Source organism: Hippoglossus stenolepis, chromosome 22, assembly GCF_022539355.2.
Source record: "Hippoglossus stenolepis isolate QCI-W04-F060 chromosome 22, HSTE1.2, whole genome shotgun sequence".
Taxonomy (NCBI): Eukaryota; Metazoa; Chordata; class Actinopteri; order Pleuronectiformes; family Pleuronectidae; genus Hippoglossus; species Hippoglossus stenolepis.
Window position 1 is genome coordinate 10,739,815 of NC_061504.1, and position 137,121 is coordinate 10,876,935.

Consider the following 137,121-nt stretch of genomic DNA (forward strand, 5'->3'; position numbering starts at 1 on the left):
AGGGTAGAGCAATCTTTAGTAATTTATAATATGACAGTGTTGGAGAAAGTACTCAGGTCCTTTGCTTAAGTTTTAGTTTATTGCGTTCATTTCAGTGTAATCCAAAAACAAAACACTTAGTAGACATAAAATCTAATATCAAAAGCAGAAGTGCTCAATGCATTATAATGGCCTGTGTGATACATTATTTATTATTATTGATGCATAATGTTGGCGCTGGTGGAGGGCGAAGCACACTTGAACTACCTGTTCAACACTTTTGGGGAGTTTAGGTCATAAAAATGCATCATATTTATGAGAAAATCATTAATTTATGTATGCAACATTTTAATCACCATACCTCGGAGTAATTACAGCTGCAAAATAGTTGTAGCGAAGCCAAAAATGTCCATATTTGACTTTAAAGAACAAAGGAACATAAGATGGAGCTTGTAAAGCAAAGTCCAGGCACCTCGAGGCTGTCGGTGCCATAATTTGCTTTGATTTACTATACATAGACCAGAAATCACTTAATTACACTGAATTATTTGCAGGTTCATATTTGAGCAGCAGCACACAGGCCGTTCTAATAATGTTAAATGTGTATATACACAATGGCCTCTTTTATCAAGCTGCAACCTCCACACTCATGAACCTGGGCGTTTGGAAACTCAGCCTTTTTTTAGTCTGATTAGTGAAATTAAATGTAATCTGTTGCCTCACCCCTCACGCCTCTTCTCACGAGGCCTAACAGGATTTGCGATATTCCTCGGGTCCATTCTTCGGCATGTCAGCCTCCTCCTCCTCCTCCTCCTCCTCCTCCTCCTCCTCCAGTGCACCACAGTTGCATTATTAAACTTGTATAAGATCATTAGCATACAAAGCAGGAAACCTACCACGCTGGAGTCATACATATTTATCTGGACCGTGCCTGACTTGTGCGTGCACGCTCTCGTACTGTAACCTCTCTTACACACAGGCGTTCTCCTGTGGGAGGGCTGAGACTATGAAGTGGATATTAGCAGGAGCACGTCTAGTTGTTTTTAAAGGATGAGGTACTTATTTGTGTAACATCTGAAGGAACACGAGCTTGCGTGTGCTTTGAACCAAACGCAAGATGGAAGGAAATGCCCGTGTGTGGAAGCAGCAGATGGAGTTTGGTTAGGTTCATCAGAGCAGTTTGCTTCAAGCATATCAAATATAGTTTACACACAGATGAATTTGAGTCGAGTAATGCCTGAATTAAATATTCATCTGCTGCACAGAAGCTCATAATCAAACAGAGTTAGTCAAACAGAGAGCGTCACCTGTGGGTTACCTCTGCCTCCTCCATGACTGTGAAATCAGTTCTCTTCTTTTCCAATCTCCCCCAACCATGCCATCCCCATCTCCCAGCCCTCATGGGTTCTCTCTCTCTCTCTCTCTCTCTCTCTCTCTCTCTCTACACTTCCCTTCTTTTTCTCCTCAACCTTCTGGCTGAGAACACAACCCCTCCTTTATTTTTTTTTCCAGCGACGTGGACTCCTCTGTTAACGTTCCTTTTCTCCTTTCTCCTCCTCCTCCTCTCTCCTCCCTCCTGTGAGATTGCTGTTGTGTCTTATGGCTTTTTATTCCTACGTGATGGTAGATGGGTTCATGTAGGAGTAGAAGCCACTAAACACGCGGTGAGTGCTCAACGTGCTGTGAGCTTCCTGTGGACGCGTCAGCCGCCATGTTCTGACCATTATCAAGAATATGCACTCAGAAATACAATGGTAAAGGACACGGTTTCATGCTGGGACGTCACTGTTTCTTTGAAATGAATTTATGCTGTACTTAATTGAACCATTGGTTGTTAGACAATCAAGCAGAATGTACTGGAAGTCTGGACAAATCAATCAGACCAAGTCTTAAGCTGTGAACAGACCTACTTTTCCCACCTGCATGCTGACTGCACGTGCCCTGGATTTTTATTTCCTTTGCCCCGGGGTCGTCGAAACAAAATCTGGAGCTGGAAAGATCTCAAAATAGAGATCAGGAGGAAAAGATGCCAGGAATGAAGTGAAGCAGCTCGCAGAGGTAGGTCATCAGTGCTGTTTGACAATGTGAAGATGAGGAGAAGATGAGAACATGCTGGACATGGAAGCCTGTATTTCACACGTGCTAAGATGTGACTTGTTTGGCGTCTCAGATAATATGTCAAATGTTGTCACTCCACATCTAAAAATAACTCATGTTTCTCATGTTATTTGTGTTGCCGTGAAAACCTCCAAAATCTCAACAGCTAAGAAAAGCGACCTGGTTAGAAATCTGAATTTCCTCAACCTACAAAGTGAAGTTCAGTTCGACAAAGCTAACATAATAATAATTAACAGGTACAATCTTTACCATGTTTATAGTGTAGCATCTTAGCATGCTGTTGTTTGCTAAGTAGCACTTAAAGCACTGTTGAGGCTGATGGGGATGTGAGTTCGTTTTACAGGTATTTCGTCAAAAGCCATAAACCGTGTATAAAGATGGAGTAAAAGTAGCCGTACTGCAAATTAAAAATACCCCAATGGAAGTGTTGAACTTCACATCTTACGGGTAAACTTAAATTTTATAAAAACAGGATGAAATGTCATGATTGACTCCAAGTGAGATGTGAGATTCTTGTGCTACAGGAGGACGTGGAGATGTCTCATCCATCTTTATTTACAGACTATAAATTCAGAGACAACTGATCACCAGTCACGACGATGCATTATCTAATTTAAATGTTTCATATGTTTTCTATTTGCCTTTATGAAGAATGGGACCCGGCCAAAAGTGATGCTCAAATATTGCAGATGTTGCTGTAATATTCATCAAAGCTCATTTTTCTCACAGGCCAGTCGGTTGGTTTCTCGTTTCAGCATTATGCAGGACTGAGAGGTTTAATTATTCTCTTAACCTTTCTGATAATGAAGAGGTTTGGTCACCACATGGATATGAATCTCTGGATATGAATTCCATAACAACCCTTTCGAATAATTGAGATATTTCAGTCTGGACCGAGCGGCATCACCATCCCTGAAGCGGTGCTGCTAGCAAATTGAAAGTCTCTCAGTTGGAGATGCAGGGTTTGCACTGGACAGTAATGAATTTTTTATTTTTGGGTTGATTCAGCATTTTGCTTAGTTTTTTAGACATTTGCTTTACTCCGGGAGACTTCTCTCCCCTTTTTTCAATCTTTTAGCACCAGCCTGGAAACTTTACTCCGCTCAGTGCGAACCCCTTAAATATCCCGTCCTCTCCCAAATGAGATCCAGGACATTGCGGCCACCTCAAAATGACTAATAATGGTACTTATCAGCGCCGCCTCTCTGCCCGAGCCGAACTTAGTGTCAGCCAATTAAGCAAGAAATTCAAATTATCCTGTTCCTGTTGGGTCCAGATGGGAGCCGTGGGGTTTGGGTTTAAATGTCAACCTTCTGTTTGTATTTGCTGCAAAATTAGCCACTCGCTCGCTGTCACTCTCTCCTCCCGAGCACAATGTGAATAAAGCCCAAACGGGTTTGTCGTCAGAAACCAGAACCCGGAGTAGAAATCCCTGGACACAACAAGAATCTGATACACGCTCGCAATTGTGTGACATTACTTTTCTGCACCAATGTGAGGTGGGTAATTATTCAAGATGAAATTGCAATAGATAAAGTCTGCTGAGGTTTAATGATTTATTCACGACTGTAAGTTGTTATGATCTAATATTCAGTGGGTGGGACGGAAAGTTTCTTGTGCTTGCATTATCAGTTTAATTTATTTTTCAGGTTCACACATCCTATGTAGTTTTTTTTTCACCCCCCCTGCTTTACAGAGGGATGGGTAAAGTCTGAGAGAATAGTAGAGCAGGGGAGACACATTAGCGGAGGCTGAGAGAGAAGTCGATCCTGGACCAGCGGGGGGTCCATGGGAATCTAAAGGTGCGAATCAACCATCGTGGCATCTGTATGGGGAAGGGCGTGCATTATTTAAAGCGGCACCGGCGTGTGAAGCAGAAGCCGTTTTTTAGAATAGATTGCTGGCATCCCTGGTTTCTGCCGGAGGGTGTGTACGGCTTCTCCTTGCGTCGTGATCCGACTGCGCCGTAGACCTCACATTTCCCAAATGTCAGAATGTTCAATGAAATAAGACGACACCGCCTCATTTTCACTCTTGACAGCTGTGCATTTTTTTTAATTATGCTTCCACGAGTCCTGCGGTTCCGATCGAGTTATACAAGGTCACATATTTCCTCACGTCCAGGGTAGAAACATGGAAATCATCAGAACCTGAGTAATGGGATTTTCATCTGACAGCCGCAATAACGTGGTGTGTTTGTGTACAGTGGGTTTAATGTACGAGTTGTTGTGCTACTGTATCCACCCCCACCCCCACCCCCTCAGGACACACTTTGATTTTCCTGTAATAAATAATGCTCTTTTGTGTTCGGTGCTTCATTTGTTCCCTGTTGTAACATCAGTGCTGCTCAATAAATTATGAATCACGCCTGTTCAACCTGCTGCACATCTCTTGTTTCATTTCCCTGTCAAACTCTCTGTTACTTGTTGTTTTTCAAATGCACAGCACAAACACACAAACACACACAAACACACACACACCACACACACACACACAGAATGTCTCCAGTTTATTTTTTTTTGTAAGTCAAGCTGTTGAATTCAAATCTCAAATTCAGATTAAAGACGACACAAGATGTAGACTGGGGGCCAGATCCTTTCAAGGTTGCATTTGAAGAACGATTTAATCACAGCGGCACAACTAGACCCATTTCGAAGGAAGCTTCAAATGCTGCTGACAAATGTATCTTTTAAACCACGAGCAACAAAGGCTCCGACGGCCCTGGCCCAACCTAACCCAGGTTTCGTCACGCTTCAGTAACTAACCGTTTTTTCAAAGAGGTAGTGGCGCCAGCAAGCGACAAGACGTCCTATGCTTGCGTATCAAGCTTTACTTCAACCCAACAGTACACATGTTAAAAAACCAAGGGGTATTCCATCATTTTTTCCAATGTCGTGCCAGCTCTGTTGCAAGGCAGGAGGGACGAGCTGGTGACGTCGATCATGTAAAACCCTTATCTCATTTCAGTTCGGCCATTCGTAGTCCACATGGTCTACGAAGACTGCTCCCCTAGTGGGCTGGGTAGATCCTGTCCTCCGAAGGATGGAGCCCCCGAATGGAGGCACAGCTATTGTGTTTATAACATGAAACAAAATGAGCAGAAGAAACATTGAATGAACAGAAGTAGAGCTGTAGAAACATGTTAAGTTATAAGTATAAATTTAGCTGAAAATAAGCTTTTGTACATTGTATTTGGTTTATAAATAAGTCAACAATAGACATAAATTGCTCTAATTCCGAATAAACTACCAAACAGTTTGACTGTGTTATTGCTTAAATTCTTCAGTGTATGTAAATCTGCTGTAAGCCCTGAAATTGCCATATGTAACGCCGCAATTGCAGAGTGATTCATTAGAAATGAAGATATCAGTCTCGCTGCACCGTGTTATCCCACAAAGTTGCCTAACAGCAGGCGAGCAGGAGGATTGTTTAGGGGGAACCTCTGAAGCAGAGGATGTGTTGCAGAGGCACAGCGGGAGTCCTTCACTTTCTTTCTCCTTGAGATTTCGGGCAGCAAAGCTCGCCTACACACACCAGCTGGCTGTTGTCTGGGGGAATCGCCTCATCCATCTTTTTATCCATCGCCCTTTCTTTTTTTTCTTTTTTCTGATGAAATCAGAGGAAATCCACCAGCAGCCGAAGGCAGACCACACATCCTTCTCTATTTTTCCCTCTCACTTCTTCTCTATTCAATAATTCTCAGTGATGGGCCTCTCCTTTGAGCACTGGCACCACTCCTCATTCCAATTAGCGAAAAGCAAAGAGGCCCCCTTGTTTGTCGGCACGCAAGCAGTAATTGGATAATCCCTGAAATTTGGGCGAGGGCACAAAAGGGAATCTGTAATTAAACCGGAGTGTCTGTCAAATATTGACACAGATGAGTCCTGCAAAGTACAGATACAGAGGATGAGTCGACGCTATTGTGCAGGTTTTTTAAAATCTCACAAAGGTTCACGCACAAGAGCAAAATATGACATATTTGTCATGAGGCTTAGCCACCAGAATAAGATGAAAAGTCAAATCCATACCAACATTAACATGAATATTTTTTTGCATAAGCCCTGTGTTTAGTTCGCTTTAAATCCACGTTGACTCGTCGTCTCTTATTCATGTGCGTGCCCCTTCGTGAGCGAGGGAGGCTCACTTCACTGTGCTGCAGCTCTGAGACAGACTCACCAGGTCGGGGTGTTTCATGAAAAGAGCAAGTGTTGCAAGTGAGTGTCGGTATCCGCAGAATCTGCAGATGATCCCAAAATGAAATGTCTGCCATGGTGAAATGTGTCAGAAATCACCGCGAGGGAAAATGATTATTCTAAAGCTGTTATCAGACATTAACCCCAGAGATTTTCCCAAAGAATTGGGCTCTGGCATTTTTCTTTTTCACATGAAGAACGCAGCAGGAGATTGTCCAAGTCAGACAAGTTCACAGCAACAGGAAAATGTCTGAGGGGTGGTGCGCCTGAGCAGTGCATGCAGGAGGCAGATAATAATGTGTCGACACCTGCATCGATCCTTATCCACAAAAGCTCAGTTCAAATCTTTGCTAGCCTCATCTACTTGTATGGCTCCTCTTCGTCATCCTGAGATATTTGTATTCTTCCAGCTTCTTCCAGTCTGTTGTGTGTTATCAACACGCCCACTGCCTCGCTGTAAATTTTCCAAACATCACTGGGATATTTACATTTTTACCAGAAACGTTTCTGGAAATTGTCCATTGCAACTGACTTGGACATTTGCATTGTCATATACAGCCCCTTTGGAAAATTTCAGGAAAATGTCCAGACTTCAGCACAACTAGACCAACCGACCAGTGGATCCACTGTAAAAAGCTAAATGTGGCCTGCAGCCCGAGTCCTTGTTTTCCAGCCTCTAAATGATGAAGGTTCAGTCGCCTTCCCAGAAGCCTACCTGGCTTTTTCTTTTTTTTTAAGTGATCTCCGCTCACTCTGTGACCTGCGTACGTCCCATTGTGACAACGTTTTTGCTGAGTTGCACCCATTTCTCCTCGCGTCTCACTAAAACCCATCACAAGACGTCTCCTCTCGGCGTCCACTTAATGAGAGTGTAGCGTCAGCGTTTTGGCTGCAAATTACGGTGCTTAAGACTCTTTAATGATATGTTAATGGCTTGGCTGTATTACCTCTCAGCTGCCCAAACAACATTAAATACCCTGCGGCTGATTAATCGGCATCCACAAAAACGGCCAATTAAGGGGAAAATGTTTGAATCGAGGTCCACCGACGACTTTAGAGCAAAAATAAACACATGCCGAAAGAAAGTCAACGAGATATTTTGCATAAAAGAGTTGATCACTGCTGCTATGAGATCAATTTACTCCAGTTTTACATTGAAAACAGCTGATTGTTTCCTATATTTTAGATACAGGGACGATGCTCTAACCTTTAGAGAGACTTACTTTGCTCAAGGGCACGGCGCCAAAACACACAGCTGTTGATGAACAGTGGGTGTCATGGGGGTCAAACCTGTGACCTCCCAGTTGCGTAACGCTCTGTCGAAGCAGCAGGCCGCCCTGCCTACTCACGGCTGCTGCTGCGTCTGCATCAAAGTCAGAGATACACCGAGACGCTGTTATAACATCCAACATCGCTCATTGAGTCTGTTTTCTCTGGCTCGTCTTGAATCCGTGCAGAGGATCTTGGCGTAATTGTGGTCAAATGAGCAAGATGGCTCCTGACAAAGAGGGAAATTAAAAGGGAAAATATCATCAAAGCCCAGCGACATCCTCCGCAGTTTCATTTAGAAGTGATTCATTTAAAAAGCTAAACGCCGTCGTGTCGACTGCGATTTATCTGCGGCACTTTCTCAGCAACTCCCCCCGTGCGACTTCGCTCTCGTCAGCACCTGATTGCTGCCGACGCACGAACTCGCAGGGCAGCGGTGATTATTAATGTGCAACGTCTGAAGTGAAGCTTATGAGGGGCGGATTTAATTTTCCCAGAGTTCCTTTTTTTTTTTTTTTTTTTCGTAACGCGCCGAGCGGTGACAAAGTGGTGTCCATGGAGGAGAGACGATCCCACATCCCATCTGCAAAACAACACAACAAACACAAAGAGGTGCAGCAGGAGGAGGAACAACAGTCAAGCGGTGATGAGTGCATTTTGTCTCGTACCGCCTTTAATCAGAGCTCTCAGTTGCCGACACTTGGGTAAACTCCTACAAATCCTTCACTGCACAGTCTGAAGCTCGGAGATAAATAAAGTTGAAAAGCGTTTAGTTCTCTTTCAGATCGTCTTTCAAGATCTACTGGAGGAATAAAACATGAATTCCTAAAAGGTCTTCTCTCATATCGTATTTTGATGCTGTTGGACACTTGCTGTGGGCCCAGAATCTCCCACAGGTTCTGTTCGAGCAACATCTGGCCACATGTTCCTTTGTCTCCTTCATGATTTTCTCACGATAACAACACACCAGCTTCAGATTCATTTACGGTACGATCAGTTCAAATCAGAGACTGTATATGATCCGGAAATGAAGCCAAAATATCCCAGACACGAATGCTGCCATCTTGTGCCAAAGAGCCAGAGTCCGCGCATTAGCGATAAGTAGATGGAGCCGCGGTATCAAGGTCCTGATGATACTCAGTCGCAACTTTGTCTCATCTGCCATTCGTGACGTTTCGCCATGTTTTTATAGCATCGAATAACCAAACCTACCAGGAACATGAACATCATAACAACTACCTAAAGTGACAGAAACCATCTTTGAGGAAAAAATTATTTAGCATGCACCAGAGAGCGATCGATACACTTTGGCTTCATGTCGTCCATCTTTATACACAGAGGTGATCTTAAAACATGAAACCATCAGAGAGAGAAGGGGTCACGACATGTTATAGGTTCTGTTCGGGGACCTCAGGGGAAAAGTCTTATTGGAATTTGCTGTTTCCTGAGTGTCAGTTCGTTTGATGTAATTTGATGTGACACAGTCTCACTGGCAGGTCACAACAACAATATTAGCACTTAGTCAATTTTGTGGTGCAACGTCCCAAAATCAAATTTGCACATGATCAAATTACCAAACGAAGACAACTGATATAATGAACGTGGGGCTTTTGGGGCCTCTGGAGGTCTGGGGGCCGCTTTGCCTGTTTGATAATCCATCTCTGGATTCTCTTTCTTTTCCCCTCATCAAACCACAGAGAGATCCCACAGGCCAGTGGATCATCGCTGTCACCCTGGAGGAGATCACTCTCAAAAGAGATTTGTCTGGTTACATGTGCCTAAACTCATTTTGACCAGAGGCCTGCAGTTAGCAGCATCATTGTAGAATTGATTACCTCCACCACGGAGGTTATGTTTTCACCCCTGTCTGTCTGTTTGTTTGTTTGTTTGTTTGTTTGTTTGTTTGTTTGTTTGATGGTAGCAACATAACACAAAAACTACTTGACAGATTATGGAAGGATGCAGTATGGGTCAGGGAAGAACCCATTAAGATCCTAAGATTTTCATTAACATTGACCCATTAGACCATTTTCCCAATAATTCATTGTCCTTGAGGATAAGTGTTTGAAGCCTGTTGCCGCTGTGTTGACTGTTGGGTCTTGACAGAGGTTTGTGCTCTACTGAGTAAGATTCTACTTGGGTCATTAGTTTGTTTGTTGATTAGTTGTTAGCAGGATTACACAGAAACTACTAAACCGATTTCCACTAAACCCAGTGGAGGGACGGAGCCCTGGCCTGAGAAGAACTCATGAACTTTCGGTCAGGATGCAGATCAAGAGGCAGATCACAGATTTTTCTTTCACTTTATTTAACTATTTTTAATGCCAAATAAATCCCAGAGCAAATCAGACCACTTACTCTTTTCTTTAATATTTGTACTATAAGAACTAGGCGATTGTGTAGAAGTTTGCGCTCTACTAGTTGTACATGGAAAACACACACAACAAACCCCTAAAACATCACTACATCATCTGCCTCCCACTGTAGTGTTTGCACATTTTCCTCAGTGAAAGTCTTCAGGTGGTTGTATCTGAAGCACCAGAGGTAATAGCACTAGCGCTGGTAAAAGCGACAATTTAAAATGTAATCATGTCTTTGACTAATAACAACCTTTATGGCTATTGCTACTTGTAATAGTGCGAACAGTCATCATCATTTTCTCCACCATGAAAGCCTCTTTCAGATGGCAGGTCTGCGCTTTTAGCTCCATCTCGTCTTGTCTCTTATCACCTCTCATCAGCCAAGGAGGTGAAAGAGGTTAGAGGAGGGTGTAAAGGGGGGGGGGTGAGGCTGCTCATCCGAGAGGCAGCATCCTTATCAAAGGCCCCGGTGCTGAGGCAGGGCTAAAAATAGAAACAGGCGGGAGATTGGCATCGATTTCTGCAGGCGTTGACGGCCCGATTGACAGCAGCAGCAAGGCGGCATCGGGCCTGTTGAGCCATCGAGGGAATCCGCCAGACTGCCTATGATGAGATGAGATGGGAAGATAACTTCTGACAAGCCCTCCACCCGCCACCCATCTCTAATCACCCCCTACACACACACACACACACACACACACACTGAGAGAAAAAGTAATTACCACATGCATGCACCTGCACAAGGCACACACACACTTGCTGCCCCCTGAGCAAGTAATGGACTTTGGCTGGCTGAGCATCCACCTGTCCATAGTCTCCTGCCAAGTCAAAGCTCAGGCGCTAACACTCATACAAAGTACCTGTGGACGTCCCCACGCAGCCACCAGTCCCCGTCCTCCGGGGTCATCTCACCGAATTATCTTCCATCAGTAAATCGTGTCTAATGTCCACGAGAGCTCCCTTTGTTTTACTGCTGCAAATGAACTCCACTAAGTGATCGCTGTTATTACACTGTCGGCCGTACTGCACTTGGAACTTTGTCATCTCGCTGCAGTGTTAGTCGAGCGGAAGAATTTTAGCAGCCGGTTATTAATATTTTGTGGGATGTCCAAGGAGAAAATAACAAGTTTATCTTCCTCCTACTTTTAAACTTGATTATTTTTCTGCTATTTGTTTCTTTTATCGTTTTCTTTTCGATTCATTTTAATGGATCTATCATTTTATCTGCTGTCCTTGATTGTAGATTTTGTATTATATCATTTGCTGTCATTGATATAAATTCTATTCTATATATTTGCTTGCTGCCTTTGGATGTTTCGTATTCTTGTTTTTATTTGTCCTCTTTGTGAAGCACTTTGTACAGGTGCTATTTAAATACAGTTATTATTTAATTAGCTGTTGGACATTTTGAAAGACCAGGGTTTACGCTGGGTCCTACGAAGTCTTAAACACAATTAAATAGTCCTTTCTAGGTCTAAAAGACATTTATATTTGTCTGAATTATGTCAAAATATGTTTAACGTTACTGAATCATGCTTTAAAAACATTATTTATTTTTTTAAGAGAAATGTTTTTGCAGCATATTGGTGATGTCTCTGTGTGTTATCGATCTTTCTCAACGATACAGATATTAGCACGTTGTAAAAACTACTAACAAGACCAACATGCAACTGAGATCTGAGAACTACTGTCTCCGTCTGTATTTTGCGAGATTACATGGAATTTGAGGATTAGTCTATTTACTAGGCTACTTCACCTTATCATCAATTATGGGGAAGTGTGAATTATTCTGGGATTCGAGTATATTTTCATAAATGTCGTACTTGACAAAGGTTCTAAATTTGATTCATTATGATCTTACTTGTTGATGAGTGGACCAGCACCTCTGAGTCAATTCACCCTTCACCTTGTTGCTATAGCTCTGTCCAGTGTTTATGCTAAGCTAACTGTCCCTGGCTCCAGCTTCACATTGAGTCAGATATAAAAGTGGTAACAATCTGCTCATCTAACTCTTGGGGAGAAAGTTTATTTCTCAAAATGTCAAACTTCCTCTAGGATTAAGTGCTTCTGAACTTAAATGTAAAAGAGTCAGAGCCATAGCCAGGATTTAGAAAGATTAAAATCCCCCCAAGTTTTATTTAAATGGAGTAATTATTTCAGGGAAAGTTTCCCCTATAATTAGTGTGTAGAATCAAGTTTGGCTTTCCAGGAAATTTCTTAAGGAGTTAAAGCTTCAGGACATCAAAATAAAACATGTGATTTTGCAGCACATTAAATTCTGCAAGAAATATTCAAAAAACTTAGTTTAATTATGTTTGGTGTGAAGTGATCACACTACAATGGACTTAGTGTAGGGAAAGTGGAACACAATGTGTAAGGTTTTAAATGTAGGATGCAAACTTCTACTAACAGTGAACGGAGAAGCTACTGAGGACGTGACCTCAGGTACAGTTTACAGTTAGTGGGTTGAACATGTATCAAAGCTCTTCTGAAGTCTTCCACTGAAGTTTATTTCAAACGTGCAATCAATGCCTTTTAGAAACACATTACATTCTTAACTGAATGGGCCATTTGCTGCAAATCCAAACTTCAAGATTCAATTTGTCACAGTGGTTGTACGAGTAAAATTGTGTGTGAAAGTTTTGCAGGGAAGCTCCATTGAAGAAAATAAGTTACGTTGCAAAATAGTTATGTAACAAAAGACAGAACACTAATAATAATAACATTAAATATACAGTAATAGAGTAAAATATGAATTCAAAGAGCTTTTTCACAATTGAACAAAAAGTTCAAACAAAATCGAGGAAAGACATCAAGTAAGGATGAAGATGTATTTTCAAATGGGATGTTTCTCACTCTCTCTCACTTTCTTTCTCTGTCGCATCATAAAATCTTCTACTTCAGCCCAAATAATCATCATTAAAAGCCAGAAGTTCGACTCATAATTAGGTGATTTGCAGCAATCTGCCACGAGGACTCCGTCAATCTGTCGGCGTGATCCTCCTCCTGTGAGAACTGCCACAGAGACAATGACTCTGGGCTCCTCCTCATTAGAAACTCATTGAAATTTATGAGTGGCTGTTATGAATTACTGAGACCTGTTTCCTGGGAGCGATGCCATGAGGAAAGTTTAGGCAAAGTGACTTCACAGGCCCCTTCACGAGTGGGTTTGACAGTGTTTCACTGGAATATAACACGGTGTGGGTCTCCCTCTGCTGGTTAATACTGTACACCTCAAGTGGGGACTGTTGAGGAATCAGTAACAGGTGAAAATAACTAGGTTTTAAGTCTCCTACCTTATATGGATATGTAGCCCTTATTTTATGAGTCACAACATATATACTAATAAATTATATTCAACATCAACATTCACAAATGTTAATGTCACCTATTACCACTGACTACACTGTCTTCCTCCTTGCAAGTTTGTTGTTGTAATCTCTGTCATGAGTAATAGAGACATTTTTTTAAAGGACGCTGTAGCTTTTAGCTTTGCTAACTGTTAATATTATAATATCTAAGTAGAAATGAGCCTTGATAACGTTTATTTAGAAGCTGTGTTTCACCAGAAGTCACATTCTTGTAACTTCTGGTCCACGTCCTTCAAAACAAAAGCGGCATATCCGAAGACTACATGGCTTGTATGTAACAAACTATTTTCCTCAGCTGTGTTTAGCCCCCTTATACCGTGGTGGTTTGTATTTGATTAATTTATACATATAAAGACTGAATATTCAGTCACAGGTACATACCATAGACTGTATATAAAATAACATACCGGTAGTGCAAGGTACATACGAAAGTACAATACGGTCTTCTCTCTTATTTTGAAGGTACAAGACGCGTAGCGAAGATCTGGCGGTTGCTGGGGGAACCGGACGCAGATGATCACGCGTATGTAATTTGGCCGGATGCTCGTTTTCAAAATAAATTTTAAAAAAAAATTTATCTGAGAAAATATTTAATTTATTTGATTCATCAAAACAAATCTTAAAACAGTAAAGTTCAGTGGAAAGAATACCTTCTATTCTTAAAGTATATTTTACTGTTGATACTTCTAAACTTACGTGTAGTATAATGTTGTCAAAAATAGCTTCAGTTTTACTTTTCTTTTATTCGTTAAAAAGATAATTTCCTCTTTTAGCGTTGAAGGTTGATGGTGATGAAGAGGAGGAGAACACTTTGGTCTGAAAAGTCTCCATATAGAGTTTGTCTGAGCACTTGATGACTATGTAGGTCACAGTGTTCATGTCTCGTGGAATCATTCACAGAGCCTGTGTTTATGTTGCTGCTGTGTCTCTGCTCAGACTCAAAGTCACTCTGGGACTGTTTTAAGGTTCTGAGATCATTCCTGCAGTTTTATGGCAAAGGTCTGAAGGAATGTTTTGATGAAGCTCACTAATGGAAAAGGTAGTTTTCCTCCGAGAGTCGTCCTTCATCCTGGACACATGTTTTCATTCGTCCTGACCCAGATAATCTTAGAGATGAAACGTTCAGGGTTAAAGTGTCACAAACCAGGACAGGTCAAACGTTTACACACATTAGACGTACATTTTAAAACTGTAGATTCACATATACACAACACACACTGAATCTGGTACTGAATATACACTGATATACACCAAACCAGTAACTTCATGTGAGCATACACTCAGTGTTCACTTTATTAGGGACACCAAACTAATACTGTTAAAGTTCACTCCTGAAGTAATGAAATGTTTTAAAATTCATCAACTCTGAATATAATTGAGTAATTATAAATTGAGGCATTAAGTTAAACTCTGAGGTAATTTAATATTTTATTCAATTGTTCAGTTCTTAACACAATTTAGAATTTAGGTATTTTTACTTTAAATTCAACTACTTCTAAAATATTCAGCTCTGAATGTAATTGGGTATTTTTTTTAATTGTGGTTTATTTTTACTTCTAATTCAACTCTGAAGTAATTGACTATTTCTAAACGATTCAACTCTCAATGCATTTTTTATTATTACTATTTTTGAATTGTGTCATTGTGGTAAGAACCTCTCACCCACATTAATCAAACCTCATCCATGCACTTGCCATACAAAACAGACTCACGTCCTCCCCCTATACAACAGCGCCACCTAGCGCCGGTGGATCTGAACGCCTGGGCCGATCCGGTCTTCGTCAGCCAACCAGGAAAGAGGGCTTGTCTCGATCTGGACTGAGGCGGATGAGACCAGAAACCTTTGTTCTCCTCCTTCTTCCTCACAAACACGATCAATGCTGCCACACGAGCCGCGACCTGCGTTTTCCCAACGGCGCCAATTAGCAGAAGCTCACTAATAAGCGCCATTTTTTTCCATAAGCATATTTATATCTTTGTGATCGGGATCGCTGCAGCCGGAGGTCCGCTCGGGTTTTTTCCTCCCCCGTCAGCTGCTCGATGGAAACAAAACGAGGAACTGAAAGTGGAATCAGTCGAGGTGCGTGAACACACATGCACAACGAGCCGTAGAATAATCCCAGATGTGCGTGTTGACCTCCGCACATGTGGATTCACAGCATATATCCTCTGCAGGGCTTCAATGTGCACGTTTCAGGACCAAACGTGCACCATGTTTTCTGTCGCTCCATCACCGGGGGGGGTGGTGATTTGTGTACACATCTTTATTCTGCATGCATGTGTGTCTGTGTGTTGTGTTGTGTTGTGTTGTGTTAGAGATGCAGCAGCTCCAGTGTAAAGCACCGTTAGCAGTGAGTGTGATGGATGCTGCACAGTCAGGTCAGCAGCTGAACACAAGTTCCCTCCTGCACTGTGGGTTCAGCTGCATGTCAGGTGTCAGGGGGTTGACACAGATCTGCTTGTTGTGGTGCTGGAATCGAACGGTGTGCATGTGTTTGTGCGAACCACCACCGCTGCTGCTGCTTTTACTTTTTTTTAAAGCTCGCTTTGGATCATCTTCTTTTTGTGTGTTTGCAGAAATCAAACATATCACATGCTCTTCCTGTGCAAGAGTTTGACACGTGCCCACTTCCTCAAAACTCACTTTGTAGTAAGAGTACGATCACATGCACATCCAACGGTTTTCTTTTCCACTGTGCAGCCCATAAAAGATTGTGTCCACAAAAGTCTAGGGATGTCAGGATCAGGATCAGTAATAATACACGTCATTCGGTTGGAACAGAATTAAAACATTCCAGGACTGAGGTAAATAGAATAGTGGAATAAAATGATACCATATAACATTAAAATACAGCATTAAAGCACTAAAATACCAACACATAGGTAATAAAATGATAACTGTAATAGAACAATATTGGACAATGGACGATATAATCATGTAGACTGTTTGTTTTTGTGCAGGTAAAACAGTAAATCTGTGTGGATTAGTGTAGTTTATTAGATGAGCTGCACTTTATGAGAGTTAAATGTGGAACAGATCATGTTCAGATGTTGGGATATGAATACTATGATATGATTTCATGGGGGATATTGACTCTGTTTTTTGTATATTTTTGTAAGTGGACATGAAATCTTACGTCTTCATTTACCGAGTAACATCTATACTGATTGTTCCACATGTGTGACCTTCATATAGATACCAAGATTATTCATATAGACTCTAGTTGCAGAGATATACGCTCACACATTTTTAAGACATTAACAGGAGTCAAACACAACAACAAACAAATGACCATTTACAAACGGTACATCACATGTAAAACATCATGACAACATGTACATGACTCAGCCTCCGTGTTAGAAAATGGTTCCAAAGGTCAAAGATCACGTGACTGATTTGTCTTCAGTCACGTTTCATGTGTTGTTTTAAAAAAAAGAATCTGCTCTTGTTTTCTCTCGTGCTGTGGTTAATTGTGGGTCATTCAAACATCAGGTTGTTTCACTCCTCTTTGTTTCCCCCCCCCTCTCCTCCATTTCAGGTGATGATCTCCCGTTCCGTTACCTCCGCCTCTTGGCTCCTCCCTTGCAGCTTCTGTCGGCTGCAGTGTGGCAGGTCGTGCAGCAGGGACTCGTGGATCACTACGGGATGCTGGAGGAGTTTGTTACCATGGTGACGGAGCTGGTCCCCGAGCTGATGAGCTACAGTCAGAGGGCTCAGCTCGTCCTGGGACTCAGGGCCAGGGTCTGTATGTGTTCACTGATACATCACACTGAGACGACACCTAATTTACCAGTTGGTCTCATTTGGAGGTGGTGGGTTTTTACACAGGCTGAATTTAAAGCTAAATGAAAAGCATAAGACACAACAGTAATAGCTCACGAGTTCACAATTACCTTTATTTAAGTTCGATCAGGTGGGCAGTGGAGCAACAGGTCAAACATCGCAGAAAAAGTCAAACACCATTAAACTGTGTCCAATTTATAATTCAAACTAAAACAAAGACAAACCAGAAAGGCAGTCGGGGAGCTCCGAGCTCCACCAAGGCTCATTGGCCACATTATCATCATATTGCAGATACATGTATTGAGATCAGATATATATCATGTACACAAACTGTTTACATTAAACATAAAATATTCATTCTCTGATGTAGTGGAAGGAACTGAGTATTTACTTTGATTCACAATGTCTGAATCATCATCCAGATGCGCACTACATTTCTCCTGTTCATAGATATTAGCACTGTTCTAATGTCTGCGGTTTTTCTTTGTGGTATTTCTTGAGAAATTTACTAACACGTTGAAAAAAGCCCCATTTCACAATGTGAACAGGAATTTCACTTAGTACAACACATATCTCCACAGATGCTCAACAGTCCCCTTATGAAACCACATTTAAATTCACTAGATCCAGATTTTTCACACCACATAACCTCCTCCTAACATGCCCAGCAGAGGGTTAACAATCAGGTCTGTTTAAATGTGTGGTATTTGTCTGTGTGTGTCCCTCAAGCTGGTTCTGGAGATGTGTCGAGGCGAGCACCCGGCGGACATGCAGACCATCCAGCCTCACCTGGACAGAATCAAAGCTCCTGTCAGCACGGCCAAGGATCACCATGTGAGTCAAGTGCAGCTGGAGAACACACAGGAATCGTTACTCAGGAATAATGGACCATTCAAAACCTGAAATTAATATGAAGTGGTTTAGTTGACTATGTTTTCATACGTTGTGTGTGTGTGTGTCAGGTGACCATCAACCAGGTGGAAGAGTCTGAGGTGAACTTTGTGGAGTTGGTGCACTCGTTACTGGAGGACCCGTCTGAAAGAAAATATTTTTTCGAGGTGAGTCGGCGCTCGCTGCTCGTGTGTTTGTTACTTTACTTCATCCAAGTGCGGGGAAAATACACACATTTACTGTTACACCTGTACAATCATTCAGTCAACCAATCACATAGCAGCACTGTAATACATAACCTCCTGCAGATACAGGTCCAGAGCTTCATTCACTGTGCAGTCGTCTGCTCCTCGGAAATTCCCATTACGACCATACTAACAAAAATCCTGAAATATTCTGATGTTTTAAAACGTGGCAACAAGTTCACGTACACACACTCTGGTACAGTAAATAATCAGAGGAGCTACAAATTCAAGTTGTTATGAAATCAGACTCTTCACAAATTCTCTCCCTCTTTTGCGTTTTGTAGGAAATCTTCCCCGTGTATTTTGGGCCAAAGTACGACGCAGCACTGGAGATGCTGGTGTGGGAATTTATATCGAGACTGGACGAGCTGCTGCCAGTTCCAGATTTCACACAGGTACCATGTTTTTACAGTGGAGCACATACTTCAGTCTCCTTAAACCCAAGCTGCACACACTCAAAAACTATCTCACAGTGTTCAAGAACATTCCTGGATTTGTTCAGATCTGCGCCAAAATTGAATCAGAGCTTTCTTGGCACATGTCCCGTCCTTTCAGCGAGATCTGTTGGAAATCCATTCAGTAGTTATTGTGTAATCCTGCAAACAAAACAACGGACGGTGAAAACATAACAAAACATAATAAACCTTTAACAAGTTTACTTAACTCTCGTCTGTTCGTCTTTACTTGTTTGAATTTCACCAACACATCTGATAAACTAACGCTCAAACACGTGGTGTACTTTTACACATGTTGTTATTATCTCCTGCTGATATGAAGTCAAGTTCAAATGTTTGTCTTCTCATTTCCACTCTGCAGCTTTTCACTGTTGTCGTTCACGCTCATTTAACAAGACAGATTTTATCCACTATCATATCCCTCATATCTCAATACAATTTATCACAATAAAACACAATAAAAGAGCAGTTTAGTTGAGCTTAAAGTGTAATTTCTTTAAAAAATACTAAATGTATAAATGTACACATTTGATTGGTCCACATGGATTTTAGTTTCAGTGTTACTGTGTCACACAGTGTAGAGGCTCGTGTTTCTGCACCACTGACCCAGAGACAGATGAAGAGGGGGGTGAAGCAGACGCAGGTGCACCACAGTGTCCCTGTAGGCTGCTCCTTCCTCTCCACCTATTTTTATACCGTGCACTTACACACACAACAAAGCTGGACTGCAGCAGTTGCACTGTAGGAAACTCTAGGTGTGAGATAATGAGGAAAAATACACATGAAGCTACATTTACATGAATTATTTCTCATGTGGCGCTGATCACATTTCTAGCACTAACACAAATATCAGGAAAAAGAAAATAACGTTTGCATGTCAAGAAAAACACGTGCACCGATTCGTCGTGCAGGTGTAGTGAATGCAGTGTCACTGAAACCTGTAACCGGATCTCTCTTCTCAGTTGGCAGCTCTGCTCGGAGACGCTCCGTCATTCCTCGACGAATGTTTACAATCCTTCTTCCCCCCTGAGGACATGAAGGCTGTGCTGGAACACCACAGAAACCTCGGCCACTTTGAGGAGAAAGGTGCGGCTGCAGGCTCACGGGGGTGGTGTTGGTGGTGGTGGTGTTGGTGGGGGGGGGGATGTTTGCAGAAACATGATCTCCCATGATCCCATGCTGCTTCACCATGTGTTCAAACTAGGTCTTTCCTTGTTGTTTTGATTGAGAGACCTCTAATGGCAGAAGTTACACACTGTACTTTTTATTTCCCACATTTCCCTAAATAATGGGTCCCTGAGCAAAGATGACATGATAAAGTATGACTTTTAAACAATAGATTCACTCAGACCAACTTGTCACCTTTATCCTCACATTGAGTTAAATTCCAGGTTGAACATGTTCTTTCTCTCTCAGCGATTTATATATTTGAACCAAGCCACGGCCTAATTCATCATCTTCCTCTCAACCTCAGATCCTCGATTGTTACCGATGGACGACTGCATCCTCTCCTCCCTGTCGCTACCTCCTGGGGCCAAACCTGCCACCAACGCCACCTCCTCCTCGCCTCCTCTCAAAGACTCGGCCTCTCCACAGCACAAAGGGCGTCTGGAATCTCCCATCGGCGGCAGCAGCCTGGAGCTGGCGTGCAGGAGGAGCTCTGACACAATCAGACAAAGCCTCATGGAGACAAAGGACTCCGGCAGTTGGCAGCAGCAGGTTCGAGGCGGCGGCAGCTCTCAGGAGAGGAAGGTGCAGAACTCAATTAGCGCGCGGCCATGTGACGAAACCATAGACCTCACCGCACCTAACGAGAGCGGCGACGCAGACTCGGCGGCCAATGGGGACGGCCAAAGCTTGAGAGGAGGGAGGGTTCTCAGGAAGAGGAAGCTGAGCGGTGGTGTGGACATTCCCGCAAAGCTGCCTGTGGACTTCCCGGCTTTTTTGTAAGGGTCCTGAAAACCTTTCGCTCATTTCACATGAAGACTTACCCCGATTTTTCACTTCATCTTTATTTTTGATTCATTTTTTTTGTGCATTTTTTAACCATCTACAAAATACTTATTTGTCCCCTCTGGCCCAAAAATCTGTTTAACATCTAATCTCTTTTCGTTCTTCATATAAATTCGCTTCATCACAATAGTTAGATAAGATAAGACAAAACTTTATTAATCACAGTTGCGTATGAAAGTGTAAAATGAAAAAATGAAATTATAGAGAATATGTTTATTGTATACATAATGTACACCTGTTAATACAGGTGGTGTGTATATATATATATATATATACTACAAACCCAAACACCTCCACACACTTTTTAAGAGACAGAATTTATTATCTTATCTTTTTTAATTAATCTTTTGTGTGTTTTTACAGTGATTCCTCGTTGGATGATGAGAATTCAGGTGAATCTCCTCTCATCTCGATATTGGGAGAATACACAGGTTTGTACTCTTTATATATATATATATATATATATATATGTATATACTGTATATGTGTGTGTATATCAGTGGATGTTTGTTTATTTAGGTTCAAGCTCAGGTCTTTAGACGAACTCCTTTGTTTTATTTCAGACTCTCAGGAAGGTTCTTTCCCGGTCGTAATGGACACAAAGGTTCCCTGGTCGGACGAGGAGACGCTGCACCTGCTCGACATCTGGGGGAAGGACTCGGTGCAGCGGGCACTGAAGGGCTGCTTCAAAAACCGCCATATATTCACGCAGATCGCACACAAGATGGCGGAGAGGGGCTACATGAGAACGGTGGAACAGTGCCAGACGAGGATCAAACGACTGAAGAAATGTTTCCGTCAGAACAAGTGCGTGTTAAATGACACAGTTTGACAGATGTCTGCATTTCCTTCTGTCAAAACTTGTGAAACCACAGAGAAAACTGAAGCAGCTCTTTGATAAATCACTTGTCTTCTCCCTGATCTGTCACCAGAGGAAACTCAAAGCTGGAACATAAATTTTACGAGCGGCTGGAGTGCATCCTCCGCTCCTCCATTCCTTCAGCTCTTCCTGAAGTCACCTACGACGTGGAGGAGGTCCCTGATGAGGACGACGCCGACGACGACCTGCAGTTTCTAGGGCACACGAGCCGTCAGGAAATAGGTAGCGTCACTTTTTTATAATTAGAAAAGTTCATTAAGTCACGACTGCAACTATAAATACTTTATTTTTTATATATATCTTGGGCTGAGCCATATTTCCATACTGTGTACATACATCAAAACATGAAATAGTTAATTTTACATTTTTCTCAATATCTCAATAGTTTCTATCCTAAAAAATGATCTTAACAAAAATCTAACATCAGTTTTTGTTGCTACTCTCCATATTATTTAGCTTGTTATTTTTTTTCTTTTGCCTGTTTATCCTAAAAGTCCCAAAATAAACCAACATTAACCAGAAAATATCTGGTTCTATTAAAATGACAGTTTTAACTTTATTATACTAAACAATGTCTTCTATATTTCTTGAGGTACTCGAAGCGTCCCGTGGACAGACATGGAGTCGTTGACCCTCATACACACGTGGGGTGATGACCAGATGCAGCAGGAGCTGAGGGGGATGCACAGGACCGGACACATATTTTCCATCATCTCCAACAAGATGGCGACTCAGGGCTTCTCCCGGACGCCGGAGCAGTGCCAGACGAGGCTAAAGAGGGTGAAATCAAACTTCAGGCAATGCTACCAAAACAAGTATGTGTGTTTGCAGCAGAGAGAATGAAGGGAAAAGAAGATTTTTGTTGATTTAAACGTCTTTTCTTTATTTTTTCTGCAGCTTGAAAGGACAGGGGCATGTTGAGTGCAAGTTTTACAACGAACTGGGGAGAATTTTAGTGAAGGACTTTGCTCCAGCGGTGCAGATGGATGAAATCCCAGGAGAGCTCGAAGACAACGACTTCTCGGCCTACTCCCACCATGAGACCGGTAAACACAGTTATTCTCTCTACTGGCTGCAGGGGGCGCAGGAGAACAGTTTAGATGAAGTTTTCTGACTGTAGTTGGATCCTTTAATGAAAACAGCTTTTAGACAGTGATTCAGTGGTTTTAAGACTCTGGTGTAACTGATTTTATTCTTTCTTAAGGTGACTTATGTTTTACAAAAGCCCCAGATGATGTCGAGCAAGAAATCAGAATTAAAGTTTTAAAGCCAAAAACTATTTGCTCTCTTAAATGAAGGACAATAAGGTCCCTAATTAAATATGATGCTATTTGATTGAACAAATACATTTACAATATTAATTTGCCTTCTACAAGATTTAGTCCACAAAAAGAGCGTAATGGATACCTGAGACATAAGAAAAATATGTTTGGGTGATTCATTCTAGACTGTATGTTTTTATTATTACTATAGTTATTATTATTATTTTGTGTAATGTTAATGGGTCTTTAAATTAATCTTTATTGTCCCAAAGCCATTTTGCCTCATTATTTATTCAGGTTTTTTATTTGTGTCTCCTCAGAGTCTGTTGTGGGGGTTCAAGAAGACAGGAAGAAAGTGGCCTGGTCGGACAAAGAGACAGTCATCCTTCTGGAGATATGGGGGGACCCGGAGGTACAGAACGATGGATCATGATGAAAGTCCAGCATTTTGCGTGATAACCTGTAAAAGTGATTTTAAATCTTTCTGTCTGTCGCTACCTTTAATATGAATTTGGCCTTTGTTCAGGTCCAGCAGTGTCTGGGACGTTACCCACACAACGGCCACATCTTTACACAAATATCAGAGAAACTCTTAGCCAACGGTTACTCCCGCAGCGCAGACCAGTGCCACACCCGCATCAAACGGCTCAAATCAAACTATCGCCAGGCTCAAGAAAACATGAGGTAAAAAAAGAAAATCTCGGTTTTGTTTTCTGTGCTGTCGTCTCGACACGAGGATCAATACAACTGTCTTCACCGTCTGCAGCTCATCTGGGACAGATCGAGTCGATTTCAAATTCTACGACCTGCTGGAACAAATCCTGGACAAGCAGCCGTCGACATCTTCCACTGTGATACCTGACTCCATCGAAATATCAGAGGACTCCAACAGTGAATCAGTGACGGAAACAGGTAAATATCCAAGCGTCCACTCGATATGAGAGCATTTACTCAGTCACAGTTTTACACAAACGTTATCTGCATGTGTAGTGTCTGAAATAGTTTTTTAGAAGAAGTGCAAATAGAAAAAAATCCTGCAGAAATGTGTGGCTGCTCTATGCAACTTGCTAAATAGCTGGATTTAGACAAAGTTAGATCAGACCGTGAATATCTCTGTGCTTCTGTGGAAAGAAGGAGAAATCAGCTTGTCGACAGAAAAGCCAGCGTCCGGAACGTGGACAGACGAGGAGACGCTGTCGCTCATCAATATCTGGGGCGAGGTGGACGTTCAGAGGACGCTGAGGGGGTTCGTCCACAACGGACACGTGTATGCCGACATTTCGGGGAGAATGCAGGAGCTCGGTTTTTCCAAGACCTCGGAGCAGTGCCGCTGGAAAGTCAAGGCCCTGAGGAACAACTTTCGACAGTGCTACGACAGAAAGAAGTGAGAGGAGTCTTTCTATCCTTTTTCTATGTTTCTAAATATAATCCACTATCGTGATACATTTTCTTATCTCTTGCCGCACCTTGTAGATGTGGGAGACGAGTGGATTACAGATTCTACAACCAGCTGGAACAAATACTGGGCCAGGAGGCAGTTTCTATGGATGATTATGATGAACGAGAGGAACAAGCCGATCCGGAGCCAGGTACAGTCGTTTTCATCCATTTCCTCTGCCGTGTAAGAAATGTTCCTTTAGATAAACATCCAATCACTGATCCAACGTCTTCTTTTTGTCTCCATCTGATGTAGGGATAGATGGTGTGAACACAGTGTGGACGGAGCAGGAGACAGTCGCTCTCGTTGAGGTGTGGGCCGCAGATGATGTGCAGCACAGCCTGAAAACCTGCGTACGCAACGGCCACATATTCGCTGACATATCGGAGAAAATGACCTCAATTGGATTCCCGAGGACGGCGGATCAGTGCCACTCCCGGATCAAACGGCTGAAGAAGACTTACAGACGCTACTGCAACAGTCGGAGGTAGTGAAAATGAAAATGAAGGAATGATTGAATGCTTGGCTCAGAGTTTCCCAGCTCACCTTTCATTCACGTCTCGTAGGAGCGGAGGACGCCCCGCGGCGTTTCGATACTTCCATCTTCTGGCTCCGGTGCTTGGTGACAACACTGTTGTGCCAGACATGGACAGTTCTGCTGCTGACGCCACCTTACAGCCCTTTATGGACAAGGATCCTGACTTGTGTAGGGCTAAATATAATCACAACCATTTGTGCACATTTTTATTACACATTTGAGCAATTTCACTGTGTTTCTGTACAAATAATGTGTATATTTAACACTAATACACAATAACAAATTTGTCGCTTCCTGCTTTCAGACGAGCAGCCCTCCACCAGCCACCTGCTGGCTGACCTGAGCAGGAAGATGCCCTGGTCGGACCAGGAGACGCGCACCCTGCTGGAGATCTGGGGGGAAGACAGCGTCCAGCTCACGCTAAGGGGCTGCCTGAAAAACCGCCACGTGTTTGAGTACGTCTCCGAGAAGATGGGCAACCGAGGATTCATCAGGACCTCGGAGCAGTGCTACACCCGCATCAAACGCCTCAAGCATGGCTTCCTGCATGAGAAGTAAGTCAAGACAATAAACTGTGATTCTTATTAATCATTTAAATTGTCCTGATAATTGTTGTATGTTGAAACATGAAGCAATTTTAGGTGGTTCGATATGAAACAAACTCTGTTCTTTAAAAGTGAAGCTATATGGGTGCGGCCATTTCGACTTTTTAGTTTGACCTGTGTGCAAACATGAAGCCTATACAGCTGCCAGCCACCAGGGGGCAAAGTTTTGGCTTCATTTGGAACCTGTCCATGGAACAATATTAATTAAGATTTAGGACTTTGAGACTTGAATGTAGTTGATAAAGCAGCCATTTATAAATGATTTTTGTTTGCGGGCAATGTGACCATGAGTAAACGTTTGTTGTCTAAACTTCTCTGTGTTTTAATTGTGACAGAAATTTGGGGGATTTGCTTGAGTTGAGCTTTTCCCTCTGATCATAGGCAATGAAAACGATATTTTAGGTGTCTGGTGGTGACTTAACAGTTTAAATTTATTTTTTCCATTCAGGGAGGATTATAAGTTCTTCAATGAGATGGAGCAAATCTTCAGGAAGGAGCTGAAAGTCGACGGCTCAGTCGCAGACACGTCGGCCACAGAGGAGGCGGACGACATTGCACCTGAACCGAGCCAAAACAAAGGTGGAACCAAATGGAAAAGAAAATCCACAGTCGATACACCACAGTTTTTCCAGTGTAGATATACAGAAGCAACTTATTTAAAGCTACTAGTTAATACCTTTATAAATGTTTGTAATGCCTCTATGCCTCTGTACAACTTTTAACATTCACTATTATTTAAATCACATGCCGTATATGATAATAATTTATAATTCCTGCTGTTTTAGCCGCCTCCAGTAACCAGTGGGTGGTTGACAGCGCTAAGCTGGCCTGGAGCGACGGGGAGACCGAGGCCCTGCTGGACATCTGGGGGAGCGAGGAGATCCAGGAGAACCTGAAGGGCTGCACCAAGAACAAACACATCTTCATCCAGATCGCTCAGGTCATGGCGGGCCAAGGTTACCTGCGCAGTCCGGAGCAGTGCCAGACCAGGATCAAGAGGCTGCGCGCCAACTTCCGACACTTCCTAGAAGGCAGAAAGTGAGTGCAGTGCAGGGGGTGTGTGGTTGTGGACATAAAGATCCATATTGTAAATACAGGTTCTTGTTTTCGGCATCATTTTCCACCTCCTCCTGGCGAGCTCTAAAATTCTGTCTCGTGTTCTCAGAGGGGAGAAGCAGGAGTGCAAGTACTTTGACCAGTTGGTGCATATATTCGGCAGCAAGTACGTAACGACCTCCGACCCCCTGGCTGAAGAAGCCGATACTGCAGGTAAGCACCATAAACAACTGAAAAAGTAAAGTAAACCTTGACAGTTTTATGTGGACGTTGATTCGTCAGTTATGTTGCTTTGTCTCTTTTTATACCTGACCACCTGAATACCTCACACAGATGTTGTTGCCATGGTTTCCTTTACACTATTGAATTAGCTGCCTTTCAAGGACAAACTCAACATTTTTGGGAAAGTTGTTTATTCACTGTCTTGCTGGGATCTGGATAAGATGTATGATACCACCACAGAATCATCTCATCCAACTCTCAGCAAGGAAGAATTTCCCAAGATGTCGAACAGTCCCTTTAAACAGGTCTTTGCTGCATTTACTATAGATTCTAATCCATAGATTTTCTATTTCTATAGTATAACTTTAGTAAAACAGCTAGTGCTATACAAGCTCATTTAGACAACCCCCTTTTTTGAGCTTGGTACTGTTCACCATCAATTGAAATACTTTCTGTCTATGCCAGAGTCATGAGGCTGTCGAACATCATGAGGACGACACAGCAGAAGCAAAACAAAGACACATTCAGAGGAGAAAAACTCACAAGGACATTAAACCAGAATCTGTGATATGTTCCGCATGTGTGTGTGTGTGTGTGTGTGTGTGTGTGTGTGTGTGTGTGTGTGTGTGTGTGTGTGTGTGTGTGTGTGTGTGTGTGTGTGTGTGTGTGTGTGTGTGTGTGTGTGTGTGTACAGATGACAGAGCAGAGTCTGACCAGGCTCACTGGAATTTACTTTTTGCCTCTGTATATATATATACTTAAAATACTTTTACATTCTTCAGATACAAAGACCTACTTTAGGGTGTTGTGTGCGTGTGTGTACGTGTGTATGTGTGTGTATATGCGTTTGTGTGTTTGTGTGTGTGTGTGCGTCCCTTGACTAGAGTGTAATGTGATTTTTAACTTGAGAGCCATGCCACTAAGACCAGGATGCTCAGGGTTTGATGGGACAATAGTAGAAATATCTGATCTTGATGGTGAAAGTCTGAAACTAAGTTGTCTTTTCTAATATTTAATTCTTTTGTACTTGAATTTAAAGAGAGTGAATCAAAGCACATGCAAAATGAAAGACACGCAAGGCCTCTATCACTGTAACCACAGCCTACATTCGCTTTTTCTTTCCTGCCTCACTTGTTAAATATTCTGTCTTTGCACTTATTTGTAAATGTTTGAAATCTGAAAGCTGAAAGTTTAAATTCTTTAAGTTAATTTTTTTGTGGGTGAGAATTTATTTATTTAAAGGTACTGTTTACATGTGTGTTCCAAAGTTTTCTAATTTACTTTGAATATGTTTTTCCTTTAACATTTTTTTCATAAATACGTAGAGTTTGTTGCATTCATTAAAAGAAACTTGAAATGTGATTTATTTCCATTCATTTATTTTCCTGATCAAACCAGGAAATCAGACACTGTCTCGTTTTATCATCCCGACAGAAAGTGGGAGTTACAAATCTTTAGAAATCATTTATTTCTAAAAGTATATTGAATCTGCAGAGTGAACAAAAAAACTACAGGTACAAGCAGTTTAATCCAAGTGTCGTGCCAAGTGTTTGGATTAAGATTAATAGAGATTAACAAAGTAAGATTATAAGTAACAATTAAGAGTAACTCAATACAGTTAGGTAGGTACTGTACTTTTAAGATGATACAACAAACTTCCATCTGGTGACTGGAACATTATCAATAAATTGGAGTCATGTTTGTTTATAAATCTAATGTTCACTCTCTTTTAGCTCCGTTTATGGTCTTCAGCAACTGCTCAGTGAAATATTTGGCTCTTTAATTTACATTGTTATTTATAAAAAAAATCTATAAATTACAACTGCTTTAACCGAGCATTGGTTTTAAATGTAACTGTGTATAAAAGTATATATTCAGTGTTTTATCTGGAGAAATCTCACGTGAGCGAGTAGCCTGCAGTGCTCCGATCAATACTATCTGTATTTCCTGAGGCCACACAGGATGATTTACTGCTGTTTACACTGGCTGCCGTCGGCCAGAGGTTCCGGCTCTGCTCCTATTAGATTAGCTGAGGGGAAACCAGAGGCTCGTTGCCAGGCGACGACATCTAAACACGCCAACGTTTCCCGGCACAAGGCCATATGTTTGACATAATTTTATTTTGTTGACCCGAGTCCCACGCTGTAACCACGGCCATACTAATAATACTAATGAATAACTCTGAAGCAGGAAGGCACAGTAGGCTGTATATGGACAGGAATGTCTCCCGCGCTGTGGTCCACACTCAAATATCTATCATCTACAGTCCGATTATACATACTGCAATATTTTAGACGTATACTTTTAGCTTTATCCTCTGAGAAATTTGTAGTGTAGAGCCACCAAAATGTAATACTGAAAACAATTGTTATAATTTAAAAAAAAATAGTTGTCTGAACTTGAGATATTTAGTTAAAGGCATCTTGTGTCTCCTACCTTTGTTTAAAAAACACAATTCTTTGGATTTGATGTTTTTCAGTGTGCACAGTGTTGTACAGTGTCATGCTACAATGGCAGGCTATTTATCACTTTGCTCTCTTCCGGCCAAACAATGTCCTCCAATGAGAAAACGTGGGGTCCCTCAGCCCAAACACACGTGGTGGGTTTGTTGGCGTCGGCCAGCACGGCGCCAGCAGGCAGCAGCGGCGAGCCCTCCTCTATCATCACCGTGTAGAAGCTTCTGGGTTTTCTGGAGCTGATGCACAGACACCGAACCTGGTGCTGGACAGGAGGCGGATCCAGCTCCTCCTGCAGCCTCCTCAGCTCTGACAGGGGAATCCTGGTAGCTGCATTTTTATCCACGGAAACATCGGCCCCCTCCTCACCTGCGCCGTCCTCCACATCCACCACCACGCCATTGCTGCAGCTTACTCTTTCCTCCTCATCTTTCCCATTTCCCTCCTCAGGCTGGTTATTATTGTCCTTTCTGATGAACACCACTGTAATCATCTCCACTCCTCCGCTCAGTTTGTATTTCCATAAGCTCAGTTTGTAGCAGCAGTCTTCACAAAACACCTGACAACACAAGGCAGAAGTGTCGCTTTGATACTTCACGTTAATATTTGACCAAATCTGTCACGTTTTACCTTCATGGCTTTGCAGCTACTCACCCAACAACAGCACTTCACCATGAGGAACACAAACATGGAAGCTGGAACACCGACGATAGTGATCTGAAAAATAACATTTGTGAGAAAATCTGATATAATCCACCTATAAATTATTTTTTAACCTTTAAATCTTTTCTTCGAAGGTCTACAGCGCAGAGGACAACACGTGAACAAAACTAGAAATACTAAAGAAGAGATTTTGAGAACAATTACACACAATTACACATTTTAGCTGTCTAATTATTCATCTGAGTCTAATTGTAATGTATTCATTCTTACCCAAGTTATCATGACGGTCCAAAGGGTGGAGCTACGTTTTTCTACAAGGGAGAGGACTGTAGGGAGACAAGGCTACACACACACACACACACACACACACACACACACACACACACACACACACACACAGAGTTAAACTAAAAAAGTCACCAAATGTTGAAATTGGAGAAGTTCTTGCTCACTGTCTACTTTATCAATCAATTTGTCAATTTTTCCAGTTCTCTCGTCTCTAACTACATTTTACCTTCTCGTAAACGAGGCTGTATCCAGCTCCAACCTAAAGCAGACAGGAAAACATCAAACACTGTAAAATATACAATATGTTGTTTTATGATACTTTTTAGTTTTAAATGTGAGCGACTCACACATCCAGTGCTCTTGTTCTCTCCTTCATACAAACAGGAATCTGGGATCACAGGCCCCCAGTCCTGATAGCCTTCAAGTCCACAACATTTAAACTGGGCCACACACACACACACACACACACACACACACACACACACCTGTAAGAACATGTTAAAAAACTTTCCAATACAATAAATTTGTCTAATTTCCTTACCTCAGCCTGCCAGCGGTAAACGTTACTGAGCATGGAACAGTTTTTATCATTCGCATGAGATTGAGTTATTCCTGGTACGTCAGTCAGAGGGATCAGTTCCAGGTAGCGATCTTTAAATGCTTCTATTTCCTGCAGGCGAATAGAAAGACCTACGATTATTTATAGGTCAATGTACAGGTACATCTATCTATTCTAACATGCTATGTCCTTCTGAACATTTTGAATCAGCTTGGTAGGTTTTTCAAAAACTTTAAGCTACATTTCATGATCCTCCTCTGTACATGGAGTTGCTCACCTGTCATCACGAGAAAAGCGAATAAATACATTTCCCAAAAACGTCAAACTTTTGCATCAAAGGACGTCACAATGTGGATGAAAGCTCTGGAAAAAAAGCCACTGTAGTAAGCCAACCGTGGGTGAAGATATATGTCAATTCAGCTGAACCATAATCCTGCATAAAGATGGATGACTTCACAGCTCCCAAAAGTGAAGCCAAATCATCTGGATCGCCCCCTGGTGGCTGGCTGCCGTCGATGTCAAAAAACTCTCCTCCTCTATGTTAGTGGATTGGACCAAACTAAAAAGTCCAAGTACACGTCAAATAATATTTCTCAAAGATGGTCTCTGTCATTTTGATGCTATAAAAAAACGAGTTAAACCCTCATGATTGACAGCGGAGAACTTGTGATTGGTCAAACGAGTGAATCGACAGGACAGGACGAACGCTACCGCACAGACTATGGCTCCAAATAACGCCAAAAGATGGCAGGACCCATGATCCAAGATATTTAGGCTTTCTGGATAGTGGGAGGAAGTGGAGACGGGTCGTCCATCTTTGTTTACTGTCTTATGAGCTATATAAGCAAAATGGGATTTACTAACCTCATTCTCTTTCTCCCAAGTCTTTGCAAAGGTAACGGTCATAGCCACAAACACGACAAAGATCGCAAGCAGTGACTGTGACAACAAAAGAGAGGAACATGAGTTTGATGCAGTTTTTTCTCTGGGTAAACACACACACACACACACACACACACACACACACACACACACACACACACACACACACACACACACACACACACACACAGAGAGAGAGAGAGAGAGAGATACATACCAGTGGTTTGTAAAAGGTCCTCTTTATCCAGATGTTCAGCAGTAGCATGAAACAGATGGGCAGAGCCATGCCTGTCCACAGAAACACCAGAAAGGCCTCCTCGGTCAGCCTGGACTGCAGAACAAACCACGGTCACATCAGTAAAGACAGACAAATAATGACCAGTCATATTAGCGGCTACTAAAGGCAGCTATCATTTGTCTATTTATTTACCTGTGATCTTACAAATGGTTTTCGAAACACATTCGATCTCTCCTTAATTTAAGAAATCATGTAAGATATAATGTGTGCTAAAACTGTAATTACAATAAAGATAATATACATTTATTTCAGTTTTACCAGATCTGATTCTCACTTATAGTTGGGAGATTTCTTAAATGATATTTAAAGCTCATGAGGACCAAAATACATTTAGACACATTTAAATCCTCACATGGTCTTAGGTTATTGTCTTATTCTCTTGTATGTATTATATATAGAAATTATTTATGATGCAACAAACAACCAATGTAAAAGACCGGTGGGGTTTTACCTCCTCACTGTTCCCACATTCAAAGCCCTGGTTGTTTAGGAGATGTCCTGATTCGGTCAAGATGGACAACACCACAGCCCACACCTGGAAAAAAACATTACCATAGCAACCATTTAGAATAGGAAAGTAATTTCCTTCTTATTAAAGTGATGGAAAGTAACAAAGTTGATTTGATCTTATCCATCTATCTCTCTATCTAGTGAATAAAATACTAACCAAATATCCGATCACCAGCCCTGTAGCAGTCCACAGTCCTGCGGTGGGCGTCCTGTAAACCTTCTCTCTCTTGTCGTCCCTGTCCTCAGCAGCCATGTCTTCACAGGTTTGATTCCCCAGCTGCCTCCACACTGCTGTCACTGTGAGAGCGGTCAGATGTTTCACTGTGAGGTAAGGGATGAGAGGTTCTCTGCCTGTCCAGACTCCGCCTCTTAAAGAGGCTGAGAGCACATCCAGGGTTCCAGACCCTCGAGGGGATGAACTGTGTGAAGTGTTTTCACAAGTGAAGTGAACTGACCCTCATTCATTTCCAAGAAGGTTTATAAACTGCTAAATAATGTATAGCAGTGTAATACAATATAAACCATTAGATTATAATTTCGCTCTCAGTATTTGTGATGCTAGATTACAATGAACCAATTATATTTTCCCACTAGGGGGCGCCAGTGAATAGCAGAATTTGGATTTGTTTTACAGTGGCTGGAAAGACCTTAAAACTCTTATTTAAAGCCACAGTAGTTGTGCAGTAAATGCTGAAGTTATAAAGACACTCAGTGGCACAGCAAAATTACTGATTATTATATTATTTATTATAGTATTTACTTTTACCATACATTATTGAGTATCTATAAATATTGTCAGTGTGGTCTAGACTTGTTTCTATGGGCAGTCAGTTAGGTTGTGTTGTCCAGAAACCCAATCCATGTAAAACACTCATGGTGCACTCAAACAGACATACACACACATATACACACATATACACATATATACACACACAATTCTCCAACGATGGGACAGTAATTACGTGTCTAAATCTGACAGAGCGCCCAAACCACCAGTTCCTGGCAATGCGTGTGTGTGTGCATGCATAGGGAGGCCGAGCAGTGCCTCAGGACCTGCCCTCACCGGTCCACTTCGCCCACAGCTCTCACCCTCACACACTATTTTCTCTTCAGTCAGACCAGATCAGACCTCCATGTTTGTTTTTGCAGATTTAAACAAAAATCTTTGTACGTGGGAAATATCAGTGATCCCACCAGAGTAATTTAACTTAACATTAATTAGAGTCTCCACTTATTTCCACAAGTACTGTCCTTGAGGGCAGTTTGGAGAGACGTGTGGACTTCTACTTACTTTGAATTTGGTATTAGAGGTGACATTCACACTTTTAGGGCCTCCAGACTCCACTCCTGCCAGATTCCACTTTTCCTTTCTCTCTGTCTCTGTGTATTTTTCCATCAGTCAGTTCCAGACACAGATAGAAGACAAAATAAAAGGAAAACCATCAGAAAATGTCTTAGTTCCATAACAACATAAATCCTCAAAGTGTCTGGAACTCTCCTAGAAGGATGAGCACATTCTTCCAGAAGATTCTCTCGTTTGTTTTTATGATGCTGTTCTGTGTGGGTCCAAAATCTCCCATAGTTGTTCAGGTTGGTTGATGGCAAAGGTCATAACTCATTCGTCACTCCCTCTAGTGACCCCTCGTCCCCCCTGGATGGGTCACTGTCATCCCATAGGACAAATATAGGAATGTCAATGTCCTTTATTTTGTTTTCATACTTGTTTACTCTGGGTTTTACTCTAATTCGGAATCTTCTCTTTCTCACTTATCATACTGGAAGTCTATAACACAAATCGGGGGCATGGATGAGTTGTGCAAGACGCCATTGAGTCAATCCTCTACAGGGTAGAGTCTACCCTGAGGGAAGACGTTTTCACCAGACTTCATTACTGCAACAGGCCGACTCACGTTCTCCCTCTGTCTTCTCTCTGTGTGTGTGTGGGTCCAGATACAGTGAGTGTACTCATCCTGCTGTTCTCCAACATGCAGCTTCACGCTCTACCTTCTACATGCAGACACACATGTGAAGTCCAAAAACACAAACGTTGTGAATCGACAGTGAGCTTGTGTGTGTGTGTGTGTGTGTGTGTGTGTGTGTGTGTGTGTGTGTGTGTGTGTGTGTGTGTGTGTGTGTGTGTGTGTGTGTGTGTGTGTGTGTGTGTGTGTGTGTGTGTGTGTGTGTGTGTGTGTGTGTGCAGGGAGCCTCCCTCCCTCGGGGTTGTGTATGGGCTTGTTACAGCAACATTCCTCCTCTCAGCTGCTTCTGAACAGCACATTCCAGCAAGAGAGCGATAGAAAGAGAAACAAGGGTGAATAAAGAGGGAGAAGAGGAAGAAGAAGGGAGCGAGAAAAAGGAGGGAGTCAGAGAGGGAGAAGTAAAAAAGATGGAGTAAAGAAGGATGGGCAGAGGAGATTGGTAAAGGAAGTAAAAAAAAGCATTGATAATGATAATATTGGTATATAATGTAGTTGATCCTTGTCATGTTGTCTGTGTGCAGCTGACTCCTCCTCGGCTCCACACACAGGTCAGAGGTCAGGGTCAGATACAGTCCACAGAAACCAGAGCCAGTGCTGAGAAAAGGAAGTGAGTGAGAGGAGGGGCCACAAGGTCTTTCTTAAAATATTATTCCCCATACAAACATAAAGCACACACACACACACACACACACACACACACACACACACACACTGCTCCTCAGTCTGCTTGACCTGTTTCCACTGAACTGGAGGGAAGATAGAAATCTCACCCAAAACATAGACACGCATAATGATTCTGCCGCACAACTGCACAGCAAAAATAAAACCTTACAAATACTGATAATGATGATGATAAAATAATAATAATATCAAAGACTTATGTTAAAAAAATTAATAAAATTAATTTAGAGTTGAGATCAGACTGATACAGGCAAACAAAAATCTTTTATAATGAACCAATTAGTCAATCGATCAGTTAGTCAGAACAAGAGCTCGAAAGTGAACACACACACACACAGATTCGTTCAACAGGTATAATGACAATTGAAGATTGATTTTTAACACTTTAAACCCCCGGTCCCATGAGGTTCCTACAAAATAAAGGGACAATAATAATGCACATTACATGAAATAAAAGACTCAACAGGCATTTCCCTCTTCACATATTAATTGGATAAATTATGAAACAGAAGAGCATATATAACGAGTGTCCTGTAAATGAAATAACATCTATTGACGTGTACATAGAGAAATTATCGGTGAGCGCTTTTATGTTTTGCATCAGTTAAAGAGAGAAACAGCAGAAACAGAAAAGAAACAAGAATGGAGATCCTGTATTCATACGTCACCTGCACGAGTCCCTCATGTCTGGTGCTTACTGAGGATAGAACAGAAATATGAGGGGACGGGGGAAAAAGAAAGCAAAGAAGACAGCATAAAATATTTACTGGGATAACAAGCCCAATAAGCTTCAAGACAAGAGAAAGCAGTTTGTTTGTGTGAAAGGCTTGTTGGCTCAGCCACAGCGTCCCTGCTCCTTCTCCCTCTCGTTTGGCCTGAATAGATGGGTTTGTTTGTCGTCACTGGTAGAACTAAAGGAAAATAAAGTGACTCAAGTCCTCTTTTCCTCGTGTGTGTGTGTGTGTGTGTGTGTGTGTGTGTGTGTGTGTGTGTTAATTAATCATGCATAAGAGTCTGTGGAGTTCTCGGCCTCCAAGCAACTACATCCAGAACACAGTTTGCTTTCTCTGTTTGCATTTGAATGAAGTGGATACTCGAAATTAGAACAAAAATGAATTACGTAACACTAATTTTAATCCGCTTCTGCTACTAGTCCTTATATTAGCATTGCTGCTTCAATACAAATGATATCACTACGTCCTGCTGTTCAATTCTGTCTCACTCTGTTTTTCAGAATTTCATACATTCCTCTGTGACCATTAGTCGAGATGTTACATGGTACAATTGTTTTTTGATTCTATTTCTGGTAATATCTTAATCCAGATGATATATCTGACCCACTAATCTGCTGGCTGTTAGCTGCGTCTTCACTCTGCACTCCACATAATCTGGCTCTCCAACAATTGATCTATCTATCTTTCTATCTATCTATCTATCTATCTATCTATCTATCTATCTATCTATCTATCTATCTATCTATCTATCTATCTATCTATCTATCTGCAGATGATGAACCTGTTTTCTTCTGTTGCCTTTGTACACATATATATATATAAATATTTTAACTGTCATCCTCCCCCAATGAGAGGAATTGTACAGAGCGCCACCTGCAGCTCTTACAAAACTGAAATACTTTCACATGAATGCATCAGTGATTTACTGTAATTTCCCCACAGTGACAAAGAACCCCCTGCCATGTGATTGTTACTAAAGTAAACATTTGAATATGATGTCCACCTCTGGTTTTATGTAAGCTCTTAATTTGAAAAAATATATATAAATACTAATACTGTGAGACATGAGAGGGGATGGGTTTGGATTTTGACAATATTTCCTACTAACAACATACTTAACTCAGACTTAAGCAGAGCTACCATCTTAATAAAAAAGGATATAATCCATCCTATTATATATACTGCTTATCCTTCCAGGTCTTTGGGTGAGACGAGTGTAGGGCCAACTTATACAATCATTCACGCTCACATTCAACTCTACGGTAAATTTAGCATCTCTTATTAACCTCACCCCAATCTGCAAGCCTTTGGACTGTGAGAGGAATAAAAAATGAATGATTAATTTCTGACAATGAATGAAGGAATTACTCGCCTCGATCATCCCAGCCCCGGAGTAGTTAGTGATTGTCTGATGAATGTATGAAGATGAATTAATGAAGGTGAATACATGAAACCATGCATACAACACATGGAAAACCCAAAGGGAATTATCCACCTAATATTAAGCAATTCCCCACATTTAAGAAAACATGTACAGTTACATATGATCTGTAACAGTATGGTGTGTTACATAATGTAATATACGTTTTTTTAAATTTACTTTATTCAATATTGAATAACTTACAAACAGGGAAAAAAGTAGAAACTTTACAAACAAAGTCAATAAAGATAAGATTTCAAAATAAAACATAATAAAGAATGAAATAAATACATACAAGTCAAAGGTTAAATTAAGTTTTTGATTGTTTAATTAATTGAATAGACTCATAATACATCTTAACATGATTTCTAAAAGATGGAAGAGACCTTGACCATTTGACTTTATGGATGTGGAATTTCCCAATTAAAACAGATACATTGATTATATGTTGAACTTTGGGGGTTTTTTTGTTTTCATTGTACAACCAAACATTTAATTAGGTGTGTGGTTATTTTATTATTTCCTCCTAAATTCCCATTTATTATAAATATCCATAAATACATATATATTTATATTGGCGGAGCTGCGTCAAAACAACGGACAGACATCCCATCCAATTAGAGGCAGCTGTAGTGTGGAGCTACAGCTGCACTAGCCAATGACACTCTGACCCCAGGTGTCTGCCGTCCAATCACGGGGCGGTATGCGCTGGAAGAGGAGGGGCGTGCGTCCCGTTGGCTGTGCCCAGTCCGGATGTTGCTCAGTCGCGAGCGAGCAGCAGTGTGTGAATGTGGCAGCGAGGTGAACAGGGAGGGGTGCTCACACTCCGACTCCTTTCTTTTCACATTTTTTTAATCCACGTACTCCACCGTTACTTCCCGGTTTATGTGCCGGCTCGGCGGTGAAGTTCTCCGCGGGGGCAGAAACCTCGTCCGCCGCTGTTTTTTTTGTTTCCTCCTGGAGTAACCGCTGCCGCTGACCGAGGAAACAGCCCCGAAGAAAAGAAGGAGAAACAACATGGGGCGATGATAAAAGAAGAGGAAGGTGTTGCGTTGTGAACCGACGATGACTCCCTGGGGGGACCCGTGAAGCCTATTTATTTTTATTTATTCCCCCCCCTGTCTTCCCTCTGCCCCCTTTTCTTTTTTTCTTCTTGTTTTATTTGAACGTGTTCTCCTCCCGTGTTTCTCTGTGGAGAGCTATTAGCTTATTTATTTTTTTGTCGGGGAGGAGAAGGCGAACCAGGACTGGAGGATGGAGCAAGCCGGCATCCTGAGAAAGTTTATCCAGGGGGTGAAGGCCATGAGCGAGGGGGACGAGGACAGGGGAGAGGACAACTTCGGCAACGACTTCATGGTGGGTTAAAAAAAAAAAGCATACAAATCCACACTAGCTGATTTTAAACCTCCATCTTTCTGTTACCCCCATTATCCCCATCATGCTGACCCTCCGTACCCCCCGCCTCCTGCCTCCCTGTATCCCACAGGAGGTGAGGCAGGGGCGGCCACACTGCCCCCTCTTCCTCTTTCCTCCCATTTTCCAGGCTTTACATGGCGGCCTAGCATTGTCCACACGCCACAAGAAACACCACCGGCTCCCGTTTCTGCAAACGATAATGAAACAAACAACAAAAACAAAAGAAGGACATGTTAACGCTCCCCCCTCCCACCCCACCCCAAGGCTCGTTTCCTTTTTTAACTTGGCCTCGTTAGCATTAGCTTAGCATGCAAGGCTAAAGTGTCTGTTAACCATGCCTGAGTGTGAGGATACAGTGTTGTCCTCCCTGATCTCTAAGAAGCATTAACCAAAAACTGCATCTCCAGTGTTGTTCCCTCAATAGCATTGTGCATAATGGTTTATTATTAGGACGATGGGACGTCTTTAGTTAATAATATACAGATAAGTTAGGAGAATCTACTTTAACACACTCATTACCCGCCTCTATTTCCTAAATTCAGTTTACCTGCAGCTTTCAGGCCCAGCAAACATAGTTTAGTCCACCCCAGGAAGAGCAGATAAACTACAAAGCCGACTACTCCATAAAGCTTGATTTAGTGAGGTGTTGACTGTATATCCCTGGTGTGCCTAATAAACTGGCCCCATAGTGTAAATGTTAATTGTATAGACTCTAAAGAATATAGCGTAATTATTGGTATCTTGTGGAAAAGGTCTTTTGAGATCCAAAAAGACACAATAGTATTCTAACAACATATATCTGTCTGCCTTATGTTGACCGCTAACCTGCAGTCATACGTGTGCCTTCACTACATCACTATTGTGTTGCAACCCTAGACTCAAAATAGGACCTCTCCCAGGCTTGTGAAATAGCAGAAATAGACACTAAGGAGACGACACTTCTCTGATAACACACGTGTCATCATGCAAGCGTTTTAGTTTATCGGTTTGGATGAGGATATGTTCGGGAATACTCTGCTAACCGGATGGCTCATACACATTTATGACCTCCATCTGCAACCGTGTAAGTTGGAAGTAATCGGTTTGTTAGTAAATCTAAAGATACATCAGTTGCGGTTTAACATGGTGGAGTGAAGTGTTTTGATTTATTTTATTGTATTGTGCTGTGATTTGTCGGGGAATGAGGCTAATCAGTGTCAGAATAGTAGCATTTTCTCCTTTTGCCTACAGTTACACACACACACACACACACGCACACAACCTTCTCCTCACTTCCTACTTCACGTAAGCTGCTTGCTGGAGCTTGCAACATTCTTTCTTGGCCCATTTCATAACATTTTGTCCTGGCTTTAAAAGTGGAGCTTTATCAACTATTGGGTACACTTTGAATAAAAGCTGCAGAAGTTGACAGGCGGTTTGGTCCAAAATTAGGGACAAAACTAATCCTGAAATATGCAGAACTCCATGTATGGGTCTAGTTTTTAGTTGATGACCTGCCCCGTCCTGTCTTCAGGCGTGCGTTTCAGAAAACAGGGAGGTAGCGGATGTTGCACAAAAACCAGACTTACAGACTCATTGGTGGAGAAACCAAGAGGAGCTATGACTAGTCTGCTGCTCACTTATTTACAGGGCATTCGGTTCGTAATGCACTTGATCGGAAACAAAACAGTTGCGTCATTGAATAACTATCTTGTATAATCTCTACCCCTTCAAATTCTTATTCGGTGCATATTCCTGTTGACTGCTGCTTCATCTCAACCGTAAAGATATCATTTGTAACAGTTCTTAATTAACGTGCCTAAAAACGACTCGACCCATGTTATATATATTTTGTTGACTTGTTTCCAACAATATTCAGACTCTGAGAAATCCCAGATTTTATTCAAGGAAAGAGGACTTTTAATTTTTCCTTCCACTGTTTGTAATGGTATCTCGTAATGGATCGCGGTTATTCATTGCAATTTGCTGCGTATCTTGAATACTTTTTTTTAATTGGTAGTGGTGGTGAAGACAACCAATCCCATGATTCCACGCAGCTTCATGAGGTCATCAAATTAGATCTTTTGTTATTGTTTTGATTGAGGGACCCCTAGTGGCCAAAGTTCCATGTTGTACGTTTAAATCCTCCAGGCAGAGTTGGCAGGGGAAGTGGGCAATTGATTTATCACTGCCATACTTCTCATTCAAAACTTCCAACCTACAACTACAACCACAGCACTCTGCTGTTGGGAGGAGCCACTAGCAGAATAACAAAACATCCCTCTGTTGGCCTTTGGGCACACCCCTCCAGTCAGTAACTTGACCATCAAACAGCTCATATAAATTAGATTTGTAGACCATCAAAGTGCTTTTAATATGAACTATTTTATAATCTAGTTATTCACAGTGATCACGTTATTTTTCTGCATGCAAACTTGCCTAGTATAATCTTTAAGGCATCAATGTGAATGGGGCTTCGGGCCATATTTTCTCACAGCTGGCAACATCGGCTTGTGTTGGATTTCATCTAAATTATTCAGCAGGCGGCTCATAGACGAGGAAACTTGTTCTGATCAAGTTGAGTACAGGTGCGTTCCAGTGTACCAAGAACAATTGAGCTGCATTAACCAACATTTGAGTAAGAGCCTTGAGTGGTTGCTTCTGGTCCGTCGTACCAATTTCCAGATTATTTGAGGCTTTCAATTGCTGGAATCCAACTCGCAATAACGCAAGCGCATGGGCTGTGCTCGTCTGCACACTGAGTCACCAGAACGCCCTGACATAACAGCCACTTTAACTGCCTATTGTTGTTTATATATAGAAAGTGTTTTGTAGGCATAATTGCAGTGCTCTGTCGGTGCAACTAGTCAGAGATTATACATTATAGTTTGTCCAGTGTTCTTTTTCAGCTGTTTGACAGAACAGGAACACTTGAGGACACTTTTCCACCTGGTAACCAAATGTGTTTTGTGCCGTTTTCCGGTGTTCACTTGTGATTTTGTCATGTTTTTGCCGCCAGAAACATTTTTGCGACCTCCTTTGGCTTTTGGAATTCGTACAGGGTGGTTTTGGTTTAAAAAATATGGGAAACGTATGGAGAAACATCAATGTGGGATTTAATAACATGGCAGATTCCATGAGGGGCAAGGAGACGGAGAAACACATGATGAACAGTTGGAATCCAGCGTCATTTCTGGTCCTAATCTCTGTGCTACAATCATCAACAGGCTTGATTCAAAGCCGATATGATCTCTCACAAACAAACATTATAAATCCTCCTGTATCTATATTTTCTTATCTGCTGCTGTGTTTTTTCTGGTACATTTTTGATAAGAGTATGTTTGAAAGCTGACCTAAACTGCTTTGCGTGCTGGTGGCTCCAAATGTCAGTGAGACACTCAGTAATTATTTGAAAGATTTAAGCTTCAGGAATCTGTATTGTGCAACGTGTCATCAGTAAAAGGCTCACTGGAGGATCATTTGAAACCAATCATCTGATGATGATGATGATGATGGCTTAATCCAAAGAGATAAAAAAAAAATCATGTCCTGTTTAAGCCTGGAGTCTGTCTCATGACGCAGGTTCTGCAAAATTGGGGCAACTGTGCAGGAGCTGCTTTCACCAACCCAACAATGGCAATCTTACTCGTGTCACAAGGTTGGTTATCAACCCACGACTTTCCAAACTGGCTACTAGTGCACTTGTGTAAGAGAGACGTTTTTTTTTATTTTTTATGAATAGATCATTTCAAATCCTACACTATGAAGCCATTCAGGGAAGATTTAAAGAAGATGAAATATTGGAGGAAAATGTTGATCATGATTCAGTAATTAAAAGGAAAGTAAATATGAATACTAAACAGACATTTTCAAAGTAAGTCACTCAATAGGTAAAAGAAACCAGTTGAAACATTTATAGATTTTCAGGATTTGTTTCTCTTTTTAAAGGCGACAGAGATTAAGTGCAGAATTTACACAAGTGTCTGGAGGACTAGCCTCCTACATTTTGGAAAGTATGACGCCTCTTCGACAGTGTGACCTTACCTATCATGCGTTCATCACTGTGGCACCAGATGCAAAATCCTTCTTCTCCTGCCCCGAGCGAATCCTCTCGATTAATCTTAATTGATGTGAAACTCTCTTGATCGTCTACCTCGTCCAATGTTAAATACTGCCTCTCAAATCTGGCTTTAGCTTTACCGTCCTCTGGGCAGAGCTCTCAATGTTCCTGCTGTCTCGTAGACGTGTATTTTGGCACTTTAGTTGCAATGTGTCACTTCCTGTGGGCAAAGAAAGTGTCTGTATTCGACACAGACTTTTATCTAGACGGAGAAAATGGGAAGCGTATGGTTTCTCTGGCTTAAGAGTCTAGAAGCACTGTTCTTTTAGACCCCCGCCTTTTTCGTGGCCATATATTTGATTTGTAGTTTCTAATTCACTGTGTATGCCCCCTGAGCAGTAAGGGGTGTACGTTGAAGGCCGGGGCTGACCAGAGGAAAGATAAAGTTCATGCTGCTGATGTAGGGAGGCAACAATTAGTGACTGTGCTCAAACAACATTTCAGATTTTTGGACTTTTTATTGTTTGAAAGTCTGTTAGAAAACTTACTGGACGTGACAGACGCAACAGAGTATGGACACGAAAGAAAATACATGCTTTGTGTTTTAAATCATCGGCAAAGTTTTGATTTCACCTCACTGCGAGTACACTGCTAAACAAAACAGTATTCTATGTGAGAGTCGTTCTTTCAGGACAGAGTGTGTATGTTTGTGTGTGGTGGTAGGAGTTCAGAGTTTAGCTGCAGGGATTGAGCTTGTGACCTCTGTGTTATGGGAAAGCTTCTGTAACTAGTCGGCCACCACAGTCTAAAAGAAACATGCTATTACAGGAAACGTATCCAAAAGGCCTCACAGTGTCGTACACATGCATTTTTCTGTCTGGGTTGTCCACGGTGGACAGCAAAGTTCTGGCAGTGTCGTAACAGCATTACAGAAGGCAGGAAATTTGACTAAAATCCAATCTGTTGTTAAACAAGAGGCTGAGGACAAATTTAAAAACGGTGTGATTTGGTTTCCTTTCATTTGCCGGGAGCCCTCGTTTGGCACATTACCAGATGTTTGCATATGAACAGATGCCTGGATATCACAGGCAACATACGAGGTGGGAGGAGGAGGCACTTTAAAGTGTCTTTACAGAGGTGTGAAAAATAATTTCGCAGGTTCAGCGAACATAGTTACAAAGTGGTTCAAGTTGGAAATGAGAAGCTGCTTAAGGTGTGAAGACAGGAAATAAACCACGGGAGCGGAAACAAAATGAAATGCAGGTCTGTGTGATCTGGTGCCTCTGTGATGTGCTACCCCTGTCGCGGCACCGACATTTGATTTTCTATCATAAACACAAATGTACCTCAACTCTTTGCTGTAGTCTAGACAGGGTTTAAACATAGGGCAGTGTCTCTGTGTGTGTGTGTGTGTGTGTGTTCCTGCCCCACCTTTGCAAGCAGATCCTGACTCTCGACATCAAAGAACTCCAAAAAGTGCAAACACACGCTTCTCTAAACTTGTGTCCTGTCGGGCAAACATAAAATGCACAGACGTGGGGGCAACACTATGGGATATGAGAATGCCAAACGTGCTAGAGTGTGTGTGTGTGTGGGCAAATGTGTGGTTGTTATTTTGTAGTAACCGGGGGGGGCTTCCCCTTCTCTCTGAGTTGGGTGTGTCTCTATCTGTGTTCATGCATATGTTAATTGCCCGATCTCCCAGCGCATGATCTGAAAACCTTTTTACTGTCATATTACTCATGGATACACACACACAGCACCGCAGTGTGGATTCAAAAGTAAGGTGGACCCGTGTGTTTGCGGAGCTTAATTCAGAAATAACTCGGAGCGACTGAGGCTGCGTTCAGTTCAGACAGACGTCTCCTCTGTGTCAACAACGTAAGGGACTGTGTTGGTAGTGGTGTGATGTTTCATACAGTGGTGAGGCAGTGAAATACGATCAGGGATGTCCAGTTAGAGGCTCGGACTTGCACGCTTGAATATACTGTATGTGAGACTGGCCACAGCAGTGCCTCGCTGGATGGCGTCATGTCGCTTTATCGCAAAACTTGTCATTTTTAGTGGTATTCCTTGGTTCGAAAACTAAACCACAGATTCCTTCCCTTGTATGTAATGAGTCTGAAAGTGAAGCATAATATGCAACCTGTTTTTTTGCACCACTCCTGGTATGTACGGTATGCTGCGTTCTCATTTTCAAACTCATCAGTCACTCTTTGTGTTGAAAATGAGCCGCAGGCGGCAGACCCTGGGCTCTTTTTATGGTAGACTGTGAAGACTAGACCTTTAGGTTTCTATAAATGTATCTACGCACTGATGTACGTGTGACTATAATTTATTTACTCACTTGAGAAACAGCAGTGGGGAATTAGTGCCACAGTTTGTTCTGTGTTGTGGTCTCATCGGGTGGAACCACTGACCAGAATATTACCATTTGATCGGTCACACATTGAGGTCCAGTGCTGTTGTTTATGGTGTGTTTGTTTATGTAGGCCTGTTTGCTTTTAAACCAAGCGGCACAAATTTCAGCTTGGTTGACTTGGCAAAGTATTGAACCATTAGGTCAGCAACTAAGAGTTTTTGTACGTGGGCGGTTGTCTTCTCTGCCTGCTCCCATCATGGTTATAAAAAAACAAGAGAAGCCTGGTGTGTGTTTGTGTGGCTCGGCACTTTTATTAGGTTGTTTGCGTGCGTGGGTGCAGGGGCAGGTACACCACAGGGGCTGCTGTTGTTTTGTGTAAGCGTGTGCGTGTGCGTGCGTGTGCGTGTGTTGCAATTACTGTTAGCCTGTAATCGGGGAAAACATCAGGCTCGGGTTGGGTTCGGACACAAACAATTGGATGGCTGTTGGGTTTGGGCCGTGTTCAGTTTGTTTTGTTCACAAGAATTTATATGAACACACAGAAACACACACTTAACAGCAGATAGAGGTTGAGTAAGACCTCAATCTGAAGATTTATAAAATCACATGGGCACATTAAAGTTACAGAATCCGGCTTGTGAGGACGAGGTCACCAGTTTGACCCTCGATATGGGCTGCGAATATCTACGGCGAAGTGATTAATACGCACGCACACAAACACCAAGCTCACAATACACACACAATGAGTGCCTGCCCCAGATGAATGGGATTATATGCGGTTTGTCCACATCTGCTTCCTGCTGCAGGCCGACATCCAGGAGCGGAAATTACCACCAGGCAAATACCAGCAAATGTTAAGTGTTTTGTGAGCGTGACGTTGCAGTAGACACCGTCCACTGTGTTTTGGGGCTCCAGAAATGTAGGATCTTGGTGGTATTAGTAAAAATGTCCGTGTTGATAAGCACGTGGGTTGGATTTAGATGCTGATTGTGATTTCACACCTATTTTAAAGAAATCATTGTGATGAGAGAGGGGAGGTCATGCTGGGAAAATTATGTCATTCTTATCCTCACAGGAAGTCACATGGCAGTCAGCTGCAGAATAGCACGACTGAAACTGGTGGGGGGTCAGTGTGTCTTGTGAGACACTTCTAATAACCCCTGGGTAAAAGTTATGTGATTTTTGCATCTCCTTTTTTTTTTTTAATCCTTTGAATCTGTTTTTTTTATTCTGTCAGATGGTTCAGAATTGAAAAGAGTGACAGACGGAGTGAAAGGAAGCCTGATTGTTTGTGCCTGTAAATGATGGGTTGTTACACTCCTCTGTGTGTGTGTGCGTGCGTGTTAGTCAATCAGTCATATCCACTCATACTATCAGTGTTCCACTGACCGATATTAGTCAGTAGCCATTAGGTGGAAATGGCTGCACAAAACATGTGCATGTTTGCGTGTGTGTATACAGCTTGGCTACTAATGCCTGATTGTTGTACATAATCTTTGGTAGGATCTTTAGCCAATGAGGATGTCACACACACACGCACGCTCACAATTTAGGACCTCTGACTCACATTAGCGGTCAGGGTGTGGTTTGTTGTTATTTCCTTAGTGATTGAGCTTGATTACTAAGTTCAACTGAACTGCTTGATGAACAGTGGACACCTGACATTGTGACCTGTTGTTGTCTGAAAAAAACTCTGTCGTTCAAAGGGGGTTCAACATTTCTTTATCTTATTCTCTTTCTTGCACAGAGATAGATGAGAAGAGCTTAGCTTAGCACAAAGATTGGAAACAAGAAAACAATTAGCTTGGCTCTGACCAAAAGCGACAAAATCCCCCTTAAATTCAAGACTCAATGAATAAATTGGTCAGACTCTAATCGACACCACCACTAATTTGTTTTATAGGAGGAGTAACTTCCTTCAATCTGCGCTGCTTTCCAGTCTTCATGCTAAACTAAGCTAACTTTGAATCTAAACTGTTCAAGCTATTCCTTTAATGTAGCTGTTCTTCATATCATAACCCTCTCCTTTCACAACTCCACATTTCTTCAGACACCTTTTTATGTAGTCATATTTCTACTATATAACTGAGTATGACTTTGCACTTCACAGCTTTTTCCCTGATTTGGCATATTAACGCCACACTGAGACGAGGAAGGCATAGAGAACGTCAGTCAAGCTTATTGAACTGTCAGAGGCAGAGAAGAGGAGCGACAGGCTCATCGAGAGTCATTCAGACCCTTTTAGTCTCTGTGCTGTAGCCGCGCATCTTTTCCCCCCACATGCTCGCAGCACAGGAGATGGATTTTTTCTGAGAGCATTGTAAGGGGTGACCTATTTTAGCTTGTGTGTGTATGTGTGCATGGAAGGTGACCGTCAGCCTCTCACTTCCTGGCCACACACATGCCCAAATCCTTTTTTTCCTTCACTGTTTCTGCAGGAAAAGTGTATTTTCTGCCAATCAGTGCTCACTGCTTGGTTCATAAAGAGAATGTGTCACTCTCTGTATGTGTGTGTGAATTATTCAGTGTGCCAGGGAAGTATAGTGATGCAGACTTATTCAGCCAGGAGATGGAAAGTAGGTTAGCTCCACTAACAATTACATCTTTTTTCTCTTTACCTCCGTTGAGCTCTTTCTTCCCCTGTTGGTAGTTTTTAATCTTCCCTTTTCTCTTTCTAATCTTCCTTTATTCTCTGTCCGTCTGTCTCAGCACAGTAACTGCTCTGGCACCCTCGAGCCATTTTAGGTCAAGTCATTGTGAAGAAATGTGTCTGTGAGCACACATGACTCAGTCGCGCCCTGGAGGGGGTCTGTGAAGTCGGCACTGGGCTTTTGGGGGCAACGCCCTGTGTGTGAGTTTGTGTGTGTAGTGGCAGTGTAAATCGTGTGTTCACAGGAAACTGGCCAACTCAGTCATGCCATTTTACTCTTATGACTGATAGGAAGTAAGAAAGTAATAGAATCTACAGGGGAGCAGAAGCAGACTGTGGAGAGAACGAGACCAACATGGGAAAGATTTCCTATTATTTCAAACTTTTTTGCTTCTTATTCTAAGACAGACAGAACTAAAAGCACTGAAGTGAAGTATTTTATATCAGAAGTATTCAGTAGTATTCAGTGTGCTGGAGTAGATAGTATTCAGTGTACTGGACTGAGTGCAAAGATGAAAGTAGTTGAACTTTTGATAAATGGGCTAAAAAGGGTTAGGGTTAGGGGGTGCAGCGTCTGCAATCCTTATCTTTTAATGTGTCAAAACCATAGAAAACGTTTTGAGTTTCTATAATACCACTATTGGTGGTATTAGTTACTTCCTTTTCCTGTGAAGAAGAACGTTTACTTTGATATTTGGTACTCGTGCAACTCAAAATATGAAGAAGTGCATAAGATAAAATTGTTCTAGTTTTTCTCAAACTTGAGGGCTTGTTGTTTTTCCACTTTATATATACCATAATGTAACCAAGTTTCCTGGGTGTAACTGTACATACCATAAAAAATAATTACCGGCATGAGACTTAGTCGAGGTCCATCAGCAACAGCTTCTTTCATTTTTCTCACATGCCCACTTGTGCAAAAACGGCACTTTGTTAATAACAACTGCTTCATGGCCAGATTAAGGAAACTCTCAAGGGACACACAGCTTCAAACATTGAACTAGGCATTAAACACAGGGTAGCCTGTTAGAATTGTAGAAAATACATGGTATATAATTCGTTTTTAAAGCTAAAATAAATAAATGCAGATTTACAGCTTCTAAGATGTGAAGATTTGTTCTTTTAACATTAAATTAAATACAGTATCTTTGTGTTTGGGCCTGTTGACCAGATAAAACACCTTAGGCTCTGGAAAACTGTGATTACCACTTAATGATTATGCAATTAAATGAGAAGATAAACAGCAGACTAATCAATATTGGAAAGAATAGATGGTTGCAGACATGTTTAGTGACAATTTTTATGACGGGTTAATCGTTTAAGTCATATTTTGATCACAAATGTAAAACATTCACGTGCCCCAGCTTCTCAAATGTGAGGATTTTCTGTATTTCACTGTCATATGTTTTTTATTAAGTCGTATCTTTCAACTGTTATTCAAAACAAGCAATATAATTACCATGGGTATTGTTCTGTGGCTAAAACAAACTAAATGTTCTTGATTGAATATGATTGATTAATATAATTTATTTATTTTGTTTCTAGAATTTCAGCAGCTCTGAGTAAGCCACACTAAGGAGTGTTTGTACAGACCAAGTTCAAACCAATTGTATTTGTATAGCGCCAAATCATAATATACATTATCTCAAGGCACTTTACATAGGTCAAGACTCATATATATATATATAATGAGGGAGTCATCCCTTTTTTATTTGTTGTTTTTTCCCCTATCACATCAATTTGAAAGAAACTGATGCAACCACTAATGGTTATGTACTGAACAAGAATTAAATAAAGGACACTTGAGTTGAGATGATAGAGGCAAGGATATCTACTCCTCTTTGCCCTCCATCTCTGCACCCACCCCTCTCCTCCTCCTTTCAGAACAGAAGCTAGTGCGAAGCGACATAGTGTGTAAAGGGAGCGTGTGAATGAGCGACACAAACAAGGAATAAAGGAACCCATTAGTTTAGTTACCAAGAGCCTCTTAAAAGGCTTGGCTCTTCCCTCTTCTCTTCCCCCCTTTCTCTTTCCATCCCTCTCTCCCTTTCTCCTCTTTCATCTAAAATACTCACACTCTTTCTACTTCTTTCCTCCCCCCTTTTCGCTTCTCCTCTCTTGCTGGTTTGTAGGCAAGGTCTCTCCCTCTGCTTTATTTCTTCAGCATCCTCCAGGCTGTCCTGTTATTCATATGCAACACATGCTTGTGTGCGTGTGTTTTATGTAACTGAGGAAGTCGGAGTAATTAGAAACAGGGTCTGTCTGCGGGACAGTGGAAAGAAGAGAGAAAAAGGGTGAGAGAGACAGTAGCTGGGTCTCCATCCAAACCCACTGTTTTTATTGAGGATGAATCGCATCATAAAAGCAGCACATTTCATACGGTTTCGCTTTTATATTTGTATGCATATTGTAGTGTAAGGGAGTAAATTGTGTGATAATTACTTATTTATTACCTGACTTGCTGTCCTGTGATTGGGAGCCTCGCAGTTGTTACCTGGAGACAGGGGGACACAAACTACAAAAAACATTCACCACGATCTCCACCCCATCCTGTTCTCTGATTGGCTGCAGTTGTAACCGATCTGTCCGAGACTGCTAGAAACCTAATCGAAGGAGGCGACGTGTGAACGAGCCTCTTGGGTAGCGTTTTTGAAGAAGTGAAAGCTGATCTGGGCCCTTTTCCACAATTTGTTGGTGTTTGTGTTGTGTAGCGTGAACTGGGTATTAGACTCAAGAATAAACTGAATTTTAGTGGCCAAAATCACTGCTAAATTATAATGATGACTTGGCTGGGACATCATGCTCAGTAAAAAAAATTCTGCGGATAGTTTGACCGTGAGTCCTGCAACTTGTGAGGCGGTAATTCCAGTTTAGGTTGGTTATCGAACTGATGAATTCTACTACCACTACCTATCTATAAAATATTAGCTGCTGCTTTCTAAGTATCGCTTGTGACGAGTATAATGTGCTTGTGTAGTGTAAAAACAAACTAACGTTGGGTCAAACCAAACCATTGATGAGGTCCTTCAAAATGTCAGAATTTAGTGGGAGAATCAACCGGTTTTTCCCACTGTGCCACAAAGAGAAAATAACTTATCTTCATTACAGTGTTAGAGGCCATGTTTGTCTCCGCATAATATGTTTTGTGGGTTTGGGGGTAGGGGGTGCAAACCATCACAAATCATTGCTGCCTGCCTTTCCTGCTTATTATGCGTCTTTAGCGTGTGTGTGTTTGTGTGCGTGTATCTTCCTGGGCTCTGACCCAGCACAGAAGCAGACCTCTGTTGGAAATGTAATTCACATGAGGCCAGAAGAGCTCTAATGCTATTACCACACACGCATACACACACACACACACACATACACACAGCTGTTGCCGCCCACGGTCTCAGAGTGCGTACCTCTCTTTCTCTCAAACTCCTTCCTCTCCTTCAGTTTTCTGGTAGTCTGTTGCTGTGGTTTACAAAGGCGAGTGATGCATGATGAAAGGTGAAAACCTCATTGTGTCTCCAGGGTGTCTCTTTGCTGATAGTTTGAAATGTTGATGGGCGTGTGTGTCTGATTTTGAGGTCGAAAGTTGAGGTGCAAGAAATATTTTCTGTGACTTCAACTGTTTGAAGATCATCATATGTATGATTATCTGTATATTTTTTTTTATAGAACAGTGATGTTGGTGTTAGGGTTTGAAAGTCAGGATGTACGTGTAGAGGAAGGCCCGTCGTCAGAGTCACGGCGAGAAGAGAGAGACGAGAGGTGCGACCATTTTTCACATGAGGCTCCAGCAGCATGAACGCCCACGCCGACTTTCTCAAACTAAGAGAGAGAGAGAGGGGGAGAGAGAGAGAGAGCTAGTCTTAGATAGAGAGACCAGAGTGATTATCTGAGAGAATACAAAAAGGCCCAATGAAAGTTTTATCATGTTAATTGGACCAGGTTTTATTTTTTGGTATTTGTAAACAAACAAATCATGTTAAAGTACATTTTTGGAAATTTGAGAAGGTTTGTCTATAGATGAAATAACCTTTTTATAGCTAATGCAGTTATTAACTAGAATGACCCTTAGTAGAGCACATACATCTGCCCAGACCAAACAGTCCCCTTACAAATCCACATTTGAATTTTACATGGATCTGCACATCCTTATAAATATTAGTCCCCTAAACATGCCTGATTTTCAAAGTGTTTAAGAAAGTAGGGGGAAAAAACTCCTGTGTCTACTCCCTGATCCTGATCCACACCAAAATGTCTTCCCTGACCCATATTGCATCCCTTAACCAAGTTTCAGGGTAATTTTTGTGTAATCTTGTTTACAAACCAACAAACGGAAAGGGGTGAAATCATAACCTCCTGGGACGAGGTAAAAACCCAACAACTCGGGGCTTCCCATCACATGAGGCTGTTCATCTGCATCACTGCTATAACCATAGTGTTGAATGGATACTTTGGTACAAACTACAAATAAATTATATTCTTATTTGTGGAGAGTGGCCCTAAACAAATTAGTTTCTTATTGACAATGTCTGAGGACATTTAGCTGAGCTTCGTCCTGCTGCCTGACGGTGGACGTTGTAATTTGTTCTCCCCCCATTAACCAAATGTGTCTTCATGAGTGTCAGCCACAATTTAATTTGGTCACATTAAACTTCATCCACTGTCACACACAGAGGAGCAGGAGTGTGTACGTTAGGGGGGAGCTGTGGTAAATTAGCGCCAGATTGAATGGACGGTTTTAGTGATGCACAGATGCGACTTGTATCACAGCTTTACGTTGCTTTTGTTGCTGTCATGCATCTCTGTCGTGTGTGCTGTCAAAGAAAACCACACCCTTCATGTTGCTTTCTCTCCATTTAAACCTACAAATACCTCTGTGGGTAAGAATTAAGGAAATGATCATCTGCTAAACATTTTTCCTCTCTTCTTTCTTCCAGCGGTTACGGCGGTTATCCACCAAATACCGGACGGAGAAGATCTACCCCACCAATGTAGGAGAGAGGGAAGAGAATGTAAAGAAGAACAGATACAAGGATATACTGCCATGTGAGTACTGGCACACCCACAAAAACACACAGTGGACATTTTGACTCAGCAAACACATATATTTAATAGCTCACGTGTGTGGTGTTTAATTAAGCCCTACTTTTAATGGTGCCACTGCTAATGACGTTGGCTACACCAGAGCTTTTTCTGGAAAAATTAAATACTGTAAGTCAGCAATGACATGCGTGTAAATACTGATCTGATGGAGGGAAAGACAGCGAGAGGCACTTAATGACCCCAGGGGAAGCCTCCACGACCCACCATCTGTCCTACTTTTTTTTTTATACCTTTATCCTCTTTTTCTCCTCTGTCCATCCATCCATTCATTCATTAAGGCTTTTAGCAAATGAGCTGCTGATAAGGTAATGGAGGAACTGGTTCACCCGTAACAGATGTGCAACACACACACACGTTCAGTACATAGGAATGAGTGTGTCCATTAACCTCTTTACATGATTCCAGCTCTTGCTTTTTACCCGTGTCCTTGTTTGCCCCTTTTCTCTGTTTCTCTTTGTCTTCTTCTATCTATATACCTTTACCCATCTGTCTCTGTATTTATTTATAATTAAACAATAATGGTAACTAATTCTCTCTATTTGTCTTTCTCTCTCAGTTGATCACACTAGAGTGAAGGTGATGCTAAAAACATCCAATCAGGACACAGATTACATCAATGCTAACTTCATCAAGGTAAAAATTAAGCTTTTTGTCTGAGTGGTTTGACATTATGTGGTTTGATTATATTGTCTCACAGTATTAAATTCGGTTTATGAATAACATTAACATCATTTCATTTCATCAACCTCTCTCTCCGTCGCTCCCTTCAGGGTATGGATGGCCCAGAGGCCTATATCGCAACTCAGGGCCCACTGCAGAACACTGTCATCGACTTCTGGAGGATGAACTGGGAATACAATGTCGCTGTGAGTATAGTTCATTGAACGGAGGAAAAGCTAAAGCGACGTTTAAAAAGAGCAGATTGTATTGTAAATAATGTTTGTTTGTTTAGATGGCAAAGACCCTCTGTCAGTTTTTATGACAGTAGACACCGTAAGAACTTTTTTGGTGCCTGTTTGCTAGAGCCCATCAGAAGATGTCGTTATCAAAACCTTATGACAAACAAATGTAATCGAGGCTATTTTACAGTTTAACCATAAACTTTATTATAAATAAATATAAATAACTACTAATTAATAATTACATAGGATGTGCAGTTAAGATTCTTATATCATGTTTTACCAAGGAGGGATGTTGTGCCATTGGTGTTAGTATGTGGGTGATACTGTAACTCCACACAGTTAATAACTGCAGGAAATAAAACTGCAATAATTAAAGTAATTATAGTAACATATTAAATATGGCTGTCAGAAATTAAGAGGCAGATGGGGAGTGCTTATGCTTGAGCCAGATGGACACATATTGAGAGGGAGGGAGGGAGAAAGGGAGAGAGGCAGCTGAGATTTGGTTTAACTAGCGCCCTGAAATACTTTAGATTGCGGCTGTGATAATTACACCTTTATGATCAAGGGGAGCGATGTGAGACACGAATATGATAATTAAACCTGTGATCAAAAAAGGATCTGAAGTTTGAACTAATCCTGTAGGAAGAGAGAAAATGTCTGAGCCTTTTTCCCAATTCAAGTTTTTTCTCATTCTGAAGGAAACTCCACTGAGTCTCTGGCTCTCTGTTTGGAATCTACCACTGAACATAAATAGAACATGTGGAGTTGAACACGACTGTATTTTTGGAAATGTGAGATTTAAATATTGATAGTAACTCTTCCTGTGTCTGTCTCTGCAGGTTATTGTAATGGCTTGTCGAGAGTTTGAGATGGGAAGGGTAAGGCATCTATGCTTCATCTCTGCATGTGCATAATATGCGTGTTAGTGCACATACGTGTATGTTCATGTGTTCTCACATCGTCTATTTTTCTGGCCTGTATTAATGTATTTGTATGTGTGACAAGTGGCTGAGAGGTTGAATACAATTTAATTAATTAATATATATTTTTAAAAATCAATGTAAAGGCTGTGATGACCATTTGAATGTGTGTTTTTATTGATCAACCGTGTCACCTCAGGCTACCGGCATGTGACAAAGTTTGTGAGTGGCAGCTGTGTCGCTGAGTTGCTGCAGACACGCTCCAGAAAAAAATGCCCTTCAACTGTTGTTTTCATGTCTCTGTGACATATTCTACAAATGTCTGTCTATCCGTGAACCGTAGCTCATACTGTGTATCATGCTGTTTACATGGTACATAGTAATAATAAGCTACGTTTTGGTTGACAGCCCCGGTTTATATCATGTAGAATGTTCTTAGTCTTTACTTGTATGTCACAGTAGCTGTTTATTTCAAAGCACACTGAGAATGTGTCGCGCAGGAAGCTGCGGTGTCAGTCCTGTGTTTTCTTCTCAGCAGAAGCTAACCGTTGTTTCTCTCTGGTTAGAAAAAGTGCGAGCGGTATTTCCCGCTGCTGGACGAGGAGCCCATGAGTTTTGGTCCTTTCAGAATCTCCTGTGTAAGTAAACAGATCTCTGAGTGTTTATAAATAGAAAGAGATGGAGCGAAGTGGGAGGGGGGGTTTCCTGGACTTCTCACACTTTGTTCTATTGACGATTGTGAAAGTGTTCTCACCGCCTTTTGTTTTCTAGGAATCAGAACAAGCCAGAACAGACTACTTCATCAGGACGTTGACGGTAGAGCATGAAAATGTAAGTTCTCATTAAACCCCCTGTTGATTTAGACTTTGTCACAAATCGAGTTGCATTAGAAAAACTAATCACATAATTTTATATAAAACAATCACACAGGCACTGAAATATCTCCCCTCCGGCCTTTAAACACTTTGCCCTGTGTGTCTCCCTGCAGGAAACTCGGAGGTTAACTCAGTTCCATTACATGAACTGGCCGGATCACGACGTCCCCTCATCGTTTGACTCCATACTGGATATGATCGGACTAATGAGAGAATACCAAGAGAACGATGATGTCCCTATATGTATTCACTGCAGGTATGTACATACTGTACATCATATACCGAGACATCATCACAAAAACAGAAATGTAGGATCATATTGTAACTGAGACAACATTGAAAAAAAAAAAACACTGATTACAGGTGGGTGTTGCATTAAATGTGCATAAAATCATACCCCACACCAGCATTAATGATTCTGGTTGAAGTCCTATCTTTATCATGCTTTCATCAGGACACAGTGGTCAGTGGTTTTCTGTGAGGAGGCAGTAAGAATAAGGGCTTGTGTGTTTTGAAGTCATTTTTCAACACAGCTCAGTTATATTGCAGTTGTGTCTAAACTGCACAAAAACACCAATCTACTCCTGGTTGAAGCTTCAATTTCAACCCTGATGCACACTGGTAATTTTGAATGACATGTTTTGGTTGACATTTCACTGTTTCAATTGGCAAATCCTCTAATTCAGATTTCATTAATTGGCGGATAATTAATGTCTTAGCTGCCATTTAGGATCCTGCCAGATGAGCTCAGCCTGACTTTTGCATGGATAATTCTCTGATTGCTGCTGTTAAGAAAAACGGCACCATGTTTACACTTCTTACCTCAGCTACAGCGATGATTAGTAATTACAAAGCAGTTTCGATAAAGAACTTTAAATGATAAAGAATTAAAATCACACTTATCCGCACGTCTATAGATTCTTGTTTTGTGCAGCACGCAGACGTGGGCACACGCACACAAATACACACACCGTCTCCATGTGTGTGTAATCAGCTCTAATGAGCAGCCCGAGGACATTTCCTGGTTCCTCTGTTCCACAGCGGGACTTAAAGCGGTGTCTCTGTGTCTGTACAGATGCTCTGTGTGGGTTGATGCATACTGTACGTGTGTGCTTGTTAAGAGTGTCAGCATGAGACAAGCTTTTATGTCAGACGTGATGTCACATAATCTCAGCGTCTGTGCGACTCCCTGTCTCCATCCTGTCTGGACGAGGTGTTTGTTACGTACATTGAAAACAAATGTGTGTTTATCTCTACTTGTTGTGCCCCCTGTGTACTCAGGAGTAGAAATCCAGAGTCGATACTTGTTTGTGCATGTGTGTGTGTCTTAAATTATGTGCGTCTGTTAAATCTAATCTGTGTGACTCTGACTGTACAGTGCAGGCTGTGGGAGGACGGGTGCAATCTGTGCTATCGACTACACATGGAACCTCCTCAAAGCTGGGGTATGTGAACACACGCACTCAAACACACCCAGAAGGAGGAATTGGTCTCAGACGTTCAGCTCCTGCACAAATACACACTTTCTACACTCAATTCAATATTGTCTTTTGTTCTTTTATAGAAAATACCAGAAGATTTTAATGTTTTTCGGTTGATCCAAGAAATGAGGACGCAGCGGCACTCTGCAGTTCAAACCAAGGTTTGTTTGTAGTTATGACATCCATATTTTTTGAATGGTGTTTTTTCCAACCCAACTGAGATTTAATACAAAGTGCTTTTGAGTAATATTGAGATGTAGAAATGTTAATTCGTTTTTCGTTTTTCTGCACCCACATTTTTCACCCCCACGCAGTAAACCACAGATCTGAGTAGAACACTCTTTGATATTTGATATTTTAACAGATTTCTACGAGCTGGTTTCTCAACAGCGGGTTAGAAACAGTATCAGTTTCTTTGTATGGAAACCACGACGCTCCTGTCCCCAGAGGCTGTAAAGACATTTAGCCTGATTAATCTTATAGCGATCTTTGTAAATTAGTCTATTAAAAAAGTAATAAACCTACAATAATGTTTATGGTTGCACATACAACACACTAAGAGCATTTCACAATCCCCTGCACTTCAGGAAGAATGTAATCAAACATTTCAGTCTTGTTTAGGTTTCATTTAAAGTTGTGGATTAATTGAAAGCTGCTGTGAACCTTTATTTAATGACAAACAATGTTTCTGGTGTCCCTGAGCAGTATTTGGAAAACTACTCAATACTAACATGCTGCTATTTTAAGACTTTGGCACCTATATATAGGTACAAATTTGCCAGAGTGACAGTTATTCTGTATTAAACATTGCAATGTGGTCTGCCATAGGTCTCTTTATTCATTCGTGTGCTACTTGCTGCACACGTGGTTGATAGTGGATCCTCCCGACTCAAACATTCCCACCATTATTTCTAACTGGTTTAGGTTGTTTTTCCAGAATTTTAACATGGGTGTGTTTTTCATGTTTGTTTTGGAGTTTGCTGCAGTGGATGGGCAACGCTCGACGGGCTTAAATTCTGCAGTCATACATTAAAAATAAAGCCGACATGATTTTTTTTGCCCATTTCTGCTGCAAACCTCTAACTCTAATGTTATGTCTGGAAATGTAGTGCAATACGTTTTGCTGTGTGACCCGGGGAAAGCAATGAGATTACATCAGTGAAGGCCATTCCAGGGTTTTCACACAGCTTATATTTCATAGCTTTGTAAGTGGATGATTGTAGAGTATTGACATGGCGAATGTTTTTGCTCCTGTATTGATTTGCTGAAACCATCTTCTCCCCATTACATCTTTCTCTCTCTCTCTTTCTGTGTCTTCACCTCTTTCTTTGTCCTTTTCTCTCTAGGAGCAGTACGAGTTAGTTCACAGAGCGATCTCTCAGCTCTTTCAGAAACAAGTGCTGCTACTGGAGGGTTCCACCAGCACGCAGATACACGATGGCATGGTACGGCACACACACATTGTGCATACTGTGAATATAGACAGGATGTCGCTGAGTAACACGCTGGTAGTGGGGGCAAAAAACACAAATAATTAGTCACGGGGGAGGCAAAGAGTAGGAGGAATAGAGGAGAGCAGGAGAGGCCTTCAGAAAACTTTACACTGACAGAGAGAAGGCAAGTTACAGAGAGAACTCTCCTCAGAGGGCTGTACACTGTTGGACCTTTCAAAAGAGCTAGAAAAAAGCCTTGCTCTGCCAGTCACCACTGCCCTCAACTTTCATTTACTTCACACTGTCCTTCGTTTCCCCAAAACACATGCACTATGCATGAGGTGTCCTTAGCTGCCCCGGTTCCTCCTCCCATTACAGTAGAGTTAAGAAATAAGAAGAAGAAATTAAAAGGTGCTGAAACTTTTTCATCCTCTGTGGCTCATCCTAACTTTAAAGGAGACATATTCCGGTTCATGATTTTAATTAGGTTTTTACTTAAAAGGGTTTACATGCCCTTGCTTACTTTGTAATGTTCGACTAGGAGACATCGTGACGTCGAATAACACACGTGATTCCCTGAAAGTATCAGCTGGACTTCTGACGTGGCATTTCAGGAGCTTCAGTTTATCAAGAAGCATCTAATGTAGATTAACTTAATAAATAAATGGCTTCTAGTAGTTGTCAGGCAGTGCACGTTAGTGTGTTTTGGAGGGAGTTGCTTTGATAAGAGGGCCGGTGGGAGGGGGGAGGATTTATCGTTTTTTTAAAGTGCTTGCTTTTCCAGGATTACCAACCCTAGCTTTAAGAAAAAAGAAAACAGTGAGTTGTAGCATCTGGTCACAATATCCTGCTCATAACTGGAAAACAAGCTACACTTGCAGGCAGCTACTGGGAAAAGTAGTTAAACTAGTAGCACCACATTTCCCCCCAACACTGTTCTGTGGCTATGTGAAAATAAATGACAGAAAGCCAGAGGAAGGAGACATAATCGAAGCTGTCTGACAAACCTAAAGACGAGAGAGGACAAATTAGGACTATGAAAGAGAGCATTGGCAGCAATCCTGCAGCTGACTTCCTGCTTAGGAAGCTCTGATGACATCACCCCTGTCCCATAATGCACTTTCAGTCTGAGAATAGACACGCATCCGTTGGGAAAGGGGGGCCCTCGCAAAACACAGTCACATGAACACACAGAGCCCCGTTTACATGAGAAAAGACTCTAAAATGAAATCCTAAAATATCTTTCCGTCAGTTCACTTTACTGTTGTGTAGTAGACTTTCAGAGACTAAACTACTTGTATTATTAGGCTATAATATTTATTATTTGTTAAAAGTAGGTGTGACACTTATGCAGGAAGGCGACAACTCCTGTACAAGTTTGTTGCTACTGATTATAACCATGTCATTATCTCACAAAGTCCAACAAACACACACAGACACACACACATGGTTTGTATAATATTACCGGTGTGCTGGACTGACTCAGTCCACACACAGATTGACTCATGTCCAGTCAGCCACTGTCAGCACCTAAAACACCCACATTAGTGCACTCAGTGGCAGTGTGAACAATAAGCCTACACATACACACAACCCACACACGTTTCTCTGCTCACTCGCAGCCGCCATTGTTTGCCAGAAGGATTCCTATCAAATTCAATTCTCACAATACACACTGACCTACGGATGCGGCCAAACGAGATGTAATCAGATCTTTAGCCGTGTGAGCTCGACTTAGTTCCTGAGCAGACTTTATTTGTACCGACGTGCAGAGCTGCAGTGGCCTGATTTGCGCCTCTGTTATGAGTTTGAAGTTGTCCCGTAATACTCTCATTATCAGAGTGGAGACAGAGTCAAATTAATGAGTCACGGTGGCAGAGAAGGCAGGAGGACGAAGACCAGAGCTGAGAGGAAGGAGGGCGATGTCAGGGGGAGGAAGAGGAGGGATTCTCTCACATCAGTTTTAATCCTTCGTGTGATTGTGTAGCAGCTCACTATCTGCTCCAGGAGTTAGAGGGAGTTATGAAAACACTCAAATTGACTCACGGGGTCTCCAAAAAGCTTCAAAATTTCAACCTGTCACTTAAATTCAGCAAAACTACTAATTTATGTACAGAAGTCTTATAGAAGATTGGAACATTTTTAAGCTAATACATTTTGTGGTAGACATTTGTGTATAATGTAAACACTCTCTAGGCCCAAGTTGGACTTAACTCACCCATTCCACTAAATAAGGAAACAAAATATATATTCTTTAGGAGTAAAGAAACAGTGGTTTAAGTGCTTAGGTAAAAATTTAAGTTCGAGTGAGTACAATACGTAGATAGAATAGATTTGATTTAGTAACTTTCCACCGCCGCCTAAAAGTCAGATGGCATTTTTGGATGATCAGTTGCAGGCAACGTCATGTTAATGGGAAAATAATAAAAGGCTAAACTGGTGCAGCTCTTAGCTCATAAAATGTGTGTTTTACAAGTGAGCACATAAAACTCATGTGTCTGGTGCAGACTGATTGATTGCTTTTACATGTCTTCAGATGGTGCTGAGCAGTGTAGCTGTCCTGGCATCTAGAATAAAAAAAAAATGAGTGGCAACTTAAGTTATGAATGATTTCTGAATATTCATTTTTGTTTCTGAATATTTCTTTGTATTTGTTCTCTGTCCATGTCAGGATGAGAGCAGTCCAGACAAGGTGAGCCAGCAGTCAGACGAGGAGAGATGGGACACGCCACCTCCCAAACCACCCCGCATACGCAGGTGAGACGTCTTCAGTGTTTGGACAGTTTTGGATGAGACACTTTCTTAAAGACTTGCAGAATGAGTTTTATGGCAGCAGAAGAATAAACTGACCGGTTACTCATTCTCCACATGGGTGAATGAACAGACTTGCACAGAAGTGAGCAGTAGGTGTGAATCCACTGAACACAGTGGGTGTTGCATTTTCTCATACACGTCCTGGCTACAAACAAAATAACAGTTTGTGTGGAGCGCACAATGAAAACATATGAAATTGCAGAGGGCAACATTCTCACCTCAAACACACCAGAGCTTTCTGACACACAAGCTGCCCGTCAGCCCACAGATACAGCCGGCCTCCACTTCACTGAAGTTAACTTGTGTTTGGCTGTTAACAGATGCCGTGGCCTGAGGAGCAGCTGTATTTATAGACCTTTTTGCAATACTCTGCAACACCACATAGTGTTGAACGCATCGTAACCCCGGGCCAGTTGAAGTATAACTGCTCCATCTTTCATCTCCCCCTCTCTTTGAGAACAAATAGACTTTTACACACACGCAGGCGTATTATTTCAAACACAAACACTCACTTTATCTGTAATGTGTAAACACACATAGCTGCCTTCTCTCTTTTTAACTATAAATCTTTCTTTGGCAAATTTCCCCCTGCCTTGTTTCTTTCTAAGTCCTTCTTCTTGTTCCTCTTCTTCTCTCCGCTCCCATCCCTCCTCGTCTTCTCTTCTTTAATTTTGTTATATGTGCCCAGCAGGGGTTGTACTTCATCTTAACCCCCTCGTTCCCTCCTCGTATGATTTATCTAGCAGAGTTGCTGCCTCGATCCCTTGTTAATGAGGCGATACACAACTTTTTAAACAACCCTTGTGGATGCCGTTGTGGTACTGTTGTCTCAGTGTTGCCGCTTTAATGTCAGAGAGGACATCTTGTTGCCAGGAGTTTTGGCAGCATTTTGTGTGCGTGTGCTTTTTACATCATTTGGATAGTGCAAAAGGTTTTAAAATGAGAATTAAGTGAGTTTGATGACATATCACGATTTTAAGCTTAAATTTCGTTGGATTTCCTGGCAGATGCGTATGTCACACATGATGAGTTCACGAACCATCGGGAAGTTGAAAATCCAACGACTGCTCCTGTTTTTTACAGCTTCTGTATTTTTGATTCTTAAGAATAATTCTTAAGAATAATTTATTGGAGCAACGTTACCCTTGATGAATTTTAAAATGTTCTTGCTCCTGGTTTGCGTTTGTTTACTGTTCCCGCCGGTTGACGGGGAAAGCAAACATTTTTCAGAGCTCCTACTTTTGGGAAGTAGCTGCAAGAGATGTTTGCTCTGAAAAAGTTTCTTTCCTGTTCTAAGGAAAACATACAAAGTTGAGCTGGGAACTGCTGCCAAAATAGGAAGCGTTCTTGGAAGTGGGGCAGAGCCTGAGGCCGTGTGAGGAATCTCTCTCTCTCTCTCTCTCTCTCTCTCTCTCTCTCTCTCTCTCTCTCTCTCTCTCTCTCTCTCTCTCTCTCTCTCTCTCTCTCTCTCTGACCTCACTCTGTGTCACAGTATGTGTCTTTTTTATTTTGCCCGTTTCCTAAAGAAATATTGTCAAGAATTATTTTGAGCCTGAGAGTATTTTAGTGAGGGTAAGAGCTGTTTTTAGTAACAGTCCAAATTCTGCCGGCCACACTCCCCCTGGGTCTCTTCATGGGGGATTTTTTTGTGTGTGTTTAAGATGGACGGAGAGAAAATCATTTCAACATTTTTGTCTGAACCTAGCCAAAACCAGTTGAGTCCTCGGGTCGGGTATCCACACTCGGAACCTGAAACCAGTACATGTACATGTCTCTAAGCTCAGTCCTCTTCCAGCACAACCCGTCTCCTGTGAATGCATTCAAGTCCCACAGTAAAGGACCTCTGATTAATAAATACAGCATCCCCCCTCTGGAGTATATATGTGGAGGGCAGAGTACACTTGTCCATTGTTTGTGTGTGTGTGCGCGTTTGTGCATTTTTTAAAATTATTTATTTAGGAGTGTGGGTGTTGTTATTACATAAATTTAAAGTTCTTATGAAGGCATGTGTCCATGTCTGTTAATGTGTAGGAGTTTAGGTTGCATGTGTGTGGATAATGTGTGTGCCTGTGTTTTTGTTCATTCTTAAGTGTGTCACCAGCACCAAAACACCAGGGAGGGTTGTAGTGTTTTTATGCTTTAGGGCAGAAGGAGAAGAACAGAGGCTCATAGTGAGTTTTGTTGTTTCCAGCTCTTTGAAGTGTTTTTATAATAGTTAAAGATTCTTAGAGAAGTTTTCCTTTAAACACAGAAGCTTTTAACAGCTTCAAGGGGGAAAAAATTAATGATTCAAACTGCAGAAATATTTGACGCTATTTACGACCAGAGAAGCAATAAATATAAACTTTTTACAGCCTTGAAAAAGATTTAAAGTGAACTTTTTGGTTTTGGAATGTGTCAGAAGCTGAGGGAGTTTGTCTGATGCGATGTGAACAACATCAATTCTCTTAAATTCTTGCGTTTTAAACTTTTGGTCAAAGTTGCCCTTGCACATTTGAAGTGATTTAAAATAGAAAATTAAGTCACAAGAGAAGGTGGATGATAAACAGCATTATCATGGCTCTGTCTATTTCATGAAAATGCCTACTTAGGCAGTGAAAAAAAAGTACAATCTTAATAAGTACAGTAAGCATCAAGAACCTTCAAGAAGTATAGGAATATAAATCTCCATAGTTTCAACTAAATTATCCAACAATCGTAATTATGAATTAATCTGCAATGTAACTATAGAACTGCTTATCAAAATATATTTACAACAGTTTTACAAATGACTGACAACGAGCTTTACCAATGAACTTCCATGTTATCAGTTATTTGAGTAAAAACAAAATGACTGAAACTGGTACAAAACCCAAAAGAGACGAAAGTGAGGTATTTTAATTACATATATTGTATTTTACTTGCAGTGTAAAACCAAATAAATGTATTTATTGTAAGTTGGTATTGGTATTTAGTCCATAATTTACTGGTGATGTTGCAGAATAGCAGACAAAAAAACTTTTAAGTGTTTGTCCCTTGTGGCCACTGATGATTTAATCTATTATCAGCACAATGTAAATCTGGGTTTGCTCATTTTCTACAGTTAAGCAAAATGTTTGGAAGCCGTTAAGGAAACTAATCATGGAAACCACTACTTCTACTTAATTCACTTCATGTAAACCCTCATATTACTTTCATACATATTTATACATTCCTTCATGCGTGTCTCAGTGCTGCAGTCGTCTCATGAGTGCCGTGCTTGTAACCTCTGTTTCCTCTCTGCCAGTCGATGCTGCTTATTTGTTTTGCTTCGGCTTATTAGTGTTTGCTCCTGTAACAGCTCAGCTCCCCCTTAGGAATCATTAAAGTTTCATCTTATCTCCTCTTAGAGGGATACTGGGCCTGAATAAACGCTGGTGCGTCTGAATGATTCATATCCCCATGGAAACAATCGGCACCGGTGGGAGTCGTCTGTGTTATTGTTAAATACGTCTTCTGCTGGCTCAGCCAATGAAGATGATATAGAGAAGGTTAAGCCTCCTGGGTAATGTATGTTTTCATTAAAGAAAAGTCCAAAGGAATAATGGGGTTCTCGTTTAAATAATGTTGTAATCAATGTCCCGTAAGAGACGCTGGAGGTTCTGCTGGATAGAAAAGATCTGCTTGAACTAGCTGGGCTAAAAACCAGACCTCTGACCTCCCAACAGAAAATTTTCATCTAACAGCTATTCATCTAAACACCCGCATGCTTTCTTTTTATAGATATACAGTGTGTTGTCTTTGACATTTCATTTAAATTCCCATCTATAATTGAGAATACAAAGTCATTAAAACTGGTTTTACTGGGGTTGTGGTCTAAACTTGGGCTCTGTCTGCGTTTGAGCCTCTTGACCACACACAAAAGGCATTTTAAGTTACTAAAACTGAGATTTTTTTACAAACGCCTTCCATGTGTAAAAAGGGATCGTTTGGAAAACAATGATGTAACAAACTCACTATTATTTGATGTAATGAGAATGCGCCAGAAAACCACAACAATGGCGGCTAAATACCTGTTGATTGGAGAATAAGCCCACTGAGGATTCTCACAATGTTCTCCACTTATATTTAATGGATCATTGATACAGATTTCATCACTGCGTATGTGAGCATTGGTAGCTGTTTTTGTGTTCTCGTCTGGACAGGTCTTTTTTAAAAGGGAAGGAAAAATATCCATTGAAAAATATCTGCAGTAGTGTTGACAAGGCCTTTACAATGTCATCTAAGCCCTATATTGTTTATTTAATTATTCTATCTCCTTCTTCTAAAAAAAATAATAAACAAAAATACACATCAGCCTTCTCACAAATGTCAATGAGATATAGATGTTCTGCAATGCTGAGGCTCTGACAGAATGACAACTTCTGAGTTCCACAAGTAAAGGAAATCCCCTGTTTCTTTTCTGCAACTTCTCTCTGTGTCTGACTTTCTCTGTCTGTCTTTGATACACACACACACACACACACACACACACACACACACACACACACACACACACACACACACACACACACACACATGCGCGCACACGCTCAGCATCATGTGCTGTCAGTCCTTTGTCGCCTCTTGCTTCAGTCATGCGCTCTTGATTTAGCACATCACCACATCCTTTCACTGTTTTTCCTCACTGTGTGTGAATATACAGTATTTGCATACATATGTGAAAGTGTATTCTGTGAAGTGGAACAATGTCTTAATGTATACGGTTCCATTGCCGTGTGGTTGGCTTTGTCACAACCTCAATATCCTGTAGTGTATGTAATCCACACGCCTACACTTTGTGGATCTATAGGTGGGTTTGTGAAGAGACTGTAAGCCCTTCAAAATACACAGTACAGAACGTGTGGGAGATTTCTGTTAAATACGATAGAAATCCCACTTAATGATGATATCTGTGTTTATATAGTACTTCTCAAAACGTAGTTATAGAGTGCTTAAAGAATTCGCAGTCCGTTTTCAGTTCACTTCACATCAACATGTCCTGTCTACATTAAATACGGACGAGAGCTGTGAGAACATGTAATTAGTCTGTAATATGTTGACATAATATGAGCATGTTGCTGCACTGTTTAAAATCCTGCCATCTAGTGGTGGAAAACTTGGCTTCACAGCATGAACGGAACCGTCCTTTTTTTAGTGTAATTCACGTATTTAATTCATGTATGAGATGAATTTAAGTTCATTTCATCATCTTTGCTTCATCATCTCAGCATTAGATGGAGATTAATTTAAACGTGACCAGGATGATGAAATTAAATTTTTCATCATTTTCATTTTCTAAGTGCTATATTTGTAAACTTTTACTACACCTTTTAAACCTATTTATTTTTTATCTAAAACAAATGGTTTGGATTTGAACTTCATTATTTACACAACTTGCTCCTGCTGCAGTTCGATCTCTGTGGAATTGAGATGTCTTATTGAAAAGCTTCAAAAGCCAGAATGGGTAATAACCTTTCAGTGAAAACCTTCAGCTTTAACTGACCTCTCTTCTCTTCTTCTATCTCCGTTTAGTTCCCAGGCAGAAGGCGACGTGAAGGAGGAGATTCTCCAGCCCCCGGAGCCTCACCCCGTACCCCCCATCCTGACCCCCTCTCCCCCCTCAGCCTTCCCCACCGTCACCAACGTACGGCAGGACAACGACCGCTACCACCCCAAACCTCTCATACACGTCCTGGCTACCACAAAGCAAAATGCGACACAGGTGCGCTCATCAATACGATAGAAATACTGTGTATTGAATCTATTGTGTTACTGCACAGTCACACATCTGTGTTTCTCTGGGGGGTTTATTTGGTGCATGGAATGTTTTTTCATCTGTGTGGGCATATGAATGTAAAGTATTCAGACCTGTAAAACCTCTTGTAGGTTTCACATTTCACAGATGCCTTCTTCAGAGGAACTTAGAGTGTTGAGAGATTTACACGTGCATCTGTCTTTTACTCTTAGTCGGGTCAGAGCACTAGGTGTCATCAAAAATAAAGAGAAAAAGATTTTCTTTAAAAAGATTCATTGATAGATATAGATGTATAGATGGATGGAGCGATATATGGATAGATAATAGAAAATATAGGCGAATAATAATATAAACAATTATAAAAATATTTATTTTGATTTGTGTGACAGTTAAATCTGTCATCACATGATATGTTGTTATATTGCTCAGCCTTACATCAAATATTGATTGTAAACAACTTGTAAATGTTGCGATATTGCAGTTTTTTTTACCAGTACTGTAATATTACATACTTGACAGTATAATAAAACATGAGAATATATATTTCTCCATTTCTAAACTCCAATTCTTATTCTCATTTGCACAGTCAGGGTTGAACTTCAGTGAACTCTGACCTGGAAGTTCTCCAGAGCTGAGTGGACGTCCCTTCAAAAAAGTTACTTGAATTAATAGTCATGTAGGCTTTAATAGAAGTGTGACTGTACCTTTTTGCTCTTAGAACCTTTTCATGTTTTTTGGGGTTGTGTTTGGGAGATGAAATATTTTCAATATGGTTTTACATATTATTTTCTATTTCCCTTCCTTTCAGAACAAAGGCGTGGACCAGCAGCAGAACCAGTCCGAGGCCAGTCCAAACAAACAGACCAGTCCCTCTGACCAGAAAGACCAAGATCTACAAAGTAAAAAACAGCAAACCCAGGTCTCAAATCTGGATCTCAACGACAACTACAACAACAAATTGTCTTCAGCATCAACAAAATCCGATTCGGGCCAAAGCCAGACTCCCTCCTCCCCGCTCTCCCCTGCTGTTGAATGTGCCGGTGCTCCTCGAATCGAGAGGAAACTCAGCATCGAGATTAAAAAGGTGCCGTTGCAGGAAGGACCTCGCAGCTTTGACACTTCCTCCTCGATGGGAGTAGCAGGCAGCGGCTCAACCAACAGCGCGAGCATGCTGCAAAGAGGCCACGCCTTCAAAGCCCGCTCTGGCCAATCCCTGCTGACGTCGAGCTCCTCGCTGTCGGAAGACTCGGGCGCGGAGGGATGCGCAGGCGGGGAGAGTCACGCCGACGGGGGCATCCTCGTCAGACCGAACCACCTTCCCGTGAAGAGCGGAGAGAAGGGGGAGGTCCCGGGAGGGGAGAGGGTGGAGTTGAAGGCGGGCCACACGCCGTGGTCTCAGGCCTGCAGCAGCCCGGAAAAACAGTTCCCAAAGACGTCCTCCTCTTCCTCCTCCTCAGACCGAGTCGCTCCCTCTTCCTCCTCCTCCTCCCACCTCTCCTCCTCCTCCTCTTCCTCCTCATCCACTCCCGTTAGGACTGCCCTGAGTTTCACCAACCCCCTGCACTCCGATAACTCGGACGAGGAGGGGGATGGAGAGATGTCTGGAGGAAAGGAGGGCTACCGCACTAATGTATCCATGGCGACGGCCACGGTAACTACATCCCATCACCACGGAGACCAGCCGCCAGTCAGGAAGGTGCTGCCAATGTCGATCGCAGGGCACAGCTCCCCATCACCCCCTGCAACCACAGCAAGTATGTCAATCAGCTGCTTTAATTGAATGAGTGTATCTAATTACTTCAGCTTTACTGACAGAATCGATTACCAAAGAAAACAACATATTATCGCTGAGGTTTGACAGATAAGCAGACATTTGGGTTCCCTTGTTTTCTCAGGTTTAGACAGAAGATGTCTGATTAATAAACTACAGCTTAGAAATAAGTTAAATTAACTCAGTAATTGTGGAGCACATACCTCCGCCAAAGCCCAACAGTCCCCTACAAATCAAACCGCAACAAATCTTTGGTGGAATTAACTCAACTGAATTAAAGTTCATCTTATTTCTAGGGAGTTTAGTCAAGTTTTCCTTTCAACTCTTAAGGCTCATTTATGCTGCGTGCGAAAAGAGACTCGTCACTGCCCACATATGTGTTTGCATCCTTATCGTTGTCATGGTTGTTAAGCGATACGTCCTCTAGAGGACAGCACCGAATTGAGAGATTATGAAAACAACAAACGCGTCGAAGATGGAGGAGGTTGATTTAATCTACCTCTTAACAAAGAGGCAAAAGCATCTGCGTTCTAAACAGCGTTTGTCCAACTTACCAACTTGCGCCAATGTTGACATTTCTTCATTGTTTCTTATGATTGACTCGCTTGAACTATTAGCTACACTGCCCCCCCATGATTTCCGATGTTTCTGCTCTGTTTCGTCTGTATTCATAAGCGTTCAGCAGACGTGCGCAAAAACAGATGAAATGGCCACATAGTACGGACAGAAGGTTTCGTCCGTCTCCGCAAACGTATCAAACGTTGAGCATAAATGAGCCTTGAGCCTTGACAGCCTTGTATTTATCATCCACTCTCACATAAGCTCAGGAAAACCACACAGTGGAGTCATTTTCTGGGTCAGTAAGGACACAGAGGTCTTAGACAGACCACATGCTAACGACAAGTAGTTCCTGTCAACGCACACTGAGTTATACTGTTCTTACTGCTGAGGGCAAATCAGAGACTGGGAGAAAGAAACTAAACATGAGATCATGGAAGAAAGGAATGAAAAGAAAAGAAAACAACAAAACAGGGAGAGAGAAAAACAGAGTGAGAATTTCCAGTGAGTCTCATCTAAAGCATGACTGGATAACTAATTGGTTGGTTTGTGAGGAATGCTGCAAACGTTACCAGGCAAACATCTGTCAAAACAACTCTCTTTCTCTTTCAGCTTGTGTGTTTGTGTAAGTGGGTGAACTTGCAAACAGGAGAACAAATGAAAGATACCATGTTTTTTTATGTGTTTTTTCTTTTCAGTGCATTTGTGAGTGAGAACTGTGTGTGTGCATGTCGGATGGTGAAGGATCGACACTGCATGATACTGACAAAATATTCAAACACACACTTCTGTGCACGTTGGGTTGAGCAGAGCAGGGTCACACTCTGTATTGCTGCACGGTCACAATCGCAGTGGGTAAGGTTTGGATCTTCTGGGCTGCAGAGAACGATGCCCCTCTCTCTTCCTTGTCTGATTTCAAAATCTGGAGATTCTGAAATCGGATTCTTGGTGTGATGTGGAGTGGATTGAACTGGACTTTGCATTTGAACGGTTCTGATCTGATCAGAAAAACTGCATTTTCTTTAGATATTGGGGTGAAGCCATGAGGAGGCATGATGTGGATCAGTCGATATAATCTTGTCTAAATTCTACAATCTGTCTTGGAATCAGAAGAAACAACAGTCTCAGGCTTTATTTACGTCATGCCGAGGTTGTTTAATCTAAATTAAAGCAACCAGGTTACTGATATCTTTATGAGGAGTAGTTTCAAGTTGCATGACAACATTTTGTCAACGACATAAGAGTATTAAAATAAAATGTGTAACACTTGTCAGGGGTCTGAAATGGAAGCTTACTTGACTTTATTTCCACCCTGTAATCCATTTTAAGATGCAGGACTTAAGTGCATATCTGAAAGCAGCTTAAAAGAAGCTAGTTTAATTTTGAGGCTGGAAAAAACTAATCAGAGAAACTAGTGAAAATCAAACTCTTACAATTTATACGGACAATTTGTTAATAGTATTACTCATTTACACCAAGGAACACAAACAGCCACGTGACAAACCTATAAGTTGTTTTAGGAGAGACACTGAGAAACTTTCTCATGTAAGTAACCTGTTTCTCTTCAATAAGGAAATTCAAATCTTGTTTTAGCCATTAAAATGTCTTTGATGACTTCCTACATTCCGCTCTCCTCAGGTCATCCCACTATCTCAAACCAAATGCAGGAATGTTTGCCTCACAGGCCTGAAGTGGTCTGTCCTTCGGCCTGCTTGGCTTTTCTGGCTCATCATTTGTTTTGGTTTCCGATGGCGCTTCGTAATCGGTTATGAATAGCTAATGGCTGCTGTTTGATTTGTTGCAAGAATCTAATGACAATGCTTGTTGGTGAGTTGCACTGAGCTAATTGCTGCTTTGTGGTTGGTCGAGGGGAAAAGCTGGTGGCTGCTTGTTTTACTGGCTGCGCTGTCACTGAATCCATTCATGTTGCTTGTTTCATACTGTTTGGTGGATTTTAGACTCAGAGGCACAGAGCGCAACAGATGCTGGACTTCCCTAAAATGCTGCGGTACTTAATTTACTTTCCATCAGTTTATTTCACACACTAGTCAGGGCCCCAAACTGTGAAGAACCACCTCATTCTCAGCTGTGACGTTTACTCTGCTTCATGTGTTGAGAACTAATGCAGTGGGAGCGCCTTCTGCTGGACAAACAGTGTAACAACATTTCAAAATTACCCCAAGCATCTTTTTCTACGAAATATTCTGTATATCTGAGAAATAAAAATTTAAATAATAATAAAATTTGCTCTATAAATTTAAAACAATGGAAGAACATAACAATAGGCAGCAATTGGAATCAAATACATAAAACATTACAAATATATATATATAGATCAGATCATTTGTATTAAATTTATGAGAAAAACAACAATCATAGATATAAACATTAAAACCTATAAGCTGTGATTTCTTATCAGTGTAAGTAGCCTTTTAATAATCAATATTAAATTATGACCCGTAGCTGATAATTAATCACTCTTCATTATTAAGAAGGATGTGACACTAATCCGGGCTGATCTCCTGTAATCTGATCATCAAACCTCTTCAGACACAGACTGGACAATGGTTTTCTAAAAAGCAGTATCATACTAGCTAGAGTATATACGACTCTTTAATATTCATGATATTTATGGTAAACAGAGGTGTGGTTTCCTCGTGATATTATTTTCTTTATTGCATTTAACTGGACTATTAGATGATGAGGAGACCAGTGAACCAGTAGAATCTCTTCCCTCTCCTCTTATCGTACTCTTTTAATGTGCTGCAGGAGTCGAACATGGAGGCAGTGGCCTGTGGGTATTCATCCCAAACAACATAGAAAAGCAATATTGCTCACAGAGATGGGGAATATGAAATAATGTTCAATGCGAAGAGGATATGAGGTCAGGTGAATGCAGGGAAATGTAATCACGACTGTCTGGAGCATAGTTAATGTTATTTTTAAAACATAACAAAGACGAATTGACAATTGAGTTACAAAGTGAACAAAAAAAACCAAGTAAATCAAATATATTCCATAAGTGGTAAAATATTAAACATTAATATAATTTATTTTCTTTTTCAAATTTTATTATTGACTTACTACTTCATGCATGACATTTAATGTACTTATTATTATCAATTATGAATAGTGAACAGTGAAGGTGCATGTGTAAAATAAATTATTGTAAATATAACAAAATACAGGAGGAGGAATCGATGTGTTTTTAGCAACTGAGCTTTTGTCTTGTCTCTTGTCATTTCACTGCCGATCTCTTGTCTCTCCTCCTCGGTCAGCCAATAATGTTCTCATTTGACCTCTGACCTTTCATCCCAGACTGCTGGGACAGCGACGACTCCCCTCCCCCCCTCCCTGCGAGAACCCCCGAGTCCTTCATACTGGCCACAGGTGCGTTTGCATTGGTCGCAGGTGAATCTCAGGTGTGTGTTCCCAGCAGTGAGGACGCACTGGCTCGCCCCCTGGGTTCCGTGTTATTGATCAACTCCAAGAAATAATGATCCATCATAATGAAATTGATTAAGCTTTTTGTTTTTAATGCAAAAAGAATATCCACGTTGTCTGTTGTTGCTTTTTTTTGCTGTCAGTGCTACGTACCAGCTAGAAAAACAGGAATATGTTTTTCTTTTTCCATTTTTATCTGGTCCTTTACAGTGTATGAACAAGTAGTCTCACTCATCCTCACTTTTAACAGACATAGGAACACACATGTATCAGGCCTCTGACGTCTCTGATATTTTAGGATGAAAATATGCAACCACATTACAGCAGGAGATTTAAAGTCGGTGTTTAACTTTAAACATGTTGCTTGTGTGAGAGGTTTTATCGGTTTTACAACACTGGAGGGCAGCATTACAGTTTTTCTCAGACCTGCAGTGGAGGTGTGTGTGTGTGTGTGTGAAGATTATGGTTTATGGCCTCTGGGGTGATTTTGAAAGATCATTGCTCTCACCTGTATTCACTGCCTCATTGTGTTTCAAAGAAAAAACAATTCTTGCATTTTTGAAGATGAAGCTTTGAGGCACTTTGAAGGCCAGAGTGGAGGTTGTTCTCTCTGCGATGTGAGCGATAGATGGAGGAATGTTTGGATTGAAGGCTGAGTGGTGAAGAAAAATGGAAAGGTACTGTGAAACAGAAGCCGTTTTCAGACATGAACTCCGGAAATGTCAGGACACTTGCGTCGGGACACTCTCCGGACTTTGCCTTTCACATATGACCGACGCAGCAGGAGATTCTCCAGGTAGGAAGTGTTCACACCAACAGGAAAATCTCCAGCGCATTCAGGCGAAGGGTGGCGCAGCGTGCAGGAGAATGGACTGGACCTGATGTATTAATTCCCTGTGGAAATAACGTGTTTTTGTCTAAACCATTATCATCAAAAACTCTCAAATCGTTTTCCAAGTTGGCATCGTCTTTGGTGTCTTCTACGTGTACTTCTACGACCTGAGATATTTGTATTCTTTTAGTTGTTTTTTTCCATTTCGCGTCTGTCGTGTGTTAGAAACATCATCAACACCAGATAATCTCTTGCTGTGTGCACTTGGACATTAGAATGTTCGGAGCAACTGAATTGGATATTTGCGTTCTCACACACAGCCCCTCTGGATAATCTCCTGAAATGTTCAGTGCATGTCTGAAAGTAGCTATAGTGAGTTTGAAAGGAAACGTATGTGTGTGTGTGTTTGTGTCTCTCAACCTTTTGTCATCGCTTGCTTCTTTCTTCGTCTCACTCACTCATTCTCTTGCTCTCCGCCAGACCCTCTGGATGTGAGGACGTCGGCCTCGGCTGAATGGAGGGGCTCACCCACAGGTACGAACACACGCGTCACAACTGTCCATTACTGCCCGTTTATCTGCGTGTCGGCGCGTGTAGCGGCGCTTTATCTGCTCGCCAGTCCCTGTACGTTTGTCCTTGTTTGTGCTGCGTTTATGTGTTTGTCGTAGGTATAGTCAACAGAGCAGAGGCGGAGACAGGGCCTTCACTGTTTTACAAATTAGCCTGCGCACGATAAGACTGAAAGAATTTGTCAAAAGGGCGGCTATAGGAGCGAGAGAGTGAGTAATGGCGAGAAAGAAAGATACGGAAAGTTGGGGGGAAAAATAGATAAAACATGTCTATAGAGGAGTGAAATGAAAAATGGGTGTATATGCTTATCCGTGCTACAAGGACTGTGCTGATGGTTACTGCCAATTTATTGCTTCAGTAGTTTCAGTGTGTGTGTTGTGAGACAGAGAGAGAATAATCCAAAAAGGAATAACTATAGGACTTGAATTCTGCAGTGATTTTCACTTGCTTGGAGTGTAACTCCATCTGAGCATTTATAAATCCATGTAATTTATATATTCAGGTCATGCATCACTAAAACCATTACGCAACACCTCCTGAGCACATCCATCACTTGATATCCACACAGTGTTTCCACCCCATTAACCTGCGTGTGTGTCTGTTTGCCCGTGTGCAGACGTGTCAGACCGCGTTAAGAAGACATCTCCGGCTGACCCTGCATCTGCCACAGCCACAGACAGCAAGGCAGACTTGGGTGGGTAAGTCTGCTGTCGTCTCTCTTCTACATGTCCAGACATCTGGGCTTTTTACCTTTATTCTCTGTGACTGCAAGCTGCCGTCGGCCAGGTTTCCACTGTCAACCCTCTGGAGGAACCCGAGTATAATTTGCACAAGTAATGATTTTTCGGTCCGAGCCAAAACCCTTTGCTGACAAACACGGTTTCTATTAATGTCATAGTTGGTTTTTTTCTCGATGTGTGGCGTTGCTTTTGCTGATAGGAAATCTAGCCTACGGCTGCATGTGCAGAAAATGTTTTGATCATTTTTGAGACCAGGCGAGAACTGAAGGCACATTTTTCTCCTGGGAAAGACATTTCTGGATGTATTTTATTCATTTCAGACCCGGCTAAGAACTTCCTCTCCTTTCAGGGTTCGGTAACCGCTGCATCCAGCCCAAAGGCCCTCGAGAACCCCCCCTGGAGTGGACATGATGGCCGTCTGCCCGTCCTCCCAACAGCGTCCTCGCCTGTCAGGAGACGGACTCTGCTGATCACACCTGGCTGGTCCAAAAAAAGTTGATAGATGCTACCCAGACAGACAGACAGACAGCACAGTGTTACATAGAAGCGCCTTCTGTGTGACTCTGTGCCAACAGCTTGTCGAGACTGAGCGCCTCCTCCTCCTCCCCTCCTCCTCCTCCTCCTCAGTCCTTTCCTCAAAGTGCCACTGTGCAGAGCAGAAGAACACTCACTGTTTAAGTGGCTTGTCCATTTTAGAACAAAGTCCACATTTTCCTGCTCAGCTTGCTGATGCTAGAGGTTTTGACTTCTCGACACGCTGACCTGGGATCAGTCTGGTTATTTCCCTGTTAATGGTTAAAGCATAATTCCTGTTTTTTATTTTATTTTGATGACTTGAGAGTAGATTAAGAAATGGTCTTGTTTTTTCTCTCTGAGCTGTTGACACATCATGAAGATTTGTCCATTCTTAAGATTAATGAAGAGGAGTGTAGGCGTAACCCTGACGTGTTAAAATGAAAAGTGTTCCCCTCAAATTATGAGGAAAAATACTTTGTTTTCATACCAAATGAGAAAAGTAACAGTTCTTGTCCTCAATCAGGAATTATCTTTAATCACAAAAGCTACTGTGGGAAGCTGATGCCTGAGGTGTGACTGGACTCCCAGGTGTCTGCTTCCTCCTACTGAATGAACAACAATCTTCAAAGCGACCCAAGATAATCTGTAACCCATGATGCAACCTTTTCTGTTGGGTATTTACAGGTTGCCAGGGTGCTCTCTCTCTCTCTCTCTTTCTCTTTCTCTATATCTCCCCCTCTTTCTGTGTGCTGGTGCTACATTATACAGGATCATCATAGAAACGTAAAGATTAGAGCTGTCCTGCGTTAGCTGCAGTAGCTTCGGCTCTAGTCTCTCACATTTCTATGCTGTTTACCAGAGTAATGAGGCTGACGTGGTTTGGTCATTGAAGTCGACTGTTGAGCTTATTGGCTCTGGAATCCTGCTTTGTGGCTGTTGAATGACTTGTTGAGCATTTTGGGAAGTTTGGAGTCAGATGAAGACATTACAGCTGTAATCAGATTATTTTCCACCTGTTGTATCACCTCTACACCCCTGAGATTGATCCAGTGATATCGTAGCTGAAGCACTGGCTTAAGAATTTGTGCCCAGAAAATCTGACGGCCCTGTTTCCAGTCGCAGCCGGGTAATCATTATGTTATGAATGACCAAACACCTCGTCAGCCCCGTGACTCTGGCTCTCACTGCTGGGACCATGAGCCTGCCTTACCCCTCCCTCCCCTCCCCTCCCAGAGAAGACAGTCCTTCCTAATTTGGCTTTTCTATTAAGGTCATTTCTCTCTATGTTGTTGTTTGGGCATCTCCTGGTCTTAACTTGGGACTCATATTTGCTGTTTTAAGTTTCTGTCTGCGCTTTTCTGTTCTCATTCTCGTCGTCCCGCCGGCGCGGCCCTCAGATGAGCGACCATGCACGTTTCCGCTTCAGCAGCCGGTTTACTCACAGTTGACCTCAGTGTTTGGAGCTGTGAATGTCACACATCATGTGAAACTCTTAATCAAAATGCAACCTGTTTGGTTTCTCATCTGATGGCCAAGTCGTTCTTCACCTGCTTCTGCATTCGTGAGACAATGATCCAATCAGACCTAAGCAGCAAGGGACCCAGGACTACTGTTTTCTCCAGATTTGAATTGAACTCTGCTAACTTCTCCTCCATTAGCTACCGTAACTATACAGTATATGCATTTTTTATAAAGATAAAGAACTGTACAGGGCAGTTTAGGTATATAATATTTCAGATTTTTGTTTTTGCTTAAATATTATTAACAGAAGATGTAAGAAAGTCAGTGCATGATGATGATGATGATGATGATGATGATTCCTCCCTTCTACACGATGTTTCCCTTCAAACTGTAAATTATTCTGCTGCCCTTTGGTTTTTCTCCTCTGTCATATGTTTCAGGGTTGTTTTATTTTTTACTTTTATGTTCTAATTATATTCTTAAAAAGATTGATTTTTTTTTTTTTGTTTAAATCGGTTGGCAGGTGAAAAGCATAGACTGCCAGCTGGTCACATTCAAATAGCAACAACGGGCTCCTAATAAGATTGTAATAATAATATTAATGATGGCAATGATAATAATAATAATAATGGTCGTTTTTTTTTGTAAATGGTATTTTAAAGTTATTTTTGTATACGCGGTTGTTTGTTGCATCACAAGTTCACTGCTCCTCATCCAAACCCCCGCTTCTCTCATCAAATAATCTCTCTGCCTCTCCCTCTTTTTCCTCTTCACACGTTTTCAGTCGCTCATAGATCCTCTTGTTCTTCCCTCCCCAATTTCTCTTTCATCTTCCTCCTCTTCCATCCTCATTCATGCCTTTTTTACTTTTTGAAAGGCTGCCGTCTTCAACACATCTGCTCACTTTGGTAATGCATCTCTTAACTTGTCGGCGGTTCAAAAACAAAATACGCCCTTTGCTCGGTAACATGAGAGGAGGTTTTCTTTTTCACTTTATCCATCTATTCCTCAGCTTCCTTTTCTTTCCGTTTAACCATGTCTCTCTCCCCACGTCAGCCGCACACTCGCCTCGATCTCAGAAAAAGAGCCCACCTGTGCCTTTAAGAGAGAGCTCGCCCCTCCCCTCATCCCCTCTCCTCCAATCATCGTTAGTGGCGTGAGCGTGACTGATATGATTCGCTGCTGCTGCTTGCTCATTGCCTCCTGTGGGACTCTCATTCAGCCACGCCCCTTGTCCTCTTCCTGTCACACACACACACACTTACTCCCAAAATGTTTGTATGTTGCAGAAATCAATCAGTAAAAATGAACGTCAAGTAATGATGCGCCTCTTTATTATTTTTTCTTTGTACATAATAACAAAAATGCATGTGGATTTGCGTGTGTGTGTGTGTGTGTGTGTGTGAAGAATGTATTTATATTGGACCAGTCAAGTGTTTAATAAATCACTCTGAATTGTCTCTGAAGCCACACGATTTAAAATAATTAAATCGCGTCTCCCACTGGCATCATCTGATAATGTCGATCACAAGTGACTTCAAGATTAACTTTTACGCAGCATCAGTTTGATATATACAGTGTGTGTAAGTGTGTGAAAGAGAGAGAGAGAGAGAGAGTGTGTGCGTGTATGGGGCATCACAGCAGGAGATCCTCTCTCACACCTGGAAGATCTGCCGACCCAAACACGGAGGCATGCATAATAGTTTGACAGTTACTTAATCATAGCAGGAGGTATAAACACACATTAGCTCAGTGTCCTACACACAGACCTTCAGGGTTTCACATTTGTATTCACTTTACATGACTTTACACTCAGGGAGGCACAGCAGGTGAACACGTGTACTGTAATTATTTGCTGGTGTTCACATGTAGCCAACGCTCATTTCAGATTAATCATACCCACACGCTCCATACAACATCTCCTGTGTAGCAGACGTGGTTAAGACGGCTTTGTCTTTGGTGTTAATCTGCACATAAACCTTATGACATTTACATGATCATTTATTGTTGGATAATCAGTCTGACAGAAGGAAACGTCATTTAAGGCTTAAAATCCTTTGGAAATTACGATTTACCACTCAAGACAAAAACTACTTTCTTGAACAGATAAAAAAAGCCTTTGTACAACCACTTAAATCACAGGAGTCTGACTGGCTCCAGTTTAACGGTGTAAACTATTATTAATTTTACAAGGAGTGGTTCAAAGGCCAAATCACATAGACATTTCAAAGAAATAAAGTAGAAAGCCCAACAATTTACGACTAAGTTAACAGCTCCTGACTTGAACAACTGTTCCACAATAAAGGACAAAAAATGGCAAAAGTATGAAGAAATGCAGAAATAGATAATTAAATACATGAATAAATTAAAAGACTATTTCTATATTCCTAAATTCATTTATTTATACAACTATAACAGATTTTATTTATTTTAATTGAACACTTGCAGATAGCATTAATCAAACACATGAATTACACTCTTTGCACAACATACAAAAAGGAACCTGTGAAGCCTTCAGAGGATTTATATGTAACAGAGGACTAATGTTTATACTAAGGTTTAATATATACATCATGAAGCAGGAACCAGGGAGCCACTTATAGCCAAAGTGTTTTCTTTCCTTAACATGCTATAACTTTATCCTCTTTATTTTTACTCTATGCAGCAGTTTTCCTCTCAGTGGCACAGAATCAATGCACAGTCTGTGTCACACACACACACACACACACAGCGTCTAGTGTAAATTAAGCCAGCTTTCTACCTTAACTGGGTCACCTCAGTTTTCCCATGGAGCAGTTATGTAATGGTTTTATACATATAGCCAATCAGTGCGGAGTGTATGTATGTGTGCAGCAGGCTGTGCTGCCATCGGAAGGAAATGAAAACTGTATCAGCTGTTTTTTTAACGCCTGGAATAGAAAATACTTTCAACCAGATTGATTTTAGGGAAATTAGTTTTATACAGTAGCTGCTGGAAGGAGTCAAACTTGCACAATTCACACTCACACACTTCCTGGCTTTCTCCTGCTGCCACTCCACACACACACACACCGATATATCAGATTTCCTCTTCTGACTTGCATCAACTTGTCACTGTTTTTACAGCAAGTTGTAACTTAACCCCCCTAGTCCAGCCGCTAATCATATTTAGTATTCACGGTTGGCTGTCCACACACTGGCAGGCTTTGTACCGAGAGGTCCGCCCGTCACTCCGAGCGAAGAAAATGTTTTCATCTCAATAAATCAAAGTGTAAACAGCCCCGGAGGAGTCAAGACACTGTATAATGATGTGTTCTGTGTGTGAGAGAGTGATGAGCTCATCCAGTTGTGAGGATGAGATGAGCGAGGGCATGTTTACTGATGGGGACGTTTTCATTTCAATATAACACAGCACCACCAAACCTCTGCACACGTTCTGTGACTCATGTGAGGACACCTCGGAAGCACTGGAGCATTAATGGTCTCTCTGCACCGTGCTGGTGTCAAATCTAAAAGCTGGGGCCTCAAGATAAGATATGATAGATATTAATGCCAAAGGAAACTATTGTGCACCACAGTCGAGTGTGTTAATATAACACTGTGCATGATGATAATGGAAGAGATTTATGATATATGAAATAATATAAGTAATATTGCACATAATTTTAAGGGTAAATAACACATAATATTGAGTGGTAATATTCTACTTCACTAATGACTAATCTACCGTTTGTTGGTGTAAGATTATTTATAACACAATCTTTACACTTCCTACCTTTAGTTGGTGTAAGATTAATAATAACACAATGTTGACTAACTCTGTTTGAGGGGCCCCCTGGGAATATTTGCTCGGGGCCCCAATAAACTCTCGACTCGCCCCTGACTGAACCCCGCCTCTCGCTTTTCCCTCTCGACCTGTCAGTCACACCTTGGTCCCGCCCCTGGCCTGTCACTTACGCCGGAGCCCCGCCCCCCCCCGCCGCCGCCTGCACGTCCTGCTGGAAACAGCAGAGACGTTAGAGAGTAAACACGAGCCTCAAGATGGCTGACTCGCTGGGCTCCGCTCACCTCACCGGAGCCGCGGCTACTGCGGGGCTCGCCTCCGCCAAGAGCCCGCTCGTCAAGGCGGCTCCTGACCACCGCGCTCAGTCTGCCCGGGATTTCAACCCGCCACCGCCGCCGCCGCCGCCCAAGAAGCCCCGAGTCGAGGAGCGCAGCGTCAAGCCCAAGAAAGTCAGCAGGGACGCGGGAGTGGGAGGCAACGGTGGCGGCAGAGAGAAACTCCAGCAGCCCGGCAAGCAGCGGCAGAGTTCCGGCAGCAGCCCGGGGGAGTGGAGCGGCGGCGGCGGCAACAACCCTCCAGCACCTTCCACCGGCGGATCCCAAACACCCACAAACACGCACAAAGTGTTCAAACAGAGCGACTTCTTCCTCCATAAAGCGACGTCCTCCTCCTGCAGAGCCAAGAAGAGCAGCAGAGAGAAACAGCGGGAGAGGACGGAGACGGTTCTGAGAGGAGGCGCGGAGCAGCAGGAGGAGGAGGAGGAGGAGAAACACAAAGTGATGGTGACCTCCGGACCCGCGACGAACGACAGCGACAACAACAACAACGACACCAGCAAACTGAGCCCCCTTTCTGCGGTGAAGAGGGAGAACGGAGAGGTCACGCTGCCGCCCAAAGGTAGGCCCCCATCATGTGCTCGCTCTCACGGAGATGGTCCTCGGAGCCGGAGCTGGCTCACAAAGTTGTTTAGTTGTGTTTTATTGCGAGTGAGCGGGAGTTCTGCGCTTTTACACTCACTTGGCTCCGCACACTCGGGATTCGAACATGTGGCCCCGGAGAGTGCGCGGTTGTACGCCCCAGTAATTTGTCCTGGTTTCGGACCAGCTGCTGTTTTGTAATAACCCGCCCCTGAACGTTCAGTGAAATAACAGAGAACACACGCAGATTAACAGAATCATATTCGATCTCCGTGGGGGGATGTTTACACCGGGTCGCTGGGCTGTGAAAGCCCGGGTTTGGTCGATGTCTCCGCGGGCTGTGTGAGCTCCTTCACCCGCTCGTGAACCCTCGAGCTCCGCGCCAGTGGCCGCGCGACCTGCTCGATACCAGCTGCTCTCGTGCTGCTGCTGCGGAACCCTTACGTTACGTGCTATTCATAAAACATCGCGCGCACGATCCCCTGTATGTAACGCATGTGTAATATATCCATACTAACGTGTTGACGACATCGGAACACACAGTTAAAGTTATTATTATATATGATTATTTCCTATTCTTCACAGTGGTGCACGCATTAAACCGCTGCTGCTGCTGTCATTACAACATGACAGCCGCCCGCCATTATAGTGTAAGTGTTGTTTTGGTGGAGCACCACGCCCCCCTCTGTAACCCGGGGCTGTGCGGGGAGCGGACGCGCAGCTCAGCGGCTTGTTGATGCTCCGTGTTTTACAGCACACGCAGAGGACGGTGTGTTCATTATATCACTTTTTATTTGTAATCTTTATTATCACCGTGCAGTCATTAGATCTGGACTCCACTGGCAGCAGCAGTTAGATTATTGACTCGATGCGTCCACATGTGGTTTTGTTTTGACTGTGACCCATGGTGTTGTCTAATATGTGGGTCAAAGAAGGCAAAACAAATAGATAAACGTAGGTAGTATATTGTGTAAGCTTATATAATGCAAATGATTATTCAAATTATCAAACAAAAACTGTCTAATGCATAATTAGAATATCTCAAAATACCACACAAATACATTATCTGTTCTAATTGCTATATCATATTACCCACCAAAAAGGGTGTATCTTAAATGAGGGTCCGTGGACACCCGGGGGCTTGTGTCTAGATTTATCCATAACAATATCATGATAGAGGTTTTCTTTGTTCTATTATCTTTCGAATACAATTCACTTGTGTTGATCTTTCACATAACTAATTAGAATAAATGTTATTTTTTTATTTAAAAGACCATGACCAACGTACACGTGACTCAGTTATTATACCATACCATCATAGACATAATACTAATAGACACCAGGCTTTTAATAAAATTACAAATATTTGATGTCACATTATTTTATATGACGTAGGGTTTATTTGATTTAAATAACGACTGACACAACAGAAAAAACGCAAACATCTGTTGAACGATCCTCTTGATATTGTGTTTTGCTGTGGGTTCATTGATTTCCTGTGTTATTGTGGCTTTTCTCTCTCTGTAACATCTCTGCATGCAGTTGTGTTTGCCAGCGCGTCTCAATGGCATTTGTGTTTTTTCGACATGAGTGGGTGCACCGAGCAGACGCATGTGAGAGAGAGAGAGTGTGTGTGTGAGTGTATGATGTCACCCTTTTCCAGTCGGGCAGTTTAAGAGGTCATGACACGCACTGAACAGCCACCGCAGTCAGCGAGAACACCAGGACGAGACGTGCTGCTGGCTACTAGCCCCCGACACACTATCACTAACACTGTCTGGCAAACAGTCTGTCATGGATGTCAGTTTTGTCTTTATTCAAACCAAAATGTGGCAGGGCATGCTTTAGTTTGAAGGAATTTCAGAACAGCAAAAAGGTTAAACAATTTAGATAAACTTAGATTTTTTTGTTATGCAGCAATCATAACAAAAAACGGTTTATTTGCTGGTTTATTTTAATGCTGTAAACTTGTTGAGTGAATCCAATCATACTTGAAGCTCACTGCAGAATAGTCATTCATTAGGTCTGTTGGATGCAGCCAGAATTAGCTTTTAGTAAGATAAATATTATCACCCCTTTAACACTTCCATGTACGTGCTCACGAGCAACACTGAACCTCTAATTGCTGTGGTGTAGAGCTGCTCAACGGCTAGCAGCAGGAGTTGGTAATTATCCTGAGTAGCCTTAAATGTGAAGATGAGGGAACGTGGAGCAGAGTGTTAATCCACATTAATCATGAGCACAGTGTTTTCGAGGATTAAAATGTTCAGGTATTGACCGGCAGGCCGAGCCAGTGGTGAAAGATGGACGGCTTTAAGGACGTGGTGGAGTCTGAGGCACGGTGCCCAAACGTGTCCTTGAGCTACAGAGGGAGTCTCTGCCAGCTTCAGGAGCGCTGCAGCGACACCAGACTGTGCCCTGACCTTCCCGGAGGGGAAGAATTTTTCCTACAGGGATCCAACGAGTATCACATCATCGCAGCGATGTTGGCTGTGGGGTTGCTGTGGGAGGGAGGCTGATGGCAGTGGAGAGGGAGCAGCGACTCCTGGCTACATTTGGTCCTGAAATAAGAGACACACAAGTTTGTAAAGTGTCCAAGAGGTTGTTGTTTTATTCAGTTTGACCCTGTCTGAGGCAAAGTTTTGTCAGTTGTCATTGAGAGACGCAGTGTATTTATCTACAGTCTGATTCATAACTATATGAAATGCAGTTCTCTTCATAATTCAAGCCATGAGCTCTTTAAATGGATTTAAAGATTATTTTGCATTTAAGCTGAATGCTGAGACATCACAACTCAATTAATGAAGCTGGAATACTTGACAGTGTTTTAATCACTAGCCGGGTTATTTTTGTGTTTTGATTAATCACGTGTGACACATAAATCACGGATTAGGGCCGATGCATCACAGCTCCTTTCTTTTTGCAGCTCTCAGACCTTTCATGTTACAGCTGTAGACTGAATATAAAGATGGACGACATGACGGCTCCCTAAAAGTGAAACCAAAACAGCTTGATCGACCCCCCCGGTAGTTGGCTGCAGTATGCATAAACCCTGCCTCCTCCATGTTGGTGGATGGGACATGGCTCACGGTTGGTTGAGCGCGTGTATCGGCGGGTCCTCGATACCAGGCCGCCATCGCCTAATCGCTACCGCTCAGACTCACAAGATGGCAGTGTTCGTATCCAAGGTATCTTGGCTTCATTTCTGGATAGTGGGAGGAAGTGGACACATCATTCTGACTATTAAAAAGTCATGCAAAACTATGTTAATGGGAAGTCGGCTTGCTGTGAATCATGTAATTGTCTGAACTGCTGTAATTGGGATACTTGTGTGCATGTAAGTGCACAACGCTGACAGAATCCCTGACTACGCCTGGGACTTCTCTGTGGCCGAGTGCAGCCGGGGAGAAAAGGGAAGAGAAATGGAAGCTTAGCTGCAATCAGCACCCAATTAAGTAACTGTCATCTGGGTCATTTGTTCAGTCCAAAAAAATGATGAGACACTTAACTCATGTAGAGTAGCAGTTCAGTAGAATGGCAAAGACTTTATGATCCTTTCTGCTAAATCATTTTGAAATCGCCTTGAATTGGGAAGCATGGCCTTTTCTACACCATCAGGGGTAAACTGAGCGTGTAATGTTTTCAGGGTTTTGTTGGGGAGCAGGTCTACCTGTAATCTCACAGTGAGTTAAGCTACACTGACTTAAAAGATCTGAAACTATCTTGTGCTTTGTGGTCTTTTACCCGATCAGTCAGCTCCACGCAGAGGGGAGTGAGACAACCACTCAAATCAGAGGAACCCATCTTTCATTTTTTATCAACTTCCCTTTAATTTATGTCTGCTAACCTGCTGATATGTGAAGTGATGTATGACTTACCAACGTATGTCGTGTGTGTAAACCCTTAAAATATGCACTTCTAGAGCCTGACTGATTTATCGTTTGGCAGATATGAGCCTTTCACAGACATATCTGCATCAGCATTTTCCAACGTGAAAACTTTTATTATACAGAAAAAAATAGAATGGCACTCAATAAAGTGCATACATCTACCGAGGTCTAACAGGCCCCTCATGAAACATTTGAAACCATAATTGAATTCACTAGATTCAGATTTTCATTTGGATCTGCCCTAAATTGAACACACTCACAATTAGTCCCCTAAACATGTTGAAAACACACCAAATTTCTTTCTGGGGTCACGCCCCACCCATCCACAAAATTTCATGGAAATCTGTTGAGTATTTTTAGCGAAATCCTGCAAACTAACAAATAACATTCTTGGCATAGCATTTATGTTAACATTTTCTGTATAAAAAAGTCCTTGTTTATAATTCTTAATTCAAGTTCTATTCATTTCCAAGGTCTATTTATTCCGAATTATTTGAATGTTTGTGGTTAAACTTAAAATATCAAGCCTCAATTCCATTTCTTTATTGTTTGGTTTGGCATCAGAAATGTTTTGCTCCCTAATACTGGTATCTGCATCAGACCCAAAAACCAGCATCAGTCAGGCTCTAGCACATGCACACTGAAAGGCCTGAATGGCTTTTACCCATTGTCTTTCATTCCAGTTTGCCACAACATTACAGTCTGCGTCAGACAAATGTTTGTTAGTGTCCAGCATTTTGCTCAAATGGGAGTCCTCCACAAGCTGTGACGTCCAGTTTGGAGCTCAGTCAAAGAAGCTTTGAAGCTTCCACAGAAACAGTTTGAATGATTTGGTTTAATTATCTACAGAAGAAAATCTGATGTCCAGATTGAAACAGTCTGTCGTGTTAGAATCAGACTCCGAGAGCATAGAAATCAATGTGAAATAGAGGATATGTGAATAGTGTGAAATAACAAGGACTTTCACATGGGAACCTTTGATAAGATCAGTGTTTCCTTCATCTGTTTTCTGAAGCTGTCGTCCTGTTTTCGAGTCGCAGAGGGCTGGAGCCAATCCCAGCATGCATTTTGGCGAGAGGCAGGGAACACCCCGGACAGGTCGCCAGCCTTATCACGTTGCTAACACACATTTAAAACTGGCCGGGCTACAGCTCTAAACACTGTGCTGCCTTGGGTTTCTACCAAGTTAACATTGCACACACGAAATAAAGTTAATTTCAAGGACAGATGTTTGGAGGATGCAGGTTTCCAGTTTGCGATTTACATAAAAAAAATAACAAGCAAGCATCCAAACGTGGATACCCCTTTGATTCTTTTTAGAATTTTAGATTTTCCTCCACAACTCGAAAAAGTTGGATGCCAGTGAGTGCTGGTGCAGTTGAATCTCACAAACCGCCAGCCGCGGGCCCTCTATCTTTCAAAGTGTTTCCCTCCTGTGATCATCCAAACAGTGAAAACCACCTGCTGTGTTCCCCTTAAAATTGCCTGCTGCCAGAAAGTCACAAAACAAAAACGAGAGAAAAAATTGTTTCAGTTTTATGGATCGCTTTCATTTGAGTCATTTATATCTTTGTTGCATCACCTTGTTATAATGACTATTTTTTTTTTCCATTGGATGTCACCTAAACTACTGCAGCACTATACAACCCCGTCTTCTTCAATCACACAAAGTTCAAAAAGATCTTTTCTCTATATTTGAAAGGGAAGACCCTCCTCTCAAGCTGTGATGAATACGCTTGTTCTCTGCTGTATTAAAGCTACACCAGCCACCTGGGCTAATTTACCTTCTATTGCCTCTAAACTTCTAGTTTATGAGTGTTACTGCAGCGACATGGTCTGACATGTTTTTTTCAAATCTGGCAGTAGATCTGAGTGAGCCCTCCTTTTGTAGGCAGTTTCCTGTGGAGCAAAATTGGATGTTTGGAAACAAGTTGCGTGTTATTTTTTTTTCCGCCAGGCCGCTCCCAGTGTCTGGTAATTTTACAGCATTTATTTTGCATAGTTCTAAAAATGGTTTGTTAACGCTCTAGGCATTCCTTCTCTTAACCACAGAGTATGAGAGGAATGACTACCTGCTTCATCTTGAGTGGCAAAGAAAAATATTGCTCTTAGGGCCATTTCACATCGGCCTTGTTTGGTCCAGACCTCCTGACGTTTTTAGTTTAGTCTGAACCAAAAATAACAAGCGTGAACTGTGACTCGGATCATGATCTGTGGACCAAAGTTGAGTCGGGCCAAACTAGGTGGTCTTGGTCTGGATCCAAATCTCTGAGCCCATCGGATATTGTCTATCACAATTTAGCCTCCAGGGCAACGGACACTTTTTTGGGGCTCCCAGTGTTGAGGGTGAATATTCTGGCAGAAAATCTGACTTCCGTTTGCTAAACTCTGTTGACAGACTTTCTTTTATTACACCTTAGCTGAACAACGAGGTGACACATGGTGATACTTTTTGTAGGTGTTTTAGGTCCAGATGACATTTTTATTACATAATATAAATGTAGATAAATTAAAAAGCTGAGGTAGAAGCTGAAGAATCTGTTGGAGAAGGATATGATTTTGGGGCTGTGTGTGAATATGCAGAATCTGTTTATAGAGATTCATCCAGACGGGCTAATGTTCGAACGATGAGGACGTTCAAGTGATGCTTTTGAGCTAGTGCAACGAAATTAACTGGTCGATTTGTTTTCTACATTTAAAAAGAAAGACTACTACCTTGCCACGTGCTGACATCAGATGCATACCCCTCTACAAACCAATCACTGTCAAATATAGGTACGTAGGTGATAATAATATGATGTACGAATGCCATACGTATTTCTTTAATGCGCAATTGGAATGTGAAACCAAAACGAATCGAATCAAATAAACCTCGGTTTGTACTTACAGTTGTGAAAATGTCCCAAGATTCCAAATATTTATATATAATTGAAAGGAGTGTACCGATGTAACTCTAATTTTCCTGTTGCTCCTTTAAGCCTTTTTTTTTTTTTACTTCAAAGCATTTTCTCCTTTGATCCTGCAAACAGTGAGTCCAAACCCCACTGTGTTCACTTTCCCACTCCCCACATCCACAGGAGAGTGAACACAGCTTCCTTTTAAAAGACAGATCTGACGGAGTTCAGAGAAAAGAAGTTCTTTGGAAAGGAAAAGAAAGAACAGCAAAAAGAAGTGATGCAGAAAAAAAACAAAGGAGTTCTTTTGTATTTCTTCCTGGGGATAAGGAAATAAAGAATCAAAAGAGGCTAATAATAAAAGATGGAGTTATTTTAAGGAAGATGAAGTTTTCTTTTAGCTCAGTTGGAGGTGAGAGATGTTGACCTACAGGGGAAAAAATGTGTTTGTGTCCAGTTAGACGTGAAAGGCCCCTCAGAAAGCACTCCAATGACTGAAGAGGTGTGTGAGGGGATATTTACATTTTAAACCGATGCTCTCATCCACAGCTATTTGCAATGAGTGTTGTTAGAGCGCACTCCAATTCCTCGATCTGTAATATTCCCTCAGCACTCAAATGAATCTTTCAGATGGAAAATCGTTGCAAGAGGAAATAAAATGAGCTCAAAAGTGAAGAAAGAGTTTAAGACGTTTAAGACTGGAGCATATTCATGCTTGTGAGGGCAGAACATGGGAGATGGATGAGTTTAGGGGTAGAAACGTGAGATCTATCTAGAAAAGATGTAGTTTAGAGATTATAAGTAAACTTCTAGAGTGAATGGTGCAGGAATGGAAGGTCATTATACTGCTGAGAAAGCACGAGAGATAAGAGCAGAGGCTGTGCTGGAGAGACGAATGTGTTGCAGCAGGAAAGGCAGAGACAAACTGTTTTTATGAGGAAGAGTATCACGATAACGGAAAAGTTAAAGTGCTGGCCGAGGTGAAGCACCTGGCAGGAGTTCAGTGAAGAGGTCAGCAACATAAATCCAAGTGAAGTGAGCGTGAGTAAATCTTGTGCACTCTGCCGTCGTTGACCTGAAACCTTTCTTTCTCTCCCGTTCCACAGAGCACTCCACCAAGGACAAGGACCGAGAGGAGAGGGAGAAGAAGAAGGTCAAAGACAGAGAGAGGGAAAAGGAGAAGAAGAAGCACAAAGTGATGAATGAGATCAAGAGGGAGAACGGAGAAGTCAAGCAGCCGATTAAAGGTTGGTGAATGTACAAGCATATAAAGGGACTTGTCATGAATATTAATATTATCGGTCAAACTATTGTGCTTTAAATGACGTTTTGCAATTAAAATAGTCTCCGTCCAAACAAGTGTTTTAGGTCAAAAGTAATCTTTGTCCATAATAGCGGGCCTTAAAAACTTGAATACGACCATTCCCATACACTTGTTAACTGTATCGGTCTCAGGTGAGGTTCGGACACAAGAAACAAACGTCGCAATAGTGATGTATTTTTAATTTCAGTGTGAACATTGTGTGTGTCAGTGTTTCGTGGTGGTCCAGTGGGTTTGAGCTGCACACCCCACAGGCTACTTGTTAAATCCGTCTCTCCATCTCCTATCTGTCCTGTCACTCTCCATCATGTACACAGTATGTAACAGAAACAGTTAGATGATGATGCTATTAATCATTCATTAAAATGTGTGGTAGAATGAAAATGGGGTAAATCACCCAGAAACCAACTGGAATCATTTATTACATTCACCCCAGTTAGAAAATCATTGCATCGCATCGCACCTTGAGTCAAAACTGATGGTTTCCCATGTGTCAGTGCACCCTGTTGAAACTCAGCATCCGTCTCAGTGGAAACCTGCTGTTAAGGTTACCAAACATGGCCTACTTTCACCGGGTAGCGTACAATAAATCATCATTATGTTCGTAACATACAAGCCACACACACGACCGCTCAGCCTCCCAGTGGGGGTCGGAAAAAAAGTCAGTTACTGTGGGGTGGTCGTAAAAAGAGCAATATAGAGCAGGATCTGTGCGGTGGGAGAAGGTCCTGGTTGTAACTGTTTTATTTCTTTCTTTGAAAATTCGATCCCTGGCATTTGGTCGACCTTTGCACCACGCTGCTCAACCAGATGGAGAAATTTGGCTTAGGGTTTATTTAGTCTGACCTTCTGACAGGGTGTGTGTCTGTGTGTGTGTCTGTGTGTGTGTCTGTGTGTGCACTGATATTACGTCTGGTAGCTAGGATTGTGTGGGGGGGAAATTGAGAGACAGCCTATGACAATGTAGCCCATCCATGTTTATCGTTGCAAATTTGTTCCTACATTGATTATTATGTAAAAGAAAAGTTTTCATTCAGCAAATATAAATGCTAATACTGCTATGTCTGTGAATATCAAAATAAGATGTCAGTCAGGCGCTAACTCAAAACAAAATAAAAGTGGATGATCTTAACATTCAGACGATGTGGGACTAATATGAGATTCTTAAGAACAATGCAACTTTTTTTAAAGGTAAAAAAATACTGACATTTCAGTTGTTATAACATAAGAGGGACAAAAATACATAAAATGCTGTAAGATAAATGAAAACTATTAAAAGCCTACTTAACAGCCCTCCTCAAGCTCAACATGTCTGTCTTCTGCTCTGTACTTTTTATGGATGTGGCGGACTGTGTCATTGTTAACCTTTTGACAGTAGTGAATTATTTGCAGAGCGCTGTGACGTAATCTCCGTCCCGCTCTCTTCTCTCTTCTCTTCCTCTCCGTGAAATCTGAGCTCGGCCACTGAACTGCAGCTCCACATTTATCAACAGCGGCTGTTTTCTCTTTAAAACCCTGACCTTTCTGGACAGACACGCCACACACCGACATGCATACGGCAACGGCACATTTATCCACGATTGATTTGATTCGTTGTAAAGATCCAGTCAGACTTGTAACGTCCCTGCGCTGATATTTCATGACCACGCTGTGACATTTCAAAGTCTTAGTCAGGCTTGGGCCACATACCACAGCCAGTGGCTACAGATGAAAATTACAGATGGATTATTTGGCCTACTATTTCAGCCTTACTGCTTCCAGTCAGGAAACGACGTGACTGAGAGAGTCGTTGTGTAAGTCTGTAGCCGCAAAGTGAGAAATCCTCGTATTTAGTCTTGTGTGTTTACGATAATAGACACTCTGGGGTACATGGTGGGATATTGAATCAGATTTAAGAGAGCAGAGAGCAGCTTTACAGTGATTGTGAGTGAGCCATTTAATCACAGTGTATTTGCATTTAATCACAGCGTTTGCAATTGTTTGGAGTAACAGAGCGACAGAGGGAAAGTTAGAAATTTAATCAGCGAGAGAGAGAGTTGAGTTAACTCAACAGAGCGATGTACAGGAAGTCAGAAAGCAGCATACGGCTATTTTGGCTTCTGACTCAGCATGTTGTTAGACAGGGAACTTGTTTGACCTTAAAATGCTCACGACCATCTGTTAAATAAAATTCATAAATATGCATAAAACTCATCATAATATATTAGAGATTTTCTTATTCCATTTTCTCCTTCCCGATGCCGATTAAGAGAACTGATCAGATATCAATGCATTGCTGTTACATGCTTCACAGGGAAAGGCTGCTCAAAATAATGAAGGAAGGGACTTTCTTGTTGTGAATTAACCGCAGTCAAACAGGTCGTACAATCAAATAAATCAAACAAATTATTTTCACCTTATTGTAATGCTTCTCTGTGGGTTGATGTTTGGGAATAAACTGTAACTAGTCACTCAATGTCTCAAAATCACACCGTCAGGCAACCTCAATCACAGTGTGTGTGTGTGTGTGTGTGTGTGTGTGTGTGTGTGTGTGTGTGTGTGTGTGTGTGTGTGTGTGTGTGTGTGGTGGTGTGTGTGTGGCGCGCTGTGGGGAAGGGACTCGTGGGTTAAAGAGCTTGTGGATTAGTAGCTTGGGTATTGTGCTGCAAATACCTTCTCTGTGTTGCTCTCTTTATTGCTCTCTCTCTCTCTCTTTCTCTCTCTCTCTCTCTCTCTCTCTGCTGTTTTTCATCCTGTCTCATGTCGCGTTGAACGTGTGTGGGGAACAAACTAGGCTGAAGGTCTGTGTTTATATATGTGTGTGGTGTGTGTTTTCTCGTGGGATGATAGCTGATGTTTGACTTATGCTGAGGCTGCAGTGCCCCTATCAAAGTGACACACACACACACAGTAAATATACACGTCCACTTGTTTACACAACCACTTGGAAAGAACGAACCACAAATGCTTTTGCAAAACGACATAAACAGCTCTGACACACTCTCTCACACATATACAGTACGTACAGCAGCACCATGGAAATAAATTGCATGTTCCACTTTGTCCTGCCCTCGGCTTTTAAGAGATCTACACTATTATCTCCGTTCAAATATGTCACTTGAAAGCTGGTTTCCTGGCTTAGTCATATCTGCTTTTCTCCAGGGATTCCAACGCAGGGCTCTTCAATTTATTTTATGCATGCACCCCAGGAGATGTACACCATCTGGGAAAAGCTATGACTCATAAGTCCACATTCGCTTAAAATAGTTAGGACTCATATTTGTAGTTGTATTGGGGTTTTTTTTACCAGGGGAGATTATCTTGTATCAGTTTGTCATGGTGATTAAAAACTGAGATAATAGTTAAGACAACAATCTGAGTAAGAGTATTCTATTTTACTGGCAGTTTCGCTCCGTTTTATTCTCTACCTTATTTTCCTGGAAGTTTGTCATTATACTGCACTTATTATTGGTCATTATTAACTCCACCACGGAAGTTTTTTAGTTTTCATCTCAGTTTGTTTGTTGTCTGTTAGTTAGCTGGATTTTTATTATAATTTTTCTTCACTTTCTTTAACATTTTTCAACATCTTTGTGGATTTCTCAGAGAATAATTCATGGATCTTGATGAAAAAAACTCTGACATGTTTATTGGACTGATATTTATGAGTCCACATTTGGTGCAGGTCCAAATAAAAATCCAGATCTAGTCAATTTAAATGTGGTTCCAGAAAGCAGACATGAATAGATTCTTAGAAAAATCTTTAAAAATAACGCGCCTTCTTCCTCTTTTTGAAGAACAGCCTCTCCTCTCATAAGTCTTGTCTCTCTGAATAACGAGGTCATTTTCTCTTCTTCTCGTTCTGTCACTGTCCAGATGAAAACGAAAAAGCCCAGGTCAACTCGGAGGAGCTGCAAATCAAAAAAGTCAAGAAGAAAAAGAAGAAGAAACACAAAGAGGGGGAGAAGCACAAACGAGTGAAGATGTACCACCGCTCCTGCCAAACCATTTGTGCCGGCCTGCTTCTCCCCACCTCTTCTTCCTTATCCTCCGATCACACGCACAAATCCTCCCTGTCTCCGTTCAAGACGCCGCTGCCGGTTTACCCCTCGCCGAACAACAAAACCTCACACATGCCCTCCTCTCCTCCTACTGCTTCTCTCGCAGCAAAATTCCTCATAAGCGCCTCTCTTCAAAACACGCCCAGCGATCCTTCGTCCTCCATCAAGGCACCGCTCCCTCGGCCGACCAAACAGCAGCCGCAGGGCTCCTACCCCGGTATGGCAGGTCTGGAGTTTGCTCCGTACATCCACATAGAGAACCAGCCAAACGGAGGGGCACTTGTGGCTCATGCCTACACCTCACAACTCTCCGCTCTGTCGATGGGACAGAAGCAGAGATTTGCCCAAGAGTTTGTCACCCTGGCGTTCAGCGAGGACTCGTCGCAGGTACGGCAACGATACGGATGCAGCTGCAGTATGAATTTTCTCTAAAATTCAAATGATAGATATGATCTAAATTGATCTACTGACCATGTTTTCCAGGCAGCTCATTATGTCATGGGAATCGTCCACGGAGAAGCCAGCTACCTGCCTGATTTCTTGGATTACTTCTCCACCAAATTCCCAGCAGCTCCAGTCAAAATGGAAATACTGGCAAAGAAGGACATAGAAACTACAACTATGGCTAATTTCTACTCTCAGGTTAGTCAGACACAATCACACACAGGAAGAGGAACATGGATTAGATCAGGGGAGGGGAACATTTATCTATGGAGGTCCATTCCTCTCTATAGCCCCTTTTTCCACTGGTCAGCAAACCCACTGATGTCTGGCTTTTGTGTGGAATGGGAATGGATACAGTTGGCATTCACTCCCGGGTAAAATGACTCTACAGTAGACACAGGGTTTTATCGGCTCCGATTGGCAGTGATGAAAGGAGCCACCTGAGTGAACACGCTAATTTGGCAAGACAGCGAGGTGAGAGAGTGCATCAGTTTTGTGTTCATGACGTCAAACATGACGCACTGAGAGAAAAATAGAAAGTAAAAATAGAAAACTCCTCCACTGGCAATGGGAAAGTAGTCAATCACCTGTTTTTCCTGTAAAGGAGGTAAAATGTGACATTTGGCTTGAGCAAGTTTTTCAAATATCAGTTTTAAAAAGAGTTACTCACAGCAGTTGGCCATCCCAAACAGATGCAAACTTCAGCGTGCATTTCACCTCAGAATGAAAAGTCCTCAGGATGTACTAAACAGCTTCCAGAGCTCATGTAGCTCTGAGCTCACTGTTGCTCTGCAGCTCAATGGTTTGGTGTTGTTTGGTGGTCAGGGGGTCAAATCAGCGTTCCACCTGTAAATGGCTTAACAAACATGTTCAACTCCTTTAGTTTATTTTTCATGTCCTGAAACCTCTCACCAAATACCTGGAGGAGTTTTGCAAAGTAACGAGCAGATTATTTTGAGTGTGGCCACTTTCCACTGCAATCATTTCTCTTCAGACAATTTCACATTTGAAAGCAGGGAGTTGAAAGGCTTGTTGGAACCTGAGAGGTACTTGGTAATGTCCACCACGAAGGCCAGATCACGCAGCCATTTGCTTTCTCTTCTCTGTCCCTTCCTCTCTATGAATTTGACTTTTTCCCTCAGTACAGTCAAGCAAGAGGATGAAAATCCAAGAGTTAAAGTTTCAGGCTGTAACAGACGACCGCTGTCTGGCAGGTGGCAGCCTCACAGTCAGATGAACCAACGCCAAAGGTGTTTTTCTTCTTTTTCTTTTGAAACAAGCACCAGTATAGTAGCAGATGTGGTGAGATGACTCTAATTCACCCTCAGCACACTACATGGCCTTTTGGGGACAACAGGAACAACGAGAAGTGTGTGTTTGCGTCTGTGTGTGTGTGTGTGTGTGTCTGGATTGTGTCCTGTGTGCACAGCGACACAGCCAGACCTCTTCATTTAGAGATGTCCCATGTCTGTAGTTCACTAATGAAAAGCCTTTTGTTGCCTCAAACCTCTTGAGTGGTTTTGTATTGAGATACCGCCTGCTCTTTTTTCAATGTGAGTGCAGGCAGCACCGGTTACCACACTGTGCCACTGTGTGTGTGTGTGTGTGTGTGTGTGTGTGTGTGTGTGTGTGTGTGTGTGTGTGTGTGTGTGTGTGTGTGTGTGTGTGTGTGTGTGTGTGTGTGTGTGTGTGTGTGTGTGTGTGTGTGTGTGTGTGTGTGTGTGTTTGTGTGTCGTACTACAGGAGGCAGAGCAGTTTATGCTCTATCGCTCTCCCTCCGGCCATATTTTCTTTTTTCCTTCCTATTATGAAATATTCACAATGTTATGTGTGTTTCTGGCTGTTTTGCCTCCACAAACACATCCCGGATTTCCTCATGATTTTGAATATAATCAAAAGAAGTAATCAAATGTCTAAATTGTGCGTCGTCAAAGTGGACTTTTCCATTTTCATACCCGTGTCCTAAGCTGTCCCTTTAAGAGTAGTGTTCCTTGCACGGCTAACGTCATTGTCCACTGGTCTTGTTAATTTTTTTTCCTCCCTCCTAGCTTTCAGCAGTGACCTTGGGAAGTAGACATATAGTCTACACACACACACACATACACTCACACACACGTGCATACACACAGGCACAGGTATAAACGCACACACTCAGAGATAAATGGTTTATCATGTGCGTTTTATGTTTTCTGCTCTGTAGTTTGTCTCTGCTCCAGTCACAGATGACTGGACGGCTGTTTTTTGTGCGTGTGTGTGTTTGTATGTAGTAGGAAGAGGGGACATTTTTTGGATTGTGTTCATGTTGAGATGATCAAAACATCAGCATTTCATGTGTGTGTCAGTGATCTGTATTCAGCACCTGACTGAAGACATTTTCAGAGCTGGTGAGGATTATGGGAGATTACAGCTCTCCATTTTCTCAGGGCAGGTACAGCCCGGCAGACAATACACTGTGTGATGTGCTCGGACAATGAGGTAATTTGATCTCTGCTGTTTAGTCACCGCGTCTAATGATGTAGTTACGACATCAGAAGATTAATTCAAAGGCAATGAGGGGACTGCGGCTGTTTGAATGTTGTATTACACTGGAAGCTGTGTAAGAGCATTTACAGAAATATGTTAACTCACTCACAGTTTGTATTTATTCGGACGCAACGGGAAAAAGTATATAATTTAATGGGTCATTTTGGAAACATATTACAATATGGAGAATTCGGTCAATTTAATCATTATTACAATTTCCCGTAGGTATAATAATTCGACAGACGTAAAGCAGTTCCAAGATGCATTTAAAGAAGAAAGTTTTATCAACAGAATGTAATTTATTTGCTGAAAAATAAAACGTTTTACAACTATGCAAAGATGAAGGAAAGTAATAAACAACAATAATGTAGAATGTATAATTTTCATAAAACACTTGAAATTGTTCATAAAACACTTTGTTGAAACATTTGATTGACAAATGTAAATGCATGAAGGTCAAGCACCTGAATAAAGAACTTGAAGACTAAACAAAATCCCCATGCAAAATATTTGCTTATAGGAATTAAACCTGTAGCAGCTCTTTATATATAGAAAATCCCTGTTGATTTTCTGTGTCCTTGCTCAATGTTTCAGCTCATAACCAAGATAGTTATTTGTGAACCTCATCTTATCTGACTGAACCTCCTCCTGACACACAACACAACACAACACACAACAACCCACAGGCATCATCTTTGCACTTGGCCTCCACATAATCTCCACCGGTGTTGACAAATCAAACGTAGACTTTCATGTTGCACCGCTCTCGCATCTCCGCCTCAGAACCACAGCGACGACTCAATTTATCACAAAACAAACCATTCCATTACTGTGTTGTTGTGCATTCACATGCGTGTGTTTGTGGGCGAGCCGAGGGAGAGATTATGTAAGAAAACGTATGTGAGCTTGTGTTCGAGGCACCAATCAGCTCTCAGCAGCCTGAAGCTTTTGTTGTTACGCAGGCACAGTAACAGACGAATAGACTTAGCCAGAGACTGACTGGACATAATAATTGAGAAAGAGAGAGGAGGAGAGAAGTCGGGTCAGGAGGAGGTCAGGGAGCAGCAGGATGATGTCGCCACATTAACAGAGTGAAAGTGGTGTTGGCAGAACTAGGGAAAAGTTGTTATAGAATTAACAAGTGTGAGAACCAGAGACAGAAAGGAGAGCAGGAAAGAGAAGAGGCCTGATCTAATAGACTTCCAACCGGGGACGGGAGTGTTATCAGGGAGCGAGGCAGTGCAGGAGGTGGAGACTGACAGACAAGGGAAAAATAATCTGCCAGGGGAAAGCGGATGATCTGTTAAAAATATACAGTTTTTAGCCAGAGAAAGAAAGTGACAGCTGGGGAGAGATGACAGTTATGATAATGACATATAATTATGTGGGCTTTTTAATCTTGTGAATTTGCAGACGTGGGAGAGGCGGTAAATTTAGATAAAGTTACAGAGATCGTATTCCTCTGTGAGCAGAATTTTTATTGTTTGACTCAACGGTGTGTATTTGCCATCTTTAGTCTCCCTTTAAAAAAGCTCATGGTGAAGTTTAGCAGCGAATGACACATAAATACCATGTCACTGTTTGTTTTCACACATGTTCTCTTGTGGTGTGTTTTTATGCACGTACACAGAGGTGAGGAAGGACCGGAGCATCTCGAAGAGCACAGCTCGGAGGAAGTCTGTCACATTTCCTGTTTCCTTCTGTTTGCCATCACGTGTGTGTGTGTGTGTGTGTGTGTGTGTGTGTGTGTGTGTGTGTGTGTGTGTGTGTGTGTGTGTGTGTGTGTGTGTGTGTGTGTGTGTGTGTGTGTGTGTGTGTGTGTGTGTGTGTGTGTGTGTGTGTGTGTGTGTGTGTGTGTGTGTGAGAGAGAATCACTGACTGTCACATTTATCGGTTTATTTCAGGCAGACGCAGTGTTTCCTAATACTCTTACTCTGCCTGTGATAGTGTTCAAACTAAGTGGGGGTTTTTCTGCACCTAAATTATGCATGTGCAAACACACGCGCACACAGAAAATTGACACGCATAGGCACAATTACAAGCATGCAAAAGGCCAAATGTACACTCGACTTTCTCAACGCTAGCAGAGAGAAATTGTACAAACACTTGTAAACATGAAGGCATTTGAATCCATGTGTGCACACAAACACATATTTCTCTGCGAGTATTTAGGTCATTGACTCAGTGAGACTATTTAAAGTTGTGTTTATATGTGTGGAGTGAGTATTTCAAGCTTCCCGTCATCTTATGTGGATATTACACAGTGTCAGAGCACAGACAGATGCGGTGGAAATAATGTGATTTATTTTGTTACCCATGCCAAGGAGGTGATGCCGTTTCTTTGTTGGTTTGTTTATTTGTCAGCAGGATTATGGCAAAACTACAGAAATGATTTCCATGAAATTTGTTGGAAGGATGAGATGTGGGCACATTTTGACACAGATCTGGACAAAGTGGCAGATTCAGGATTTCTTCAACATTGGGATTTTTGACGTTATGCTTGATTTCTCACAGAATAATTCGTTGATAGGGGACTGATATCTAGCGTGTGTAACTTGGTGCAGATCAAAATCTGGATCTAGGAGATTTAAAAGGGCACTGTTGGGCCTTGAGGTAAATGCTTACTTACACCGGCATTTAGTTGCTTTTTTAGATGATCAGATTGCAGTTGGATAAACCTTAACCACACCGCTGCTGCTTGGTGCATCTGGCTTTCCAGGTTTGGTTCAGTCCGTTTTTGAGTCTTTGCCCAAATTGGTTTTAAAGAGAAGCACTCACAGCCGTCGGTTCTGCTAAAAAAAACTTTAGTGCTTATCTCCTCAGAATGAGAAAATCCTCATGACGTACGTGCAGTTTGTTGGACCAGAGCAGAGGGAGGTTGCTGCACCGAGCTTTGAGCCTGTTGTTGCTTTGCTGCTCAGTGATTTCATGTTGTAAGTTGTCAGACACATCAGCTGGTTCCACGTTTAACAGCTTAACTAATATGTTCAGTTCCTTTACTCTCCATGTCCCCAAGCACCTGAAGGAGTTTTACAAAATCAAACATTTGCTGGTTCCAGACTCTGAACAGAATCTGGAGATTTGCTGCTTGTCTTTCTTTCATATCACTGTCGATTGACTCGGGGCAAACACATTAGGCATTTTAATCAACTGTGATTGTAAATTACATTACACTTCATTTAGCTGACGCTTTTATCCAAAGCGACTTACAATAAGTGCATTCAACAATGAGGGTACAAACCCAGAACAACAAGAATCAAGAAAGTACTATTTCTTCAAAAAGAAAGCCAAACTACAACGTGCTATAAGTAAGTGCCATTTAAGTGCTACTAAATTTTATAGTTTGAACTAAAGTTTTAATCAAGGTATAGTCGGAAGAGATGTGTTTTAAGTTTGCGGCGGAAGATGTATAGACTTTCTATAAATAACCACACCACTGGACTGAGAACGTTTCCTCATTAACACCAACTAGCTGAATAACACACACACACACACCTGAGATCTGCACCTGAGGTTCGGCCTCTCAGCAGCTATTTGGGGATTTAGTGCCTTGCTCAAGGATGCACCCTGGAGCCTTTATCCTTCAAGTCTTTTTTCCATCTCAGTGTTGCAGATTTTATTATCTCTCCTTTACTTCTCTTGTCCCTCTCTCCCCCTCCCTCCTTTGTCTCTTTACCTTGTATTTATTCCTTCTCTGCTCCCTCTTGCCCTCATCCCTCCTTACTTCGCTCCCCTTTGAGTTACTTCCATCCTTGCTTCCATTTTTTTTCTCTTTGTCTGTCTTCTCTGTGTTTCCTATATTTGTTTCACCTCTTTTACAGCTTCTTCTCTTCAACTTTCTCTCCATCTGTCTCTCTTCCCCTCATTCTGTCTCTCCAGTGTATCCTCGGTTTCTCTTCCCCCCTCGTTCCTTTTTTATCTCTGCCATGTTGTCAAGTGGTGACTCACTAGAGGCGTGCAGCCAAGGATCTGGTCAACACACACACACACAGACACACACACATCCTGACCAGCCAAGAGTACAGCATGCAGGCCACATGGTGCACGCACTGCACACGCACGCAGACACAAAGACACTGTTGTGGGCCAAGGGTATGGGAGAGACGCACAAACACACACACACACACACACACACACACACACACACACACACACACACACACACATTTAACTGCAACGCTCTGTCAGCCAAGTGAAGAGAAGCAAACAGACTTTTGAGTCACACCGGAGGAGCAGAGACATCAAGTGAAACTGCCAACACTCACTCAGTCTATTCTGACAATAATAAATACACATATCAAAACATTTAACACTGAAACCTGTTGGTGAAGGCTATAATGATATATTAATATTGTATTTAAGAGCTTCATACAACCAGATGAATTAAGAGACATGCACATTTAATCAGGAGAGGTTAAAAATGAAGAAGAGCAGGTCTCAGGGCAGCTGTCCATCGAAACGTATTTTATCAGATCACATTTCATATTTAGCCTCAGAGACACATCTGCTAGTCATCATATCCTGTGTGTTGGAAAAGGACAGTGTGTCAAAGTTCATGATTTTTTTTTACTTTCCTACAATCTTTTATTTCATTTAAATTCCTGAATCATTTATCTCTGAAAATCATTCAGATGAAGCCTTAATGTTGGTTTATTTGGTCCCAACCAGTTAAAAAATGTAATCTGTGAAGAGGGTTTGCAAGCAGACGTAGCTTTGCTTTAAGGTGTCACACATAAAAGTAGACGGGTTCTTCCTCAGGTCAAACTCCACCCCTCCACAAAATGTCATGTAAAATATTTGAGTAATCCTGCTGAATGACAGACAAAAGGCAATGAAAACATAATTTCCTTGGCGCTGGACAAGATTGGAAACCCCCCGGCCTAGAAGAGCATTGACAAAATTATTGATTATATTTTGATTATGACTGAGACGTCCCAGATGTGATCAGGGCGAGAGATTGTGCGTGCTACAGTGAAGGGAATGAGGCTCCATAATGACCTTGCTGAAGGGGCTGCAACTCCCCATAATAACCATAATATTTTGAAGACTCGATTTACATTTAGAGAAGGAGAAGAGCTGTACTAGTGAAACAGTGGATGAGACTGTCACACTGCAAAAGGTTGTTAAAGGTTTGTTGTTCCTGGGTAAAAACGATTCCCAATCACACACAGAAAAGTGAATTTAAAATGTCAGTGAGGACGTGATATGAAAAGATTGCTGCTGTGTTTTTATTCACCAGCTCCTCTTTAAAAACACAAGACAAGGGGTATATGTTTTTGTCAAGAACTAAACATCTGCTTCCTGCAGCGTTAGAAAAACATTCAAATATCAGTCTGTATTCTTCCTCTTGTTGCTGCAGGTGAAGAAGACGTACAGTCACGGTACCTACAGGGCCGGGGCCATGAGGCAGATCAGCCTGGTGGGAGCCGTGGACGAGGAGGTCGGGAATTATTTCCCAGAATTCCTCAGCATGCTGGACGAGTCGCCCTTCCTGAAGGTGAGTCAGGGCAGGATGTATGGCAGCAATCCTAAACAGCAGCAGGACGTGTGGAGGGATGATGAGTGGAGAAGGGACAGAGGTATTCAGATAGGCCTATTCCAGTGTTTGAACAAACTGTAATTTTAAAAATATAAAATTCAGTGGGTCGATACTGTATCAAACTCCTTTTTCGCTGAAATATAAAGTAGGCTTTAGTTATTCCTTTTACAATTGGCTCTGTCAGACCTCATATACTCAAAGACTCAATACTGTGCCCAAATCTTTCCAAGCATTTACACCTCTGATTATTTGGAAACGACACAAACTGAACAGATGGAGAGCTTCTGCGAGACACAAACATCAACAACACACCTAATATTCTCAGCGGCGGCTGGCAAACAAGAGGCGTTAAGAGGCGCGTCGGAGGGATTCGATGCAGCTCCAGGAAGTTGCTTCTCTTTTTAAAAAAAATGTCTGTGCAAGAACCGACCTTCAGAGCACCGTGTTTACTGCTGTCCCTCAAAGGCAGGCATGCTTTTCTGCTGTTGTTCTCTCCTGTGGTGAAACTTTAAATCTCCTGCATGCAGCGTGGAGGAGTGTTGGCGTACGGCGAATATCAAAAGACACAACATCCTCTGGCGCTTCCTATCTATCGAGAGTTTTGGCTCTGATTTGGTGCCCTCTGCAACATCTCGGCTGCCAGTGACAAGTTTCGCCAGGGGGCCTGTTTTGCTGCTCTTGAGATTTCTTTTTTGGGGGTACTCAGTGGAATAAATAAAATATTTAATTAAGTGGTTTTTAACAAGTGAAAAAGTGAACAATGTACCAACAGGCTGCTTTAATTCTATTCCCTGTGTCTCTCTTCTGTGTGGCCGTAGAGGACCCTTCCATGGGGGACGTTCTCCAGTCTGCGGCTGATGAGTCCCAAAGAGAGTGACGACGGTCCCATAATGTGGGTCAGACCGGGCGAACAGATGATACCTTTGGCTGATATACCAAAGTCCCCGTTTAAAAGAAGGCGGTGAGTACACCACAGTTTACTGCACACTGAATAAACACACCCGGATAAAGCCGGCCAATATTTAGAATCCCTCTTAAACTCTGCCTTGAGACAGGGACGGTATTTGCTGGGATTTTCGTCTCTATGAATGTTGTTTGTACTGCAGGTCTCAGTGGTGTGTGTGTGTGCCTCAGTGAGCCAGCGTGCTCTCCACACAGCCCACGAGGACTGATTATGAAAAACAGTAACAAAACGCACTCGTACATTTTGAAGCAGCAGCCGCGCGAGGCTTTGTCGTAGCCCAGCAGCTCCAGATGAGGCAATTACACCCTCTCAGTTTGTCTCTGTCACAGTGTCATTGTTACACACACACACACACACACACACACACACACACACACACACACACACACACACACACACACACACACACACACACACACACACACACACACACACTAACACACATGCCTTCTGAGTGAGAGCATGAGAGAACCGATGTGCGTTGTTTGTGATGTGAACGGTATGTGGCTCTCCACTGAGATGAGATCATCGCTATGTTAATGGAGTCGACATCAGACGCTACTTCACATGGCAGCCAGCCAAGCGCAGGACGACACACACGTCTCTCCCAGGCTTCATGTAATCCTCTCTTGTCTGCGTTGATTGGTCGTGTTATCGCTGGCTCTGATTTTTATTTATCTGTTTTCATTTATGGTTGATTTTAGCGGTAAAGAAGAAGAAGAATTGTTATTGTCATTTTAAAGCTGTAATATAAACTATATTCCACTATTGCTTCTTTTAATGGTGAGATTTTCCATATATTGTGTATACATATACATATATAGTTTAATTCTATGTTTGAAACAAATGTCCACGTAGTGTTTATCAAATAGTGCCCAAGGACACAACTTCTTCAAAACGTTGTTGAAACAAATGAATGGATTCAGTCAACAGAAAGGCATCAGTGCTTCTACTCTATAACGGCTACTGGAAGTAAATTAATTAATTAATCAATAATGATGGTGTGGCACGGTGGTAAAGTGGTTAGCACTGTCCCAGATTGATTCCTGGTTAAGCCGGGGTCCTTCTGTATTGAGTTTGCATGTTCAAAGTCATGCAGATGGGGATCTGATTGATTGGAGACTTATTGACCGAAGCTGTGAATGGTTGTTTGTCTCTGAATGTTGGGCTGTGATACGCTGGTGACCTGTCCAGGTTGTTCCCGCCTCTCTGGACAGCTGTGATTGGCTCCAGACCCTCAAAGATAAGCGGTATAGATAATGGATGGACGGATCTATCGATTATGATAATATTTGCTAATCTGTTAATGTCCTTGTTTCGTTCACCCGAGAAAGCTTTGCTCCATCAGACTTTTCTGAGGAAGTAATAAAGGAAATATTGTTTGTTTTTAATCAGTGACTGCACCTGAATTCAGGCTGTGAATACAAACAGTGTGTTACTCATGTTGTGCTTTGTGTGGTGCAGTAAGTCTAGACGGCATTTGAAGGGTACGACTGTTCAAGTGTGTGTGTGTGTGTCAGTGTGAATAACTGTCAGAAACACTTGTGTAACAGGCTCAGCTGGGACTGAAAGAATCTGTTTTATAGAGATGGAGAGAAAGGTGGAGGAGAAAGGAGGAGGGTGTTTCAGCTGTTCCCTCCTTTCTTCTGTTTCCTGTCTAGTCCATCACTTTAATATAAATAACCATTATTTCCACAAACTGAGGTGTACTTTTCTCAGACTTTCCTCCTTTTGTCTCCAGCATCTCTCCTCAGTATCTCACTTCCCTCCTCCTCCAAACTCTTTCCTTTTCCCCCTCCACTCCTCCCTCCTTTCTGCATCCTTGTCCTCACGCTGCCTCTCAATATCTGCCCCCGTCTGTCTCTCTCTATTTCTCTTACGATCCGTCTTCTGTTTCCTCCCTGTGACCTCTTTCCTCCTTTTAAGTTGATTTATTTTCGAAGCACTGCGCCGTTACTTTCCAAAGGACCAGAAGCACAGAGCACTTATATTGAACATGTCATAGTGGTGATTGTTTATGTCTTTGTGTAAAGAGAGAGAGAAGAAAACTTGGAGTAGTGAAAGAAGTAGTGAAGGACATGATGTTATTTGCAGTTTGACTGTGTTGAAAGCTTCTCTTTGCCTGTGGTTCCAGTAAAAAGGTCGAGCTGCTGAGTTTCTGTCGGCGCTGAGACTCGCAGTCTGAGAATTCAGCTTTGACTACAGTGGCCGGACGATGAAAATAAACCAAAAATATTTTTCCGCGTTTTAGTCAAAGAGCGCCAGTGCTTCCGGAGACTGACAATAATTGTATAGCAACAACAGCTGCCTTGGCCTGCGAACAAGACGGAGGCCTGATACTGAACACGCTCTTCCTGTTTGGAAACAAATAGCAATCAGAGCCTGATGGCTGTTGGCAAGATGTTGAAGTCAGTCTGCTCAGTGAGGAAGTTTGTTAAGGGAACAGGTTGATTAGCTGAGTAACAGAATACTAGACTGGCTGCAATTTTGACAGTGGACAGATTTAAATTAATTTCTTCCTTCCCCTCACCTTTATTAATTAAATCATGATGCACATGTGACTGCAAATATCCACTGCTCCACCAAAATGACAAAAAATCTTGGAAAATAAATAAATTCTGTATTTTCATCATGTATTACACGTTGTTTTTCATGCTTTTATTTATGTGATTTTGAACTGTTTCAATATTCATTTCTATTAATCATCAGTAATTAACCATTTTCTATTGCTAATTTTCTTAAAATCTGGTTTAAATTTTTGTTTGGGTAGAAATTTTGCTATTATGGAATAATTTCTGATGAAAATAGTCATTAGAAGCAGCCCAAGTCACAATGGAACTGTGTATGCAACGTAAATGTGTGTGTGATTCCCTCTGTCTCCCTTTTCTCCTCCGCTCCCTCGTTTACACCTTCCTTCTACTGCCTCCTCACCCCCTCTCCACCCTTCCTCTTGTCCCCCTCTCTTCCTCTCCAACCCACTTTATTTCGCCATGAATGCAGAGCGAATCGGTCTAGGTCAGACAGTTTCCATCACACTGACACAATATGGTTCCAGAACAATGAGACGTCGTAGTTAGAGAGTCGGAGTAAATGGAAGACTTTGAATATCTCTGTAGATGTGCGTGTTCAGCACTCCTCCTTCAACAGCCTCTTCTTTTCACTGTTTAACTTACCAGCGCTATTTTTTCTTTTTTTGGTTTTACATTCATTACTGTCATCCTGCCGTCAGCTCAGACACACTAAGCTGTGTGTGTGTGTGTGTGTGTGTGTCTTCTAATCCCCCCTCCACTCTACTATTTCCCTCCGCTTCTTTCTTCCTCTTCCGTCGGCTCCTGCCTCTCATCTTATCTCTGAATGAATGAATGCACAATTCAGTGTTCAGCACGGGTAGTCTCGCTGTTCTGTCTTCTGTCTGTCTGTCTGTCTGTGTGTGTGTGTGTGTGTGTGTGTGTGTGTGTGTGTGTGTGTCTGTGTGTCTGTGTGTGTCTGTGTCTGTGTGTGTAACTCTCTTGTAGAAATCTCTCTCAGACTGTGCGTGTGTGTGTTTCTACTCTTGTTTGAATCTGACTGCAGCTCCAGTGTGAGTCACTGATCCAGTAGTGAGCTGACTGCAGTACTTTCATTGTCAGTCTGTACGCATGAAGCCAAGAGCATTAATGCCTGTTTACTCCATTTTCATTCTCATGATTTTCCATGCAGCTATTACTGATTTTAAAATTTCCATTCTAATTTTCTTGCCGCTAGTGTTTCGTGTTTTGAATCTAAATTAATACTTTATTGATCGTGCTAGAAAAGTCATTTTTGCCACCAGCCAACTTGGAAAAAGTAAATACATTAAGGAGTAATTGGAGGATGAGGAACAAGCTCAGGTGTAGTTAATGATATCTGCAGACAATGAATGTATTTTACAATTTACTCTGGACTTAATAATTTAATGTCAAATTCTTTTCCGATTTTAAAATGTCAGAATACATTTCCATCACATTTTTTCAGTTTGTACTTTTTCAAATAGAAATTATCTGCCAAAGCAACAGTATAAAACAACGTATACATTGAAGAAATCTTAACAGAAAATGTTTCAATTTCAGTTAATCAACAAATACTTTTTAACCCTGATGTGCACTGAAACAAACTGTCAAAATTGATAAAACCAGGGGGTTTTCCAAGTCTGAGACTGTGGGCCTCCCCTCAGAAATAGACGCTCCCTCTCTCAGTTTACTTGCTTACGCCCGGGGAAAAACACTGAATGTGTGAGTGTCGCAGAACGACTTGCTTTTCATTTCGGCACCATGTTAACAGATTAGAGCTGCCACACCTCCGCTGCAGACACGCAGCAGTAACGTTCCCTTTGTGGACAACAGATGACAGATGCAAGGTGCAGCAGATCAGCGACACAGCCGTCACGTGTTGCACACACACCCAGTGTGGGGCCAGGGGATAGTGGACTAAGATTGTGCTAACTGATCCCAAAGACACAGACAATTGGGCCTCGATAGCATAATATTGCTGTGTGACATATTTTCATACTACATCAAATACAGAAAAAGATCTGTCCTATGGCAGTAATTAGTTTCTGATGCTGGGAAAGTGAGAAAACATTACTAAGCTACAATCTCTTTAAGCAAATCACATCTAGGCTGTTAGATGTGATTTATTTTGATAGCTAATGGGATATTTTATTTCATAGTGTCTAGACTAATTCATGTTTTCCTGCTCCGCATCAAATCTCTCCCAGCATCCTCTCTGCTCCTCAGTTCGTGCTGTGGATGACACTAATGAGTCAAGTCAAGCAAGAAAACAACACCAGCGATCCATCTGCTTTTATTTTGCACAGCAGACAGGAAACAAAGAAATAAACAAAACCAGGAGAGTGAGCGGCCCACTCACCTTTAGTCATGTTCTTCTTTTAGACAGCAGGAGAGACGTCTTCAGAGAGCTGTGTGGGCAGAGAGTGTGTTTGGCTTTGTTTTTCTACTTTTCACTCTTCTGCTTCCCTTCTCGTAGCTCCACCAACGAGGTGAAGAATCTGCTGCAATCACTGCCCAGGACCAGCGAGCCCAGAGAGATGTTGTTTGAAGACCGGACTCGGGCCCACGCCGATCACATCGGTCAGGGCTTCGAACGTCAGACCACAGCGGCCGTTGGCGTGCTGAAGGCTGTGTGCGCCGGAGAGGGGTAGGCATGGTCACACTTTAGGCTGTCACACATATACACGGCTGCTTGTTTGTTATTTGCACACTGTGGCGAGCTCGCCGGCCGATGTCACACTCCTCCACTCCCTTGTTTTCAGCTCGGAGCCTCCTCGTGTTACCAAAGACGTTGTGTGTTTCCATGCTGGTGATTTCCCTCACGCAGTTCAGAGGCTGCAGTTGGACCTACATGAACCCCCGCTGTCTCAGGTGTTACATTACACACACACACACACACACACACACACACACACACACACACACACACACACACACACACACACCGTAGGCATGGCGATAAACACTCCTCACAAATTAAATTCAGCCCAGTACAGTCATTCATTTAACATTTTACATCCCAAATTAGACTCCCACAGTGTTTCACCTCATTTCGAACACTGTGTGAGGTGGAAGGTTAACATGCACTGATGGTAGATGCTGACACCTGGTGGAGCAAGAAGGAACTACGATGATAGTTAGTTAGAGGATTTGTCTGCAGCAAAGGAAAGTTGTGGGTTAGTTTGGTCATTTATTATTTATGATTCAACTTAGAAGAAGTTTCCATGCAGACCTTTGTGGCTGATTCCACATAGTGGATGAGGTACAGTTGCTGTTTAAATATATGAATATATAAATATATGAATAAATGTAGAGTAAAAATTCAGTGATACAAGGTAACAATGTTTTTTTTGTTTTTTATTGCATATTTTTAAATTTTACTTTATATTAAAACTGATTATCGTAAATAATAGAGCTTTTTGATTTATATATATTTACTTTACTGCACAGAGGTTGGAAAAACCTCTGCTATAAATAGAATAAACAAAAGAGAAAACTTTAAAATCTTCTTATATTAGTTTTTTACAGCAATTAGTTGTTTAGATGTTGGAGTCAAAAGATGGCAGTAGATTTCCTTCATCTCATCCCTCTTCTCCTCCTCTCTCTTCACAGTGTGTGCAGTGGGTAGATGATGCCAAACTAAACCAGCTGCGTCGCGAGGGCATCCGCTACGCCCGCATCCGCCTGAGCCACGATGACATCTACTTCATCCCCCGCAACGTGATCCACCAGTTCAAGACCGTATCTGCCGTCTGCAGCCTGGCGTGGCACGTCCGCTTAAGGCAGTACCATCACGGAGAGGAAGAAGAAGAGGACGAGGACGAGGACGAGGAGGAGGTGGAGGACGAGGAAGAGGAGGAGCAAGTTGAGTTGAAGAAGGCAGGGACAGAAATGGTGGAGCTGGGGCAAAAACAGGAGGTGAGGAGAGAAAAGAAGGCAGAGAAAGTAAAGGAGAGGATAAAAGAGGAGACAGAGGAGCAAGTGGATGTGGCAGAAAACAGGACGTTGCCAGTTGTCAAAAAGGAGGAGCAGCATCTTCCTCATCCTCATCCTCATCCTCATCCTCCACCTGTGTTGCCTCAGCCCGCTCGCCCAGTGGACTCAAAAGTGGGCGGTGCTAGAGTTAAAGAGGAGGAGACAGAGAGGGTGAAAGAAAGAGGAAAACACAAACAGCAGGATTCACCTCCTGTGAAGGTGAAGCCTGAACCTCCAGCTCCTCCTCTCTGCAAAAATAAATCACCATCGCCTCTTCCTCTTTCACCTCCCGCCTCTCTTCATCCTCCAAAACCCAAAGCATCATTGAAGCCCCACCATCATCATCATCATCACCACAACCACCATTATCACCATCACTCAGACAGCAGAATGACGTCTTCCAGTGCAGCGCCCTCTTCCATGTCTTCTTCTCCATCTTTGTCTAAGTTTTCCTCCTCTCCTGCGCCACCAGCAGGATCCGTTGATCCACTGCGCTCCTCTTCCTCTTCTAGTTCTACTTCGGTCCCTGTTCTGTCCTCCTCTGCATCCACATCTTCGCTGACGAGTCCCAAGCCGACAGTGGAGTCTCGCCTTTCCTCGCTCCTTCCTTCCACTTTGTCTTCCCAGCCGCCTCCCTCCTCTCAGTCAGGACAACCAACGAAGAGAGACTCGCATCATCCGAAGCCAGACGTTCATTCAAACACACGGACACAAACGCAGTCGGAGGTCCGAGCACTCGCTGCGAATGTACAGACACACACGCCCCAATTCGACACAAGGACACACACCACAGCCGATGCACGAGATCAGACACCGGCGCACACACGGACTCAAACGCTCCCAGAGAAATGGACTCATAGTTTGGACTCTGACTCGAGGATGTCGTTGGATCTGCAGGGTCGTGCGTCACATGACACGGGGAGGCAAGGACTTTACATGCAGCAATACGCAGCCCAGCATCTCCCTGCTCCTCACCTCCCTCAAATTCTCCCGCCCTCCTTCACCCATCTCCTTCCACACTCCCACCATCCTCACAGGCCGCCGATCCTCCCGCCAAACCCGCTCTCCAACCCCTCCCTCCCGATGCAGCCGCAAGCTCTCAACTCGTTCCTGAGTCAGAAGCCGACGCCGCATTCGCTTCACATGAGCCAGCTTCACCTGCATCCGCCGCACCAGCCGAACATCACCACCCAGTCTCAGCCGTACTACCATCAGCCCCTGATGGCTCCGCCGTCGCAGCCGAACACGCCCCTCACCAGTGCCCAGTCTCTCCCTCCTCACCTCACTCACCATCACCAGTTCGCCAAATCCTTCTTCCCACCTCCCCAGCACCCGCACTTCGCCCCTCACCCCTTCCTCCCCATCACTCTTTCCCGCCGAGCTCTTACCCGCTACAGCCGCAGTACCAGACCTCAGCACCAGGGCCGGTTCCGCTCTCAATGTCCTTCTCCCATCAGCCCCTCCTCCCCCTCCTCCCCTCCTCGCAGTCTCTGCCTCCCCTCTTCCCTCCTCTTCCACCTCCTCTCCCCCCTCAGCCCTCCCCCTCGGTCCTCTCCCCTCCTCCAAAGCATGAAGAGGAGTGGAGACAGATTTTGTAGTCGTTTTTTGTACATAATGACGCTGTTTTTAAATGACTGTACATGTTTAAGGTTTTATTTTGGTTGTGTTGTTGTAAAACTGTGTAAAAAAGGAAGTGGGACGGTGGAGTGTATCAGTACAGACGCAGTATCATGGTTTATAAAGCAGAGTTGGATTTATTTACCCCACGCCTCTTGACCGGCTTAGGCTGGTTGTGATTTGGTTCATGAATATCGAGCAGCACCGGTGGTTTTGGCCTTTAGTGAAGTCTGGACCAAAATCGGATGTTGAAGAAGAGTTTTTCCAGGTTCACGTCTACCAAACTGCTGTCTGGTTCTGTTTTATCAATACCAGAATATCTTTGACGCCTCAGAGGTTGAAAGAAAATAGGTAAATTTTGTCGGATATTTATATAAAAAGGTCACAGAGATGACCTTTTTGTGAAACTTGCAGCTAATGCTTCCGTTTTGTGTATTTTATTTCATTGTGCCCAAGACTGTTTCTGGAATAATGATGAGTCAAACTGATATTATACGATACGCAGACGTATTCGTGTGATATCACTACATTTATTCTCCTATATTGTATCGATGCATCTTAATCAATACAGTATGTTGCAGTACTTTTCCCTGATACTGTACTTTGAGCAATAATGCTCTGCAATAATCTGCTGAATTTAAAATTGAAATCCCCAGTTATTATCAGTATTTTTATCTGAATCATGTTCATTGAGCCGACCTCCATGAGGAGAGAATCAATGTTATAAAAGTATTTAGAATTATGTTTTCTAATCACCTGCAGTATGTTATTGCCCAAGAAGATGGTTAGTGCAGTTTAACTGCACTAAAACAAAAGGAAAGGCCCTATTTAAAATAAAAGTCAGTATAGTAAACTACAGTATATTACGATGGAGTATTAGGGCTAAATTGAAGGGAAAATGTATCTGATATTTTGAGACTTAAGCTGTAACAACAAAAAAGTCAGTTTATAAGAATTGAGTCTTTATTTAATGAAAAAAGTCATAATATTACAGCTTTATTTTCATAGTCTTCCGACTTTATTCTTGTAATGTTACAACTTTATTTTCATAAATTTAAGACTTCTCATAATACTTACGACTTTATTCTCGAAATCTCTGATTTTATTTTCCCTTAACGATGCCCTAATACTTCATCTTATCATACATCCAGTAGTTAATTCCACAAAAGAAAAAGCCACATTTATGGTACTGAGATTATCTTATTGTCAACACCAGTGGCGGAGCTCCAGTTCTGCTGTGATTCTCAGCATCTCCTAATTCTGGAAACTGAGCGCTCGCTGGTCGGCCAGGGAAGAATTGGATCCAGCCGGAGCTGTTACACAGCCGGGCCTTCAAAGTCTCAAGAAAAACAATTCAGGACACATCCGCGAATACTCTGTTCTCCTGAGGAAAAATAACACCCCAAATATGAGTCACTTAATACCTGATCCATTGATTTTTATTGGACACTATAAAGTTTTAATCGATCAGGGCCATTGAAATCTCAATAAATCTCCAACATTATATCAGACATGCAGCTACATGGAGAGCTTGCCCCAGATTTAGTATGTTAAGACTTATCCCAGCACTTTGTAACCTGTTTAAATACAGTTGATATTATTATAAAACAGATTATCAACAGGGCAATTTCAGGCTCTTCCAACTTCATAATTTTAATAAAAAATGTAGTTTTTCTTAAACCTTTATGGAGACATGCTCCGAGACACTTTGAAAACAGATGGTACACTGTGGAGACTTCACTTTAACGCACTATTTATATATTAACCTGAAGTCCGGTTTCTGTGCCGCGTGGAGCATCCTGTCTGTAAAAACATATTTTATTTATCAACCAGGGACTGAAGTGACCTCCTGTGTTTTTAAAAGTACAATAAATTATTGAAATTCTGTTTCAGCCGCAGCTATGAAGAGTATATGTTTCTCCAAGTATCTGATTTTCTTTTTTTTTTAATCAAATTGTTCCGTCTCAGTGAGCGGATATGGATTTTTCTTGTTTTGTTGTGTTATTGATGTCTTGATTTGATCAATATTGGAGTACAGCCCACTTGCTAATGTAGCCCACAGCATTTCCCCAGTGCCTGTCCTTAACTGTGAACTACTAAATGGTCCAGAGTCGCGGAGAGGAGGAGTTCTGTCCTTTCACAAGTTTTTTTTACGAGTCAAAGTTTCCCATTTTCACTGGAAAATGAGAATCAAGCCTTAAATTGGTGTCAAAAGCCACTGAACACTCACCAGATACCTGTGGTCTAAACTGGGTCGTCTCAGTGGAACGAAGTCCAGAGAGCAGGGTTGTGTATTTCATGGTTAAACTCACCGCAGCCCACGGAGCTCCAGCTCTCTGGGTCAGTTTCCCTCTGAGAACGTCCGTTCAGAGACAGAACTCCTCGCCGTGCGGTTCCTTGGTGGAACGAGGTGATAACTAAGCACTTGATGCCAGTTGCGAGGCCCTGCAGCTCTTTTTATGCTCTTAGGTTTCAGATGTTACAAAAAAGAAAACATGACAGGAACATATATTTTTTTGTACAATTGTGACAAAAATTAAGGTTGAAAAAATAAAGTCTCCAGGGGCTCGTGTTGTTTTCACAGAATTTATTTATCTCAAAGTTTTTGGTTTGTTTTGTTTTCTATTTTGTTTCTGTGATTTTCCACTGTCAGCACTGTAGTGTACATAAGAGGTTTTTGTAAAGAGGAAAACAACTTGTAGTGTGGTTTCTACTTTAAATATGAGCCTAGCTAATAAAAGGTTCAATGTATGAAAATGTTTGGGTGAGAACTGATGTTTTATTGCTCTGGTGGTTTAAAAAACATGCATGTTTCAAAAGAAAATTAAGAATTATGTTCATGTATTTTTTTAAATCCCAGCATTTGCGATTCATATTAAGTCATTGATGCCAAAATGGGTTAAAAGGAAATGTTTTCTTTTTGATGAATAGCTCTATAGAGCAGAGTTTTTATCAGTGGGTCCCTGTTTTGTCAGTTCACTTCACATCCTGTCTGATTCATTCCACCGACTGACAACTCCTGGTGGTAACCCACAAAGGACTGTTGCAAACAAACATGAGTAATACTGTGAACAATACTGGATTGTAAAAAGTGAAGCTAAAAGTGTCTTTATCACCGTCTGGTCGCTGGCTGCAGTTTAGGCTGTGAACCCTGCCTCCTCCATGTTAGCAGATGGGACATGGGTCAAATTAAGAAGTCAAAATACATGTTAAATGCGTTTTTCTTAAAGATGGCTTCTGTCATTTTTAGTCGTTCTTATCCCACTGATGTTTGTCGAAGTGCTCATTTTTCATAGATGCAAGATGGCAGCTGTTTGTACCTGAGATATTTTGGCTTCGTTTCTGGATAGTGGGAAGAAGTGAGGATGCATCGTCCATCTTTATATACAGTCTATGAGATAAAGTATAGATGATAGCAGCTTTAAGATATACGATTTATGTCATGTTGATATCAGACTGACTTGACATTCTCCACTTTACACCGGCAGCAGCATCTCAGAACACTTAGAACGTCTCTGTGTGCTCGGTTAAAGAACACAAACACCTGTCTGTCTTTAAAGGGCAACAAAAGGCCATTTTCTATATATCTCATTCTACGAGACGACACTTCTGATGTTTACCTGCCTGTGATTTCTCTCTCTCTCGCTCTCTCTCGTTGCTGTTATGCAAGACGCCCACTCACTGCAGTCTGCAGCAATGAACTCAGCACTTTTACCAGGCGAGAGCCGAGCAGACAGCACACGCACAGCACAATGCAGCAGCCCTGTAACAGAGGGCTGGTGTGTGTCACGTCAAATATGACTCAAAACCGCCTTTTCTCCCTGGATTCATCCCTTCACTCACTCACTCACACTCACACACACAGCAGGAATGCCAGAGAGATCAGCTGATCTGTTAAAGGGTGGGAATGGGAGCGAGGCAGGAAGTCAGGGCAGGGACACAGCGTTTTTTTGGAGGGAATACTCGGAAAAACCTTGACATGAACGTGGCGCACACACACAGACTGTACAGTCCTTCAGAACACACTCACTGCTCGAGGGTTGAATAACAATTGGAATAGTTCTACTGATCTAGTAACAGCACTCGTGGTCACTTTGCAACTTTTTATCCTTAAAATAGCAGCAGGTCCAGCAAGTTCAAGAGTAATGCTGGACTGTGGAACCAGAAGAGCTGCTGCTGGAATAAATACACCAAGCTCTGGACAGGAGATCGTGTCCGCTCACCAGGATGACGGGTGGGAATGAAAGTGGCACCATGCTACCAAAATTATTGTTAAAATACCAGAATGAAAAACGCCAGTTTCATATAAATCATTTACTATAAAGACGTGCATGCCACATCAAAACATACATTTATTTTCTTGTCAACTTAGTGCAAAATAATGTGAAGAATGTTTTTGAAATACTCGCGGAACAATCACATGGCACAAAAGAAAACACCTCAGTCGTACACGGTGTCGGCTGTACCGTGACGTCGGATCAATGATCAACTCAACACAGAAAATAATCTGTTGAGCTTTGTTGTAGTTTGACATTAATACTTTAAATGGAATATACGGTAAGAACATGATCTTAATTTCTTCACCAACAAGTCATTTGTGATAGGTTTAAAAATATTAAATCTATCTTGGACCAGCTTAATGATTTTCTTGGTACACATAATGATTCAAATGGTACAAAATAAAAATTGTACAAGACAGAGAGGGCAGCCTGTAGATAAAAAGCCAAACAAAACAAACAAAAACCGTGAACACTTAAAAAGTTAATCTATGACTTGTAAAATAACATTTGGCCAACTACCCTCCGCAGCTCTGGAATGAAAAACACAAAGTGCCTGTGTGTAAATACAGCCAAACAATATCTGAAGCACATGTATCAAAATTAATACTCCACAATCTGGTACCAAGAGCAAATGTTTAAATACAGAAAAATTAAGTCAAAATTCATCAAATACTGTTTGTTCACTTCCCTCCCCAGCATCAGCAGCAGCGCTAGTTTATGTACAATAAAAAAAAGAATCAATAGCATAAGAAAAAGGTTGTTTTTTTCCAGTGTCGGCTTCACAGTAGTTTTATACAAATGCATTTGATTCCTGCATTGGCATTTTTTGTATTCTTCGTAAAGAAATAAAACATTTTGAGCGTTGTTGGATTTTTACCTCCGCCGTTTGTTTGTCAACAGCATTATGCAAAAGTTAGATTTTCACCAAACATGGAAGGATGGGACATGATCCTAGAAAGAACCCATTAAAGTTTAGGGCTAATCCAGGAATTATGTTTTTGTAAACGTTGCGAGATTTTCACCAAATACTCTGAGAATAATTCATGGATCTTGATGAAAAAACCCATGGTACTGATATTTCTGTGTGTAAAACTACGTCCAAATGAACATGATGGATTCGGTGCGAAATCTGGGCCTTGGCAGAGGTATTGCTCTAAACTGAGAGCCAGCCTATTTGTTTTGTTTCCTTTAAATGAATATACTGTGATTCACATGCGGTCACAGGCAGCAGAGGGCCAGCTCTGCTTCAACCTTCACTGAACACTTCCCGGAGTTCTTCTATTTTTACAATCTATTATTCATAAGATCGGATGTATCTGGTGATGATTGGATTCCTTCTCGAGTCTCAGTCCTCTGTGGAGACAATCGGGCCAAGGCGAAAGTCTCCACTTTCACAAAGTAATGGTCATACAAACACATTTTGTACAGAAGTCTTGCGTTGGTGTAATTACCCCCCCTCCTCTCCTCAGGCCTCTCTCCTCTCAGGAAAGATATTCAGCCCCAGCTCCACCAGCGCTCCCAGTAACATGGTCCACAGCGGAATGCACACAAACGTCAGCTTCACGTCGGCCAGCTTCTCCAGCTTGGCGCACAGTGTCAGGCAGAAGCCCAGCTTGAGCAGCATGGCGGTCAGGTACCAGGCGCGCAGCCGCAGGTCCGGGGAGCCGTTGCGGGGGTCGTACCCAGGCTTGCAGCGGCCTGCCATCTTGATGGCGAGCATGAGGATGAGGATGCCATCGAAGACCCAAACAGGGAGGAAGATGAGGAACCAGTTCCACTGCACCTGGGGGGAGGAATAGGAGAAGATGTCAGTCACAGTAAGGGGAATCCACCCTACTGAGTTTTATTCTAACTTCTATTATGACTGATTTATTAAACCCCACAAGCAGAGAACACAAGAAATCCTGTGATTGAAATAACTACATTATCAGTTTACACATCATAGACAGTTTTTTCTTACCTTCCCATCCAGTTTGAGCACGAGCATGATGAGGAAGACTAGGGTGAAGACCCAGGTCAGTAAAACCCTCTGAGCCAGAGACATGTCACTGACTGCGGACACACACCAGAGGAGAAACACGATCACAAACTGGACATCCACAGAAAAGACACAATCGATTGTTATGTGTTATATGTGGAGTCAATTAGCGAGAAACGCCCTCATAAGAACAGACCGTCACACTTGAAGAGCTGCTAATATACATTTAAAACCGAATATGGTTAGAAATATGAAAATCTAATGCAGACTGCAGCTGGATTTGATTTTGAATGTATTGATTTCATTCATCGTTAGTTAGCCGGCCTCACAACAACAGCTATCTTTAGCTTGTATAGCCTGGTAGCATTAAGCTAACCGGTTTCACTTAACAGATTCCAGTGTATTTCTGGATTCAAGATGGACGTGTCCCTGTCGCTGTTGCCTAGCTCTCGTGCTCACGTACCGTTTCCGTTAAGATGTCACATAATGATCCGCGTACATTCTCCGGTAACGGGAACAAACAGGCGGAGCTTCCTGCTCCGTTATCCGGTGCTGCCGCGAGCCCCGCCCCTCCTGCAAACCGATTGGCCCTCAACGGATGACGACCTGACGTTAATGTCAGGTCGTCATCCGTTGAAGGCCCTTACCGTAAAGCTTACAATAAAACACGCACCTCGCTGCAGTGAATTTAATCGTCCACTAGAGGTGAGTGAAGCTCTTTCAGTTACCCCCCTAGTTGGGATTAAGCCCGACTCATCGCTCTGTTAATTAAAACCACCGTGTTTTCATGTCACGTTGAACAAACTCAAGTTTAATTCGAGGTAAAATGAGCCCGATACCCTCCCCTGTTCTCCCTGTTAGCCGCGAGAGAGGCTCGCTAGCTTAAACCGTGTTGTCGCGTTCGCCCCGTGGTTTACGGTGGCGAGCTGGAGTAGTGTTTCTGCGGCGAGGAGGAAAAAGCTAAAGCCTCTAACATCGGCGATCAGACTCTCAGCATCTGCACCGAGAGACGAGCCTGGACGGAGCAGCGGGTCGAAGCACGTCCGGATACAAGCGCACCTCTGCGTGAGAGCGAGAGTGAGGAGGAGGAGGAGGAAGAGAGAGGAAGGACTCAGAGCAGCCGCCATAGCTGAAGAGGTAAGAGTTTAGTTTAGTGTTTGGACAGCAGTGATCTGGAGCGACAGACAGCTGTGTGGGCTCTTTGTGGCTGCCGGGTAGCATCCAGCTAACTGTGTAGCATCACAGCAGCTAGCAGGAGGGGGGATGTGTGTGTTTGTGTGTGTGTGCGCGTGTAGTAAAGTCATGAGTGTGTGTTTGTGTGTGTGTGTGTGCCTGCCGCTACATGTAGGGTAGCTGCATAATTAGCTGCCCTGTGGGTGATTTACAGCGCGGCTCGGGTCGTGTCCTTTTTTGGGTAGTGAAAACACCGTGTCGCTCATTTAGCTGCAGAGTACTTAACTCATGTACTGCAAACCTGCACACGATACACACTTATATTGTGTCTTTATACTCTGTTAAACATTAGATCGGACCCCAACAAATTCTCCAAGTGTTGCAGGACACCATTATCTCCATTAGGGCTGGACGATAATATAATATAATTTAAATATCGGCCGATATCGATGATTATCAGAAGCAAAATATGAAACAAAATATAATAAGACATCATTATCCATACTTGCACAATGCATTAGAAATGCATCAATATATAGTGAACCTTTGTTAAATTGTTGTTGATGATAATTATGTTTCCATCATTATTGATGGTTTTATTTTCCGGCCCTAATCTCCATTGCCCCACTTTTAGGGGCCAAGTCGCTTGAAATCATTAAGAATTTATATCGTTTTTCTAACGTGAAACAATCTTCAGGGAAAACTAGCGCGTGCATCGTCTCACACAGACAATGCCAGGTATTTCACTCTAGTTTAGACCTTGAGACTTGATGGATTTCTTTGTGGTTACCTCATAAATTATCATCAACACTGCATGGGTGGGAGAGGGATGTCACTTGTCTCCCCACAGATCTGTGTCAGCATCTGGCTGTTTTACCACCTCAACCTATAAATCACCTGGTGCGTCGCCCTCTTTATCGATGAATCTTTCAACCCGTAATTTCCATCTGATCTGTATAATGTTTGGAAATAATGAAAGACGTCAATCGCAGCCTCCCGGAGTCCAAACTTATGACCTTAAACTGCTTCATTTGTGCAGATGTTACTGAAATCACAAGTTTAGCATCATATAAGACAAAGAAAACCAGCAAAGATTGCAGATTGAATGTATATTAAAACAGCAAATTAATAATCGACTTATCGCTTAGACTCGAAACTATAATTTGCTCCTCTAGTCTTAATCGCTGGCTTTGATCTACTTACTTATTCTCTATTGTATTCTGTCCTATAATGGTCTCCCTCCTCTACCTATCCTGTGTCACTGCTGGGGAAACTGTCGCAGTCTTCAGCAGGCGGTCAGGCTCGCAGTTCAGCCGGCTGTGTGATTATCCAACACGATTTGACATCCAGCCAGTCTGTCTCTTCCACTGTCTGACTAACACTGTCATCGCTCATCCAGATTTTCCACTGCAATCATCAATTTCACCCCTAAATTAACTCAACTCGCTGCACTGGCACAATCCCGTAGGAATCCATATCACTGAATTCACCCTTTTTTTTCCTGTCATCCGATATTTTTCCTTGTAAATCAGAATCTGTTCATACAGGCTGAAAAGGTGGAACGGTTTTAAATCCGTAGCCCGTAAGAAAATGACAAACAGCAGTATCATCTACTGCTGCACCTGTTCTGCTTGACTGTGTTTGGACTGTAGCCTAGAATCAAACATGTTTTTGTTCCACTGTGCTGGTTAGACAGTGGCACGGTGTGATGTGGATTTCTGTGTTTTTAATATTTCAAGAGGTGCTTTACTGTTTCTAAAAACCAAACTGCAGGATTAGCCCTGTTGTGTAACAATGACGCAAAACCTTTAATTAGATTTTGTTTTTGTGTGACTCCTGTGCAGTTACGCAGGTACTCAGTCCACCTGCAGTCCCCGTGAATGTTTACGGGGACTGCAGCAGGAAACTGTGGTTTCAAGAGAGCACTCAGTAAAATGGGTTAGCTGTCGACAAATGAGAGATGAAAATTACCATTGCTGTTTGCACATTCACATATAGGCTGGCTGTGCTAACACACACACACACACACACACACACACACACACACACACACACACACACACACACACACACACACACACACACACACACACACTTGATTGAGGTTGCCTGACGGTGTGATTTTGAGAAATTGAGTGACTAGTTATTGGTTTGGGTAAAAGCACTTGTCTGTCAGTGTAGCTGTGCATCAGTTCTGCAGCGTTCAGGAGCTGGAGGTCAGTTACTGCAGTCTGTGTGTGTGTGTGTGTGTGTGTGTGTGTGTGTGTGTGTGTGTGTGTGTGTGTGTGTGTGTGTGTGTGTGTGTGTGTGTGTGTGTGTGTGTGTGTGTGTGTGTGTGTGTGTGTGTGTGTGTGTGTGTGTGTGTGTCCACAGACCCAGACTATTGTTTGACAAGCGAGAGTCCTCTCTCCCTCTCCTCTGTCTGTCTATTCGAGGAGCTCTTAGAAGATGCTCTTTGTGTTCTGCAGCTACAATCTGCCTGCAGAGCTTGTTACATCATCGGCTGCTACGTTGTTACATCCCACACACTTTACTGCCATATCATCTTATTCTACAGCTGCAGTATGGCTCGCAGGGCAGAGATATAATACATAGAAATACAGCCATGAGCAGGAAGGTCACAGAGAGAAAGAACAAGTGGCCTCTCAGTGGCTGGAGGAGTGGTGCGTTCACAAACTCAGCCGTGTTGCACTAGATTGGTGGGTTGTGTCGACGTTTCAAGGTCAAATGTGAAGATTGGATTGGATCTAGAACCAGTCACTTTGTGCTAAACACAGAAATTAGTCAAAATGTTCTGGTGAAGCTTGCACCAACATTGCTCTTCTAATATCAGCTGAAACAATAATTTTATTCAGAAGGATAAGTGCAGGTGTAAATAATAATGTGTATATGCCTCAATTGGACAATGCAAAGCATGTTTATATTGTAATAATGCCACTTTCTTTCTTACTTTTATTAATCTATAAATGCTTTAGGTCGTATCTATAGTCCTATTGAATGCAGCTTGATACTATGGATGGTGTCATTTTCTGACTTTGGATTTTATTTGCTGAAACCTTTTGGAAAATGTGTTCTTCAGATCATGTTATTTGTTGACCTTGACTGTTGACCTCTGATCGATCAGCTCCTAAAGTTAAGCTTCTAGAGATACACTCCAAAGTAGTAGTCAGATCAGGTTTGGTGAAATTCATTTTTTGTTGAGTCATTTTGTACACACACACACAAAGGTGTGAAAACATGACTTTGGTTGCATTACACGTGTAATATCTCCTACTGTCTGCTGTGATCACAGCCCAAACTTTTCTCCAGTTGCACTGCAAGATGCAGATGCAGCGACACACCCACTCAGGTGTTTTTAGATCCAGTGGCTCATTAACCCTCTGCTCATGTTGAGGTCACAATGATTATAGTGACCTAGATTTGTCCCTCCTCAAATGACACAACAAAGCCAGCGGCCTAATGATTCCGAAAATCAAAAGCTCCACTGCACTTGATGAACTCTTGTCCTCTCTGCTCCCAGCTCAGTGTATATTTTTTGAGGCGCAGTGAAAACCCAACATGATGCTTATTTGATGTTTTAATTCTCTCTGTGGGAAGCGTCTCTGTTACTGTAGCTTCGGTCGAGGGGATTGTTGGATTCAGTGAAAACAAAGAACAGCGTCTTCCACAAACCGTCTGGACTCGCTGTGTTGCAATTGTGGTTTGATGAACAGCTTGGCTCTTTTCCTCTCACAAGACTTTAGACTTTCACTGGACGGACACTTATGGTTGAACTGTTCAGCCTTTTAACTTTTATAGTATTTCTGACGGGTTTATCTGTAAACCGTTACTGTTTCCAACACATGAGCCATGTGCTGCAACACTTCTCACTTAGCTACAATAATATAACTTCCAAGTGTAACACGCCGATGAGACGTTCAGTGTCACATTTGAGTTACAGATTATTAGCAGTGATGATGATCAATACATCACGTTGGGGGATAATTATTCTGAAGAGGAAGATGATGGTTGGTTTTCTGACCTCCGCCCAAGAGCTACACAGAGAAGGAGCCATTAACCATTCCAATCCCTTTCTGCCGGATGTAATTCATTACAGTTCCTGAGAATTCATTCTGTGTCTCAGAGGCAACTGGTGAATGTATGATGGAATGTTTGGAGAAAAAATGTCACCTTGCAGCTTCCAGTTGTCCAGGATTAGGGACGTTTGCAATTAGACGACTAGACAATTAAATGTTGCTCATAAGTCTGCACCAGAAATACCAGTCAGTTAAACTAGTTAACCTGACACACACACACACACACACACACACACACACACACACACACACACACACACACACTGCTGTTGATACTTTGAATCTCAAATGTGATTATTTCTCTCTCTCTCTCTCTGTTTCACAAACGTCCAGTTCCTGCCCTAATTTGGCCGTGAGGAAGAAACATCAGTCTGCTACACGGCCCAACCAGAGGTGAGTCCTTGGTGTGTCTCTGTGTGTGTGTTTGATTTCACTGTATGCTTATTAGTTGCAAATCATACCCCACTTTGGCTGTTTTTGTTTGAGCACCACACAACACACCTCCTTGTTCTGTTGCTGCGAGGGTGTCAGCTGCCCACACATACACTCACACGCCCTGCTCAGACAGCAGCACTTCATGTGTGCTGTTAAGTGCTGTGTTCATCATGTCTGGAAGAGACAGACAGAAAGACAGGAAAATGTAGAGAATAACTTCACTTCCCCTCTGAGACAAGCACAAGAGGCAAATGCAGGCCTTTTTTAGTGTGTGCGTGTGTGTGCGCGTGTGAGAGTGGCCGTGCCAGTCTGCAGCATTATGTTTGTTTCAGTTCATCTGTGGTTGGTGGTTTCAGTACCAACTCACAGTTTGTCCATGTTACTACTTTATGTAACTTAAACATATTGAATTCTGTTTTCATTTGTATGTTTTTACTGAAACTCAAATGTAAGACATAATTATAGATTTTCTTTTTTTGTCTAGTTTCAGTTTTTTAAATACTATTGAAAGCATTTTACATTTGAACTTCACAGCAGCATGGACCATATTGTCTTCATCTTCCACTCACCTGCTTCTCCTCTTATCTCGCCTTCATCTGTTTGTGTTTCGTACAGTATTTTCGGTTTCTTGGCCACGTGCATGAGTCCTTATAGCTTATTAACTAATGAACTGTACTGTGTGTGCGTATGTGTTTGTGTGTTGCTAAACGATGGAGCCCTGATTAGGTCAAGTATAGGTTTGTTTGGTGTCACTTGAGATTGTGAAGGGAATACACGATGGAAAACATGAGCTGCACGTCCCACCACCCCAATTTACACACACACGCGCACTCTCAGAATCCCCCTGACACCTTCGACCCTTCATCGCTGATTGCACAGCGTCATATTTCCTGTAGGCATGCACACGCACACGCACACACACACTTAGTAAAACACACACACGTGCCCCCTCGGCCCGGCTCAGAGATGTAACCTGCACCCATCATGAATTATAGAGCACCCAGAGAGAGGGGGAACAGCTTGTGTTACACATCACGAGTTACCAGACTCATAAAGAAGGTCTCCTCCTGTGCTCATGTTTTCATCTGACATCCCAGAGAGACGTTAGTTTGAATTGGAAACAAAACGGATAGAAAAACTCTATCTCTTCTTCTTTTGATACAGTTTAAAAAGTATTTATTATTGCTCCATCCCCAGCCAACTTAGTAGCCAGCTCTGCAGTATTGCTTCATGCTCACTTCCCATTTAAACCTGTCTCACAGCCACTCTCTGCGTTTGCAGCCCAAATTGAACAGCCTGGTTTTGATGTGTTGTGCATGAATGCGCAAGATGTTTTGTCTACAAGAGAATTTTCCATTATCTGTTTTATTTGGTCTGTGGTAGTTTTAGTTGTGGCAGCACTGAAGGTCACCCACCGATTGCGGCTCATAGCAGATAGTGGAACATTTCACAGCCTACATATGAACACCAGATGAATCCTCCTCCCCATTAAGATCAAATCTACCGTGACTTATTTCAAAGTTTATCCAGTGTAGTAAACCTCTGCTGTTGCTGCAGTGGATGAAGGAACCAGAGAACGTATTCAGTTACATTTCACAACAAGCGCTGTCCTGGCTGACTTAAATGTGTTTCTCCTTCTCATTCATGACCTTTAAGCAATAATGGAGGAAATCCAGCCTTTTGTTTGGAAAATACATTTGATTAAAGTACCATTGAACCTTGAGTGGTAATGTAAGTTGATGCTAGGGACACAAAGTCATCTGTATTTTTGTGGTTTGAGAATATTTTAGCAGACAGGAATACAGTGAATCACCTTATTCTTAATCTGAATCCTCCCCAGTCCTTTATCCGACCTATGAAGTGATGCCTTTAATAATTTGTCATAATGTTTTAAAAGAGCTTCTCTAGGGAAATTGTCGAGCTGAGGTGGCAAGTTGGATCTGTGGTAATGTATAGATGTAGCAGACTCCTGTTCATCATTAATCATCATTAATCTTTGCACCACTACTTTTTGACTGGTGGTACACTTACTGTGATTGATTTGTAATTGTGGATTTTTACATAATTTATATCGGGGCCAAAAAGTATTGAGGTTGAACGCAAATAGTTTCAGATTTCCTTCCACATATCCAGATTTAATAAATGAATAGATGTGAGCTATGTAGGCCACACAACAAGAACCAGCCCTTTATAAACAGTGTTTACATTATTAAGAAATAATTCGGAATTTCTCTGGAAAAACAAAGCTTAACTGCGTGGTTTCATTTTAAATATCTTTCTTTTCTTACTATACTACACTACTACACTAGCCCACACACACACACAACTTAATTCTTCGGCCACTGACCTTCATCCACATTAACATTCATACAGTAGCTGCAACAGACAAATGGCTAATTACGCTCATATTTCCTGCATGCACAAAGAAGACACACAAGCATGTACACGCACCACACCCACTTGCTCTCTCACACACACATACACACACCCACACACACACATTCGATCACAATCACAAAAAGGGTCCTCATATAAACTGTGGCCTACATAATACATGCTGTCTTACTTGACCGCTCTCTCTCTCTCTCTCTCTCTCTCTCTTTCTCTGTAAATGGGTCAGCTCATTGGTCAGAGGGACTTGGCAAACATTCGAGCTGCAGATCGTGAGTGTGTTTCTGTATTAGTGTGTGTGTGTGTGTGTGTGTGTGTGTTGTTAAATTCTTTGCAAGCTTTGTAATGGGTACGTTTAGTGAAATAATAAATGTTTTTGTTGTTGCTGCTACTGGAGTTGGAGATAAAAATGAAATGAAGAAATGTTGATGAATTCTGCTTCATTTGGAGAATCTATAAGTATAGTGTGTGTGTGTGTGTGTGTGCTTTGTCTGGGCTACGTTCCCTAAATACCCCCTAGCAAACCTCAATGTATTTTGGGAACACTGCGAGTGTGTGTGGTTTTGTGTTGGAAAACAACTCCCTGCCTCTGACGTCTTGTTATTTTTTCCAGTATAAATAATAACCCAGCAGTTTACAGCTAATCGTGTGTGTGTGTGTGGTCGTATTAGGCAATAATATGCGTCTTTGTTTGTGTCTGATAATGTGTGTGAATCACAGTTGGCCTCACTGAGGATTGATGGAGGGATTTTGAGGCTTTGAACAGGGAGGACCTGCCCGGCTCTCTTATCACTGTCTATGAATAGAGGCTGGATTTGAAAAAGTCTCAAGAGTTAAAACCAGAAAGACGCTACTGTCTGTGGTGCGACTCCACTAATGATGGAGTGACGCTCTCTGGGGTTTGTCTGTCTGGATGAATGTCTGGTCGTGCTTACCATTGTTTTGTTGTTCTGCAGTGTATCTGTCATTTGTTCAGAGCAGGGTGTTTAGCAGTTGGACAACAAACCATTGTCTTTGTGTACTTCAGTGACCGGATGTCATAAATTGTTTCAACTGCTGCTGCTGTGAAAAGAAACTTCTCAGGCCTAATGTTTATCGATAGATTTTACGCTTAGTCATAAAAAACATCATGTAGTAATTATTTCCGCTACAGATCAAACCAGAAGATAAAACTTGATTTGAATATTGTGAATAGTAATGATATATGTTTGGAAATTTGTTACGTTCTTTAACATTGTGAGATGGGGTGTTTTTCTGAGTATAATTCATGGATTTGAGACATATTTAGGCAACAAATTTCTGAGTGTGTACACTAAAATTGTCTAAATGCTAATGATGGGTTTTTGAATTTGTCACCCAGCAATTTGAAAATGTTACCTTGGGCACTGTGACTTAACTAAATTTCAGAGTTTTTATCGAGTAAACAATTTATCATCAAAATAATTTGCTTGAATAAGACATTTAAGCAACATCTGGATAAAATCCCGGTTCTGTATTGTAACATTGATAGACGTCTTGTTTTAGCTAAATTCGCCAAGGAGGTTATGTTTTTGTCTGTTTGTGTTTGCCAGTCAGCAGGATTACATAAAAATGACTTAACCGATTTCCGTGACACTTTGGGGTGCGGCATGATCCCGTTAAATTTTTGGAGCGGATCCATATGAGCGGGTGGATCCAGGAATTTTCCTTTCTTTGAAATAGCAAGATGGGGCGTTAGCTTTGGCAGAGCGACGCGTTCTCCTAGCGCCCTTCTTAGTTACTGATACTTTAAGGTAAATCAAACTGGAAAGTGTTTATAGATACAATAGGTATTTCTGTTTCTCCGTAAACCAGAAAATAAGCTTGTTTAGACTTATTTGGAGTTTTATATTCGTGGAATACAAGCTGCTTCCCTCATGAGTACATTAGAGTGCAAGCGTCGTTCCTGTGAAATTAACATTTTAAATCCAAGCCAAGTTTATGCCTCTGTTTGAGCTGTGAAAACAATGTGCAAGACAGGCCGGTCTCTGTGTGAATGAGAAATAAACTTCTCTGTGTTTATGATAACAGAGAATAGTATTTTTACCTTTTCACCCTCCAGTGTTTGCTCTTAACATACAACCCCTCTATCTTGATCTCGCCCTTATTCCTTTCTTTCACCGCCTCTACCACTTAAGTTTTAGTATGAAGCCTTTTATTTACTCTGTAAACCCATTTACTTGTGTAACCGCTACACATAAAAAGAACTAACCAGCAAAGTCCCCTCTCTCCCTCTCTCTCTCTTTTTCTCCCTCCTGCTCTCCATCTCTCAGACTTCAAGCGTGTTTTCTTTGCATGATTATAGATAACAGCAAAAAGCAAGTGCACGGTGAGGTATATATGTGAAGAATGGTGTGGTTCAGCAGTGGAAGATGGAGGGAGGAGTCATGATTGTAATTGTAGACGACGGCGAGCAAAAGACTTTCTTCCTGTTTCTAAAAATGTCGCTTGCCTTCCGATGCAAAAGTGCAGACACACACACACACACACACACACACACACACGCGAATGTAAAACCGACATTTAAATGGAGATTCTCTGTATTATATGGTGCTGAATCGATAGTAAATGTAAATGCTGCATGTAACTCAATCAGTTCTAGAGGTGTTACAGTTTGGGCGTTTGTGTGCGTGTGTGTGTGTTTGTTTATACTACTAGCAGACTACTGTGCGTGCCGCAGGGGTAGAGTAAAAACATTTGTCGTCTTCCTGCTTTTGAACTTCACATTCTTGGACCCGCAGCTCGGACTTCGACACGTTCTCACGTGAATTTGCAGGTCACATGGATGTGACCTGCAAATGCTTGGTATAGTTATGCAAAGTGGTGACTTTGCATAACTATACCTATGAAATGTCACATAATAACACTGAGGGCTCTTCTGACTGATTTATAGAAAAGTATTTACAACACGATATGTACCTAACTAGAAATGTCAGATTCAGGTGCCAGCATAAACAGGCCTTCACATACAAAGCAGCATGTCATCGCTCTGCCATGTGCTATTCAAAGTCAATGACATAAAACTTGAGTGGAAAGCTAGAAAGTGAAAGCAGAGAAAATGTGAATTTATGAAAAGCTGAATGGAAAATAGTTCTTTAAAATGCTCCCAAAAAAAGGAAAACTTATATTTATTTGGAATATTTTATGAGTCATTTTTCCTGGAGCTGAACGGGTGCTGCCCTCTGAGTCAACCTGGCCTGCAGCCACCGTCCTCCATTACTCTGTCCACCTACTCCCAATTCATCCCTTCTGCACACAAGCAGGACAGCACTGAGTTCACATGACGGAGAAATAGGAAAGAGATGCTAAGAGACATAGGAGGAAGGAAAAGAAGCAGAGGCAGCACAAGTGTAAAACATGGAGACTTTGTGGTTGGCCACTCTCCTTCCCTCTTTAACAGCTTATTTACCACTTCTCCTCGTCTTCCTCTTCAACCTGAACCAACTCACGTGTCTACTTCTTATGTATTTTAAATAACTTAATGGATGAATAAAATCTATCTCTGTTGCCTGGTCAAGGACAAAATATCTCCCTTTAGTAATTCTCAGTGTCCAGTAACAGCAACAGTGACACTCAACCACGACGGACAGGCTCACATCACCTCCATCCCCAGAAGATCCTGTTTCGAACACTGTAACGACACACCGACTGTAACACTGACACACTACAGACTTCGTGCACTCGGTGGATACAGACATGGTTGCATGGTCACTCTCTGTAACGTGAATATCAAATAAAAGTGATCATTGCATGTTAATCCTCTAGTGTAAATGGAGGTTTGCAATAGAGAAGACGTGACCAGTTGAATGCACAAATGAGAGTTTGCACGTTTTTAGATGAGAGAGCTAATTTCCTCACCTTTATGTTTTAACCCCTTTCCGTTTGTTTGTTGCTCGGTTGTTTGGTTGGTTTGTCAGCAGGATTGTGCAAAAACAACTAAACAGATTTCCTAAACTTGGTGAAAGAATGGGACATGGGTCAAGAAGGGACCCTTTAAATTTTGGTGGTAATCTGTGTAGTAGCTCATGGATCTTGATCAAAATACAGGCAAGTTTAGCGACCTGATATCAATGAGTGGGTGCAGTTTGGTGCACACTGTTGGGTCTTGGCGAGGTATGCAATCTACTGAGTTCCATTCTAGTTGAATCATAGCAATGTTCATCATCTGGTAGAAACAGGCCTGAACTAATGATGTGATATGTTAGTACTAGGCTCAGCTTGCAGGCAAAGATGACGCCAAGATTCCTGCAGCGCCTGGTTACAGATATAAATTGATTTATTAGATCCTGACACACACGCTTAAGTTTTTGTCTCTGATTAATAGCTATCACTAAGAAAAAGTGTGAGTGCTCCACTTTTCCTCTTGGGATCAGTTTAACTTGTGAAGCTCTGGAAAATCTTTGACCTTGAGTTGAGCTGTGTCTTTTTCAGTTTTTGTCATGTTTCTGCTTCATATCTTTCAATTATCACACGTCTTCATTAACACACAACCTTTTAAATCAGTGTTTCTCTTAAGCAGTTGCTAATGATCATTTCCCAGCACAAGTATCCAGGCTATAAAGTGAGTCATCAATCATCCGATACACCTCACATCAATAGTCTACACTTGCTCGTACACGTTTTAATAATCCCACACTTGTTTTAGACACAGACACGAGTCTTTCAGGAGCGACACTAAGGAGCTGTTATTAGTTTTATCTTGTCACCACTGACTGGACTCTGTTTTGTGTCTGTGTGAGTCGCGTGATGAATCAGTGGGAACATCCAGCTCGAACCCCACCAATCAGAGAAGTAACAATTATTCTGTGGTTCATAGAGAGGCTGTGTATGTTGTGAGACGGGTGTCATGGGAGACTGGGTGGTAAAGTGACTGGCTATTTTTAGTAGTGCGGGGGGTGGGGGGTGTCTGTGTGTTATGTTTAAGGAAAGACTGAGTGAACACCTTCACTCATATCACAATAAATGTGTGCGTTAGTGTTTCTTCCTGTTCGTTTCTCCTTTGTCAGTCGTCAGGACACACCTGCCTACCAGGTATATAGAAGTAAGTCCTCCTCGCTCTTGCCTCATTACTCAGTCACTGACACTGCTCTCTCTCTCTCCCCCTCTCTCTTTCTCTCCCTCTCTCTCTCGCTGTGTGTTTTCTGTTCTCAGTCTAAGATGCCCTAGGCCGGGAGAAGGGAAATGTAAATGGCTTCCAAAGTAAAAGATGCTGTGGTGTGGTACCAGAAAAAGGTAAGATGCTGTTCATTTTCTTCAATTTGCTCTTTTCGTTTTGCCTTTGTTGCAGCTCTATGAAAAAAAAGATCTACCCTTTAAAAATATAAAGGGATTATACAAGATTAAAAAGCAGTATTTTATTTTCTTAGCATTACATCTAGTCTTAAGGATATCGACTGTTTGTGTAGAGAGCCTTGGTTCACATTGGATGGTGCAGTTTGTTAATTCTGAATTCACGCAGCAGTTTTTGGCCGTTAAAATCAGTGAGTCTTGTTGCCGGGTGTTTACACATATTAGGATGTGCAGATGCATGAACATAAGAAATATCTCGAGATCAGTGACTCCTCAAACACCTCCTCTAGATTCACCAAAATATGTCTTTGCCTAAAGACAACAGACCGAAAGAGAATGAGATTTATACAAAAAATAAGAAAGCTAAATAAAAATTCTACTAACCAGGTTTTTCTGATCTCAGGTTGTTAAGTATCATAAATGCTGTAAAATGTTTTCCAAAATTATGTCTACTACAGTATTTGGACAAAAAGTGATCGCACATCTGCCTTAATTAATTAACATATCCAAGTATGTCCTGTTTTACTACTTTCATAGTGTTTAAACTTTGAATTGGCAAACTGTGAGTGTATCCTAACAGTTTGTAGAGGTGCTGAATGATAAACTCAAAAATACAAAGTAGAACAAAAAAGAAAGCAAGGGACATAATGTAAATGTTAAAATAGTTTACATTGAATTTCTGAAAAATATATTTTTTGAGTGATTCTTTACAAGATGTGTTGCAGTTAAAAAAAATATAATAAATGAATTGGTGGTTTTATCTTAATGACCTTAATGAAATGGATCTTTTGCGTCGTTTATTTAATGTATCTGCAATAATCGAATATGGATTCATTGTTGGATGTATTGGTTCTAGCTCTGTCTCACACTGAGGAAATCATAACTGAAGCATTTGTTAATTTTTCATTTTACATTACAACACCATCCATTTAGACTCTTTATTGATCCTCCAGTGTTTTAGAAATGGACTCTTTGGTTCTTTTAGCAGCGGCTGACTGGTGTTGTGTGTCTTCTTGTTCCATAGTATCAGATATCAGATCCTCTGCACTGCCTCCCCCCTTGTTGCTCTCATCTTACACTCTGTCTGCCCGTCTCTGTGTGTCCTCACAAACCTGTCTCTCTGTCGTTACGGCCCGGTCTGCCTCTTCTCTGACTCGGCCTGTTATTTCCTCTGCAACCTCTGTCTCCATGTATCTGTGTTTCATCCATCACTTTGGTCTTCTGCCGGCACCAGGCATGTGGAGACATCAACATAAGCTTTCACTGGATTCAAATATGACTCAAGAAGTTAATTAACGGTTTCGACTAAACACTGCAATCTTTTCCAGCTTAGTTTCTTTATTGTGGTTTGGAAATTCATCTTAATTTTGGTTAATTACATTTTAAAGGCATTAAGTCGTCAATTATGTGTTTGGAAATATACAGCTTCTTGAGATCATTGTGTGAAAGTGGATTAGGAGCTTGTCTGGGCAGAGGCACATCAGTGATATGAACTGCTGAGTCATGACTGAATAAATACATCCGGGAGAAGATTCCACACGTCTGCCTGCCCCTCAGGGCGTCTTTCTTTCTGACGTCTCTAAACGTATTAAGACTTTTTCCTCTGACTACCTGACTGTATATTGTATGTGAAGATCACATTTGTGGCTTTTCTGCGTCACAACCAAGGCTTTCTTGTCTCATCGCTTTGAGTCATCGGGACAAGAAGATTTTGTTTATCTCCCACAGTCCCACTATCTCTGTCGTGCAGGGATCCATGTTTCACAGCAGATTGTCGAGGCTCAGACGGTGAAACCGGCTTCATGTTATATGATGTTTTGATCGGCCCCCGGCTTTGCTAAAAATACCAGCGTGAGAGAGGTACTTTGAGGTTTAGCATTAAGCTAAAACCTGAAATCCTGCCAAACACAGAAGCCCTGCCCTCAAGAGAGTATAGAAGTGTGTATGTGTGACAGGCCTCACGTGGTGGAAAAACCCTTGTTGGCTTATGTGAGTTGTATCGTGTTATGGAGTGGATGCTGTCATTGTGATGAGTTCAGAGGATTAGTCTCCTTCCTTATACAAAGAGTTTTGATTTTGGATGCTGAAGTTTTGAGATGACCTCTGACCTTTCTGTTGCCTTCCCAGTACAACCAGCTGTTGCTCCCGGTACCCGCTGGTCATGACACTTTAACGTCCATTCCTGTTACCTCAGTGTTCTCTGTTTTATCCATTGTCTCTTGCATGAACTAATTTCATGTTTTCCCTTCTTCTTTTTAAGTCTGTGAGGCACTTTGTAAATCAGTCTTTCAAAAAGTGCTATATAAGTAAAGTTTATTATTATTACAACGGAGCTTAAGGAACTTTTGTGTGGCCTGTTCACAGTATATGACACTTAGAAATATTGTCCTGTTAATGTTGGCAATCCTCACACTTCATCTCTTTTCTACTAAAGTGAGCACCATAAACAAAATTGCACTCACTTCCATGGCATCGGAGTGGTAAACAGAAATTTCAGACGATGATGTTAAAAGCAAATTTTGTGCATGTTTGTAAATGCATGATTAAATGTATTTATTTTCGAAAGGTCGTCAGACAGTGTCCCGTGTGATTCACAGGATATTTCTGACCGTGTCGTCTGAAGACAGGCTGCAAATAGACTGAGTGTAAGAGTAGAAGCTGCCTCTTCTCTAACCACCAAGCCCATATCACACAAGACACATGTAGACACAGTCTGTATCTGTTTATATCTGACAGACACTTCTTTCTTTAAGTCTGACCCTGTGTTTGACTTTTTCCAAGTGAACGACTTCCCGTGGAGATAAATCCGCCTCATTGTGATCACTGTGTCATGAACCATAATCTGCATGGCTGGAATGTAGCTGATATGGGTTTAAAAGTTAAACTAATAATAATCAGCTTATAGCTTGTTTTAGTTGCGACCTATTTTAAGACATGAGTGACAGAGTTCATATGCGAGGGGCGAGATCTGAGGATGTTAATGACTTTACAGAAGTCTGTGTATGTGACTTGTTTGAGGTCGTGGCTATATTCAGAGTTCAGAAGACAACGCATAAATTACCAGAGATTATACAGAGCCCCTTTATCATAGTCTGACATCTCTTTGTTCCAGCTCCTGGAGTTTCTGGGAAAGAAACCACTCGGTTTCATGTCAGCTTCTGTCGGGTGCAGGAATCTTGTTGCTGCTTGTAGATGTTACCGATTTCTTTTTTTGCGAGGCTTGCTCACTTAGTTTCCTTTCAGCATGCAGATCAGTTCCATTTGCTTTGCATCCATTTGCATTCCTCTCTGTCCTCCAAGTCATCAGTGATCTCGCTGAGATTCACTTTGAGGAGAGCATCCCTCTCCCTCTCCAGGGTCTTGGATTTAAAGACGTGCTGGTCGGTTGTTTCCCTCCCTGTATAAGGAGCCGTCTCCCTCTCAGCTGACTCCAGCTGCAGCTGCCCGCATGAGTCCATTTCTTTCTGCAGCGGGATGTTAAGCTCCTCAGTTAGATTTTGCAGGTGCTTCTCCTCCGTCCTCTCTGCCATGTTCTTTTCAGCTGTACATGGAAATTTCACTTAAGGCTCTTAGAGTTATTTCTTAAGACCTTATTCTGTCTGTCCACAGCTTTGGGTTTAGCTTTAATTCTGTGCAGATGCAGGAATCTTCTGTTTGGAGCTGAAATTTAAGTTTTTCTCATGCACATCATCATTAAGGTTAGGGTTAGTGTGTGGCATTGTTACATAAATCGGTTAATCGATTACAGCCCGAAGAAATATATTAATGATGAGATTTCCTTTTAAAACGTGATGATCTGAAGCTGGATCAGTTGGTTAGTTAATCTGCAACTGTCTATGTAATTGTTTTATTAGTTATAGTTCTACTGCTTTTCCTTGTATGTTTAACAGAAGATCTATAGGTTTTGAACTCATGACATATTTTGGTTTTTCACTGACCCTCACTTTAACTGTGCGGGGGGGAAAAATCTCACCCTCCCTTGGTAAATGTTGTGTAGGTGTCCGTGGCTGCTGAAAGGGGTTACACACACACTACACACTCACACACACTGTCTCTGTCTCTCTCTATCTCTCAGACACACACACGCACCTGTTTGAGCTGAGAATAGAGCAGACACACACTCTACAGAAACACCTCTGTTGCCAGGGTTGGGTGAAAACACAGCAGAGGGGTTAATCCTCATGCCACAACCAGCTGTCTGGCCTGAATTCCTTTTATTTGTTCTTTCACTCATGCATTTTCTTTATTATTTGCGTTGGGGGTGTTTGTAGACATCCACCCTGTCTGAAGTTTTTGTTGAAATTGTGAATTTCATGTAAAAAAACAATGTCTCAAAATAAAGTTGCAGGCTTTTTAGGACATGATCAAGATAATTGACATTAAAAATGTAAGATTCTATAAAATCTTTTGTTGTATTGAGCTGATTATTTTTGGACTCTGGCTCACAGGTTTGAATAATGGCAGATTTGGAGTGAAACTTTCAGATTTGATTTATTCATTGATTCAGTCCTTGTCGCATTTTTAAAAATGTTTTTAAATTCACTGTGAAACTGAAAGCCGCCTCGTTCGCACACACATCTTTGTGTTTCCACTGGTGGTTTATCAATGTGTCAAAACTGGCCACACCTAGACAGACATAGTTGAAAAAGGTGTTTCTCACAAACAAGGGGGGGGGGGGTTTCCACAGAGCGGAAAGTACTGTGGTTGATCAACTGGTTGGCAGAAAGAAAAGTCACCTCATTAGGGAAACATCGTGGGTCAAACCGTTTTGGAGTCTAAAAACAAAAACACTGAGCTTAAAGACGAAAAGCACAACACATAGAGCTGACTAAACTATTTGGGATATTTCTCTATGAATGACTCCTTTCAAATTTCACATAGTCATTTGATCCACTGTTATCAGAGCAGCTTTAAAGTCCCATAAGTCTTATTTAATGCAGAGTAAATGGTTTGTACTGGAAAAGGCAACACACTCCTCAGTCTCTTTTATCCTGATGCTACTTGAGCCTCAGCTGATCTATAATAACATCAGTGAGCAGTGAGGACTCCTCTCAGCTGATATGTGTTAATGTGTTAAACTCCATGTATGTCTATGTGCTGCAGACACAAGCTCAAACCTGCGCCACCGTCTCTCTGTAAACAAGTGTCTATCTGTGTGCATGTGTAGGACCCCCCCCTTCCACTGCAGAGGCTCTTCTTATATAACCCTGCTACGCCGACATAATCCCGCTCTCCCTCGCTCTGCCAGGATCGTCCCTCCATCCGTCGCCATGGTGACCCCGAGCACTGCCGCAGCGGCACACTTGGCTTCATCGCCGTCTTCCCTTCTGTTGCACACTCGGCCCTTGATTTGCTTCTCAAATCGCTGAAGTCCCTCTGTGATCTTTCTCCGTGAAATCGTTCAGGATTCAAGTGTCATTTGATCAGGACAAAGAATATTTAACCTCTTGGCAGCTGCTGAGTTCATCTTGTATTTAGAACAGGAAAATGATGTGTGAGAGGCAGGAGGAAAACATGAAGTTTGTGTTTGTTGCCTGAGAATTAACTTATTTTGGTGTGTGTGTGTGTGTGTGTGTGTGTGTGTGTGTGTGTGTGTGTGTGTGTGTGTGTGTGTGTGTGTGTGTGTGTGTGTGTGTGTGTGTGTGTGTGTGTGTGTGTGTGTGTGTGTGTGTGTGTGTGTGTGTGTGTGGATAAGAGGATTTGCAGTGCCGTTAATTCCACTCCGTCAGATCTCAGTGACCTCACTACTCCATGATGTAACAAGGTGTTTGTGTGTTTGTAATTACTCCTCTTTCCATGCCCACCTTCCTCCTTATCTTCACCCTCTCCTCCTCATCTTCTTTTATCTCTTTGCTCTTAGCCTGGTCATGTTGGCCTCTGGCTGTCCTCTACTAGTACTCAGAATCCTCTCCAACCTGTGTGTGTGCATACAGGCGTGTGTGTGTTTTTAATAGGTTGAGTGATGTGGAAAATTAGCTGTCAGCCCAAATGTCACACAGTAAGTCAGTCACACGTCAGATTTAATGTTCTCCGGTGCTCTGAATAGGACAGTTGTTCTCAGGATCCACTTTTGACTCTTCAATAAACCATAACATGATTATAATGTGAACTTTATTTAGCTAAATAAATAGAAGACTATTCTACATTACCTTAATGCAGCGTGTGAGGTCAGCAGTGTTACTGCTCTACTTTATCAACACCGTTATGAACTGGTATTTCTAGATTTAAAAGCATGCAATTTGGATAAGTGTGAATTAAGTATCGTGCACACCTTAGACTGT

The 137,121-nt window shown here is 42.0% G+C and overlaps 6 protein-coding genes across 19 annotated transcripts in view; 4 read left to right on the forward strand and 2 right to left on the reverse strand.

Moving 5' to 3' along the window:
• Positions 1-15,096: 15,096 nt before the first annotated feature.
• On the forward strand, positions 15,097-28,041 carry zgc:113263 (uncharacterized protein LOC503753 homolog). Of its 2 annotated transcripts, XM_035147744.2 has the most exons (24): positions 15,097-15,370; positions 16,830-17,032; positions 17,804-17,908; positions 18,037-18,132; positions 18,495-18,605; positions 19,628-19,751; positions 20,140-20,611; positions 21,042-21,109; positions 21,242-21,485; positions 21,611-21,780; positions 22,151-22,373; positions 22,456-22,604; positions 23,141-23,232; positions 23,347-23,504; positions 23,587-23,732; positions 23,952-24,204; positions 24,294-24,409; positions 24,514-24,745; positions 24,825-24,964; positions 25,101-25,350; positions 25,850-25,980; positions 26,187-26,439; positions 26,567-26,670; positions 27,145-28,041. In XM_035147744.2, the coding sequence occupies exons 1-24, from the start codon at positions 15,331-15,333 to the stop codon at positions 27,150-27,152; spliced, it is 3,888 nt and encodes a 1,295-aa protein (XP_035003635.1). In that variant the 5' UTR covers positions 15,097-15,330; the 3' UTR covers positions 27,153-28,041. The 2 variants fall into 2 exon arrangements, with proteins under 2 accessions (XP_035003635.1, XP_035003636.1); XM_035147745.2 differs by lacking the exon at positions 15,097-15,370 and having other exon boundaries at positions 16,908-17,036.
• LOC118101766 lies at positions 28,035-32,638 on the reverse strand. Its single transcript, XM_035147747.2, has 10 exons — positions 32,493-32,638; positions 32,277-32,360; positions 31,745-31,858; positions 31,510-31,584; positions 30,628-30,756; positions 30,434-30,526; positions 30,313-30,345; positions 30,069-30,140; positions 29,790-29,852; positions 28,035-29,694 (listed from the first exon to the last, which is right to left on the reverse strand). Exons 1-10 carry the CDS (start codon positions 32,586-32,588, stop codon positions 29,185-29,187), a joined length of 1,269 nt encoding a protein of 422 aa, XP_035003638.2. The 5' UTR covers positions 32,589-32,638; the 3' UTR covers positions 28,035-29,184.
• Positions 32,639-37,906: 5,268 nt separating this feature from the next.
• On the forward strand, positions 37,907-78,106 carry ptpn12 (protein tyrosine phosphatase non-receptor type 12). Of its 5 annotated transcripts, none has more exons than XM_047338523.1 (18): positions 37,907-38,505; positions 52,545-52,653; positions 53,267-53,343; positions 53,481-53,576; positions 54,455-54,493; positions 55,102-55,173; positions 55,307-55,366; positions 55,524-55,666; positions 56,789-56,855; positions 56,975-57,052; positions 58,238-58,336; positions 60,996-61,081; positions 66,671-66,860; positions 67,702-68,647; positions 72,541-72,612; positions 73,979-74,032; positions 74,685-74,766; positions 75,158-78,106. In XM_047338523.1, the coding sequence occupies exons 1-18, from the start codon at positions 38,404-38,406 to the stop codon at positions 75,165-75,167; spliced, it is 2,382 nt and encodes a 793-aa protein (XP_047194479.1). In that variant the 5' UTR covers positions 37,907-38,403; the 3' UTR covers positions 75,168-78,106. The 5 variants fall into 5 exon arrangements, 3 of the variants coding, with proteins under 3 accessions (XP_047194479.1, XP_035003081.1, XP_035003082.1); XM_035147190.2 differs by having other exon boundaries at positions 74,685-74,762; XR_007032332.1 differs by lacking the exon at positions 75,158-78,106 and having other exon boundaries at positions 69,835-72,612; positions 74,685-74,707.
• Positions 78,107-80,758: 2,652 nt separating this feature from the next.
• LOC118101416 (lysine-specific demethylase RSBN1L-like) lies at positions 80,759-113,957 on the forward strand. The gene is made up of 9 exons (XM_035147163.2): positions 80,759-81,445; positions 89,356-89,496; positions 93,426-93,997; positions 94,094-94,252; positions 101,937-102,074; positions 102,935-103,077; positions 108,085-108,255; positions 108,371-108,479; positions 109,221-113,957. Exons 1-9 carry the CDS (start codon positions 80,806-80,808, stop codon positions 111,357-111,359), a joined length of 4,212 nt encoding a protein of 1,403 aa, XP_035003054.2. The 5' UTR covers positions 80,759-80,805; the 3' UTR covers positions 111,360-113,957.
• Positions 113,958-115,499: 1,542 nt separating this feature from the next.
• LOC118101417 (transmembrane protein 60) lies at positions 115,500-118,044 on the reverse strand. 2 transcript variants are annotated; one of them, XM_035147164.2, is made up of 3 exons: positions 117,922-118,044; positions 117,441-117,532; positions 115,500-117,263 (listed from the first exon to the last, which is right to left on the reverse strand). In XM_035147164.2, exons 2-3 carry the CDS (start codon positions 117,522-117,524, stop codon positions 116,946-116,948), a joined length of 402 nt encoding a protein of 133 aa, XP_035003055.1. In that variant the 5' UTR covers positions 117,525-117,532; positions 117,922-118,044; the 3' UTR covers positions 115,500-116,945. The 2 variants fall into 2 exon arrangements, with proteins under 2 accessions (XP_035003055.1, XP_035003056.1); XM_035147165.2 differs by having other exon boundaries at positions 117,849-117,976.
• A 128-nt stretch (positions 118,045-118,172) lies between these two features.
• Positions 118,173-137,121, forward strand: part of LOC118101371 (protein PHTF2) — a 34,871-nt gene continuing 15,922 nt past the window's right edge. For 2 of the 8 annotated variants that reach the window (XM_035147060.2, XM_035147062.2), the window contains exons 1-3: positions 118,173-118,595; positions 123,041-123,100; positions 130,703-130,783. In XM_035147060.2, the coding sequence (XP_035002951.1) occupies positions 130,739-130,783 (45 nt within the window). In that variant the 5' untranslated portion in view covers positions 118,173-118,595; positions 123,041-123,100; positions 130,703-130,738. Of the gene's footprint in view, positions 118,596-123,040; positions 123,101-125,762; positions 125,806-130,449; positions 130,583-130,702; positions 130,784-137,121 lie in introns of those variants that run through there. The other 6 variants (XM_035147058.2, XM_035147057.2, XM_035147061.2 and 3 more) reach the window with 6 other exon arrangements.

Excerpts from the sequence above, each read along its gene's own strand:
- LOC118101416 (XM_035147163.2), top strand. The coding sequence starts at position 80,806 with ATGGCTGACTCGCTGGGCTCCGCTCACCTCACCGGAGCCGCGGCTACT. Across the intron at positions 89,497-93,425 it reads AGTCAAGCAGCCGATTAAAG|ATGAAAACGAAAAAGCCCAG; the intron begins GTTGGTGAATGT and ends GTCACTGTCCAG. Across the intron at positions 102,075-102,934 it reads ACGAGTCGCCCTTCCTGAAG|AGGACCCTTCCATGGGGGAC; the intron begins GTGAGTCAGGGC and ends GTGTGGCCGTAG.
- ptpn12 (XM_035147190.2), top strand. The coding sequence starts at position 38,404 with ATGGAGCAAGCCGGCATCCTGAGAAAGTTTATCCAGGGGGTGAAGGCC. Across the intron at positions 38,506-52,544 it reads ACTTCGGCAACGACTTCATG|CGGTTACGGCGGTTATCCAC; the intron begins GTGGGTTAAAAA and ends TCTTTCTTCCAG. Across the intron at positions 53,344-53,480 it reads TCAATGCTAACTTCATCAAG|GGTATGGATGGCCCAGAGGC; the intron begins GTAAAAATTAAG and ends CGCTCCCTTCAG.
- LOC118101766 (XM_035147747.2), bottom strand. The coding sequence starts at position 32,588 with ATGGCTGCTGAGGACAGGGACGACAAGAGAGAGAAGGTTTACAGGACG. Across the intron at positions 30,757-31,509 it reads CTTGGGAGAAAGAGAATGAG|GAAATAGAAGCATTTAAAGA; the intron begins GTTAGTAAATCC and ends ATTCGCCTGCAG. Across the intron at positions 30,346-30,433 it reads AGAACAAGAGCACTGGATGT|GTTGGAGCTGGATACAGCCT; the intron begins GTGAGTCGCTCA and ends TGTCTGCTTTAG.
- zgc:113263 (XM_035147744.2), top strand. The coding sequence starts at position 15,331 with ATGGAAACAAAACGAGGAACTGAAAGTGGAATCAGTCGAG. Across the intron at positions 18,606-19,627 it reads CAGTTCCAGATTTCACACAG|TTGGCAGCTCTGCTCGGAGA; the intron begins GTACCATGTTTT and ends CTCTCTTCTCAG. Across the intron at positions 21,781-22,150 it reads CACGAGCCGTCAGGAAATAG|GTACTCGAAGCGTCCCGTGG; the intron begins GTAGCGTCACTT and ends ATATTTCTTGAG.
- LOC118101417 (XM_035147164.2), bottom strand. The coding sequence starts at position 117,524 with ATGTCTCTGGCTCAGAGGGTTTTACTGACCTGGGTCTTCACCCTAGTC. Across the intron at positions 117,264-117,440 it reads TGCTCAAACTGGATGGGAAG|GTGCAGTGGAACTGGTTCCT; the intron begins GTAAGAAAAAAC and ends TCCTCCCCCCAG.